The 137309-nt window shown below is 39.6% G+C and overlaps 2 long non-coding RNA genes across 2 annotated transcripts; one reads left to right on the top strand and one right to left on the bottom strand.

The window, feature by feature from the left end:
* Positions 1 to 28698: 28698 nt before the first annotated feature.
* On the bottom strand, positions 28699 to 87687 carry LOC141373053 (uncharacterized). Its single transcript, XR_012378681.1, has 4 exons — positions 87526 to 87687; positions 34366 to 34487; positions 33557 to 33619; positions 28699 to 28968 (listed from the first exon to the last, which is right to left on the bottom strand). It is a non-coding gene; the product is annotated as an uncharacterized lncRNA (long non-coding RNA).
* On the top strand, positions 80703 to 87291 carry LOC141373054 (uncharacterized). The gene is made up of 2 exons (XR_012378682.1): positions 80703 to 80765; positions 86978 to 87291. It is a non-coding gene; the product is annotated as an uncharacterized lncRNA (long non-coding RNA).
* Positions 87688 to 137309: the final 49622 nt, after the last annotated feature.

Genomic DNA, 137309 nt, shown 5'->3' with positions numbered 1-137309 from the left:
CTGGTTCACTGGAGTCTCATCAGAGTATAACACAAATTATAGCATAATCTAACATGATCTTGAAAATCTCACTAAAGTAGTATGTACTCTCTCAGATGCAGAGCCTTGAAAAGACACAACATCTCCAGCAAACCGTCACTGCCCTATTGATATCCTTCTGTGTGTCACTTACCGTGTGCAAACACCTGCAACTCTCTGTGCAAGGACTTTTCATCTGGCAGTGGGAGCACCCTCAGCCTGTGGTGGGGGTCAACCAGAAGTCTGGAGAGTTAATGTCTCTCAGAATCCTCAACCAATGACAAACAAGGAGTTGAAAGGTAAATATCACTGCTTCTTTGGCCATCAGTCAGGATAAATTAGATGTGTTCTCACTGTCTTCCGGAGTTCCCTTGAGGGGCTGAGCTGGATATTCTCAGATAACTGGCACAGAACATACCTTTTATTGTCTTCATTCCCTTTCCTGATTTACATCTCCACTCTCCCAGTATTTCCTGGGATGAAATACCCCACCCCCAAATACATTATTTAGACTTGAATGCTCATCTCAGAGTCAGCTTCTGGGGAATTCAAACTAAGACACCTTTAGATAAATTCATTATAGCCATGTTTTCATTCAATGAATATGGAAACAAATTGTTCCTTTTTGGCTGAGGACCTGGTAGTATAATTGACTTGATTTAGAGACTGTATACTATGTATATGTGTACATAAGTCTGTGTGTATGTATTCTTAGAGTTGAGATCATAGTGGAGCTCAACAGTGTGGTTCTGCCTTCCCATTCCAAATTCCAGAAGTTTCTTCATTCCTCTGAAAGTTTCACCTAGAATATGGGTCTTAGATCTTCCTTGTCTATTCCCTTCTTGAAAATTTCACCTCAAATCAGTAGCTGGGGACAGCCCAGGCAGGTAGTTTTGCATGAGGAAGGAGGGAAGCCACAGCAACAGCACATGGGGAATTAGAATAAGTAGGATGAAAACAGTTGAGGTTCAAAAAAGGAAAGAGAGGTCATCTTGAAGGGGCTCCTACTGGTCAAATCTGAGACAATTTAAGCATCAAAAGAAATAATATAGTAACAAATTATATAACCAACCAAAAAATTATAACCACTGAACAAAATATAAATCTGTGAGTCCATACCAACATTAACTAATTAAATTTGATGAAAAACAGGATATTTACAAATTTTGAAGTACCTCCCACACAAAACACTTAATTACAAAGAGAAAAAGAGTAACATTACTGTGGAGAACCTCGGCAGACACTGCCTTACTCAAGTGATCAAACTCAATATCATTAGTAATAGAACAAATCAAAATTGTGCATGACCACAAGGCAAAGATGCAATAAGAAGCCACCACTGTGATATTCCTGCTGAAGATGATAACTGGAAAAAAAATCATGAAGAAATATTTATAAAACATAAAACTGAAAGACATTCCACAAAATAACTGACATTCAAAAATATTAAAAAAAAACATAAAAGTTGAGCAAGAACTGATGAACTTTTCTAGACTGAAGGGGACTAAAAGATATGACAACAAAAGGCAAAACATAATTCTTCTTGGACTCTTCCTATAATGGACATAATGGGTCTAGAGATCAAATGGTAGCAATGTTAATGTCCTGATTTTGATGGATACAATTTGGTTACAGGGTACATAGGAAATACACACAAAAATATGGCAGTCACTTACTCTCAAATGGTGCAGGCCGGGGGGGAAAGGTATATTTGCACTATTCTTAAAATGTTTCTGTAAACTTAATTTTTTTCTCTTTTAGTACTCAGAGAAAATACAGCTACTGATATCTAGAAACTACCCCCAAAAAACTCAATAAATTGCCAGAAGACCCCAGTCAATAAGCTCTACCAACAAAACACAGGTTTCATCAGATTTTCAGTGCCTCACACTGAGGTATGAATAATCAGCCAAATATCATCAAACTTTTGAGGAAGACTTACAACATGCCAAAACAAACAAGTAAAAGACAAAACAACACAGAGGAAAAAACATGCATAGGAAAAAGAAAGCATTGCTTCATTTTTTTGTTTTTTGGGGATTTTTTGAACAATTTTATGGAACATTCACAGGGTTGCCACAAAGTCCCCACATGAATGAGCTTTTCCATTTTCAAGACAAATTTTTATTCTCCCCATCTTCTTCTAGACACACTCTCCCATGTTGATAGTTGAAAATTTACTAAAGCAATACCCAATAGCTATTTTTAAGAGACTTGAGAGAGCTAAAAATCATGAATCAAACCCAAATAGTAGTTTACTACCTAGGCTTTAGAATCAGAAAGACTTTGGTTTGAATCATGATCTACCAATCATATTTGATGTCCCTCCTGATTCCTCTTTCCTCATCTGCAAAATGGGGATAATAATATCTATCTTCATTCCATGGATATGAAAAGTAAGTGAGATAATATTCATAACTTTCCCTAACACATAAAAGGTACTTATGAAATGGTGTTATTGACAGTATTGTGATTATTCACCATTAGCTTCTCCTAATCTAAGGATGTATATGTCTTTGTTCTGGAAGAGGCCCTGAGCTCATCATTTGTCTCAATCATGTTCTGTCAAAGAATGCCCATGGCAAGTGTCATCTGATCACTCCGCTCTATTTATGACACCCAGGCACAAACTAGTACCTATGCCAACTTTCCTAGTTATTAGACTATTGTCTCTTATACCTGGATGCCACCAATCATTTCCCCTTGCTTCTTACCTCTCTGCAAGATCACCTGTAAAAGCCTTGTACACAGCCTTGTAACTTAGCTGAGAAAATTGTTGAAACCAAAGGTAGTAAAGATAAGTAGACAGAACTATATATATCATTGCTATCACTTCTTCTCCCTCTCTTCCATTTCTCCCATCTCCAGGTCAGTCCACAGAGGTCATCAGTATCTCAAACATCATTTTCATCTTAGCACTGCCTTAGTTAGGAATGTATGGTGACTCCCTATTGCCTACCAGACACCAGATCTAAACTCCTAACTCAGATCCTGGGTTTCATTAGGCTTCAGCCAATTAGACTGACTACATTTTATAGTCTTGAACTGACTTTTCCATTTTGTAGATCTGATCATTATTTTAAAAAAGAACTGGTAACAGCCTATAGGAATAGACCTATTATGGGAATGAGATGCTTGGGAAGCTGGCCCATGGTTCAGCCAGCCTCACAGCAAAAACTCCTAAAGGTGCTATACTGGGGAGAGAGAAGACAGGGAGCCAGAGTCTCCATAGATGTTGTAGAGACCAAGAGGGAATCTCCCCAAAAATGGAGCAAGCTTCTTGGAAGAGCTTGAAGTGATCCTCACCCCAGTTACACGCTATCAGGACCATCAGATATCCTCAGGAGGATTTGAGGGCCATGAAATATTCATTCTCACAGTGAGGGTTATTATACTTCTATAGAGAAGGCCATCTATATACAATAAGTTGTATCCTTTACTTGCATTTAAATAATTTGAAAATAACTTGGATATTTTTCTTGTCTCAGTGGGTATTTCCACCAACCACACATATCTACCAGATTCATTTCCACAGAAAGACTTTTTAAAAATTGCTTATTAAATAAATCTATGGTAGTTTTCCTCCATAATCAACCAGTTATAATTTTTAGCTGATTGCATGATCACTCTTCAGGTTTCATTACATTATATGTTACCTACAAAGAAAATTATCTGTGCCTAACTTATAGATTTAAAAAGGTGGCTTAGGCTATTTCCATATGACTTTATTTTATTTTTTTAAGATTTTATTTATTTGTTTGTCAGAGAGAAAAAAGAGAGAGAGAGAGCACAAGCAGGCGGAATAGCAGGCAGAAGAAGAAGCAAGCTCCCGCGGAACAAGGAGCCCATGCAGATTTGATCCCAGGACCCTGAGATCATGACCTGTGCGAAAGGCAGGTGCTTAACCGACTGAGCCACCCAGGCGTCCCTCCATATGATTTCAAATAGCCAGCTGAAAGTACAAAATTCACTCAAATGTCTGCATTTTGGTCTACATGAAATCAAACACCTAGATATTTAAAAATACCTGGGGGTGCCTAGGTGGCGCAGTCGGTTAAGCGTCCAACTTGATTGTGGCTCAGGTCATGATCCTGGGATTGAGCCCTGCATTGGTGCTGCGCTCAGTCCAGAGTCTGCTTGTCCCTCTCCCTCTGCTCCTCCCCTGACTCGTGCTCTCTCTCTCTCTCTCTAAAATAAATGGATCTTTAAAAAAATAAAAATAAAAATAGTTGGACCTTTGATATATCTTATAGATCGGCCTAAGAAAGAAAGAAAATTAGGAGATTCAAAGCATATTTATATATTTTTAGTGTTCCTGCTAAATTTTTACTTGGCTAATTATGATTTTGCTTTAAAGTTAAATATTATGTTTGAGTTGTGTTTTTTTTTATGAGTTGACTTGATACTAAATTATCCTTACTTTTGATGTACCTCTCATGACTTTTTAAATATATTTACTGTCATTCATTTCATTAACTTTTCTCACTCTTTATTTCTGAAGGATTATATCTTTAACTTAGTTTGATTTCTTACTTAATGTTACAAACTTCCTTGATTTCAGGAATCTATAAAAAATACCAAGTGCAAAATGAGAGATATAATCAAAAGAAAGTTTCTGTTACCTGATTTCACAAAAATATGAAGATTGATGAACAGGATGGGGAAGTGGTACTGTCTATTTCAATTCATCAGTGGCATATATTTCGAGCTTCCCATGTGGCACATTACAAGATATTTTTAAATTCTTACTTCTTTCCATGAAATGAAATATGTTTACTATGCATATATCCCTGAAACAAATAGTTATTCATACTTGAAAGTGAAGAGCATGCATCTCTTGATGAATCATCTGGAGGTGGTAAATGTAAATAGCAATGTATTTATGTTTGTGTAAATGTCCTCTAACCCACGCTGCTGACCAAACTTCATGTTCAGCCTCATTTTATAGGCTGCTTTACAAAAAATAATTCTGACTTAAAAATAAATAAATATATGGCAATCAATAGCACTTCTTTCTATTTCTATCTCCTTGGAACTCATCATACCTCATAGAATTGAATTTAAATACATTCCCTAATGACTAAAATGCAACTCATTCCAGAAGTCCATTGGAACTTGCCTCCCCTAAACCTACCTAGATGAACTTAGAATAAATCCAAACTCTTTTACCTGACTGACAAGGCCCTACCTGATCTGTCCATGCACCCACCCTCATAAATGATCACTGCCTTATTTATTATCTTATAGTCATACCAGTCTTTATGTTACATGACTTGCAAGGCTAATTTTCCCCCTCAAAACCCTTACATTTGCTCTTCCCTCTGTCGGGAAAGTTGTTTCCCCCAAATCTCTAGATGGCCTGCTATTTCTCATCATTCATGTCTGACCTCAAAGGACACATCCTTGGAGAGGTCTTCTCTAAACATCCTAACTACTCTCCATGCCATTGCCCTGGATCAGAGCCTGATCTGTATCTGACATCATTTATTTACTTGTTACTGTCTGCCTTAGGATGAGTCCCTGGATAGCCTCATTCTCTCCACCTTGAGAGGCTTTCTCCTCCATCCTGATCATCTAAGTCTGGTCCCTAGATTCTCTCCAGGTTTCTGGTCTCTTCCCTCAACTCTCTGTTGGGACTGGAACCTGTCTAAAATCCTGAGCTAATCATGTTTGGCCCTAATCCCTGTCTTCCCCTGACTAGCACCTTCTCTCTCAGAACTAGACATAGCATCCTATATCCTCATGCCTTGTATCCACAGAGGGGCCTTCCTGAAACTTCTTATCTTTAAGAGACTCTTGCTATCATAGCTAAACTCATGAGGTCAGAATCTTTGGCTCGTACCTAGAAATTCTGATTGAACACTGACCTCCTCAAGAAACATGAAGATTATTCTTTTACTTCTCCAACATGCCTTGAGATTGTAAATTCTCTTGATTCCCCAGTATTCCTTGATATTTTCAAGAACACCATTTCTGAAACAAAAGATTTCCCATTAATTTTATCAAGACACAAAATTATGATTCATGTAGCTTAATGCAGTGACACATGGCACAGTGAGGTGGTTAGTTGCATGAGCTTGGGTACAAATCCTACTGTGCCATTTTCCAGCCATGTGAACCTGGAGATGTTTGTCAAGCTCTCTGAGCCTTACCCTCCTACATATAAAATGGGGGTAATGAAAGTATCTTCCTGAGAAAGTTGTCATGAGGATTTAGTAAGATAAGGCAAAGTGTTCCTATTTGTGCCAGACACACTCATATATTCTTTGGGCAGGTGCAGAATAATGCAACCCTATGGAGAGGAATTTGCAGTGTATAACAAAACTACACAAGCATTCACCGTTTGGCCCAGCATCACACCTACAAGGGCACCTCCATAAGTACAATACAACATGGGTACAAGGCTACTTGTCAAGGCTTTATTTGTAATAGCAAGATATTGGAAAAAAAGCAAAATGGGTAATCATAGAAGACTCATTGACACGATGAAGTACTATGCAGTTATGAAAAGAATGAGAAGTACTTCTATGAATTGCAATGGAGGGATTTTTATAATATATTAAATGAAAAAAGTAAATGCAAAATAATATCATAATATATCTATATAACCTTTATCATAAGAAAAGAAAATCAGACATATATATCTCTATACACATATATAAACACATAGATGTACATATAAAGATATATACATATGCATATATATGTAACGTATTTACTTGTTTTTGCAAAATGAAATATGGCAAGGATAAACCAGAAACTAATGAGAATAGTTACTCATAAGAGGTGGATGGGAATTGGGAGAAAGACAGAAATAGGAAGACGACTTCTCTTGGTAGATATTTTTAATGCTTAATTTTATTTTTAATTGTTGCCTTTTGAGCCATGTAAATGTTTTACATATCCAAAATTTAAATTTAAATTTAAAAAGATAAACCAAAGGCAAAAACCAAAATTGAATACAGACAGAAACAAATGAACCTAACCACATACCAACTTGATGATATAACCACACAGAAAAGTAGTAGGTTTTGAATACAGAAGTCTGACAACACACTTGGTGAAAACTTACCAGACAGTTCCAAGGTGGGTCTTTCTATAGGGCATGTGCCCTGGAATCTTCAAAAAAATTAATGTTGCAATCGACAAATTAGGCAGCGGAATGGGGGGGCTGTTCTGAATGTACAGAAACCAAAAAGATGGGATAACTGAACATGATGTGTGCTCCTTCTTTGGATGTTGCATTCAACAGAAGGATAGCTATAAAGGCCATTATTGGGACAACTGGGGGAAATTTGCATGTGGACTGTATGTTACAACCTATTATTGTATCAATGTTAAGTTCCTTGGGTATGATCATGATAGGGTGTCTTTGTTCTTTGAAGATACATGCTTTGAAGATAAATCCTGAGATGAGCTATCAGGATTCTGCATGAAACTTACTTTCACACTATAAGCAAAAAGAGAGAGAGAGAAAGCAAATGTACAAAGTGTTCATATTAGTCTTTCAACTATTCTGTAGGTTTAAATTTTTTTCAAAGTAAAAAGGTTGGGAGGTAACCCCCAAAACAAACAAACCAAAATAATAATAATAATAATAATCTGTCCTTCCTAGCTATTACTATCTCTGATTCTCCCAGTCTGGGAGTCTGTGAGAAGGAAACCTGAAATAAATACATATGGCTGATAAATAAAAAAGAAATCGTGTACTGGGATCTATTTTCAGCCTACTGAAGCATGTCAGTTGGTACTTTACTTATTCATTTCCCATAGGATTTGCCTAAACAAATAAAATTGCCTCCAACTTTAAAAAAGGAAGTGAGACTGTCTCCAAGCTTCCCTGGAAAGAAGCAGTTAAATCTTATCCTTATTTTACCTTCTTCTTATTTGGTGATGTGCCTTGGCAGAAACTCAAGGGGAGTGTACTTAAAGCCAGCCCCTGGAAAAATCGCAGACAACACTACCTCTTGCTCTCATGAATTACGCTGGGGGACATGCCGCTGCTTCCAACTTGCCCGTCTCAATTGTGACAAAGCACCAGGCCAAGAGGCAGACCCCTGGGTAGTCAGGTTTATATTATTTCAGATTTTAAATACTGAAAGCGAGACAGAAAGCCTTTCTCCGAGATCAGAGAGTGGGAAGTGTAATTTACAATAGATTAGGCTCACCTTATGGGGGGGAGCATTTAAAGATCTATAGGCCCTTCCTTTTAAATTCCTGATACACAGTTGACCTAACAAAACACCTTTAGACACTCCTAAATTATATACTTAAAAAAAATCTTTTTCCCAGATATATAATATTTGCCCCACAAAATGATGAAATATTTGCCACTGGCCTTCTAGTTTCTTTTCTTTCAAGGCTTAAAAAGCCTATTTGATTTCTGTGGCCGGATTGTGTCCAGGTACAGACAGACACCCTTTGTGACTGGTTAAAAGCTACAGAAAGGCTCTATTGAAACAAAATGCTGCTCATATCCCCATCCATGCCAGGAGGAACAAATTGCACAAAAGAACCTAAAGAAAACTGTTTTATAGTTACTACTGAGTTACATTAGCTGACAAGGGAGAGATGATTACATTTATAGATTTTTTTTTCCTTTTATAGAGGCAGAATCTATATGCAGCTGAAGAATTATGTATTATCACCACTGGAATTTGAATTCAGCTAATGAGAACTAACAGCAAAGGAAGATGTCTTGCAAGGCTGCTTGGTCTCGGTCCTGTATATGGGCCATAAAATTAGGCTGCCTTGCTTCCTTGAGGCTGCAGCACTGATCTGCAAATGTATTTCAAGATTCCATTTGTGCATCCATAAAAATATTAAAACATGGATCTCTTTAAAACATGCATCCAAAGCTAATTATGAAGTTGGAAGCTATTAATACCAAGCCATCATTATAAAATAATACCTTATATTTGCATAGTGTTATGTACCTCTGTGCTTCGGAGCACAGTCACGGACCTAATCTCACTTAATCCTGGGAATTTGGTAAGGTAGATTGCATGATTAGTCTTTCCACTATGTAGTTAAAGCAACTGAACAAGACATGATCGTTCTCAATGCTGAAATTTTATGTCCACCATTCATCACAACGGAAAAACTCTAACTTGAGAGAGAGAAACAGAGAAACAGAGAGAGACTCAGTTCTGTTACTTACTAGCTGTATGACCCTGGACAACTGACCAAATTTCTCTGAGCCTCAGTTTCCCCAGCTGCAAAATAAAGGAAATAATACCTACCTCTTAAGAGTGGTGTGATAGTTAAATAAACTTAAAAGAAATAACTGCACTCAAAAATTATAGCTATTTATCCATCTACTCGTTCAACAAATACTTCACTGTTTTTAGCAGTTGACAGACAAGAAAAATACAGATCTAAAAGAGGCAAGTAATACAGCTATCCTGTTAAGATACAGTGTCAGCCTTCACGAAGCTCACAGATGTGAAGGATGGTAGACATTTAAATAAACCATTAGAATGTAGTGTGATATTAAGGAAAACAGGCCAGGGCCACCACATATAGCTGTGAAGGTTTTACACTGCACAATCTAGGGGACAACCTTCATGTCCCAGTGTATGTGAGTGATGACAACCCTAGAGGGGTGTAATGCACCACCCAAGAAGCCATACACAAACAATGAAACATGGAACACTACATCCAAAACTAATGGTGTAATGTATGGTGATTAACATAACAATAAAAATTTTTAAAAATGTAAAATGCAAAAAAAAAAAAGCCATACACAGCAATCCTGCTGGTAACAGGAAAAGGTTAATTAAGGCTTCATAGAGGTCATATTGAATTTAGGTCACTTCAGAAAAGAGAAGAAGTGCATGAGAATACATGAAACAAATATGGAATTGTAAGAGAACCCCTGCCATAGTAGATAGAGTATATATAAGACAGAAAAATGAAATTGAAAAGATAAACGGAGACCACATGATGAACGGCCTTGCAAACCATGCCAAAGAATTTGCACTTCACTCTTAAAACAACAAAGTGCTTTAGTGTAAATATATGATTGTTGCCTTAACATACCTTCAACACTTTCTATCAGCTCCTTGTTTTCATTTGGAGATTTGCACAGCTCTAAGGGTCGTACAAACAGAATGAAACCCAAGAATGTTATTGATGATGCAGAAACAACTGTAAAAGAAGCTTTGTGGCCAAGAGGGAGAACAGCTCTAGAATAAAGTCGACATCCTGGCAGGCACTGGAGAGAGAGGAAGGAACCAGGCTCCTGATGACTATATTGAACCCCTGGGTCTAACTTTGCCTGAAGTCCACCTACTTTGTGATCTTCAGTTACGTGAACCAATAAAATTCTATTTATTGTATTAACAAGTTTGAGTTCTGTTTTCTGTTACTTTTAAGAAAGAGATTTTTAACTGATACAGGTGCCAATGAAAGACTCTAAGCAAAGCAACATAACACTATATATATATTATAAAAATATTACTTGTAGCAGCTGGGAAGAAGATGTACCCAGAGAGGCCAGAAGTGAGTAGAACAGTCTTTCACCAGACTCCACACAAGAAGGGAAGAGCTTATATATCCTGACATAAAAAATATTTTAGAGGAATACTTTTAAAGGATAAAACCTCATTGCAAAATAATTTGTATACTATGATCTTGTTTTAGTTTTTTAAATCTTCATTATTTATGTGCCTATGTGTCATTTCACATTTTACTACATATATTCTGTCTGATTTTTTTAAATGAAAATTTTGAGTTGTAAAATTTAAAGACAGAAAATTAAAGAAATAATGACCAAGTGACCTACTTCTGTGGCCTTGAATGGAAAGGATGAATTTGAGAGGCATTTAAAGTAACCTTTCTAAAGCCATCCTTTAGGAAAAGTTCTAGCTCCACCTCACACACGACTCTTCTCTGGACTATCTCTGCCCAGGGTGGTCTCCCTCCTTTTAACTCCTAATATTCTAGCTCCCTGGATAATCATTCAGTCCTACACATCCTGTCTTGCACCAAAGATTAACTTTTCATAAATGTGCATCTTCCAAATGGTTATAATCTCCAAGAATGCTTTTTTATAGCTCTATTCCACCTAGCTCTGTGCTTTGTATGTAGTAATTATTCAAATAGCCCCTGGTTAGCTGAGTGCTCTTTCCAGTACACTATACTGCCCACCTTGTTTCTGGTTCCCCAGCCTAACCCCCACCACCCCTTGACCTAATATAGAGAAGCAAGCCTGGGAATTTCCAAACAATTGCAAATACTTCTGTCTTGCCATGCTCAAAACTCTCCCAGCTTCCAGTTTTAGCACTGCCTCTGCATTACCAAATGGCTTTGGGGGAAGTCTCAACCTCTGTGGGTTTCTTTCTACCTATAAAAACTTCCAGAGAAACATTTGGAGAAGTCAAGATTAAAAGTCCAGAGAGTCGGAACCTGGGAGGCACAAAAGGAAAAAGTAAGCTGTTGGAGGAAGATAACCGGAGAGGAAATAAAATGTCGGAAGGAAGTACATTCTAGAGAAAGTGCAACTGATAAAGACATCCATTTGAGGAAAACAATAGGACTGGAGGGTGTAGCTAAAGACTTTGTACCAGAACCCATGATTCAATTACATCAATGGTCCCCAAAGGAATGGAACAAATGTTGCAAACAGGTTTGATTCCGTTGTGTTTGTTGTCAAGGTCATTTACTCGTAAATGTTCATTGAGTGTCTATATTGACGAAGCTCTGTGGTCAGTACTGAGAAGACAGTGATAAAAAAGATAAGCATCATCCTGCCTGCCTGAAGCTTAAGTTCTAGTGAAGGATAAAGACAAGTCAACAATCTATTGCAGTACGGTGTGATATGCTGAGGGCACTATTTAGAGGGCACGTTGTTTTCTGTCAGCGGACATCTGCATTTTCCTTGAAATACAAACCATAATGTTTGTGGTGCTCTGAATGAGAAATGTAATGGGTATTGTGGACTGAATGTTTGTGTCTCCCCCCTAATTCATATGTGAAGCCTCAATCCCTAATGTGACTCTATTCAGAGACGGGGCCTTTATGAAAGTACTTAAGGTCAAATGAGGTCAAAAGAGTAGAGCCTTAACCTGATAGGATTAGTGTCCTTACACGAAGTGACATAACTAGGGAGAGCTCACGATCTCTTTCCAACACAGGAGCACACAGCAAGAAGTCAGCTGTCTACAAACCAGGAGGAGAGATCTCGCGAGAAACCAATGCTGAGAGACCTTGATCTGAAACTTCCAGGCTCCAGAACCATGAGAAAATAAATTTCTGTTTTTTTTTTTTAAGATTTTATTTATTTGTTTGACAGAGAGAGACACCCAAGAGAAGGAACACAAGCAGGGGGAGTGGGAGAGGGAGAAGCTGGCTTCCCACGGAGCAGGAAGCCCCATGCGGGGCTGGGATCATGACCTGAGCCGAAGGCAGACGCTTAACGACTGAGTCACCCAGGTGCCCCAAAATTTCTGTTCTTTAAGCCACCGAGTCTGTGGTGTTTTGTAATGGCAGCCTTAGCTAATACAATAGGAAAATTGCAGAGCGTTACAGGAGCGCCTAACCCCATCTTAGAGTTCATAAAAGTCCTCCTAAGAGAAAATGAAATTTACTATTAGGTCTAAAGGATGAGTAAGAGTTAGCAAGTCAAAGGGAAAGGTGGTAGAGGGGCTGGGGGAAGGTACTGAGTGGGGACGGTTAGCCCAGCGAGGAGAAGAGCAGGTGCACCCTGAGTGGACTATCAAGTGGGAGGGGCACAGCAGGTGAAGAGATCAGTAGTGGCAGGCACAATAGGTCTTTTATAAACCTTCATAAGAAGTTTAGGTTTTACCCTGAGATCCATAAAAAGGCTGTAATGTTCCTAAGATATTAAAAATTAATAATAACTGGAATCATTTGTTTTATGTAATTTGCAAACTATCTGGAAGGAAATTTCCACTTTCGCAGTTTTTCAAACATTTGCTCAGCACCACATGGTTAGCTTTCAGTGACATTTGTTTAATAAATGATGGGTTTAGGCCTTTTCTGAGGATATTATAATCCTTGTCTTACCATCACAGTGTGCTCACGATTCCAAATCAGAGGGTTTTTTAATGATCTGTTATTGACATGGTAAGAGAGCCTTTCTCTGAAGCAATCCATATAATAACTCTGCCCTAAAATTCAGGTTCACGTTCAGGTTGCCTCCTAAAACTGAGCCCTTGCAGACCAGCCAAGACAGTGCTGGATTTGTGAAGATCAAGTTTAAACCATCCACTCTGGCCTCCAGAACAATTCTGTGTATTCTTGCACCTTCTGCAAGCTGCTGATCCTTGGATGAGTATTACCACTACAGTTTTACATTTTTCATCCTTCCGGAAAACAATAGCTAAATATCAGAGCATGAAATAATGTTTTGTTCAGGGGTCTGCCAAGCATGTCAGGTCAAATTCTCTCTTTTTTTTTTTTGGCCTTCGAATTGTTTTGTGAACTCCCATAATAGCATTGCATCACATTTGATCTTCAGGAAAACAGACTTTGAAAACAAGAGTTGATGGACCCTGATAGCCAGTTTCTTAGGTGTTTGTTTCCTTCCAGCCACCCAAGCGTGTGAGATAGTTACACTTTGACTTCAGGATCTTTGATTCACCTCCAAAATCCCCCCACAGCTCTCTGAACTCATGGCTATTGAGAGTCCACTACATGCTGGACATACCCTAGTCTCAGCCTTTGGGAAAGATGCTAGCTCTCAGAAATCTTCACGACACTTTCTCAAACTGTCCATTTCCTATAGTGTGTGTGTGTGTGTGGCGCATAAGAAAAAGCTCAGAGGGATAAAACTAAGAACTAGAGCTATGGAATGAGTACTGTGGCTCAAACCTCAGGTTGACAAGGTGAGAAAAGCCCCACCCAAACCTGGCACCATGGCTGATTGCAGCTGACAGCAAGAAGTCATTTGGAGAAAAGATGTTTCTGTGATCAGTGATCTTTGAATATCGTATTCAGAAACATCAGTGTTGGAACTCACTGAGAGAATCTTCCTGAGAAAGCAAGGAGACTCCCAAATTGCTTCAGAGACAGAGCTATGTCAATCAACCCAGCTGAAATTCTGGAGGAAGATCAGATGGTGCAGGCGGAAAGGACCAGCTTGCTTGAATTCTCTACCAGGCTTTGTGTAAGGCTCTGTGGTAGCTTGGCCAAGGCATTGGATCTATTTCATGTAGAAATGATATTAAATGAGTACCCTGCCAGAATAGCTATTATCATTTCTAGTGCTATATTCTCTCTGCTAATATTCTTCCAGGTTCTCCTCTTTCCTCTCGATTAGTTATCAGCCCTTCCACCAACTTGTGCAAGGAAGTGAAGCAAACAGGTTTCAGGTGGAGGAAGAAGTTGAACTGATACGGAATCACAGGAGAGGCAGATCTTACAGGGAACTCTGAAGCTAGCATCACCTTTCAGAGTTGGACATAGTAAGGCGGGGAGGCGGGGCTTTATTTTCCTAAATTGAGAGGTGATTAGGTGATGGCTGCTCCAGCAAAGGGTCATGACCTTGGGGAAGGCAACCTCTGGGGAGGGCTTAACTGTGAGGCCTCAGGAGAGACACCCCCAGAATCTGGGGAATGGGTGTCTTGGACCAAAGGGGGACACGAACAGTGCCCCAAGCATCTTCCTTATCGTCTCACCCCAATAATGTGAGGAGCAGCCCAAGGGGTAGAGGGAAGGTGGCTGAGAGTCATTTAGCTGCTTTTTCTCCCCTATTTAGATCAGCATCCCCTTTATGCCCTTTCCTCTGTCCTAAATTCTAGTGGTGTGTTAGAGGAGTGCTCCAATGGACGTCTGTTTCCATGCCTTCACAAGTGTCAGACTAAGGCAGGCGGCTTAGGCCATGGGTCTTGTGATGTTAAGTTTGCAAAACTTAATGCAGTGCTTTGATAGGTTTAAATAGATTAGGTGATTTTTTTTTTAGAAAAAAGGGAATTTCTAATACTCGCTTCTAATTTTTCTTGCTAGCTTTTAATTGCAAATGCACAGTATTTCGGCTACATTTGGGTCCAATCGATTTTTGTCCACCGTCCAAGAAGCCTTACAGCCATTGTTTCTATGGGAAAATGTATATTGAGTTCCAAAAGCTCAAAAGAAGTCTTGGAACGGTGCCCAGGTGGGGCTGGCCACACAGGTAATAGCTGCAATGAGCATGTTACAATTGTCAAACCCTTCAAACACACGTAGGGAGAGCACCAGCCCATTAAGAGCTGAAGTTGCCTTTCAACTGTGCCCGGTGCAAACTGATGCTGGAGGGCAAAATATTGTTCTCATCAATTTGTTCCCAACAAATAAATCCAGTACCACACACTCCAAAACAAGGTAGGCTGTTTCAAGAGATCACACATTTTAATGGAATCACACTTCATTTCTGGAACAAGCACATCTTGCCCAGGCAGCTCAGCTGTCATTACAAACAGAATCTGGTCACTGCTCCCTCTATCCCTAGCATTATCCCTGTTTTACTGGGAAGGAAGCTGGCATGAGGCGCTGAAGTGACTTAGCTCCAAACTAGGAGTCAAGTCTGCAGCAAGCAGCTGGTGAAAGCACAGCCTAGCCCGGCCTCCCGCGGCTTGGCTCCCCACCTCCGCCTGGACTCCCTCCCAGCTGTGGGGCCGGAAATGTCTCTCTCACTCTCCTTGGCTCGGTTACCTGTGAAACAGGCTGGAAACAGCCATTCCCAGGAAGATTCAGTGTTCATTCACTAATCAAAGAAGAAAAACCCGCCCCAGAGGGAGACATAGAACCCAGCACCGTTTCTGACCATTTCTTTCTTCCCCAAAGGGGGCCCGAATTTCTGAGGCTTGAGGTCCTCTGGTTCCTTTGACAGCAATGTTAATAATCGTACCAGTCTTCCCCTGGCGTGGCGGCACCACCGAGTAAAGCCCAGTGTAGGAGATGTGCCCAGTGCAATAATGCCGGTTAAATAAGTACCGTTCATTGCCTCCCCACAGTCAAGGAGCTTAAAATCCTGTCAATTCATCCCACGTGAGGGAGATTATGTGATTTACATGTTAAAGTGCCCCTGTGGTTTGATTTGCATAGCAAAGACTTTGGGGGCACAGAAACAAAGGATCAGTGTGCATGACAAGAGAGCTATTAGCATAGAGCATTCGGATTTTCAGACAGCCCAGCCTGGCAAACAATCCGGCACCTTCACCACACCCGCTGAGTTTATAGGATTTGACAATTTCTCATCGACAGTAAGGGAAGGGGTTAGGGACCTGGGGTGTGGAAAGAGGTTTACTAGAAAGGCTGTCTTCTTAAGCACAATAATTAGTCTTTTCCTAAAGGGCTCCCCTCCTCCCACCACCTTTTTTCACCCTCTGATATTCATTCCAAGGCAGAAATATGATGCCTAATAATAGTGGAAGAGATCTGCCACAACCATTTTGAACACTGAAGAACACAGTAGCTCAACCCCCATCGGCGTGCGCACACATACACACACACACACACACACCCTGAAATGTATTTATTTGTATCTTATTTCTTCATTTATTTCTGTAATATTGACCAAGCAGCACCTAATGAAAAGAACACTGGTTAGGAAGTTCAGAGACTTGGCTTCAAGTCCTGACTTTGCCACATTCATTACTTGGACAAGTCACCTAGTTCCTCCCTCAACAACCCAGTTTTCTCCCAAGACAGAAGATGGACCAGAAAAACCTCTACAATCCCTTCCAGCACTAGCATAAGAGAAGTTAATATGACAAACCAGTGCACAGTTACATCAGACAAACGGGAGGACAGGAATGTGGGGGTTGGAGCCAAAATGAATGTTCCGGAAATCCCACCTTAAGTGTTTTGTCACCTGTCACTTTAAGAGTGTACTTACTTACCCGCCCTGAGCCAGTCTCTCGGTTTTAAAAGAACATCAACAAAATGTGTCTTGAGCTCTTGGGAGACTTACATATAATGCTATAAGTGAAAAGCACTTTGCAAATTATATATGCAATACACCGTTACTATGTGTTAACTCCAATGAGATGGAAAATCCAAGTACTAACATCAGGATGTTGTGAAATAGTCCTTTAAACCCACTGGTTTTCCGGTGGGGGGGGGGGAAGGGGGGGGGACTGATTCTGTCACCCATGAGATATTTGGCAATGTCTGGAGATATTTTTGATAGGCACACTGGGAGGAAGGGAGAGGGCTACTGGCATCTACAGGAGAGTGGCCAGGAATGCTGCTAGATGTTCTGCAAGGCACAGGACAAGTCTCCCACAAGGAAGAATTCTCCTGCTCAAGAGGAAACCTAATACTCAGATACCATCCTAAACAAGGGCAGTCTGTTTTCCCAGGGAAGAAGACAGGTCTGGTTGGTATGAACCACCAAATACTTAGGTCTCATGAATACCTAGACTCCCAAAGAGTCCTACAGCCCTGTGACAAAGCCCCAGCCGAAAATGGTTTCCCTCAGAGATTTAATCATCAAGCTCTTGGCCACAGGGACTTGGAGGGAGGTGGTCCCATAACCAAAAAGTCCCATAAATAGAAGTGCATGGTAATAACTCTACAAAATTTATGCTCTCTTTTTTATTGGGGTGGAGGGAAGAAAGTCAAGTCTCCAAAACACATTTATTGTGTATAATGTGATAATGGGAGTTGGGGAATGAATGCATGAGGAATACATGATGCATCTGTAATACTGAGGGCTGAAATTGATTCTGCATGTGTTCCATTCCCATGCACACAATTAAGTGCCCAGCTCATTCTCTCTAGAAATCTACAAAAGATCTGCTATGAACATACCATGTAAGGGGGAAAAAATCTACTATAATTGATATATTTTTTAGTTACTTTAAAAAAATTAATCACTAGCCAGGTGTTACAGAATTTGAAGCATGAGTAATTCTACTGAGTACCTGTTGAGCATTCTGGAAACACTCCTTGCAACCCAGGCTGAACAGCGAAGGTGATTCAGGAAGATCTTCATTGGGTTGATAGGTCCAGTGTCCAACAATCTCCAACCTTAGATGGAAAAAAATAAATTATGAAACCAGAAACTCTTATTTCATGTTTAAATAGCAATATTTTTGTTTCAGAGGAAAAAAAATCATTTAAATACATTTCTATTTTTTCTCATATAATCCCAGAAGGAGGATATTACAATAAATGGGGAAACAAAACTGTAAGGAATAAGAAAGCTTTGAAGGTAGGATTAGAGTTCAAAATCTTTAAGTTATTTAAATTCACACCAACGGCTCTGAAAATGCCAGTTACCCTCTCTATACTTTGTCCTTCGACTTGACACCCTCCCGTTCTGTGTTATGCCAATGTGTTCTCTACATGGCTTTCTGAATAACAGTGACTTGGTAGGCAAAGGTATGACAACGCTGGGCCATTTCCTCGTGACTTGTCCTGTTCAAACCAGATTTCAGGCCTTGAGCCTGGGTGTTAAGGTCTCTGAATCCTGACGCCTCTGACCCGAGCTGAGAGTTCTTTCCTTTACCCTCTTGAAATGTCAAGGGGGCACTGGCATGGACTCTCTCCACTGAGTTAAGAGCTGGGCAGTGAAAGCAAGTCGTGGAGGTGAAACCCTTGTAAAACACACAGCAAAGGCATCATAGTTGCAAGGTGATCCAAGGTCACTGCTCCTGAGAGCTCAGTGAAAAGGCATTGACAACACCTTCAGAAACCCTGGTTTTGTAGTGCACTCGTAATTGTCGTCTCTTTGAGAGGAAGGAGCTGTTTAAGGTATATGCAGATAACATTCCAGATTTTTCCTGTGTCTGAGTATAAACTTGGCACTTTTAAAAATGGCATAAAATCTGTCAAGTCACCTGGGTGCCGTTTTTGAAATTACTACTACAATGAACTAAGTGGTGCCTCACAGGACTTACCCCATGTTCAAAAACTGTTCATATAATTAAGGGATGAAGCCATTTGATAAAACCCTAAGAATAATTTCGGTCCTAGAAGAAGCCAACTATTTTGGGCCTGCTTTTGTCCATGTACTTCCCCTAGGACCTAGGTGAACTCTGAAATTTTCTAATTAACAGTTTATTGTAAGAAATTCTTAAAAGGTATTCTTCTTCTATCCCTGAATAGGCACGCACACATACACAATTTCCTTTCTAGAGTTCACTTTTGAGGTTTCTGGTTAAAAACAATCCCAGCTTCAAAAGGGGCTTTCTGGTTTGAGGCAGAGAGAGGAATGGAAAGGTGAACAGCCCAGGAGGTGCTGTGTCAGAACCTATAGATTATTTCCATTTAGGATAGGTATAGACAGAAATGGCTAAAGGCAGAAGAAAGGAGGCTTTATTTTCCACAGATTTGCATATGTTTAAACTGGAGGAGAAATCCTCAGCAGTGCCTAGGTTAGTTGATCTCAATAAGTGACCAAGGAACTTACCCTGAGAAAGCAGTAGCTATCCCTATTACTGAAATTGGGTGGCACTGTTCGCATTCTTGGCAGAGAAAAGCCTCAAAGCCAAGTTCCTGGGATATCAATCTCCTAGAATGACAAAGAGCTAAAGGGAAAACAGTCATCTGAGAGAAAATGGTACTTACTCAAAAATAGTTCCAGAGGCTATGCATGCTCCAAGGGACATAGACTAAACATTTTTTTTCTTTCACATAATGAGGAAATCGAGCCAGTCACACTGTTGGAAGAGCTGTGACAAAGGAAGAGCGTGGACCTTGACCCGGAAGCAGATGATCTTCCCTCTCTTTAGCGTCAGAAGGTCAATAGTAGCCTAACGCTCCGTCACGGTGCCCGCACCATTCCCCTCACCTCGTTGCATCATGTGGGCATTTTATCATCTCACATCATCACAAGAAGAAGGGTGAGTGCGGTACGCTAAGATATTTTGATAGAGAGGCCACATTCACAGAGCTTTTAGTACAGTCATTTTTATAACTGTTCTGTTTTCTTATTAGTTATTGTTGTTCATCTCTTCTGGGCCTAATTTATAAATTAAATTTTATCATTGGCGTGTGTGTACAGGAAAAAACACAGTCTATGTAGGGGTGAGTACTATCAGCGGTTTCATACATCCACTGGGGGGGGTGTCTTGTAATGTAACCCCCTCGGGTAAAGGGGGTAACAGTCCTTATAATATCCTCAGGCGTAGTTTGTGATCTCTGTCAGAGAGTGAGGAGTTGTGGGAAAAGGGATGCAGCAAACATTCCTATGGTGTTTGTCTCAGGAGAAAGAAAACAATGTCTCTGAGACCAGAGCATCCAGGAACACATTGCCTCACCCTTACTTGGGTTTTACATTGAAAATAATAAGCAATATGCCATTGGACACAAGAGCACTTTAAATTGGAATTAAACAAACTTAACAAATATAAAAAGCTAAGACGGTATATAATTATTTCAGTTCCCTTTGCTGGTAACTTAGCCCATATTGTTCCTCAAACCTATGACCTCTACATGGATCAAAACAAAGTCTCCTTTTTAAAATAATTAAAATTCATTTAAAGATAAATATTTTAGTATATGCTTGTTTAGTTTCCTCAGTCCCTATCCTGATATTAAGTCTATGTTACACATATACTCTCCCGGTGAAATATTTAAGATAAAACAATGTTTAATAAATTTTTCAGGCTTATCTGAGAATAGTCACCTTTCTCTCTCTGTCTTTTCATTTACTGCATTTTTCCGCATAAGGAACACCATATCTGAACAATCCATTTTAAAAATAAACAAAGCTCTGTGGATGGCTGATCTTAGATTGTGCCCGAGATTTATCTTCCTATCAGCCTTACTCTGCGTTGCCTTCCAGTAGCAATGCTTCCCCAGTCTCGAATGGAAGGCACTCACCTAGGAAACTACAAATCTACCTTTCAATTTTCCCAGAAGGTTCTTTCTCAACATGAATGTTTCCATGAGTTGTTTATATCCCGTTGACTATAACCCTATTACTTCGACTGGGAACAGATGTTGGTGTGTTGTGAAAAACTAATATTCATCTCAAAAATTTCATTTAGGTCATTGTACATGAACACCTAGAGATAAATGCAGGGCTAAGGTAATAGAATACAAGAACATGAAAAAAATTCAGAAATAGCTTATTCTTGCTATGCCCTTTATCTTCTGGAAGTAGAAGCAACAAACTTTGCCAAAAATTGATTGGGAATTAATTAGAAAATTCTCTGACCTAAATCAAATGATAAATTATGTGAAAATAGAATTTTTTTCATACACTGAAAAATTGTACTTTCCTGGTGATAATCTGTTTTATTATGTAGTGTTATATACATTTTTAATGATATTCTATACTGATCAACATCATTTATTTTATATACATGTTTAGTCCAATTTTACTTATAAGGACACTTAGGATTCCAAACATGCACAGTTTTATGGAAAAATTTCATCTTTATATGCTGCCCAATAGAGGCTGACAATGTTAAATCTTTGAAGAAATTAAATAATGGTGAATTTTTTAGTTATGATTAAAGTGAACGAGGGTGTGTAATACATATTGACCAACACAGAGATATTGCTGGAAGATTCAGTAACAAGTGCTGTGCTACCAGACTGTGGTCTTAGACATCCACCAAAGGACATTCATTATTCAAAGTCAGAAAAGATTAATAAGGCCACAAAAGGAATAGTGTGTGACCATTACTCAAAAAAGATATTTGAATTCAGGCACCAAAAAGTTGAATGGCGTTAGTTATAGGACATCTGACAAGGGGAATTTTAAAGCAAGCTTTAATATGAGAAAGATCCTAAGGAGAGGCCAAAGATTAATACTGGCCATCCTGGGTAGGAGTCATTTTTTCTGTGTCAGAGATTCGTATCTCAAACCCATCAATGGTAAGACTCCAGCTCATTTACCCCATCACTGTCCTGACTTTTGAGCTCTTAAAAAAAAGTTTTTGAAACTTGGAATAAGTGAAAAATCATCAAAGAAAAGCTCAGAATCTCTTAGCAGGATTGTTTTAATGTAGCCATGCTGTTATCCGTATGAGGTAGTGATAACTCAAGTAGAGACTGAAGGTGTTCTTCCTCACCTGTTCTTTGTAGGGACCTATCTGGTAAAAGTAGTCATGAAGAACATAAGCATCAGAGCCATACTTATGTGGTAGAGAATTAGGTCATAGAAATTAATTTTTTAGAATTATGTCATAGAAGAGACCTAAGATATCTGATAAAACTTTCTTAACTTTCTTATTTTACAGATGAAAAAAAACCTCAAGTTTGGAGAAGCTGATATGTTTTCTAAGTGTACATAGCAAGTCAGTGGGAGGCTGTGAAGCTTGAGGGTGAAGGGCTCTGGAATTGTACTGCTTGGTGGGCATCCTATCTTCATCACTTGGTGGTCATGACCAAATCATGTTCTTGGTTTTGGTTTCAATCTCTTTCTTCATCTGTAAAACTGACAATAATAGCAGTGTAGAAGCCCTCTTATCCAATGTGATAAAGAGAGTATATCAAAATTACAGTATAAGCAGTGATACACTATAAATACAAACACTAAATTATGTATTTTAACCTATTATATGTATCTGTATATATTTAATCTAACACATGCATACAAACCTAATATATATTATATTAACAAGATTATTATTTTTATTAACATAGTTGTATAGTATGTTTTATATATTTTAATATATAATATATTCTTATAATACATATATATATTTTATGTATGTGTACATCTAGGTGTGTATTCAATTATATTTCATGTAGGGCCAAGGTCTTTTCTCTGAGTATGGACCCTCTGATTGGGTTTCTAGTCATCCATAAAGTTTCCTTCCTTTAAAGGAGAGCAAAAATTTTAAAGACATTCATGAGTCAATCTAAGCACAGGATTCTTTTAGCTTTTTACAGTTTCCAAATCTGTAATGGTCATCTCACCTGTACCTAATTCAACAGCACTTTTTAGAACACATCATATTGATTGAATCTTTCCAGTGCATTCAACTTAGTTTTTATAAAAATAACCTTTTTTTCTATTGGGATTCTTATTTCACTGAATTGTGTTATAGTCAATAAAATAGGCAATTGCATTAACAGGTGCAACTGTTATAATCAGATTTGGGTCCAAACACCTCTGATTCTTGATAACATACACCTCGACTTGAGGGAGCATTGGTGATCAGCTTCTGGGAGACAGGCCCACCTGGAACTGTTGATGTGCAATAAGTATGTCAGTGTGCTTTATGGATGGAATGCAGAAAGCCAAGTTGTCTTTTACCCAAGTTGGGGCACCTGGGTGGCTCAGTCGGTTATGCGTCTGACTCTTGATTTCGGCTCAGGTCGTGATCTCAGGGTTGTGAGATTGAGCTGCATCAGGCTCCACGCTCAGAGGGGAGTCTGCTTGATATTCTCTCTCTCTCTCCCCCTCTGCCCCTCCCCCTGCTCATGTGTGCTCCCCCCCTCCTCTCTCTCTAATAAATAAATAAATATTTAAATGCAGGTGGTTAAGGAAGCTCCTACTGAAAGCTCACCAAACAGTGGCAGCACATGTTAGCTATTAATATAAAAGTTTAGAACTCATTTTTTCTGACTTCTTGTCAGGAGATGATTTTTTTTTTAAAGATTTTATTTATTTATTTGAGAGAGAGGGAGAATGAGAGATAGCACGAGAGGGAAGAGGGTCAGAGGGAGAAGCAGACTCCCTGCCGAGCAGGGAGCCCGATGCGGGACTTGATCCTGGGACTCCAGGATCATGACCTGAGCCGAAGGCTCAACCAACTGAGCCACCCAGGTGCCCAGGAGACGATTCTTTTATGTAGCTATTATTTTTTTCTCTTACACATTTCTTTTTCACACTGACATTCAAAATAACTTTTACTCTCTATTTAGCCACAGTAATAAAAATTACCAGTGGAATAAGTGTTTGTTGCAACAGTAAAGATTGGCAATCAATTCTAGAGTTATGCTAACTATAGTCCCCATGATATAAGAAAAATATTTTTATGTTTTTAATAGTTGGTTTCTACTTTTCTCACTATTCAGACGCATATAGTTTGAACATCAAATGGTGTATCACACTAATTCTAATATGCACTCTTTTTTTACATTTTAATATCTTTGAAATCTGGATGCCTTCTTACTGTCCATGACATCTAATAATTACAATGGACCAGGTGGCAGTCATAACATGGTGGCAGTGCCTGTGCGTTGACCCTCCTTAAAAGTACCAACATCAGAATTCAGAAGTGACAGAAACTTAGAAGAGAAACACAGAATCAATAGATCAGTCTTTTGAGGAATGCTGCATTGCCAATGATCGCAGTGACATAGAGAGCACTATTGCATGGAAAAATACAAGCACCAACAACTTGAATTAAACTAATTCAAAAGAGCTTGAAATTCCAGGAATACCTTATCCAACGTCACTTATATTTTGTGTGTCATGTATGCAAAGGAGTGATATATGACCATCATATATGATGCATGGTCAGTATGATTAAAAATACTATATCAAGGGGCGCCTGGGTGGCTCAGTTGGTTAAGCGGCTGCCTTCGGCTCAGGTCATGATCCCAGGGTCCTGGCATCAAGCCCCACGTCGGGCTCCTCGCTCAGCGGGGAGCCTGCTTCTCCCTCTCCCTCTGCCTGCCTCTCTGCCTACTTGTGCTCTCTCTCTCTGTCAAATAAATAAATAAAATCTTTAAAAAAAATACTGTATCAAATAACTATAAAAGAGCTCCTTCATTAATATTGTATAAAGATGATTTCTGAGATACCTGGGTGGTTCAGTGGGTTAAGCCTCTGCCTTTGGCTCAGGTCGTGATCCCAGGGTCCTGGGATCGAGTCCCACATCGGGCTCCCTGCTCAGCAGGGAGCCTGCCTTTCCCTCTGCCTGCCATTCCCCCTGCCTGTTTTCTCTCTCTCTCTGACAAATAAATAAATAATTCTTTAAAAAAAGATGATTTCTGACAATAGGGGAGTAATTGGTACCAAAGTAGCACTCCCATCATAACCAAGCATAACACTGAGACAAATATATGTGTTCAGGCATTGGACCACAAGCAGTGTGAGGCTGGGTCCCTGAGAAAAAGAACTCATGATGTGTGTCTTTTTATTACAGAGCCGTCTGACGGGGGACAAATTTCTGACTATAGTGCAGTAAGCTGGAGTCTAAGCAGATCATGGAAGTTGATCTGAGCTGGGAAGGCAGAGATCAGACTTGGGGCAGCTGAAGCCACTGAATTCTACAGGGCTAGAACCCCAGAGGTGGTAGTGGCACAGAATGAGGGCCCCAAAATGTTGAGATGGGCTTTCTCATGAGTCCTCAACCACTAGATATCGGTATAAAAAAACGAATCTTGACCCCATCTCACACTGTAAACAAAAATAATTTGATAGCAATCCTACCTAAATTTCAAAGTGAAAACAATAAAGCTCCTAGAAGAACACATAGAAGAAAATCTTTGTAAACTTGATTAGCAAAGTACTAAGCATAAAAAAAAAAAATTGATAGGGGCACCTGGGTGGCTCAGTCAGTTAAGCGTCCTACTCTTGATCTCAGCTCAGGTCTTGATCTTAGGGTCATGAGTTCAAGCCCCACATTGGGCCCCACGCCAGCTCCACGTGGAGCCTACTTAAAAAAAAAAAATTGGATACATTGGACTTCATCAAAATTAAAAACTCTGACAGGGCCAAGATTAGGGTGAGGCAAGCAAAGCCAAAGCATGCAAGTTCAGAGTCAGATTTTGTCTTTATTTAAAAGTTGGATATTTTGTCCATTGTGATTTTTAACATTAATTTAGATTTTTAAAATATTGGATTAAAATATTATTTATCTTGATTACTCAGTTTGGGGCATTGTTCTAAATTTTGTGCTTAAGGCAGGTGCTTACTTTCCTCACCCTTGTCCTGGCCCTGATTCTATCCTTCCTAAATTCGGAGCTGGGTATCCTGAAGTCAGTGGGGCCCGCGGGCTCTGTTTTGGTTCTCCCTCCCTGCTCTGTAGCCAGAAAACTCTTTCCAGTCCGTAAACTGGGGCAATTATAGAAAACACCTCATTTGTTTGCCTTCTCTCAGGGACCACTCTCACGTTCTACATATGGTCCAATGGTTGAACATGGTTGTTTCATACATCTTTGATCCAGTCTTCTAGTTGTTTAAGGGTAATGACGGTCCCTGTGTCCATTATTGCCGGAAGCATAAGTACTCACAAGAGTTTTGAAGTATATTTTTGTCTCTAGTGTTCGCATTTTTAAAGTTCAGTGACCATGGCAACTCCTTAGTCTACCACAATTTATACTGTTTTGGAAGAGGGTCATCAAAATTTTTCTAAAAGTATTATAATTTTAAATCTATATCAACATTTGGCTGATGGCCTGGTGACCATTTATTTGATCACACTGATTTTTTTAAGTCTAAAAATATTTGGTAATTACTTGTAAGACTGTCATGGGAAGTACGCTGAGCTGAAGTTACATACAGTTGTGCAAGTGTGTGTCACATGGCTGTCTGTAATAATTCATGATGAAAAATACTGAAAATTGCTGGGTTCTGAAATTGTTTCCATCCCAATGATTTGTCGAAGTATATTCTGTTTGTGTGTGCCATGCTAGAGATATGGAAAACTTTTAAGAGATTTAGTTTACTTTTCTCTATTGCTACATGAACTTTAAAAGATGTTTTATCTTGGGGTGCCTTGGTGACTCAGTCCGTTAAATGTCCGACTCTTGGTTTTGGCTCAGGTCATGATCTTACGGTTGTGGGATAGAGCCCCCCATTGGGCTCTGCGCTTAGTGTGGAGTCTGCTTCAGACTTTTTCTCCCTCTTGCTCTGCCCCTAGCTGCTCCTGCTCTCTCTCTCTCTCTCAAATAAAAAAATTTTAAAAATCTTTAAAAAAATGTTTTATCTTTACTTCCCAGTCCAGGGATAAGGTATTTGTTCCAGAAGCCTGGACTCATGTCAGAGGTGGAAGGCCAGTGGCTCTCAAACTGTAGGTCACTAGTATAGAATTAGAAGAGGGGGTGGGAATGATGAAGAGGAAGAAAGAAGGGTCACATCCACGGCTATGGGATGGAGACCAGAGAAGCCAGCCACAGTTAGAAGGTCTAGAGCAGGGCGCCTCTGTGGCTCAGATGGTTGGGCATCTGCCTTCGGCTCAGGTCATGATCTCCAGGTCCTGGGACTGAGCCCCATGTCGGGCTCCCAGCTCAGTGGGGAGTCTGCTTCTCCCTCTCCCTCTGCCTCTCCCCCTGCTTGTGCTCTCTCTCAAATGAATAAATCTTAAAAAAATAAATAAATAAAGAAGAAGGTCTGGAGTAGAGAGCAGGAAGCCAGAGGCAGCAGCTCTGTATATCCTCAGACCTGGGAGTGGATGGAACACCTCGGTGACTCTCCATTAGGAGGCTCTTAGATACTTTGTCCAGAGGGAGGGATCATTTTCATTCTGTTATGATCAGTAGCAGGCACTTACTAGGAGAGCAAGGTAATCATGTAACAAAAAATAATTTGTATTCATAAACTATCTCCCTAGAGGCATAAGACATTATTTAGATTAGTTTAGATTAAGAAAATTATCTTCTTCCTTCCCCTTACTGCCCAAACATAGAACAAGTCTTAGCATCTTTTAGTATTCCTGCAACATGTGTTTATTGCAACACAAATGTGAAAGAAAGTGCCATGAGGCAAGGTATAAGAGGCCCATTCATTTTTAAAATGATTCCATGTTCTCTTCTCCCTGCTGAGGCTGCCAGCCATCTGCTAATTGTGATGTACTTTATGATATGGACAGAGGAAGCTAGACAAAGATCACCAATTAATTTCCTTCCCAACAAATGACAAAATTTATCATGAAGCAGAATTGCTTAAACCAGTGACCACTGGGTCTTGGCTTGTACCACAAAGGCTAGTCTCTCCTCTCTGACAACTGCTTTAAACTTGGAATGAACTCAACACTTCTGCCCTCTTGACACAGCTGTCTATGCCAGATTATAGACAGAGGGTTCCATGGTGGAATGTGGGGTTTGTAAAAGACTGTAGAGCTTCTATTTTTTTTTAAGATTTTATTTATTTATTTGACAGAGAGAGAGACAGCAAGAGAATGAACACAAGCAGGGGGAGTGGGAGAGGGAGAAGCAGGCTTCCCACTGAGCAAGGAGCCCGATGTGGGGCTCTATCCCAGGACCCTGGGATCATGACCTGAGCTGAAGGCAGACGCTTAATGACTGAGTCACCCAGGCGCCCCAAGACTGTAGAGCTTCTAATACGAGCCTCTCAACTTACAGATGAGCTAACCAAGGCCCATACAGGCTACATGACTTGCACAGAATCAGCATAAGTCAAAGATATATTACTCACACATTTATCCAGTTATAATCAGTGACACCTTTCTTACTTGCCTTATCCTGACTACGCAGTTTAAGGATAAGTGTGTTTTTACCCAAATGATGAAACTCGTTTGCAAATACATGTTTAGGTTTCTTTATAACCAGATTAAGTTAAAATTTTAATTTAATAAATAAATTGAATATAAAAAAATCAAGGAAAGAGAGTAGGTAATAATTATATTAATAAACACTTGAGTATTGATAATGTACAAGCCTCTGAGCTAAGTTCTAAGGATACTACTGGAGAAAATGCAAAGAAGGTTAAGATAATCTCCAGTATCAGCTATGCATTACTGCCCAAGCAAAAGTGAAACTGAGCAGGTTAAAACAGCAATTTATTATATTTTGGGATCTTGTGGGCAGACTGGGCAGTTCTTGTGCTGGTTTCTGCAGCTGCAGTGAGCTGGGGGCTTGGCTGGTGCTAGATGCTCTGATGGTTGGTTAGGAGGATGGTTAGTGGAGATGTCTGAAGTGACAGAGATGGCCAGGCCTCTCTCCTGCCTGTCTTTTACCCCAGGCCTCTTCACGTGATGGCAGAGCATTGCAAAGAAGCAAAAGTTGCAAGGCCTCTTGAGGCTCTCGCGACATCAATTCCATCATATTCTTTTGGGCAACAGAAGTCAAAAGGACCAGTCCAGATGCAAGTGATGGAGAAAAAGCAGCTTCGTCACTTCCTGGGAAGAACTGTGAAGAGTTTGTGATCATTTTTAATCCATTGCTTGTCCATATCTCAGGAACTTAGAATCTACTTGTAGAAACTCATCATTAATATAAATAGCCACAAGGCATAGCGTTATTGAATGTTAGTTTGTGGGAGGCCTGTTTCTAATGCCTTTATATGTCATATCTAACTTGATTCTCATTGTAATCCTATGAATTATCATGAGCGATGATGGGTTTCCTTACTATAGATGATGAAACTGTAGAACCTAAAAGATTCAGTAACTTGCCTTAAGGTCAAGCAATCTGTGCATATTGAAGCAGAATTCTGGCCCAAACGTCCAATTCTAAACCCCAGTCTCTTGAACACCCCACTTTGTGAAATGCACAGTAAGGACATTGTACTAATTTTCTATTGCTCTCATAACACGTTACCACAAACTCAGTGGCTTAAACCAACACAAATTTCTTATCTCAGAAGTTGGGGTTGGCTTAGTTGGTTCCTCTGCCCCAGATTTCACAAAGCTAAAATCAAGACTGGGCTTTTATTGAGAAGTTCTGGGAAGAACCTTCCTATTACATCCTGATTGTTGGCAGAATCCGGTTCCTTGAAGCTGAAGGACTGAGCTCCCATTCTGTCGTTGGCTGTCACCTCTGGACCACCTTTAGTTCCTAACTTCTTAGGAGAACATTCTCCATTTCTCGCATGTAGGCCCCTATATCCCAAAGCCAGCAACAGCACCTCAAATCCTCCACACACTTAAGAATCTCTCTACCTTTCCCTTCTATCACATTTCTCTGACTGCAGCCATCTCTGCTTTTAAGGGCTCAGCCTGTGTCACTAGATTGAGACCATCTACCCAACCTCCCTATTTTAAGGTCTGTAACTGTAATTGCACCTGCCAAGTCCCTATTGCCCTATAAGGTAACACATCACAGATTCCAGTGACTTGAGGTTATTCTGCCTACCACAGATATGAAATACCACTGGATTCAGAGGAAAATGAGATCATGAGGGCTGGGAGGTTAGGAAGTGTTCAGAAATGTAAAATATGAGTTGGCTTTTAAGAGATGTATAAGAGGTGCTCTTTGTGTTGGGGAGAAAGAAATAAAGCCCATAGGGGAGGCTATTCCAGTAAGTAACAAGAATTGCAGGAGTAAGGACACATGGGAAAGTATAAGGCATTTGTGGTAAGTGATAATGACTAGAATGATGGATTTGTGGAATCAATTGGTGGGGAGATATGTTGGTGTACAAGTTAAGGTCAGTTGGTGGAGAACCATAAATGTCACACAGAGGAATTTGGGTTTTATGCTACAAGCAACAGGAAGTCATTTGTTTTGTTTTGTTTTGTTTCGTCATCATGTTTTTAGTAAAGGAATGAAAAATAAAATGATCTGGAAAAATGAATCCAAGTGCATAGGAAAAATACAAGTGGGAGCAAGAAGGTGGCTAGGTAAGTTAGGGAACTGTAATAATCATCCAGCTGTGCAATTATAAGGGTGGATAGAAAGGAAGGGAGTCTAACAAGAGACCCCAGAAAGAAAGAGACAGCTTCTGTGGGACTGACTAAATGTTGCATCTGACGGAGGGAACTGTGACCTTGGAGAAAGGGTGTGGGATGGATCTACTAGAAAGGGGAAACCTGAATCAGCTTAAGTCTTAAATGTGATTCCAGCCTGGGGAGAAGAGCTCCGCCCTAACTGGGAATGGTTGGGATCTGCATCCTGCTCAGCCTTCTTGTCCTACCATCCTCCTACTCAGGGTAAGAAATGGACTCCCCACAAAGTAGGTGCCTGCTGGAGTCTCCCTGATTTCAAAAGCCACATCTCGGGGCGCCTGGGTGGCTTAGTCGGTTAAGCGTCTGCCTTCGGCTCAGGTCATGATTCCAGGGTCCTGGGATCGAGCCCCACATCGGGCTCCTGGCTCAGCGGGAAGCCTGCTTCTCCCTCTCCCTCTGCCTCTCTCCCTGCTCCTGCTCTCTCTCTCTCTCTATCTCTGTGTCTCAAGTGAATAAATAAAATCTTAAAAAAAAAAAAAAGCCACATCTCTAGGCACAGAAGAGCAGACACACTTTGTCTCTCCTGAAAATCTCCTTTAAATATTTGGAGTTATTTTCCAAACAGTGGTTTAATTAGTGTTTTTAATTTTTGCACTTAATGAAAAATTTACAGCCCCATGGTTGCTTCCAAGAATTCTGTGTGCTGGTGGTGGTGTTCTCTCTTTTTCCCTCTTCCTGTTATTTTTAATGCAAGATTTCTATAGTCTCAAAATTTTCTGAACTTTAATCTTTGAAGGCATCTCTGCATCTCAGAATTGAGTTATACAATAATAACAATAATAATAATAATAATAATAATAATAAATCCCCAAATGTACAAGAGGATGGATTAAGAGATCACTTTTGAAGGCACTTCTTAATAAACATTCTTTGGCAGGCCTGAGATTTACAGGGGGCCATCATCAAAGCTGCCATGTAAATGGGGACATATTGACAACTTTTCCCCTTAAAGGCAGAGCAAAAAGGATTTATATGCTCCAACCACAGCTCCCTTGGGAACTCAACAAGGGACTTATTTTGTTTCTCTTTTAATAGCTCCTCTTGGGTACTTTATGGACCAGTTCTCTCATCTCAAGTGTCTGATCCCAAGACATAAATTAATTTTAGATGCACCTTTTATCCATCTTGTCTGCTAAGGCAATATTCACTATTTGTTTTGGTTGCCATGGAGATAATTGACTTCCTGCCGTGGCAGGAGTCTTGTTTGTGGGTATTAAAGGGGTTTGGGTCCAGGGATTCTTTAATTTTCACACAGTAAGGAAAGCCATTTCATCAATGGAGCATTTGTATACATCTCCCACTTATAATTTGAATGATTTTTTTTATCACCTTGTGAGATTTCCCTTTTTATTTTCCATCACTTCCTTTTTTAAGGTTTAACTTCTACTCTCCAAGGTGCTGACTAAAACCACAGCAAAGGGCAAACAGTCCATTTATTACTGTTTCATAGGATGTCTGGACACAGCCTCCCAGCAGAATATTAATCTGAAAAAAACAGCTAAAGAATCTGAGAAAATGGTGGATTATAGAACCCTATTCAGGTGGAGGAAGAGGCTACATTTTATCAGGGCAAGAAACACTTTGAATACCAATTCATAAAATCAATCTCCCAGTGACCAACTTGGGCTGCTAAAGATTGGGTCCCTCTGGAGTTTATGTACCAGTTCTGATATTTACAAAGGGGATCATTGGGTTTTGCTATAAACTGTTAGAACAGGCAAACTGAAAGCCCTTTTCAAGTATAATGAGAAAAATTAAGAACAAAATACCAGTTTTTAAAACACTTTCTGTAAGTATATAAGTAATAAAATGATAAAATATAGTATTTTATACACATTCCCTCTTACCTTCCACACTTTGACTACTACCACAGATTATGAAAATTTCTATAACAAATTGTACAAAGATCTTTAAAGACATTTTAAAACATAAGCAGCAGAAAGATATCATATTTGTTGTACTCAACAAATTTGATTTTTGAGGATCATATGAATTACAATGTATCTACACATATATTTACAACACCAAAAAAATCCCAGAGCAATTATCTACAGGGCTAATACTTTTGCTAAAATATTTTTTTTTGTAGTTCAAAAAGCTATAACCAAAAGAAAAAAAATTAAATCAATGATCAGAATGAGAATCCTTAGGAGCAATAATAGTGAACAAAACTCTAAGAACCTACTTCAGTTCTTTTAAGTGCACAGCACAAAATCAATTTGCAATGACCCTGAGAATCAGCCTTCCTCACCACATGACAACAAAAGAAATGGGGGATGAAAACAAATTAAAGTAGATTCTTAAAAGTCTTTTGCCTTCCAAAGATTTCAGGGTATCTTTGGGCTATGAAACTTTTAAAGGCAGCTCTTTGAATGTTTTATCAATATCGTTATATATTCTTACAGTAATGGCTTTTAGGCTGACCCTCAAAGTTCATGATTCACTTTCTGATTCCTCTTTCATTCTCATTATTTGTTTTTTCCACAAATGTTTTCTGATGGTGTATCATGAACATAGCACTGGACTAAGCAATGGAGGGAAAGCAAAATAATTGATATAATCCAGACCTGTGCCAGGCGAGTAAAACACAAGGTGGATAATTGTGTGTATGCGTCCAGAAGAAAAAGAAATGCCAAGGGTATGATGATTTCATGACACGTTTCCCATACATTAGCTCATTTAACAATGGCAATACCCAAAAAGGGAGGGCCTAGTAGTACCTCCGGTTCACTTATGAGAAAACTACACTTTAAAAAGGAGTTGTTGATATAGAATAGAGAATGGATTTGACCCCAGATCTCTCTGATCCCTACCCAAGCACTAAACCACTGGCCTACAATACTTCATTAGTTCAGCTTTATAGCTGGCTCTGATGATGATATTTAAGGTGGACCAGAAAAGATTTTTTAACATGTACATGAAGGGGAAAAGCATCCCAAAGGAATATGGAGGCTAGTGCATGAGTCCTGGGACAATATAAATAATAGCCAAGTGTTTTCACAGCACTTACTTGGTGCCCGACACTATTCTAAGTACTTTCTACGTATTACCTTTTTCATCCTCACAAAGACATCTTCATTCTCCAATAAGAAGAGGTATTATCATCATTCCTACTGCATAAGGGAGGAAACAGAGAGATCAAGTAACTTGCCCAAAATCAAGCAGCTCCTCCATGGCAAAAACTGCCCAAAGTCTCAGGCAGTCTGGCTCTGAGCCACCACTTGCCCGTCTCCCTAGAGGCTGCAGGTGAAATGCAGAGGGCTAGGGTGGGACCAGGTGATGGGTGCCTGACAGTGCAGGCTGGAAAAGGAGCTTGGGGCCAGGCTGAGAAGGGCCCTCAATTGCCTTCTCTAGACTTTGGGGAGTCCCTTTCTTTTCTTCCTCTTTTTATTTTTTATTTTTTTTTTTTTTTGAGCAGGGATACTCTAAACTCAGCTTTGTGCTTTAGAAAGATAAACCTGGAGCAGAGAGGAGCATGGATTGGAGGGGATAACAACTGGAGGTACTTTTCTTTCAGTAAAAACATATTTACCAATAACCCTCCACACGCTTACATATCACATACGGAACTTACACGTATACACAGCACATAAGCACCCATACATCACATACCCCAAACACACACGAATACATGCACCCCACCACCACACACATGTACACATATTCACACATATATCACACGCATCATACTCCACATACACACACACACACGCCACATACATGCATACATATATACTCAAACATAGCACACACTCACATACCAGCGTCACACATATGTATACACACAAATATACCACATGCATATATACCACACACATTCACAACACATACGTTGATACACACTCGCATAAATACTCACATTCATCTCCTGGCCTCAATCATAAGGCAAATGAGCCCGAAAAGGCAATGCTCACTAAGATTTCTTTACATTCTTGATTTCCTGCTCTCTGAACAGACTGGACGTGGTCAGGAATCCTGAGCCTGCAGCAAAGGAATGGTGAAAATCTCCTTTACCTTCCATTGCTAATGACCTGACATTAGAAACACTTCTCATTCTCCAGATTAATTTGGATCTTTTCTGAGCTCAGTAAGTGTGCCAGGAGGGCAATCTTGAAAGGCCTAAAAAGGGGCCTTGGGCAGCATTGCCCTTGGCGACTACTGATGATGTCCTGATCACTTATGTCTTAAATTAAGAGAAACCAATAAATTTTGGTTTCCCCAGCTTCATCTGGTTTCCCGTTTAGAAATTGCCTGTGTTAAGCCTGGACAAAAGCAGTGTGCACACCAGGACAGCGACTGCAGCCTGACAGGGAATCCCACAGAGCTATATGTGGACTTAATTATACCATTGCCTTTTTGCCTAATTTTCTACATTTCTTGGTATTATAAACGCACAAGTATAATAGTCATCCTTTATAAAAATAATATATCTGTATCTAAAGAAAATAAAAAACATTTGTTCTTTAGTCAGAATATCGGCCACCTAGATGGTAAATTACATTCATAATGAGGTTCATACTTGTAAATATTTTTTAAGCCTTCAGGATATTCTGGAAAGGCAACATTTCTGAGCACACATGATTTGAGTTTCACTTAGGGACCATGAAAAACACATCCTTTAGAACACACATAGGGTATTTACAGGAAATGTTGTCCATGAGATACAGAGCCTCTGTTTGGTCTGAATGGAGGATCGCATTTTCATATTTTAAGGTCAAATTACATCAGTTTCTTTCCAGTAAGAAAAAAAAGAAAGAAAGAAAGAAAGAAAGAAAAGAAAGGAAGAAAAAGCATCATACCAGAATGTTAATATCTTTAAAACCTCTGAGATGCAATATTGTGATCTCTCAGGATAATTTACTGGGGTGAGACTGATGAGCTGTAGCTGCTGTAAATATCCAGCATTGTGCTTAGGAAAGAAAAGATTTCCAGGATAAACCATTTGCAGGGAAAATCCAATCTAGCATCCTTTATTTTGAGAACTTATGTTTAGGGTGGAAAAAAAAAAAAACCCAACCTCCTATATATAAACATAGAGTTTTCATCCTTTATTGTAAGTGTGGATAATTCCAACAGTTGTGAAAATGTAGGACCTTGACCAACATATGACTATATAAAATCATTTCATGGAAAGAAACAACCAAGGCGATTTCTTTCAGTTTCTTCCCTCTCTTTCCTCCCCTGTCTGACATTGTGCAGTATTGTTACGTCTACAGAACTATATGCAAAATATATTCAATAAGCATTTACTGAGCCCCCACTTTGCTGGTGCAGAACGAGAATAAAACTGCAGGAAGTTTCCTATTTGCCCCCGGTGCGCCTGCAGTCCAGCAGGAGAGAGAAGATACTTATGGGACTACAGAGAAGCAAAAGCACAGTTACAAGGAGGGGCGTGGGTACAAACGGCCTTAGGAAGGCAGAACTGCAGCTGAGAATCACCAGGCTGCCCGCTAAAGAAGACATATGCCTAATTCCACTGATGGGAGATGAAATTCCCAATTCAGGGACATAAAGTTGAAGTCCGTTGAGGGGCATTTTGGTGGCAGTGGCAGATGTTTGAGATCCTGTGCTAGAAATGGGGAGAGCTAATGACTACGGGTAGTTATCGTACCAAAATGACAAACAACAACAACAAAAAATCCATAAAAACCTGAGTGGCTGCTGCTAGATGTGCTGGCATATTTTCAAACACTAAAAAAGGTTGCTCATAAATTATCTTTCAAGTTGATTTCCTTTTTGTCTGTATGCTAGTGAAATGCTTTTAATGAACATCCACCCACCTCAGTGGAATTAGGAGTTAGTACTGTTTGAGCAAAACAGGGGAGCTTGTAGCTCAAGGACACACTAAGTGTTTCTGCCCAAACAATACAGATGTGGACTCACAAATCCCCCGTGGGCTTGGGACAGTCTCAGCAACTGTCAAAGCAAGAGGTTTTGGGGTGTTTGGGGTTTTGTTTGTTTGGTCACTGGGGTGTTGTCCAAGTGGGATTTTATGAAAGACTCTATCAGAGAGTTCTCCAGTCTTTCTGAGCATTTACACATATACTTTCTTCTCCTCTTGGCACCTGCAACCCAAATTTCCCTGCACAGAATCACATCCATATCTGTAATATGGAAGAGGCAAATTGGATCGGAGGCATAACCTCGCTGCCTGAACCTGTGAGGAAAGGCTCCCCTGTTAATATTTCTGCTGAAATCTGAGCAGCCTAGAGCCTGTAGGTTAAGTAAATACATTGTTGAATTTGCCAGCCTACAAGGAAAATAGCAATCTCTGTCATTTGCAGAACACCTACCATGTCCCAGAACCTTATATACATTTTTTTTCTCTAAATAATAATCCTGTAGGGTTAGCAATTGTTACTCCTTTTCATAGGCTTCAAAAGACTAAATAATTTGCCCAAGGCCATAGGTATGAGTGGTAAGACTTTCTGATCCCAGACCACTGCTTTTCTGTGTTCTAGGATTGGAAATATAACTCACAAGAGAATTAAAAATTATACTTTAAGCAACATGAAAATATGGTGATCAGTTAGGCATAACTATATTGAACCAACCCTGACAGAAATTAAACAAAACCCTGGGACAGCCCAGACCATACTATTCTAGGTTAGAAGAGATTGAAGAAGGGGCTCAGCCTGGGATACCATAGCCTTATCCAAATAATAGAACACCCTGCCTGCAGGGACCAGTATTATGGAGCATTGCTCACTCTCCCACGAGACCATAAGGTCACAGTCATGAAAAACAATCACTCATCTACTCAGACATAGTGGCTACCGAAGTGTCCTGGATGAAAATCTGAACCCAAGCAGATTATAAATCTTTGACTTTTCCCTTTGAGCAGTTAATCTAAAACCAGAGATTTCAGATAAAACAAGAACATTCAAAATTGCTGTGCTATCCTTTCGGAAATGTTACTTATTCAAAAATTACTGAAATCTCATAGACTTGAAAGGGGCTGACACCAAGGTATAGGGATGAATAGAAATGAAAGATAAAAACATCTGTCTTACTCCCCTACTGCTCGTAACTTCAAATGAACTACATCCTAGATTAGGCAAATTTCCCAGCATCTCCTATGTAACATCCTTTTTTTTTAATCTTGCAAAAATAATCTCATTTATTGAATCTGATGTTTTGCCAACAAAGTACATACACATCAAACAAAAAAATCATACATGAACAAACTGAGGGTTGCTGGAGGGGAGGGGGTTGGGGGATGGGGTGCCTGGGTGATGGACACTGGGGAGGGTATGTACTATGGTGAGTGCTGTGTGTTGTGTAAGACTGATGAATCACAGACCTGCACCCCTGAAACAAATAATACATTATATGTTAATAATAAAAAAAATCCAAAGAAAAAAAAAGATTCTATAAAGAAAGCAAAAAACAAGCTACAAACATATCAGTGAACTATGTAGCCAACAGGGGCTCCTGGGTGTCTCAGTTGGTTAAGTGTCAGCGTTTGGCTCAGGTCGTGATCCTGGCATCCTGGGATTGAGCACCGCATTGGGCTCCCCTCTCAGTGGGGAGTCTGCTGCTCCCCCTACTTGTGTGCTCTCTCTCTCAAATAAATGAATAAAATCTTAAAAAAAAATCATACATGAAAATAGGCAACACCCTTTCATTCTTCCTTTTTGTTTCCCTTGCAATGGTCTTTGTGGAGTGGTAGTGTTCAAAGTGAGATAGGTGGTGAAGTTGACTTGGAATGGAGTGAGATGAGGAAGCAATTAATTGTTTCCATCACGCATCTTACAATTATCTGAGTATCAGCTTTGTGCACTCTGGGGAAAGCAAAATCATCAACACTCACTGCCCCCGTGGAGCTCACATTCTAGTGAGGGGAAAGATGACAAAAAGGATAAATAAGTATTATATATTGTGCATGAAACAGTAACTGCTGTGGAGAAAAATTAAATAGAGATAAATGTCTGGTGGTGCCATTTTAAATGAAGTGATTATTTAATGTGAGCACATGGCATCCATGCAAAGACTTCAAATGTGTGGAAATATCCTGACCATGGTAGAGTAGACTTAGTTGGTGTGTTAGTTTCTTGGGGCTGCTATAACAAAGTACCACAAACCGTGTGCCTTTAAAAACAGAAATGTAATGTCTTATGCCTCTGTAGGCTAGGAAATCTGAAATCAAGGTGTCTGCAGGGATGATACCCTCTGAAGGCTAGGAGAAAGAATCTGTTCTGTGCCTCTCACCTTGCTTCTGGTAACCTCAAGAGTTCCTCAGCTTGTAGTGTTCTCCCTGTGTCTTCATGTCATCTTCTCTCGTGCATGTCTGTCTCTATGTCCAAATTTCCCCTTTGCACAAGGACACCAGTCATATTGGATGAGGGCCCACACAAATGGCCTCATCTTAACTTGATCATTATAAAGATCCTATTCCCAAATAAGATCACATTTACAGGTACTGGGGCTTAGGACTTCAACATCTTTTTTTTTTTTTTTTTTTTTATGGGTGGGGGGACATGATTCATAACCTATAACCAATAAGAAATGCTCTAAAAAAATTAACAGTCCTGACAATACCACTTGGAGAGAGGAATCATTAAAGGGGTTGATTGCTTTCATCAGGGACTGCTGATGATGCCTACTTCTATATTTAATAAAGGCTAATTTCAGTCCTTCAAAAATTTATAATGAATTATTTAATGTAAGCTGGCAAAAATATACCTATCGAACATAGTTGTTGTCTTCATTGCTATTGGATTTGGCTATCGCATAAAAAAGGAATTAGTGATCTCTCAGGGACCAGAGCAGCAGAAAATTGAACAGGCACAGGTCTCCTTAGCAGCCCCACAGCAACTCTGCCCACATTGGGCTGGTCCCTGTGCTAGTAGCAGCCCAACATTGCCTCCCGGGTTCCTTAATAAGCATATTTTCTTTTCACAAAGGGTAGAAAATATTATCAAGCTAAATTTTTCCCTCTGCCAACAAGTTAGGGATAATGTGCACCATGTGGATCAAGCTGATCACATAAATTAAGACTTTAAAGCACAATATCTGAGCATTTCCCAACTGAACACTGCTTTTCTGTATAAATTAAAAATGTCTAAAAGAGGGGTTTATTAGAAGGAGACTATCAAAGCTTTTTATGAACACGCTTTCTCTTTTGATCTATATAATTTTCAAAAAGTGTTAGACATATCATGATTTCTAGCACAACTGGAATTTTAAATCTAGGAATCAGAAGGAAAAAATGCAAAATGCAAAATAGAAAAGACATGGATTTTGAAGCCATGTCTATGATGCCACAATTAGTCATGAAGCGGAGGAAATGAATTTCGGTAAGAAGCCTCGGAAAGGCTTTATCAACCAGAAAGCACCAGGAACAAAGCATTTTTATACCCCCTCCCCCAACACAAATCTTCAATCTATTAACCACAGGACTACGAGAAGGTTGTTATTTGCTTTCTTCCTGGTTTGGGGAGGAGAGAGAAAATTACATCTTTGCATCAGTGAGCTTTTTCAAACAATGGTGATTTACATGTCAATCTCCTGATTATTAAATATTACCTATGTGATTTTCAACCGCATCCAATAGAAAAAATGATTTTAATGGCAGAATATATTTTAAAAATATTAACTACTTTGAATTTATATAAAGGCTTGGAGGAGATCAAAGTTCTTTCAAGGTATATATACTTGTGGGTCACTGAGCCAGAACAGATCTGAAGTGGTCATTTATTTCTGAGCCCTCTCTTCAAGCATGTCAATATTAAAATATCAAACATTGGGAGACGTCTCAGGTTCTACTCTTCAAGAACTCACTCCATGGGAGACAAAGTTAATAGTGCCCCCTGGATTTGGGAGATTGCCAAAAAGTAAATACAGCGTTCAAGATGTGTCCAGTTTAGTGACCATGAGAGATGTTAGAAAATAATTCAAGCACCTTTCCTTGTCTGAATGGGAACTAAGGAGAGGTATGGTTCTTTTCTTTTGAAAGGTTAGTCCATCAAGTTACCGAACCACAGCATATTCAAAAGATACAAAGGCAAGTATATGAGCTCGTTAGAACTGCCATAACAAAATACCACACACTGAGTGGCTTAAACAAGAGAAATTTATTTTCTCACAGTTCTGGAGGCTGGAAGTCCAAGATCATGGTGCCAGCAGGATTGGTTTCCTCTGAGAACAGAGGAAAGAGAACAAGAGAACAAGCTGTTCCAAGCCTCTCCCCTTGGCTGCAGATGGCCACCTTCTTACTGTGTCTTCACATGGTCTTTGTGCACACACACTCCTGAGGTCTCTCTCTCTGTGTGTTCTAATCTCTTCTTTTTATAAGGACGCCAGCTAGACTGAATAGGGCCCACCCTAACAGACTCATTTTAACTTAATTACCACCTTAAAGGCCCTTTCTCCAAATACAGTCACATTCTGAGATCGTGGGGGTTAGGACTTGGACATATGAATTATGGTGGTAGGGGGAATCATTCTGCCATAACAGCAAACAGGTGGGGGTCACTTGTTAGTCTCAGTGATCACGACTCCCCTGTTGATTTAGTTTTCACATTCTTCCTGCTGGAAGGATGAATGTAGATGGCATCATATTCAACTCTACAAGCTGCAACTCTATGATCTGCCTGAATGAAGGAAGAATTAGCAAAACGGCCTACGAAGGCAGCGTTACTGTCTTCAGAACTTGAAGGTTGCCAGCATCCCCCTTCTGCTCTTGAGATAAAGATGAAATGACTATATAAATCAATGCAGTGGGGGTTATGGAAGTCAAAGCTTTAGAAATCTCAAACTAGAATATGGGATCTACTGGTGGATTTCAAAGCCCTGACTAGCACAGTGTTTGGTACAGTTAGGAGCTACCTGAGTAGTGTATCTCCAAGTAGACTGGCTACCATCACGCTCCATCTTGTTTCTATTTCTCACCAGACATCGACCCCAATAAGAACAGAGATTTAGCACATTCATTAGCTTTTCCCAGTTCCTGGCATGGTAGTGTATACATAGCAATCACTTGGAACCCACCAAATGAGTGAATCCTCCCTCTCCTTTAGAGGCTGCTCTAGAACTAGCAGTTATAGGTGAGGCAAGTTGTGTGCTTCCAAAATCACTGCCTTTGACTTTCCTGAGTAATCAGAGTCAGGTTTTCTGCGCATTCTAGCTGGAAGAGAGGCGGTTTGATTTTGTCAGAAATCATGGCTCTTTCACTCTCCCTCCCCCATTGCTCGATACAGTCTAGTTGCAACACTCTTATCTAGCTAGAGGAGACAACTCTGAACATGATTGACTCTTGTTGAGCGAATTTGCTGGTTTTGAGTAGTCTGAATCCCAATCATGGCAGGGTTCTCACAAGAGGGCAGCCAGCAGTAAGGGTACTTGTGTTTTTTATATTTTACATAGCACAGGTAATTTTTGTTTCTTCTAATTAAATATCTGACATGACCCATTTTAATAAATTTCTCAGCAAAAGTGACCCAAAGTACCCTCCTAATGGGTAGGCAAAATGTGCTCACTTATACTGGGTGACTCTAAGGAGACTGTGTCTATGTGCATTTTTATTGTGGTCTATGCAAATGCAAAGTATGACCCATGCAGGGTCCTACTTCCTAGTGGGAGGACTCCTCTACTCCCCTTGTTTGTCTACATTCCCAAAAAAGAAGCACCAAACAAGCGTTAGAGACATCTCCCAACTGTAAGAAGGATCCCGCCATCAGCACTGATCCCTGACTTCTTCTCCTCTCCAGCTTCTTAGAAATGAAGGTCATTTCTCTTTGCTAGGAGACCAAGGGCCCCGGACCTGCACGGTAGCAGGGAAGAGAAGGCAGAATGAGCAGCAAAATGAAAGATCAGAGGCTGTTTCCAAAAGTTCCACTCTCGTTCCCAGGTTATAGATTATCTAAAAGAAAAATTTAACTCAATCAAAAAATTTGTTCAGCTCTATGAAACTGCAGATGTTATAAACTGTCTCTTTCCTAAAGAGCACCAAACCTTGAATTTTTCCTGCTAGAGAGCTGATCTTCATGGATACCTGTGTATTACTAGACATGAAGAAGTAAGGTAAATGCTGTCCTCTCCTCATAAAACACTTTTTTTTGCCTTTTCCTCCCCTCTGCCACTGAACTCACTATGTTTACAAGTATAAGCTATGACTCTGGAGATGGAAAATCTGATACCGTCAGCACAAGTTAAACAAAATGAAAAGGGAAAAAAACCTACACCCATCTGGACTTCCATATGCTCTGTAGCCAAGAGGCTAATATAATTCCTTGAATGTTGGTTATAAAGCAATGTGATATGGGTAACTGTTATGCACTGAGCTTATTTAGACAAGTGTTCTTTCTACTCAATAAACCTTTGAAAGGATTAAAGTACAATCACTCCCAATTATCTGCCCATAAGTTCTCCCCTTCCTATGAGTTTTGACCATACCCTACAACTGGTCCCTGTTTTATCCCAATCTGATTCCCTGTCCACTGGACCAAGTGACAGAGTGTAACAAGAACCCATGACATTCAGGGACTGTTCAGAGGTTTAATATGCCCAGGGTGCGGGGTGCATGGCTGGATAAGGGGCTGCCAAGAGAGAGAGCCGCCTAAAAATATAGGAGCCAGGCTGTGAGCGGCCTTCCATGCTACAATAAGGATTTTATCTCTGAGCATCAGGGAACCATTCGAGTAACATGCTGATTTTTGATTTAAAGAAATAATTCTGGTGACAGTGTGGACAGTGTACGTGAGAAGAGAAAATAAAAGATGAGGGCATGGCTAATTCAGTGAGATTGTCATGGTCCAGCAGAAAAATGATGAAGGCCATACGAAGGCCACTCCAGGAGGGCTGAAGAGGAGGGACCAGGTTCAATTTTGTGGTCAGACTTCTTCACCAGGAAAGCTAGCTCTTCAAAAAAAATCAATTCAAAAGGAAACTCTCTGAGGAATCCTTGGGAATTTGCAGTCCCTAATAGATAAGAAACAATATTAAGGAGACTTTTAGTGTGCTTGTTGAAGACTATTGTGAGAAGGGAGGAGGGATCTTAAAATTACTACACACTTCACTTCTTTCTTTATCTAATGGGAGCAACCATCATTAATGTTCTAATTTCTCAGCTTAACATCTAAGTTGCCTTCTTATTATTTTTAATAGTCATAGTTTTCTGTATCTGAGTGTTTTCTTTTGCACTGAATATAAAAATGCCTTTGGTTTTTATTCCTTTTAATTTTTTTCCTAATGATGCCTCAGATTTCCACCTCTGAAAGCTCCAGTAACAGCCTTGACCACTGGCCCTTTAGTAGACTTCATAATGAAATTAAAACTAAATGGATTTCAACAATCTATTTAAACAAGTTTAAATGTTTCTAAGTCCTCTTTTATAGACATCTTTTAAAGCTGGGGACCACACAATGGTCTTCGTGCCAATTATTTAAAAAAAAAAGAAAAGGAAGAGGAGATTTTGCAAGATATTTTCTTCTAAAAACTTAGCCTGTGTGCTCGAGTTGAGTCAAAACTATTATTACATGAAAGAACCGAAAAGACCCATGACTCAGCATGCGGTATTAGTAAATGAATACTACCATAATATAACTTGCAAAGATTGCGCTATGCTAACAAAAACTCTCCGTTGTTCTACATTAGGAATAATTGCGTGTTCCGAAGATTTCACCTGTTAGAAAGGATGGGCCCGCTCAGCTGAACAGGGTTTTGGAGGTCAGCAGTTTCAAGGTCACCCTTCTGAAGCCGCCACAGAAGAGCGCCAGGGCGTGATGTGAATCGGATCACCGCACTGCCCTCAGCAGAGCTTGGCGCACTGATGACCCACACAGCTCAGGACACAGGAGAGTCCAAATCTCAGACATTAGAGGTAAGTGGGTAGAGTGGATTGGGAGACATGTTTTAAAAGAATTAACAGCTCCAAATGGCTGGAGGGAAATCGCCTAACAACCTCAGTGAAGCTTCTTGGGAAGGCTGGACACGAATTTGCTTCATCAGAGAGGCAGATGTTTCTGATTTCTGGTTTCTTCTTTGTTATGAAAATGAACATGGGTTAAAAGAGAACTGTGTTTTGGGGGCCATGGTTTGGAGCACATATCCCACTTGTGTGGGAGAGACGGCATCAGGAGCCCTCACCTGTTTTCACGATGGGCTGTGCAGAGAGACCAGCGGCCAGGAAGTAAACAAGCTTGTCAGTTCCCCTAGAAAGCAGCAGACCAGCTGTCACTCTATTACACAACACTGAGTTTTTCATTTTATCCCGAAGACATGAAAACCGGCATCCAATACCACCTCTCATTTTCCTTAAGTAACACAATGGAACTGAGATTCTCCAAGTCACAGAGAAAAAATGTAATCCGAGTAACTGAAATAGGGAGGGGAAAAAAAAGTAGTAAGGGAGAAGTACGCAACAGCCGGCTCACTCAGAGCCAGGTTTTCAATGGGCCTTCTTAATTGTGTCTGCAGTCTTTAACGGCACCTTCCATTCTCACCAATATAAGCCCACATTTCAAAAGCAAATTGGATACCTGCATGAACAAGCAGGCAGTTAGGCAGCTAATTACTGTTTGCAATTCAATTACCTAATTACTGTGGGCAAGTGTAGGGTGTTTGTGCAAGCAAACAGTCCCACCCACAAATACTGCAGATTTGATTAAGAAGGCTTAGGTACAAAGATCCATGTTCACTGCTAGTGCATAATAGGCTCAACAATTTTCCCTCTGGGCCCAGGAAGGTCCTGGTTAAACACTCTTCTAGGAATGGAGTGGAGAAAAGCCTCCCGAAGCAGACCTCATAAGCGTCTCCCCAAGTCAGGCCGAAGCTAAGCCAGAACCTTGCTACTCAAAGTGTGGTCTACAGATCAGCAGCGTTGGCATCTTCTGAGAGCTTGTCTGAAAGGTGCAATCTCGAGCCCCATCCCAGACATACTGAATTAGAATCGACATTATAACAAGATGCCCAGGTGGTTCATATGCACCTTTGTGTTTGAGAAGCACCTCTCTAGATGGCTGTTCAAGAAACAAGACTATCCTTGGCTCCAAGTTCCGCAGAGCTAGGTCTGTGTGGGGGTTGTCCTTGAAAGCCTTCCTTTAAAGTGAGAGCAAGGCACGTAGAAGCAGATGACCAATGATTATTCAGCCACAATGAGGAAGCTTGATGCTTCAAGAGAAACTCTAAAAAGGCAATGCTTCAGAAACAAATTCTAAAAATGCCAATTACAAAAGTACTCAGCATCTGCCCTAGGAGAGAGCAAAGATGATGTGGCTGGTCACCTCCCTAAAGACTCCATAGGTGATGGCTTCCACACACCATTCCATGAACATTCTCTACTCATCTAGCATCCATTTGACTGGCAGTATTTGTCTTCATCTGGGACTACATGTTTGGCAGCAAAATCGTTCTGTGAATGTCCTCAACCAGGAGGACTTGGAGTCCAATTAATCAGTAAGATCTGCTTCCACCGAAAAACAATATAAGCATGTGAATATTGTGTGTTCTCTGCGAATCTCTACAGAGACAGACCACACTGATGCATTTACCCAAACATTACCAACAGAATGGGAGGCCTCAGGGAGAGGCATTTTCTACTCCCAAATAGACTGCTTCAACCACCTCACCAATCTCGCTCACTTTGCATGGGGCTGGAACCTGAGAGCAGGGCCATTTTAAGCAAAATTGTGTAGTTTGTCTTCATGATATAGAGGAAAGGCACCGTGCAGGAATCAGGGACCTGACCCCACCGCTAACCAGCTGTATGACCTTGGGCAAGGCACTTCAGGCTCAGTTTCCTCATCCGTAAAATGAGGGGATTGAATTGGCTGCTTTCCTAATTCCCTTCTAGTCCCTACAGCAGTTTGTCACTATCCTTCCACACTGGGGCTCACAGCTTCTACTTCCAGCTCTAGCTGGTGAGATACCCCCATATAGCATATTACACCTTCTGATTCCAGGCAATTCCCCAGTGTGGGACTTCTGCACTATCTCCTACCTATACTTTCTTATTATGACTCTCATCCAATTCAAAGCTTCTTCAGTTATTTAATTGGCAACCTTCCAAAAAGCTGTACTCTAAAGTATTAGCCGCTAATTTAAATGTATTAACTCTCCCATGGAGTATTTGGTTTTGAATGGAGAACTCTTGCCTTAGCATAGAGGACTTAATTCTTAATGATGAAATTTTATTTATTTATTTATTTTTTAAAGATTTTATTTATTTGAGAGAGAGAGAATGAGAGATAGAGAGCACGAGAGGGAAGAGGGTCAGAGGGAGAAGCAGACTCCCTGCCGAGCAGGGAGCCCAATGCGGGACTCGATCCCGGGACTCCAGGATCATGACCTGAGCCGAAGGCAGTCGCTTAACCAACTGAGCCACCCAGGCGCCCCTTAATGATGAGATTTTAAACATGTTTCCCTAATAAGGAAACTATGGCATTTCTTTTTTTTTTTAAAGATTTTATTTATTTATTTGAGAGAGAGAATGAGAGACAGAGAGCACAAGAGGGAAGAGGGTTAGAGGGAGAAGCAGACTTCCCTGCTAAGCAGGGAGCCCGATGGGGGACTTGATCCCGGGACGCCAGGATCATAACCTGAGCTGAAGGCAGTTGCTTAACCAACTGAGCCACCCAGGCGCCCTGGCATTTCTATAAATAGCCAAAGCACTGACCATGAGGCCAAGAAACCTACTCTCTTTTTGTTTTAGCAACTGAGGCCTAGAGAGATCATCTCACTTGTCCAAGGAGATGCTGCCAGGGTTGGAACTAATATTTCTTAAATCTCAATACTCTAAAGAGGTTCATCTTTTTATTGTTATTATTATAAAGGCGACTGTAATTTGAGGTAAGTGGTGACCAATTGGCATGATCATTAACTTTGTCTCCCAAATGGTCAAGAGTAGACTGGATGTTAGGGAATAGATGTCAGGGTCGTGGGATCAAGCCCCACATAGGGCTCCATGTTCAGCACAGAGTCTGCTTAAGATTCTCTCTCTCACTCTGCTCCTCCCCCTGCTCACACACACTCTCTCTCTAAAATAAATAAACAAAATCTTAAAAAAAAAAAAAGACTTCTTCTATAAAGGAAAAGAGAAAGCATCTTTCATAATAGTGCTCTATCACAGTTGTCCAAGCTAAAGTCAGTGGACTTTTAAAATCAATCATTTGACAACCCGAAGGGAAAAGGCAATATTGCTGAGAGGAGAGGTTGTTAAAAGCACTGAAGGACCACGAAAGCAAAGAGGGTGCAATGAAGCGTCAGGAGCTCTGACCCTGTCACTTCTTATAGTCAACAACTTTACAATTTCAGCTGGGATTGGACTAGATCTCTCAATGTCTTAACATATTTTGTTTTACCTGTGATAGGTGAGAATAATGAATCAAGCCTAAAATTAAGCTTATTAGGAATAAATGAAAGGTCTAACATGTGGGTCCATATAAACAACTGTACGAGAACAGGATGGAATGAAGACACTGTTTAGCAACTATATGATTTAAAAAATCACTGATTCCAATCAAGCCTCATATGACTTTGAAAGGGCTAATTTGAGTTCAAGCAGCATTAGTATGTGTTCATTCTAAATAGACTAAGGAAAATTATAGTCCTGTTCTGCTTTATTAGACCACATTCAGGGTGGTGCATTCCTGTTTTGATACCTACATTTAAGAAGCATGTGGACAAAAGAAAGTGGCCTGGGTAGGGAAGAGACTCAACTTTGTCATAGGACATGCAAGAGAAGGGCACCGAATGTTTAGCCGGAGGGGGAAGAAAAAAGCCCCACATGACCTGAGGGATACTTGGAGGGCTATTGTTTTCATGAGGGGTTGGCACTATGTTGTGAAGCGCCAGTGAGCAGAGCCAGGGCCAGTGAGAAGGAGGTGCAGGAAAGCAAGGCCCCAAGCCGTCAGGGGCATCAAAAGGCAGAATGGGGGACCTCAGGAGGTCAATTGCCAGGGCAGTTCAAGCCCTTCTGTTTGTTCTTCTTTGGAAAAGATCCAAGCATCAGATGGGTGGACGAACAAGGTGACCCTTTTACTATTCCTTTCCAACCAAGAGCTTATGAACTGGATAGAGAAGCTGGACCAAAAAAAAAAAGCAGAGATGAGCAAATGCCAGGTGTTTATTACTACTTTAAATGAAACCATCCCCCTCCAGGGAATAGCAATAAATCGTTCATTTTCACAGGGGGGATATTTTTAGTCTATTTTGCTAACATCCATGGAAGGCACGTCTACAGAATTATGACAATTAAGACACTCTTGATGTCATTGATTTAACCTATGGGTAAGCTTAGTTTTTGCTAAGGAGATACAAATATCTTGTGTTTATAACTTGAAGACTCATTTTTTTCTGTATCTAATATGTGAATTCTCTCCATGTGCCTTATTTAAGGTTGTCATATCTCATTAGAAAATTTGATTTTTACCTGACCAGTTGAAAATGCATCATGTTAATGGCAAGTCCTATTACTAAACTTCATGAGAAAGCATGATGCCTTCTCTTTGTATTCATTTTTAGTTTCTTCATGACTACCAGTGTAACTATAATTTATTAAGATGTGATTGTCTTCAGTAGTGTGACCATCTGTGTTAATACAAAAGCAAAACAAAATCTGTTCCTTTTATCTTATGTCTGCCACTGCCCCACCTCCCCAATCCAATAATCATCTTATTTTGACTTGCCCAAGAGGCAGGAACTGTTTCCTGATTTTAAGAATATCCATTTTGAGAGTGTTTGAAGTTCACCTTTTCTCTATAGACACAAGAGAAATCACCGAAACTCTGATAGTACACATCATAATCTAATGTGCAGATGTCTGCAAATATTAATGAGCAAATGTATTGAAATTATCAGAGAAAAATATTCTTCTGTGGTTTATATCACTATAGTCTGCTTTGAAATTATGCTATATTACCCCCATAAAAGCCTGGAGACACAGAAAATAAAGATACTTTAATCTATAAAGCAGTGATCAGCTTTCATAATTAGAACAATAAGCTACTAATTCTTTTTCTACTGTTTGGGGAAAGGTGAAAGGAAGGAGTGATATTTGGACAGCTAAGGGGCAAAATGAGGCCCCTGCCTGCTACAAGGTAAGGGTAAAAGCCTATAGGAATGTTGGAGAAAGTCCTTAAGGGAGATGTGAAGATACCAGAGACCATTTTTATCTGTTTTTTTTTTTTTTTTTAAGGTTTTGCCTGGGTTATCATGAACCTAATTGCCAAAGAAAATGGTTATGCCAGCTCATATCTGAAGAAGAGGTAGAAACAGCCAGCCTCAATTAAGAGGAGTGCTGGGCCATCCTGGACCAATAAGAATCTCTTCCCTCATAAACACCTGAGAAGAGCCCCACTGTCTCTCAGCAATCTCCAGAGCCTCCCAAGAAATGTTTATTGATTGCACAACTATTCTTAGGGAGCGCAGTCCGTTAACTGACTTGGAATTTCAAACTCCTGTCTTCCTCCTGATCACCACTAGCTTGACCAAGTGTGTGGCACAAACCTGGGGATTGAACAGGAGAAGCCCACAACAAACAAACCACACACCAAAGTTCATTCTCCTAAGTTTCCAAAGCCACTGGCCTTCACTGGACCTCCTCCCCACCCAGTCATGGGTGTCAGAGGAACAAACCCTCAGTCTGGGTCAGCCTGTTCTAACAGCCCAGTGTCAGAGAGTTACCAAACGCTAAAGATACGAGGAAAGTGTTATTGCAAATAACCAGCATTGCTCTATGGGTAGTGAAGTGGGGAGTGTTGTCATTTTTATATTTCTTATTTCATTTGATTCACAAGACATATCTATGAGTTACCAACAGTAGATATCACATTCAGCGATTAGCAAATGAAGAAATCAAGGCGAGAAGAAATTGAGACTTTCCATACTTGTCAGTGTCCTCAGCTCTGACCAGCCATTAAAGATATTTTAAGGTCATATGGAGATTAGAACCCAGATGCCTAACTCATAATTTAAAGATTTTTGGCCAAATTAGTTGTTCTCTTCCCAATGCTACTCAATTATCTTCAAAAAGAAAAGCTATTAATTCCACATTAGTTCCAGGAACTATTCTAGGTTCTGATGAATCCATCAATTCCACCAAAAAAACACAAAATTAAAAAGTTAGATAAAAAATCAATAATTACATGATTTGTACTGTGGATTATAATAGAAGTTTATAAACGATGCTGCAGAGAACACAGTAGAAAGAATTCTTAATTTTGTCTGAGGATATCAAAGGTAGCAATGTTTGAGATAGTTCTTAAAACCAAAGTAAGAGTTCCCAATGTAGAAAAAGAGGCAAGAAAAATTCCTAACAGAAAAATTAAGGTAAATAAGGCACAGAAATATTCAGGCAAATGGTATTCTAAAAAAATGGTCAGTGGTTTGGACACACTAAGTGGAGGCTAGGTTGGGAGGGGCCCTTTATGCTAAGTTAATGAATTGAGGCTTAGCCCTATGGGCCAAGGGAACCTATGAAAGGATTCTCTAAGAAAAAAAAAAAACGAGTAAAGACTGTTATCAATAACCTATTAAGTGTAGAGTGCCAGGTTGCAGACATCATTCTACTGGCATGCTGACTAGAATTGAGAACAGCAAGGCTCCTTTTACTTATTCCAACCCATTTTCTCCCAAGATGACATCACCATTCACCTCCCCCTCCACTCTATCCAGGAGGCATCAAAAGTAATTGAACATCCATAGCAAGTTCTATGTTTGCTGTGAATGGAGTCATTCATTCTGGCTAGAAGATCTTCATTATAATTGCATGAAGCTTTCATTGCAGGCCATATTATGAGACTGTACTCAGTGCTGGCACAAAAAGAACTGCTTGGTAGAGCCAGCTGCAAATGTCATGGCCAGCTTTTATGCACAAAGTGAATGGGAACTTAAAAAATGCAACACCCATTATCGTGATTCATCTTCCCATCAGCATCAGGACGTCTCTGATTACATTGTCTGGCTTTCAGGGAAGAGATCTAGGACAAGGTTGAAGGGAAGGGGTTGTCGCTACAGAGTCAGGGGCTCTCCTCTGAGGCTCCAGCTGTAGACAGCCACACTCCATACTGACAGTCGAGCCAAGCAAGGTCTTCCCGAATGATGGCTGAAAAAGCCATTATAAAACAGAATATGAACCCTGGAGCCTACTGCTCCCCGCAGGAGTAGAAGCAGAGAACAGTAGGAGCTGACTATAATTTTCTTTTTCTCTGGTAGCAAAGCAAGGAGGGGGAAAAAAAAAAAGTCACAAACACGAAGGAGAGGAAATGGGAGATCTTTATTCTGAGCCACTAAATTTCCTGGAGGCTGAGAACTCCAAAAGGTAAGTTCACATAAAACACTGGCATTTCACCTGGTATGTTCAAGAACCTCAGGTGCACCGATTTTTTTAAAATATAGCCATCTCATCTGTAGAGGGGAGAGATTACCTTATCTGAAACCTTTGGACTAAACATTGGGGCGCCGGGTACCTGTACCTGTGAGGACCCAATCACAAAAGTAATTTGTTATAGGGACTTGACCTTACAAAGTTGAGGTTGCTGGGCAATAGTTTCTGCGAGGCTGTTGTCTTTGCATCTGATCCAGGAGCTTGATGTCTGCGGGCCATGCAGCTGGGAAGGGAAGATGGATGTTAAGTGGGGAGAGAGAGGACAAACTAGAACCCACGCAGAGTCTCTCATGGTCTCCTGCAAGAGAAAATGGATCCTTCCTCACAGGGATAAGCATACCTGGCCTAGGAGGAATAGAAGCTGAAGGAGAGTACAGGGGGAAGGTAGCACAGCTGTGGGCCCAGCTGCTGCCCCACACCAGTGTGTATGAGCTACAAAAGCACCAGGTGACCCTGGCCTAAGTTTCTGAGCACAGAAACAATGTAGTTGCTGTTGTTACAGTGGCGATCCCCAAAGCTTGTGCAAAAATGTCTCTTGCGGCTCACCTTAAACAAAAGAATATAAGGAAGAGAATTGTAGGGAATGCAGCCCAGCCTAGTCAAGTCAACAGGTTGCAAAGCCACCATGTGCCTTCAGAACTAACCTCATGACTCTAAGTGGAAGGCAGATGACATACGGGTGTCCTGTTAATTTCTTAGGATTGCTGTAACGAAGTGTCACAAACTGGATAGCTTAAAACAACAGACATTTATTCTCTCCTAATACTAGAGGCTAGAAATCCAAAATCAAAGTATTGTCAGAGCCATGCTTCTTCCCAAGGCCCTTTGGAGCCTAGGGAAGAATCCTTCCTGGCTTTCCAGTTTCTGGTGGTTGCCAGTAACCCTCAGTGTCCCTTGGCTAGTGGCAGCATAACTCCAGTCTCTGCCTTTGTCCTTGCATGGCCTTCTTCCTCGTGCCTTTTCCTTTTCCCATAGGAGCACCGGTTGTATTGGATTTAGGGTCCATCCTATTTTATTATGACCCCACTGTAATGTAACTAATTATGTCTGCAAAGAACTTGTTTCTAAACAAAGTCATATTCTGAGGTTCTGCATGGATATGAATTTTGTAGGAAACACTATAAAAGCCGGTACAAATATCATGAGGGAAAATCTAGATCGGGAAATGAACGGAAATCTTAACCGACTGAGCCACCCAGGCGCCCCTTGAACGGAAATCTTAGAACAGAGAATTTCACCAGCAAATATGGCACTTATAAAAGGAACAACCTCACTCCAAAGAATTATGTGTTCAGGAATTTAGTTTGGACCTTAATCTCTTGACACTGGAATACAGGTATATCTAGAAGACTGGAAGTCATACACTTAGTGTCTTCTCATTTATCTTATTTATTTCCTCATGGGACATACCATATTGCTATTCAAAAGAGAAAATCCTCATTCAAAGAGATTCCATAATATGCCCAAGGCTATACAATCTGGGATTTGAACTCAGGACGGTCAGCTTTCATAGGGAGTCTTTTATTACCCATTTTATATAATAATAAATAATACTTGCTGAAGTGAATATTAACAAACTTCTGTAGGCCATCTCTTGCTGTCCCTCAAAGCTTATATTAAATATTATGTCTTCTTTGAAGACTCCCCTAACTCAACTGGACAAAATTAGTTCTTTTTCTGACTTCCCACATTTGGGTCACAATTGCACTATTGCAGGCATTCCATCACATTATAGTTATCTATTTGCACATCTGTTTCCTGCCTCATGGGAGGTACTGTATCATATCATTGCAGTATTCCTGCACCCAGCCTAGTGTCTGGCACATAATGGGAACTCAAATCTTAATTGATTAAAGTTCTTCAGAGAAGAAACATTGCTTTCTAAAAATTTCTAAAAATGTTGTGTCTATATCCTCCCCCAAATGTACTATTTTCAGACTTTAGAGACTCTGAATTTCTGTTATGCCAAATGAAATATTTCTCCTTCAATGCAGAAGTAATTCTACTTCAATTTTTATTTCTTTTCCCTTTTCTGAAAAGGTATAAAATAACTAGTCTCAAAGACTTAAAAAAAGAAGCAGGTAATTTTATGTGTTCATTTTTATTTACCTGGTTGATAATCTCAACTCCATAACCTAACTTTATGGTATTTTTTGAAACCCTATTAAATATACTTATGAACACACATAAATGTTTTTCATTTCATTTTTGTTTTTAGGTCATTTCATAATCTAAAAAAATTCACATTAACTCCACCATGCTTTCTGTTCTATTTCTTCTCATGCATCTTCCTCATTTCCTGTTACTTCACTCATATTTCTAGGAACAATCAGCTGCTTTCATCCCAGGGAAACAGATCACCATGAAAACTACACCAAAGAGGGAAAAAGGCAAGATTTACTTAGGGCCACCACCTGATTTCCCCAGTCCTTTCAGCAACTAAATTGTATTCTTATTTATCTAGTAGCCTTCTATATTCTCAGGCCTGTGTTATCTACAATAGAGGCTACAGAGTCAGAAAGGGCCAATTTATTTTAGCTCATGGCCATCTCTCATTTCCTTAAATGTTTCAGTCCAGACCCAGAGATTTCCTACATTTTGGCAACTCAGAGTGTGATGCACAGAACAGCAGTGGCAGCACGCAGGAGCCTGTTAGAAATGCAGACTCTCTGGCCCCTCCTCAGACCTACTGTATCTGAGTCTACATTCTGACAAGTTTTCCAGCTGATGTGGATGTAACATTAATTTTGAGACCCACATCCCTAGATAATTGGAGGCAACTGTGAGTTAGAGGAAATAACTGGAGATTGGCATAAAAAAACTTAGGTTGGAATCCTGGCTCCTCTATATTTCTATCCATGTGAACTTTGGAAAATCAGTTGGCATTTCCTTTTTTATTTTCCTGGTTAATAATCTGACCCTCAGTTTCCTCAACTGTATATGAAAACTGTAAAGTAGTCCAAGAACCACTTACATTAGATTCTTAAGTCCTACTCTATAACTACTGAATCAGAATTTCTCAGAGATTTCCATTTTAAACAAGCTTCCCAGATAAGTCTTATGCACACTTTAAGGGTCACTGTTGTCAATACACATAGGAAACAATCTTTTCTCTCTTGACATCAGTGCTAGTGACATGAAGGTCAGTTCTAGTAACACAGAGGGCTGGTGGTTTGAATAATTTTCTTATTAAGTTGGCATCTGTACTGCATTTCATCTTCCTTCTTTAGCCTCCACCATAGGTGAAGAAGTGGTAGTCTTCCCTTAAACTGAATCATAGCAGGAGGATTGCTTTATGGAAGACTACAAAGACTGGCAATCTTTCCAAAACATTCTGCCAAGACAAAGGAACATGGTGCCTAGTGAGTTATTGTTATTACCAGTGGCTATTCATTGCTCTTCTGATTTGTCTAAGAATATCAGAAGGTTTCCAGGGAGATGTGGCTTCCTACTTTCTAGTTCACAAGATATTTCTACACCTGGCAGTTAAAAAAAAAAAAAAAAAAAAGCTGAAAACCAAATGCTTCCTTGTCACTGCTGTGCAAGCTTTCTAGATCAAAGAAATCCCTTCAGCAGTCCTATACAATTAAATTAGAGAGCAAAGTGATGGAAAGCAACATTTGGTGAGCCTCTCCTACATGCCGGGTGCTGTTCTAGGTGTTCTATGGCTGCACATTCAGAGAATCCCCCTGCCATCCTGGGAACAGAGGATTTCTTTGTTGCATGTTACAGATGATGAGGAGAATGAGCACTGGACACTTTACATACTGTTTTAATACATAAATTTTATTCTGAACTTTAATTAGCTCATTAAAAACTCAAAAAAAAAAACCCAACACAAAACCCAAAAAACTATTCCAAGAGTACTTAACTTACAATGTACTCACCATCTAATCTCATTCACGATTCTCAATCTTACAGTATCACACAACTTCATTCACGAAATGTTGTTTAGTGCTTGCTCTGCTCTCTGGACCCCTGATACCCAGAAGGAGAGGGGATTACACAAGTACTAAATGATGGCAATGTCCATGAAGACTGCTGTACATCCTGCTTTAGAATGGGGTTGATACTACCTGAGATGGAATAAGAGTCTGTCAGGAAAGGGCTCTGCAAATTTCCAAAGAAGGGAGCATTGGTATATGGCTGAGAGAGATAGACAAGGCATGGAAAGGATCCTAACATGCTGAGATGGAGGGTTGAGGATTGCAGGAAAAAGATCAAATAAGCAAATGTCGGGAGGCAGGGAAATTCAGGGTCTATTCAAGCAAACAGGAGTAGCCCATTTGGTTGCAAACTAGCAGATATGCCAGGAGAGACCTGGGAAGCAGGGATATCATAAAAAGACTTGAATGTTAAGCCAAAGAGCATGCCATATATGCCGAACATTTTCAAAGAGGGGAGAAGTTGATGAGAGTTGCTCATTAAAAATCCATTCTAGGGGCGCCTAGGTGGTGTAGTTGGCTGAGGGTCCGACTCTTGGTTTCAGCTCAGGTGCTGATCTCAGGGTCCTGAGATTGAACCCCGCCTTGGGCTCCATGCTGAGCATGGAGTCTGCTTGGGATTCTCTCTCCCTATCCCCCTGCCCTCCCCAAATAAATAAATCTTTTTAAAAAATAAATAAAAAAAAATAAAAATCACTCTGGCAGTAGTGTATAACGTGTTGGGAGGAAAAAAAGAGACTGGGGGCAGGGAAGGGGGCTGCAACCAAACCAAAGCCTCTGGACAAGTGAGGGTAGAAAAGGCTGTGACAAATCTCTTTGGAGCAGAATGTAGGCACCCTGCTGGGGACTGAACATCAGTAGCAAGGAGGGCAGCACACATATTAACAATGAGAGGCAGCACTGAGAGGCCAACTGGGACCCTTGATGTCACCAAAAACCACATTTGTATCCTGCTTGGTTCATTACCTAACCTCTCTGAGTCTACAACCTTATTTGTAATGAGGGAAAAGTAACTTTAGAGGGCTGTTGTGAGGAGTACCTGAGTGAACGTGTAAGATGTCTCATTGAGAGTGGTCCTTATACTGTGGCTTCCCTTTCTCCCTGTGTCCTTTACTCAGGATACTGAACATGGACCAGTAAAAGTGATATCCCCAGAAACATGTTAGAAATATAGACCCTCAGTCTGCACCCTAACCTACTGAATCAGAATCTGAATTTTGACATGATCCCCAAAGATCTCAATGCACATTAAAGTTTGAAAAGCGTTACTCTCTGTAGTCCTTCTGAAATGCTCCCCATCCATGTCCCCCAGCTTCTCTTTGACTCCTTAACCTTGACTCCCATTCTTTCTTCCACTTCACATCCTCCAAAAGAAATGGAAGAAAGAGAGGAAAAAAACGAAAGAGAAAAAATACAGTAGAGCCTAGAAGAATGTCCTATGACTATAACAAAATAACACTAATTCTTTTTCTTTTGTTAGAACTGTCACTACAAGACATTTTTAAAACAGTTCTAAACAGTTTCAAAAATGTTTGAAGAAAAATAACTTTCAAAGACAAATTCAGTTGGCACTTTTTCTGGTATGTTTGTGGAGAGTGGGGGCTGTCTCGTTATTTTATTGGCACACCTATAGTCAAGCTTTTAGAATGACTAATAAAAGGAAAAGGCAGTGCTCTAGTGACAGTAGTAATCCAATTTTATAAGGCAACAAGCAGGACCTGTGGCTGAGAGAGGAATCTTTGATTTTGTGGATTAAGGATCAAACTCAGTCCTGAATGTCTAGGCATTTGGCCACCATTCAAACCAAAGCTTTTAGGCTCTTGACATTGTAAAGCAACAACATGGTAAAGGATCAAAAGATGGAGATTTCTCCACAAGTAAGAGCTAAGTCAGCCTCTGCCAACACAGGTTTTCTTTACATAACATCCAGAGCACGGGGAAGCTCCTAAGTTGGTGAGCCAATGGCTCGACGTAGCAAAAGCAGACATTCTGATTCCAAGAGAGAGGACAGTACCATGATCTCTAAGGCCCATGCTTACAAAAGTACATTCATGATGAGAAAATGAGAGCCACAAAACAAACAGCCCTGGATCAAAATCTCAGAAATCCATCCAACATGGACTCAGGCCTCCCCACTAGAACAGTCCTCAACATACTTTTCGAACTCTGCCTGGGAATACCTTCCTGAATCTCCCAACCCTGATATGAATCTGCAACTGACAGAACATTGCCTGATGTTTTTTCAGTATGGATAAGTGAGGAATACATGGACTTAAAAGTATATGCAGTTGATTGGCTAGTCTAGCACAGTTAGCATAAATTCACATTATTATTGAAAGCACCGTTGTGATAAGGAACAAAGAACTTGAATGGTGACACTCTTTCTCACATCTTAGCTGAGTTCTTAAGCAAGTTAAAAGCTACATTTTAAGTCCCCATGATGTTGTCAATAATGATAATAATTAATTTCCAATCATTGAGTAATTACTCTCTACTACAGACTGTTCTTACAGAATGTTACTGTTAAGGATGATAGACAATTCCCACCTTACAGATGTTGAAACCGAGGCAAAGAGAGGTTAATATTTTGTCAAAAGATACACAACTGATAAAGATGAACCTGAGCCTCATATTTATATCTTTCTGTCTCCAAAGTCCTCTATATACTAATTCACATTGTGTCCAATAAGTCCCTCCACCTTATTGTTCCTTAGTTTCCTCACCTACGAAATGAAGACCTTAACCAAATGGTCTTCTGTGTCCTTTTCTGCCCTGATAATCGTTGATTTTCTGTGACCGTAGGTCAGTCAATTTATGTAATGTAGAGTATTGTGATGGTCAATTTTATGTGTCATCTTGGCTGGGCTATGGTGTCCAATTGTTTGATTAAAACTAGAGGATACAGTGAAGATATTTTTTAGATGTCATTAATATTAATCAGTTGACTTCAAATAAAGATTATCCTCAATAATGTGAGTGGGTCTTATTCATTCAGTTGAAGGCCTTAAAAGAAAAACTGTAGTTCCATAGGCAAAAAGTAATTTTGCCTCAAGACTGTAACATAGAAACCCTGCCTGAGTTTCCAGACTTCCAACCTACCCTACTACTTTTGGACTCAAAATGGCAAAATCAATTCTTACCTGAGTTTCCAGTATACCAGCCTGCCCAGCTGCTTCAGACTTGCCAGCCCCCTCAGGGGGGTTTATGAGGCAGCTGCTTAAAAAACTGTGAGAAATAAATTCTGGTTGTTTATAAGCCACCCAGTCAATGATATTTTGTTATAACAGCCTAAACAAACTGAGACAAGGGACAAAAAAACTACAGGATAGACAGAAAACAATTAACAAAATGGCAATAGTAAGTCCTTCCATATCAACAATGACTTTAAGTATAAATGGATTAAATTCCATAATCAAAAGACGTAGAATGGCTGAATGAATTTTTTTTAAAAAATATAATTATGTAGTGTCTACTAGGACTCATTCTAGATTTAAGGACACACATAGGCTGATAATGAAAGGATGGAAAAACATATTCTGTGTTAGTGGTAACCAAAAGAGAGCAAGAATGGCCATACTTACATCAGAAAAAAAAAGAATTTCTGTCTTATTTTTGACAAAAACTGTCAAAAGGTTATATTATATATATATATATAACATATATATATATATATATAACAAAGGTTATATCATTATATAATAACAAAAAGGATCAATTCACAAGTATATAACAATTATATATACACCCAACATCAGAGGTATATATAACTAAATACATAAAGCAAACCTTGACAGAATTGAAGAGAGAAATAAACAGCAATACAATAACAGTAGGAGATTTCAATACTTCACTTTCAATAATGGATAGAATATCCAAATAGAAGATCAAAAAGTAAGCAGAGGACTTGGACAACACTAAAGGCTAAGTGGACCTTATAGACATATAGAGGACATTTCACCCAACAGCAACAGAATATACCTTCTCTAAGTACACATGGAACATTTCCAGGATAGGTCACATCTTAGATCACAACACACAAAATAAGTCTTAACAAACTTAAGGTGGCTGAAATCATACCGAGCATCTTTTCCAGCCACAATGGAATAAAACTAAAAATTAATAACAGAAGGAAAGCTGAAAAATTCACAATATGTGGAAATTAAACAACACACTCTTGCACAACCAATAAGACAAAGAAGAAATCAAAAGGGAAGTTAGAACAAATCTTGAGACAAATGAAAACCAAAATATAGTATACCAGCATGTATGGGATGCTGCAGAAGCAGTACTAAAAGAGAATTGTATAGTGACAGAGGCCCATGTTAAAAAAGAAAAAAGATCTCAGGTAAACAACCTAACTTTACAACTCAAAGAATTAAAAAAAGAACAAACTAAACCCAAAGTTAGCAGAAGGAAGGTAATACTAAAGATTAGAGCAGAAATAGAGAACAGAAATATAATTTTAAAAAATCAACAAAATTAGTTATTTTAGTTTTTTTAAGAAAATCAACAAAATTGACAAACCTTTAGCTAAACTAACTGAGAAAAAGAGAATAAATAATATTTATTTAATAATAAATAAATAAGGGCGCCTGGGTGGCTCAGTTGGTTAAGCGACTGCCTTTGGCTCAGGTCATGATCCTGGAGTCCCGGGATCAAGTCCCACATCGGGCTCCCTGCTCAGCAGTGAGTCTGCTTCTTCCTCTGACCCTCCCCTCTCTCATGCTGTATCTCATTCTCTCTCTCAAATAAATAAATAAAATCTTTAAAAAAAATAATAATAATAAATAAATAAACAAAATTAAATTAATTAAAAACATTAACAACTAATGCCACAGAAATAAAAAGGATCATGAGACAACTATAACCAATTATAAACCAACAAATTGGATAACTTTGAAAAAATGGATAAATTCCTAGAAACATACAACTTACAAAGACTGACTCAGGCAGAAATAGAAAGTCTAACCAGACCCATAACTAGTAAGGAGATTGAATCAATAATCAAAACCCTCCCCAAAAAGAAAAGTCCAAGACCAGATTACTTCACTGGTAAATTTTACCAAACAGTTAAAGAATTAATGCCAGTTCTTTTCAAACTCTTCCATAAAACTGAGAACTCATTTTATAAGACCAGCATTACCCTGATAACAAAGCCAGAAAAAAAACACTTCTAAGAAAACTACAGGCCAATATCCCTGATGAATATAGGTCAATATATATATATATGATATATATGATATATATATCATATATATTAACCTATATATATAAATATATATATAAATATATATATATATTAATCCTCAACAAAATACTAACAAACCAAATTCAACACACCTTTAAAAAAATCATACACCATGACTAAATAGGATTTATCCCTGGGATGCAAATATGGTTCAACAGAAGAAAATCAATTAATGAGATACATCATATTTAGAGAACAAAGAATAAAAATCACATAAAATCAAAGAATAAAAATTCACATGTTAATAGATGCAGAAAAACATCTGGTAAAATTGAGCATCCTTTCATCATAAAAGCATTCAATAAACTAGGAATAGAGGGAATGTACCTCAACATAATAAAGGCCATATATGAAAAGTGCACAGCTAACATCCTACCCAACAGTGAAAAACTGAAAGCTTTTCCTCTGAGATCAGGAATAAGACAAGGATGCCCACTCTCACTGCTTTTATTCAATTTTAAAGTACTGAAAGTTCTAGCCAGAGCAGTGAGTCAAGAAAACAACTGTCATCCAAATCAGAAAGAAAGAAGTAAAATTATCTCTGTTTGCAGATGACATGATCCTATATGTAAAAAACAAAACAAAACAAAAACAACAACAAAAACCTAAAGATTGCACGCACAGAAAGGTAGAACCAATAAATGAATTCAGCAAAGTTGTAAGCTACAAAATTAACAAATAAAAATCAGTTGTGTTTTATACAGTAACAGTGAACAATCCAAAAGGAAATTAAGAAGGCAATTCCATTTACAATAGCATCAAAGGAAGAAATTCTTAGGATTAAACTTAACCAAGCAGGTGAAAGACCTGTTCACTAAAATCTATAAAACATTGTTGAAAGAAATTAAATAAGACACAAATAAATGTGAAGATATTCCATAGTTGTAGATTGAAAAACTTAATATTATTAAAATGTCCATACTACCCAGTGTGATCTACAGATTCAATGCAGTCTCTATCAAAATCCCAATGGTATTTTTTTTTTGCAGAAATAGAAAAAATAAAAACAATCCTAAAATTCACATGGAACCACAAAGGCCTCCAAATAGCCAAAACAATCTTGAGAAAGAACAAAGCTAAAGGCTCACACTTTCTCATTTCTAAACATATTGTAAAGCTACAGTAAAATTAATTAAAACACTATGGCAATAGCATAAAGACAGATATATAGACCAATGGAACAGAATAAAAAGCCCAGAAACAAACCCCTACCCATATGGTTAACTGATCTTCAATAAGAGTGCCAAGAATACACAACAGAGAATGCATAAATTGAATTTAAATTAAAAGTAATTTAAAAAAAGGGAATGCATAATCTTGTCAACAAATGTGTTAGAAAATTGTATATCCACATGCAAAAGAATGAAATTGAACCCTTTTACCATACACAAAAATCAACTAAAAATGAATTAAAGACTTAACTGCAAGGCCTGAAACTGTAAAACTCCTAGAAGAAAGCTTAGGGGAAAAACTTTGTGACACTGATCTTGGCAAAGATTTATTGGATATGACACCAAAAGCATAGGCAACATAAGCAAAATAAATAAGTGGGACGATCTCAAATGAAAAATCTCTGTACACAGTGAGGAAAACAATTGACAGAGTAAAAAGGCAACTTATGGAATGGGAGAAAATAATTGCAAAGTGTATATATCATAAGGGTTTAATATCCAAAATATTCAAAGAACTCCCACAATTTAATGGTAGAAAACAAATAATCTAACTTAAAAATGGGCAAAAGCCTGAAATAGACATTTCCCCAAAGAAGACCTACAGATGGCCAACAGGTACATAAAAAGAAGTTCAACATCACTAATCATAAGAGAAATGCAAATCAAACCCACAATGAGCTATCACCTTATACCTATTAGAATGGCCATATAAAAATAAATAAACAAAATAACAAGTGTTGGTGAGGATGTGGAAAGATTGGAACTCTAACATTATTAGTAGGAGTGCAAAACGGCATAGCCACTATGGAGAATAGTATGGAGGTTCTTTAAAAAATTAAAAATAGACCTACTGTATGATCCAACGATCCCACTTCTGAGTATTTATCAAAAAAATTGAAATCAGGATCTCCAAGAGATATATGTACTCTCATATTTATTACAACACTGTCTGCAATAGCTGAGACATGGAAGCAACCTCAGTGTTCATTGACTGATGAATGAATAATGTGATTTATACATACAATGGAACATTATTCAGGCTTTAAAAAGGAAGGAAATACTGTCATATGCTACAACATGGATGAACCTTGAGGACATTATGCAGATTAAAATAAGCAAGTTCCAGAAGGATAAATACTGCATCGTGATTCCATTTATATGAGGTATCTAAGTAGTCAGACTCATCAAAGCAGAAAGTAGAATGGTGATTGCCAGGGGCTGGAAGGAGAGGAAAATGGAGAGTTGCTGTTGAATGGGTATAAAGTTTATCATGTAAGATGAAAGTATTCTAGTGACCTTTGTGCTTATAGTTACCAATATTGTAATGTACACTTAAAATTCGTAAGACTGGTCTCATGTTTCTTACTATGATTTTTTTTAAAGTAGATATATTAAATTGAAAGTGAAATCAAATTAGTAAAAAGAATTACAAGAAGCATAGTTTTTGCTTCTAGACCTATGGCTATCCATAGTCAAAACCATTTTTGGTTTTGTTTTTCAAAATATATTCCACAATTTTTCACGGTAACTTCCTCCATTATCCTTAGGAAATTTTTCTTTAAGGTGCTCCTAACTCTATCATGAGATATAGGATTTGTTTCTTGTCCTAAGTCTAAATGTTTGATTTGGTACTTGACCATGCCCTGAGGATTCGTCATGTATCTTTTCTTCCCTGTACTATAAAATTTGTTAAATAGCTCTGAGACTTTATCATGCTATAAACTACTAAAATTCCTTGGTATTGACCAGCAGATTGATGATCCTTAAACTTCATTATAAAATAACGAATTCAGTCAGAGAGGTAGCTATCTTCTCAGGTTTTATTCCCTTGGCTATACCTTTCAGTTTGTTACCTAGCCCTTGCCTCTCACAAGACCTAAAATCCAGGTTAATTTACCTGTGTTATCCACACATGCTACTTATATTTATACTTAAGTTAATTAAAATTATATAAAATTGAAAATTCACTTTCCCGGGCACACTAGCTATGTTTCAAGAACTCAATAGCCACATGTGGCTAGTGGCTACCGAATTGAGCAGCACAGATACAGATCATTTTTGATGATTGCAGAAAGTTCTATTGGACAGGACTATTCCAGATCCTCCCATCACCCTCCAAAGCCCCACCCCTAGTTGGCATATTAGCAGAACTCTGAGCTTCTAAATAAATTTCACTTGTCTCATCTGAAGTGTGAGAATAATGCTTTTCTGACTCAAGAAAGAGAACTGACCCAGATTATCTTTGAGGTTCCTTACTAGTATGATATCCTCATTTCTGTGACTCCACTAAGACTTGACACTTGGTCAGGAAGATAACTCCATTATAATAATGTTTCTCTGGAAAAAAATCAAATTTGAATTACATCATCTCAACTCACAGCCTCTTTGCCAAGAATATAACCTACTTAAGTGTAGGAACTGCATTCCAACTTCACAAATTCCTTATTGGATCCAACATGGCAGGTGGTACTTAAACTGTATTTTTTTACACCCCAAGAGGCCTTGAAAACACTGTGATAAGAGAACCAGCTTCTCTATGAAGGGTCACAGCAACCCTGTTAAAGACATCTGGGAAGCAGAAAATTCACTTAAAAATGCAAACCACATAGTCCTGTAAGTAATTAATTAGGGAACATAAGTTGTATTTGAACTAAAATGGAACCTTTGATTATACTTAATGTCTGGTGGATGATTAATGTATAAAATGTTTGCTGTTTACTAAACAAGGGATTTGTCTTTTCTTTACCATCTGAAAAATCTTGTTTGAAACACTTAGTTTCAGAGATGTGATCATTTCTTTGGCACTTACTGGACTGTTAAATTGAATTCATGCTGTCCTTCCACGTTTCCCAACCTACTCAGGAAGTATGAAAATGGGAACTGATGAGCAAAGCCTGGACATGTTTCCACATCCACTGTGTTAATGTTTATTAATGCAAGTTAGCCTGCACACAGATCTACCACCTGGACCAAGATAAATGGTGAACAGTATACCTTGCTGCTTGGGCAACTTCCCTTCCACATCTAAAACAGAAGACATCTTCTAACTTGGGTTATTATTCACTTTCATGGCAAACCTTATTGAGATCATCATTTTATATCATAAACCTTTTTTAAAAAAGATTTTATTTATTTGAGATAGCTAGAGAGAGAGAGAACATGTACGCATGAGTTGGGGGCGGGTGGCAGAGGGAGAGGGAGAAGCAGGCTCTCTACTGATCAGGAATCCCGACAGGGGCCTCAGTCCCAGGACCTTGGAATCAGGACCTGAGCCAAAGGCAGATGCTTAACTGAGCCACCCAGGTCCCCTATCATAAACCTTTTTATATCAGAAACCCAGATATGTTTGACAATAATTCTCAACATAAGATATAGTAAAAAATGTTTATCAGACCACCCTCTTCCCCACTTCAAGTAGCCATATTTGTTCTAGGTTTTCCTGAGCAAGGATAATGAATTGGGGGATGATTGGGTGATTTTCCCCCAAACTTCCTGGGTCTTCTCTTGTGCCAATTCAACTTTGTTTTGTTATTCTTGGCTTTTTGCCTCATGAGGAACCAGAAGTTTATAAGCAGATCTAGGAACCAGTGGTTTTCATCCTGGAACTCATCAACCCCAAGAAGATAAAAGCAAAATTGCATAAATACATGCATTTTTTTCTTAGGAGAAGGTTAATAGCTTTCATGAGATTTTGAAATGAATCCATGATCCAGAGGAGATTAAAAAGTCCCAATTTCAATGGACTTGGAATGTAATCAAGTCACCTATGACATATTACTTCTGCAATGAGAAAGGGCCAGTGATAGTGCACAACACAGTGGCCACAGATCTATAAAAAGAAGAACTTGAATGCTTAAGACAGGAGCCCCTGTCTTATCCCCAACTTTTAATAGTTGAGATATGTTCGGTAAACATGGATGAAGGACTTTAAGCGCTGATGATATGTCAGAAAGCTAATTATAACACCCACCACGATTTATTGCACGTCTACGTACATAGCAATTGATCCATGTTCTTCCATTTGATATCAGTTCTTCAGGTGAGTATGATTTACCCCAGTATAAGATGAGAAAACTGAGGCTCATATTGGCTAATGTGTTCAAGATAACAAAGCTGACTGACATATTGCAGTACAAAAATTAGAGCCCAGGTCCCTCTGAAAGCTTCTACATTAATATGCCCAGCTAGGAATGTCCTTCCAGACGTAGGCTTGGATCTTCAAATCTCCAGTCATCCCAACTAAAACGGGAAAGGTGGCACATCTCATGATTCTTCAGGCAGGGCAAAATAAGGCTAATTTTAGAAGTCTAATGAGAAAGGATTAAGATACTTCCTGTTAGACAGTCAACACAAGTGCCTCTCATTAGCAGCAATAAAAAAAACAGCTTTATGGTCAGCAAAGGAAGCAGCCTCGGCTTTCTTTTGTGAGTCTCAGCTGGGTTGCCCCTTTAAGAAGCTTAGCCCACATAGTCACATTCATAGATCCTCTAAATCAAAACCTTTTCAAAAAACACCCAGGAGTGATCCCTAACTACCAAGGAGTAAGACATATCTTCTCAGGAAAGAACCCTGAAGAGGTTTATCTGAATGCCGGTAAGGTTCAGCTGTTCAAGAGAAAACCATCTAGGTAAGTGATTTTACACAATTTATGAATTTTATCCCATGCCAGCAAACTTTTATTGACACCTGTTCTATGCAGGAATTGTGCAAAATGCTGCCGAAGGGACAGAGATGTATAGGAGGAGATTGCTGTCCACCGCGGGTTCAGAGTTCTTTGGGAGAGACAGGTATACACCCCATACATGTAGTCTGGCAGGTAGTAGTATGTTGCAAAATCAATTTTCAACCAGAATCAAGAGGAGAGCAGGACAGGGAAAGAGCAGACAGGGAAAGTCTGAAAAGGGCTTGTGGAAAATGTGGGCTCTTTGGATTAGTAAAGGCAAGTAAGACATAGATAGGGACTAACATCTCAAAAGCATAGAAGAAGGTGTGTATGTATCTGGAAAAATAATAATAGCCCAAGGAGGCCAGAGAGTAGAGTGACTCTGGAGAGTCAAGAGAACACAGGGCAGTTGGCCCGGGAAGATGGTTGGAAGCTAAGGGCGCACTGCAGCCGTTGTTAGGCGCATCCTGTAGACTGATGCTACTCAGACTGTGGTCAAAGTAAAGCGGCCTCAGGAACACCTGGAAACTTGTTGGACATGCAGAAGCCCAGACCCCACCCTAGGCCAACAGCATCACAATCTGCATTTTTACCTTATCGCTGGGTGATTTGTAGATGCATTAAGTTTTGAGAAAGACCGCTGAAGACAATGAGGAGTCACTGAAGGTTTCTAGGAGAGGGGAGTAATCTGACCTTAGCTGTGCTTGGGAAATGCACCTTTGTAAAGCAGCATGGGGAGCACACAAAATGGCCATTCAATAAACAGCTTTTCAATGACCACATTCTTTGCAAAAAGATGAACAGTTGTCTTCTGGAATGATGATTATTAAATGATATTCCAGCAGCCAGAATTTTATCACATTTGACTTAGAGGTAACTCAGATATTAATTTTTTTAATATAACTTATTCATTGGATGGGGAGATGAAGAAGGGAAACCTGGTTGTTGCTGCAAAAAAAAATAGATGTATTTTTCACTTGAATTCTTTATCTGAAATCTATGTAACCATGCTGCCTGATTTTAGATGGTTCAAAATTTTTAATGCTACTTGAAATCTGATAGCCAAGGACCCTGTAATATGAGATAAAATTAATCAGGCAGGCTCAGAGCCCTAATTCCAGAATAGTCTATGGCAACTCTTATACCCTCCTCCATCCCCCAAACACCCATTTTGAGATACCCAGGATCATTTTCTTCATTTCCTGCCCAGACAGCTGTGGAGTGCTGCAATTCTTTGTTAGACAGCTGCAGCATTTCTCCTTAGAAAAGGATCCATCTTGTCAAGGATGTGGTTATTCTCAAATTTTTAGCTTATTTTTTAAACAGTGATGTACCCACCAGATGTAGAAATGGCTTAGCTTTAGAAACCTTAGCGCAAGGCCATAGCTAACATGCGCATCCCAGCTTGGAGGTCAGCACTAAAAGGCCTTCCCTGGGTTGCTTGTAATCTCCACTGCTTCGGGAAACAGTCCAACCCACTCCTGTTGGAAAATCCTCTGGACTCCTGAAAATAACTCCTTACTAGCTGAGCGAACCTTAACCATCTCCTACAAGCAGATAAGAAAATGCCACACATCTAGGAGGTGAGGAGAAGCCAATTTTAATCCTCAATTATCTCCTCCTTCCACACATCCACAAAACAGCTCTGCTATCTTCTGATCTTTACTATGAAACTGCAGAGAGGAGAGAAAGAGCTAAAAGAAGATAAAATCTCCCTCCCTCTCTCTCTCTCTCTCTCTCTGCGCAAGCACCCATGGGCAGTTATGTAGGAGGGAGACAGGCAACCACATAAAAATTGAAAATTACCTCAGATGACAGTAAAGGAGACAGGACTTGGAAGACTGCAGGGAGCAGAGATGATTAGAGTGAGTAGGCACGTCGGGTGAGGGCTAAGAGGTTAGAATACTTAGATTATTTGGGAAATGTTGGACTTTAGGTCAAGGGAGATTTGTTACTATGCCATGTCCTATAATTTAGATATCACAAATCACAAATAGTTCAGATATGAGGGAAGCTTTTCTCCTCTTAAATGACTTCTACTTTCACAATAACCTCTTATTTGGTACTATTTTAATTTTTTTTAAGGCTCCTTAGACTTGGCAAAATGTGTGCAGAGGCAATTAGAAGTCCTATTAGTTAACTTCTGTGAAATCGGTGTTTAATAGCTTTTGGGGTGTTTCTCCAAATAAAAATTCCATTTTCCCCATTTCTGTTTCGAGATCTCTAATAATCAATAAATTCTGTTTGAGAAGGAATGCCTCAAGTTAAAGCTATTTCCTAACTTTGTAGAATCAGACACAAGCTCTATCCCCTGAGGTAGAGAGGAGACGGTCTTTGTTCATTGGCACAGCCAAGTGCACAGAGACCAGGCAGTGAAGTGCAACTGGTCTGATGTGGTCAACAAACTGCTCTGGTACCTACTACAGATCAGGGGCTTTGCTGGGCAGAGGCTAGAAGAAGATAAATAAGGCATGAACCCTGACTCACACAACTTACATATTACGAGAAAGACAATCAAGGAAAGGGTACTTGTAATACATGTTTATTAATATAACAGGGGCAGCTTTTCCTGACCAATTGGAGGGGAAATCCCTCCAAAAGTTAGTTGTTCTTAGAAGTCCATTCTGATGGAGGTTTTGGGTAGTGTAGATGCTCAGGCAGGGTTAACCATCTCTGAGAGCTCGACTAACAAGTTTAAAGTCATGGTTGTGTACAAGATGAGTTATCCCAGTACCACATGCCAAATTCAGCAAGGGTGACCCCTGCAGCACTGGAGAAAGTTCTCATGTAGCCAGTATGTGGTAGGCAGTCTGTGGTTGGTTTACTGGGAAAAGCTAGTTAGGGGGTGCATCACCACCAAGCAGCTTAGAATGAGCAAGACTCTAGAGCTGGACTGCCTGGGTTTAAATCCTGGCTCTCCTGTTTACTAGATATTTGACCTTAGGCTCAATCTCTCTGTTTGAGTTTCCTCATCTGGGAAATGGGGATAATAAAAAACACTACCTACTTCATAGGATTTTTATGAGAAGTCAATGAGTTGAATTGTGTATAGTCTTAAGGATAGCGCTTGGCCCTTAGAAAGTGCTTTGAAAGGGTTATGTTAAATAAAAGTCAGTATCATGACCCTCATTTAATGTCTATCAGGATAAGGTAGCTGAACCATATCGCTTCTCGGCCTTTTGGCTAAGATCAAGTATAGGTAGCTGAACCATAATTTGTTCCAGATAACATCTGCTTTTTCAATGGATGAGATGACCTTTCCATGAGGGAAATGGACCATCTGTCCCAAGCAGCCTCCCACTCTATCAAAAAAGTTCCACTCAGATTATATTCAAATAAAATAGCTCCATGGCCCCCTCTCCCCTAGTTCTGGCATAATGAATGGGATACATTTTCCCAAGAGACTCTTGCTATGGTGGGGTTCATCATCTCCCCTCTTCTTTAAAATTCAACCAGAAGTTAGAGGCAGTCCCATATTAAGGGAATAGAGATCCCAAGATCTGATAACAAATTAGCATTAAACTCTAGTCATATCCTTTTTAAAAAAACTTATTTAAATTTAATTATTTAACATATAGTGTATCATTAGTTTCAGATGTAGAGTTCAGTGATTCATCCATTGCGTATAACACCCAGCGCTCATTACATCATGTGCCCTCCTTAATGCCCATCACACAGTTACCCCATTTCCCCACCCTATCCCTCCTCCAGCAACCCTCAGTTTGTTTCCTAGAGTTAAGAGTCTCTTATGGTTTGTCTCCCTCTCTGATTTCATCTTATTTTATTTTTCCCTCCCTTCCCCTATGATCCTGTTTTGTTTCTTAAATTCCACGTATGAGTGAAACCATATGATATTGTCTTTCTCTGATTGTCTAGTCATATTCTTTTATATGTCTTTCTCTTAAATTCAGCATTGAATTTAATTACATTGATTGGCTTTCTCTTATCTCCAATTATAAAACCAGTATTTTATAAATCTCTTGTTTTTCCTATTGTTCTCCACAAAAGTTAGCAAACAACCTCCCTCTCTAGGCTATTTATTAAAAAATAAAAATGAAAGTTACATTTAGGCATACACATTACCCCTGGACTGACAGACTTCTACAAAACTAATTTCCCCATCCTCTTATCAGGGGTCTGTACGAAGGCAGCAGCGGCATGGAAACTATTTATAAACTGCACAGGCCAAGTAAATGCCAGGAAGCAAAACTGGCTGCCTTTAAGATTTTACACAGACATTCCAAGTCCCAGAGCTACTTCTTGTTCAAAATTTTAATAATTAGTCACTTTCTTCAGCTGTGACCAAGGGGAAAAAAAAAAGCAAAAGCTTCCTAGGAGGACGTTAGGATCATATTAGGCTCCTTTGTCAGGCAGCTTAATAAGTGTCCCACTGAGAAGGTCAGCAGCCACAGCCCCCCCCCAGTCTCATTGTAGATAAAAACTCCACTGATAGGCACTTGAGTCCCTGACCTGCAAGTTAACACTCTCTGTTTTTCCAGACAGCCGTTCTCTGGAGTGCAGGCTGACAATCATGTCAAGCAGGGCTAGGACCTGACCACCAGCCTCATTTTCAGTTGTGAGTAAAATCAGGATTTGAAGCCAGGTCTCTGAAGATCAGGCGCAATGACATGAACTTGGTCCCCTAATAAATCACAGCTGAAGTTAGTGTTCGGGAGAGCAAATGCTATATGATGCTTCTGGCAAGATGAATTCTATTACAGAATTTTGTCCCCTTTTGCCTTGGCTTAAAACTTTCAAAGAAGTTTAATCAGACTTTCCCAAACCCCATGTTTATCCTTTGTTTAAAAGCAATTTTTTTGTTCTTTCGGGAAATCATCGTACGGATGGCCTCAGGGAAAAATTACATATTTTATATTTAGTGTGAGGGCTGTTGGGCCTTCACAGGAGCAGAGTTTAGAGCAGAAATCATATGTGGACCTAGGAAGTCTGAGTGAAGAAGAACAAAAATTACATACCAAGCCATTTTTGAAAGAGCAAAAAATTACATATCAAGTCATTTTTGAGGTATTTTTTAACATTTTATGTTTTCTACCTAGAAATGCTGAAAATAAATAATACCTGAAAATTATGATGTACCTTCTGAATTCAGCTTCAGTGGAGCAGGTGATACTTAAGAAAGCATCACCAGTAAATATCAAAACATCACAGAAATATTGATGTTTTACTTCTATGCTCTTCTTAGCAATTTTTATGTGGGCCAAATGGTATAAACTCAGCATTTAAACCTACAAAGTACAAATTTTTTTTTTCTGATTCTTAACGCAAAGATGTGTACTCACAAAGAAAAATCAATTTGTCAACCTTGCTTGTACATGACATTTTTCATTTCCCCACTTGCTGAGGAGAAACACAGACAGTGTGTGCTGCTGAATGAAGTGACATTTAAAGAATTGTGATTTTTTTTCTTTTCGTTTACTACCTTAGTCACATTTAAAATTTTAAATATTACATGAATAAGCCTTCCCTACATATTTGAAATCAAACCAGTAAAATTCCTTGCAAGGAAGCAAAATTTTCACCTACTCAATGCACCCTTTTATGTCTGTTGTCAAAATGATACATTTAATGGCATCAAAAGGCTGAACAAGTAGAAAATGCAGGGTCTTTGGGCAACATTTTACAAATTTATCCAAGTTTTCACTTGCCCTAAACTGACTTTTTTTTTTAAGATTTTATTTATTTTTTTAATTTATTTACTTGACAGAGAGAGACACAGCCAGAGAGGGAACACAAGCCGGGGGAGTGGGAGAGGGAGAGGGAGAAACAGGCTTCCCACGAGGGAGCCCAATGCGGGGCTTGATCCCAGGATCTGGGACCATGACCTGAGCTGAAGGCAGACACTTAACCACTGAGCCACCCAGGCGCCCCATAAACTGACTTCTTTTAAGCCTCGTCTCATGCCTTCAGGATCTAGCCCGTGCTTAGTTTCATGACCACATTATTCTAACTGCTGAGCTAGAAGTAACTAACAGTTTCACATCCTAGAAGAAGCAGGTTTACCCCCTTGAAGAAGGTAATTGGTCATTGATCATTGTCTGCCATATTTAGAATATTCTCTTAGTCATCTTCCATAATTTAAAAGGTGGGTTTTGTGGAAATATACTGCCTGCCCTACTATTTTTCAAGCAGATCACTTTTTCCTAAAGTAGCTTCGTTATACCAAGTAAACCCATTGCTCATTTCCCCTGATGCAGGATGACAGCAAATACCCCAACCGATTCTGACTTTAAGTGCTTTATACTCTGGGAAATGAGTCTTGTTCTACCCTAGACCCATTGAACATCCATGCCAGACTCTGTTTGTTACTTCATTTGTTTCTTGAAAAAAGCCCTATAGGATTGGTCATCTTATCACCGTCTTATACTTGAAGAAACTGAGACTCGGAAGGGTTCAGAGGAGTTAAGCTCTCTTAGCTATCAGGAATTGGAATCTAAACTGTCTGCATCCAAAACCTGGATCCCAGTGACGGAGCCATCTTGGTTCTCTTTCTGGCCATAAGTGAAATACAATGGTCAAGATCTGAAGGCTGGATTCAAATTCCACCTCTGCTCCATCCCAGCTTTGGCACTTTGGAAAAAGTATTTAACCACTGAGTGAAATGAAGCTAGAGAGATGCCTGTCCCATGGGAAGCTCACAAAGATTAGAAAGTGTGTGATAAGCACTCGGCCTGGTGCTTCCCATGCAGCCAAGTGTTGAATATGAGAGCGGCTGTCAGAGCATAGGAAGTATCAATTTCAAATATTCCAGATCACAGTGTGTGTGTTCAAGGCATCTGTAGAGTTAAAACTCAAAAGCCTTAACCAACTTTTTAGTCATCCAGGACCTTAACAATCATAATTAATGAAAATGTCTTTTGTTAAAAGCTTACCACTGCCAGGTGCTGTGACGGGCACTTTACACACGTATTCATTGATTCTCACAACCACGCATGAGCTAGAAATTAAACCTGTTCTATAGTTGGTGAGTCCAGGATTAAGAGTGGTTATATATTCAACCAGCTAGTTATGCAGAGGAGTAGAGATGTGAATCCAGGCAGATACCAGAACCTAAGCTTTTCCTATAGTTGTGTGGGCTACTCTTTGATTATCTCTATAGCAGGATCTGAAGTGACTTGTCTAAATTCAACTGTTTTGTTATTCCTTTCTTTCTCTGTACATTCAAAGGATGGAATGCAAACATTTTAACTCACCTCCTAGATAATTTCAAGGTTGAGACCTCCCCGCCCTCTAAGAAAGGGAAACTAGCTTATCAGTGGCTAACAATTTGGGTTCTAAGGGTGCTGAGCCTAATAATAGGCCATACGCTCTGTAAGAAAAAAAAGGAAAACAGGGTTTCATGACAGTTAAGTCCCTCTAAGGGAGGAGGAAGGATTCCCTCAGAATGAAAGTCAGTAGAAGGAAGTGACTTGGAAGAGGAGGTGAAAAAGAAAAGCATCATGGGGACAGGAACTGCACCCCTACAAGTCAGCTTCCCAAAGGACAACTCTAAAGGGCCTGGGTGAAAGATAATCAACCAAAGTGGTAAACAGCCGTGACTCTGAAGCCAGCCTGCCTTGGACTGACCAAACCCAATTCTACTACTCACTGGTTTTTGTGGCCTTTGACAAGTGGCTTAACCTCTATGCTACTCAACTGCTACCTCAGATTTCTCTTCTGTAAAATAGGAATAATGTTAGCATCTACATTATAGGGCTCTGAGGGTTAAATGAACTGATACCTGTTAAGCCATGAGGATAGCATCCAGCCCAGAGGATGTGCTCAGTTATTATTTATACAGTATTTGAGAGCCCTTGAGTTGGGTGGAGCTGTGTCATCATATGCCCAAAGTGGAAGTCTGGGCCATGGCCTGCACCCACATCTGTGCCTACACCAGCAGATCCTCCTGTTAGGGCTCAGAAATAATTCATTCTGGAAGGATCCAATGATGTACTTGTGATTTCCCAGTGGGAGCAGATCTTGACTTTGCTACAAAACCCTTCTCTGCCACTTCCAAATGCCACATGAGGACCACTGCCTATCCAAGATCAGAAAGCTTGTTAAAGTCAGAGCCGAAATGATTAACAACTAAGACTCCAGTTCCCCTTTCTTCTACCCACACTTCAATTTTGCTCAGTTCCCACATGCATAAAATAAAAACACCACCCATTTCACAGAATCATTGAGTATTAAATGAGGTAACAAATAATCATCCAGCAAAGTGCCTGACATAGTAGGTCATTAAAAAAAATATTTATTTCCTTTTTTCTTTCCTTAAGCTAAAGACAGCACTTATTAAACCCTGTTAAGGGACTAATGATTTAAGGTGAAAGGCCTCATGAGAAGCAGGGAATTGGTTCTATCATTAAGACACTGCTGCATATACCATATCTACGGACTTATTCCTTCCCCAAATGCTTGTTTTTCATAATGTAGATAGGTCAGAAAGAATGCCTTCAAATGAGGATAATAATAGTAATGATCATTAATAAAATCTAACTTCAGATATGTAAGAAAATTGGCCTCTGTTTCTTTAGTGGAAATGTCTATATTTTTCTCCTTTGGTCCCTAGAAAACTAAATCATCATTTATTCCTACGTGTTAGGAAGAGATGTGCTCTGCTATAGTCATTAAATTCATTTAAGCTCACACAACAGAAGGAGTCGCTCTGGAGGGCCTTTGTCATCATTAAATGAGCACCTATGTGGCGTTGCCAGAAGTGAAAGAAATAAAGGCACTTTGAGGAATGAAAGAGAAAAGGCACTAGCATAAAAATTAATCAGTTGAAGCATATTAGTAGAGAGAGACCCACAGTCTGTTTACTACATCCCCTGTGCGACAACTTGACAAAGGTACTGAGGAAAACCACTAGAGAGGACCCACCATTTTAAGACCAAAATACCAGAAACAAAGGCTGACTTGAAGTACTGTTTGTGATGCTACACCTAACCCTCCGCAGGACAGATAATTTCTCACACCAATCAGTCCATGGCTAGAAATGCTGAGGAGGGGAAAAAGTCCCTGCTGCACACTTTCCTGTCTTTCCCCAGATTCTAAATCTTCGTACAGAAATAATTTGCAAGCACAGGCATCTCCGGGATTCAATAAATTTTCCCTACCACCTCCCTTTGTTCCTTCAATCCTAGAGGGATGCTCCAAGCAGACAGGAAATGTGACCCAGAGTGTGGCAGCACATTTGTGTCTTGTTTCAGGAAGATAAGTGTTTCTCAGCCTCGTGCAGTTGAACTCACACATTCCATCTCTGAGGAAAGTTTTGAATAGTCCTGGCCCTTTGTTCTCAAGACCACTTTAGGAAACAGCCCTTAGAGACACAAAGACAATAAACTGCTCGGTGGGATGCTCTGTGCCCTGAATATATATCTTCAAGGATCAGGATATGCTATTGATGTTTTCCTATCATGGTATTGTAGGCACGATTTCTTGTTACCAACCAGGACTATCAGTCCTAGACTAGGTTACACTTGAAGAATCTATCTCAACAATCACATGCTGGTTCATAGAGTGAGTATAATATTTGCACATAGCCTTCAAATTAGTCCTAATTTTTCCCTGGAGTATAAAATGCCATTGAAAGTATTTTTAAATAAATGGGAAATATGTGGATATTCTACACAAATATCTATATGTAGCTGGACTTGACTTAAATGAACCCAGACATAGAAAATTTATCTCTATTAGATAATAATAACAGTCATTCATTTGCTTTCTTATTGGAATAGGATTTAAAGCTAGCGAAATAAAAAAATAAAATAAAATAAAAATAAAGCTAGGGAAATCAGGACTGGGTCTTGGGTTCAAACCAATACCAGAATGTATGATGAACGTGCTCAGAGATGCCACGAGTCAAAGGAAAATGTGGACACATCCCCACCCTGACTATGTGCAGAGACGGCCCTGTGGACCCAGTTGGTTGAGAAGAAGAAGCAGGCTCTGACTTTCAGACCCCACCTGTGACCTCAGCCGGGAACAGCGCAGCTGTGGAAAGCCCTTCATGTGCTCAGGGCACATCCCACAGCAGAATGAGTGAGGAAATCAGTAGTGGGCTATTGCTTCGTAATAGGGACTATCCTATAGGTGAATCTTTAAAAATGTGGCCTCTGCCTCATCCTTGTGGTTATTCAAGCGGAAGTGAAAGGTTTTCCCATCCATGGCATAAAATCAAGCAAAAAGTAATCACCATATCTCCTGCCAATCTTGTCTCCTTGACTGGGAGAGATTTTAAATGCAGAAGGAATGCTCACTTGGCTCGTTCCATCAGCAGCAAACTAGCCTCCACCTCACTGTCGGATTAATAATGTTTTAGAGTACCGGTCACCGATATGAAAAGCTCTAGCACACCAAATACCCTGATACATGAGCAGTTCGTGTAGGAAGGACTATAGTTTATAATCGAATGTAACGTACGGGTGGTAATATTCGTTATACTTTATAGGAATGGCTTTAGTTTATAACCAAATTTAATATATGAAGGGTTATATTCTTTAAATACATAGAATAAATTTTATACTTTCCAAATGAAAATCCAACTCATTACCTTTCATAAAGGCAACAAACAAAAAAGTCATAATCAGGGAAAAAAAATTAGAATCCACCCAACTAATTTCTTCTGAATCATCTCTCTATCTGCTCCATTTCTCTTTTCCCCCACCCTCCCATAGTCTGTTGTTGTCAGCAAGTAAACATAAATGCTGAAGCAAGAACAAAAGGAAAACAGAAACATATATTTATGTAAACTTGTATTGATTCAACTAGGAAGAAACCCCACAGCTTTCAAGGTCTGAGTCACAAATCATTATGATCAGAAATGCTGAAGTGCTAGGAATACACAAGTACTTTGGCTTGTTATCATGGTTCAGGCCTGTTGCAGAGCCAGAGAGAAGGGGAAAACATTAAATATAGTTTTAAGCCTCCATGTATCAGGTGATATTTTGGGAGAGGGAGGACACGGTGGCCATGAGTCCAAGCTCGTCTATTCAGCGCCACACATACTCGCTGACAGATCCGCGTTTGGGAAAATCAGAGGGAGGTCGCATCACCTTTCCAAACATGAGAAAACTCTGTTCTTCCCAAGATGACCCGAAATGTTCTAATTATTGGTTATTCCCTCTGGTTGGTGATGCAGCCAACAAGCACGTAGAGTTCAGTGAACCCACAAGCGCACAGCTGTTATCTTTGACTTGTGGCCAAAACAAAAATTGGAACAGAATTTACCCAGACAAGTGTAAAGGCTTCTGTTTAAAGCAGCTATTTTCTGAGCCAGATAAACAACTCTGAAATGGAGAAGAAATGAATCCTTTTCTAGACTATCTGAATCAAAGTGACGTCAATGTCTTAAAGACGAGATGTTAACATAGATTACCCACACGGACTGTAGAAGTCTTCCAAAGGAGGAGGCAGCCTCCAGGCTGCCTGGAGTTCTACCTTCTTCATCAGCTTGTTTTTGTGTTTGGAAACAACTTTCTGCATTCGGGAAAGGTGGCTGTGTTTATTTAGTTCCTGATATAAAACATCGGAGGACTGCAAACTGCTATTCTGGAAGCTTTCATGAGCCAGCAGTTGTACAGGCCAGTGGCCTGTTGGGCCAGGAGCATCAGAAGCTCTTATTGGGCAGTATGATGGCAAAAAGAAACAGAGTGGTTTCACTGTGGGATTGAGTCAGTGATCCTGGTCCTTTGGATTTCCGCTAAGAGACGACATTAACAAATACCTTGCTTTTTATAGGAAGCCGTGCGACTGGTAAGAAATAGCTGGTAGGAGAAGCAGGGAAAAAAATCACCCTCCCTGTTCCTTACACAAACACTGTGTGCCTGTGCGAATCTGGCAATCCATCTTACAATCACCAAACAGTACAGAGCAAGGAAGCAATTCACAGTGTAATGGTGCTCCTCAGAGCTTTCCAGCGCTTGATGCCTGTTGCGGCTGCTTATAGTGTATACCAGCGGGTGGGTATAAAATAGCAGATTCAGAGCCTGCAGAAGTAGTGTCCCAGGGTAGAAGAGGAGATGATTTTTTTTTTTTTCCCCAGGAGGGTGAATATGCATATCAGTGTACCTGACTGGAGAGCTGGGTCCTGGTTAGCTGTCATCAGCAGCCCTCCTTCAGTACTTCCATCTCTAGCGGTCTGTTTCGGTGATAACGAGGCTTATAACACAAGGGTTTGAAATGCCTGCTTCTCTTGCTTCCAGTGGGGTTGGAACACACATCTGCCATGCAGACAGGTGTGAGCCTGCTATCAACTTTCATCCACTCCTCCAGGTCCCCTGCACCCTGCACTTGCAGCAGGAGTAAAATTGCACTGGTTCCGGAGGCTTTTCCAGACATGGTAAGAACTACAAGACATTGTGGCCTGTTCTAAAATACTCTATCGTTAAGGCAGTCAGCTGCATAATTGGTGTCGACTTCATACCCAATGGGCAGGGATAGTTATCAGAAGCCCATTGAACAAATGGATGGGATGTTTCAAACCTATGAGCATCAAGCTTCTCCAAAAATAACAAGAAGTGACAGCTGAAGTCATGCTTAACAGAATTGGTTTTAAAATGTGAAATGGGTTTTTTAAAAGCAGCACTGCCTTCGTATTGGGTGTGAATGAGGCTTAGTAGGAAATATCAGAGGAGGGGGAATCCCTATCAAAGCTGAGACTCTTGCTTTGTCCTCCGCGTAGACAACTGGCTATCTCTAGATAATACTTGAAAGGGCGAGGGTGTGTGGGCAGCAGACGGGTGGGTGGCCGAGGCGCGTGTAAAACAAGGCTCTAAGAGTTTCAGCGCACTTCATAAGCAGCACTTTAGGACCCATCCTTGTAACAATTCCAGAGCTGTTGTTTATCTGGTAATTTGTTTACCTCAAGTAAGCAAGGAAAATTGCACCTGCCACCTTCCCTCCCTCCCCTGAATCATATGTTTTCTGTCGTTGGTTATCTGATTGTTTTCCCTTTCTCTACCCGATGCACGCCCTTCTTATAATTCTCTAACCCTGGGTCAGTACATTTTTTTCTGTGAATAGTGAAGAGGCTAAAAGTTTGCAGACCGTATAGTCTCTGCCACAACTATTTAACTCTGCGCTTAGAGTAGGAAGCCAGCTACAAACAGTGCACAAATAAATGGGGAGTCTGGGTTCTAATAAAACTTTATTTACAAAAATAGGTTGGGGGCCAGATTTAGCCCACAGCCATAGTTGCAGACTCCTTCTGTAAGGCATTGTGTCTTAAGCAAAATTAACCCTGAGAAATACTGTGAATTTTCAGTTCCTTTCCCACATTTGGTAACATTCTGTGGTAGATCCTTAGGAATGCTCCCCTCCTCGCATTTGTTCATGTGTTTCACTGTCCATAGCTTTGGGTAGTCTCCTGTCATAATGATTGTTATGGGCTGAATTGTGTCCCTCTAAAATTCATATGTTAATGTCCCAATTAACCTCAGAATGTATCTCCATATTTGGAGATAAGGCCTTTAAAGAGGTGACTACAAAAAAAAAAAAAAAAAAGGCCTTTAGGGTGGAACCCTGATCTTATATGACTGCTGTCTTTGTAAGAAGAGGAAGAGACACCAAGGATGCACAGACAGAAAAAGCCATTTGAAGAGGCAAGAGGGAGACCCTCTACAAGCCCTGGGGAGAGGCCTCGGAAGAAACCAGGCCTGCCACCTCCTTAATCTTGAACTTCCAGCCTCCAGAACTGTGAGAAAATAAGTTTCTATTCTTTAAGCCACCCAGACTGTGGTATCTTGTTAGGGTGGCCCTACCAAACAGTTACAGTGTCTCTGGGCCAAACATGTGATTTGCTTTGGCCAATGGGGCAATAGCAATTATGACACGAGCAGCAGCTTGAAAAGTATCACTTGCTGCTCTTGAGCCCCCTGGTGGACAAATCTGGACTCATCTGCTGGATGGTAAGAAACATGACCAGTCAGTTCATCACAGCAACGGGTGAGGTGAACCCCAGAACTGACTGCCTCATTGACTGGCAGCTGACCACAATTGCACAAGAGCCCGATTGAGCTCAGCAGAACCAATGAGCTGAAACAGTCTAAGTTGTTGAGTCAAGAAAACTGTTGTTTTAAGCCACTGAGTTTGGGGGTGGTTTGTTATATACAACAGACATGCCTCCTAACCACCTGCCATGTCTTCTCCACCTCAACGCTCAGATCCACCTCTTTTGTCTCCTGTCTCCTGCTTCAATGCTGCACTCCATTTTTCAAGGCTCTCCTCCCTCCACACCATCCAGTAACTCAATCAGGCCCTTCATCCACTGTGGACACCACTCTCTGCTAGGCGGGTGTATTCATTTTCTGTCACTGGGATAACAAATCACCGCAAACTTAGTGGCTTACAACAACACACACTAATTATATCAAAGTGTGTAGGTCAGAAGTTTGACACACGTCTCCAGGGAAAATCAGGATGCTAGCAGGGCGGTGTTCCTTTATTAGTGCCTCTAGGGGATAATCTGTTTCCTTGATCATTCACGTGATTAGTGGAATTCAGTTCCTTGTTGTTGCTAGAGGACTGATATCCCTGTTTCCTTGCTGGCTGGCAGCTAAGGGCCATTGCCGACTTCTAGAGCCACCCACATGTCTCAGCTCGTGGTTCCCTTCTTCCGTCTTCAAGGCCAGCAAAGGTGGGCCAAGTCCCTTCCACACTTAGAATCTCTCCCGCATCTTCATTTATCACATTTCTCTGACTCCAGTTAGGAAAAGTTTCCTGCCTTCAAGGGTTCATGTGATTAGATTGGGACTGCTCTGATAATTTAGGATAATCTCCCCATCTCAAGGTCCATAACCTTTACTATGTCTGCAAAGTCCATTTTGCCATATAGCATTGCCTATTCATAGGCTCCAGGGCTTAGGGTGTGGACATCTTGTGGGGAGGGGGCCGGTTATTCTGCCTACCACAGGTGGCAACTTGCAGCAGTAAAATGAGTTCTTAGTGTCTCTCAGTTACACAGAATTTTTTTTAAAAAGCCAAATGCCAGCTCTTGGGGTGGCTGCTCCCCATCACAACCACCATGACAGCCAGTCTGGGGCTTCTGCATCCTCCGGAATTGCCACGCTTACTTATGGCAGAGTGGGCTCCACCTACATTTATGGACCCTTCTATCTCACAGCTCTCCCTACTCAGTTGTAAATTAGGGTTTGTGGGCCTATGAGGTTTTCAAGAATGATGTTGGGAATCCCTTATGTCATTATCTTGGGCAAATGAGTTCTAACAAGTCATCATTTTTCTAGCCCAACTGCTTCAAGCCTGAGATGGCTGGACTTAGTAGAGGAAAAAGATTATGTTATAGCCAATGTCACAAGTGTGTACACCTATCCACTTAGAATTTTGCAAACTGGTATATTGTAGTTGATTGAAGCTACCGGGACCCATTCTATACCAGTTAGAATGCCTTCAGCTGCAAGTAAAAGAAATTCTGATTTAAACAGGCACACACAGTATGAAAAATTACTATTTCACATCACAAGGAGCACAGACAGAGATCAAACTTCAGGATTAATTAATTCTGTGGCTCAGAAAAATAATCAATGTCCCAATTTCATTCTCTCTCTCTCTCTCCCCCCCGCCTCCACCCCGCCTTTTATGGTATCATCAAGCTGGTAGCAAGGTGTCTGCAGCTCTTCCTGGCATCACATTCAATTATAACTACATCTGGAGGAAGAAGAGAGATTGTCTCTTCCTGTACCTCTATCTTTGTTTGAGGAAATGTTTTCCTACAATTTCCCTGGTAGACTTCCCCTTCTGGTTTCATCAGCAGACTTGACCCAATTTTAAAGCAAGACAAGGAAGGAGAACATGTCACTTCATCAAGCCCTTCCTTGATCACTCTTTTAAAATCACAACCGCTCCCGACACTTGTCTTCCAGCATTCCCTTCTGAATTCACCAAGGCCTTGTTTTCCTCCTTAGCTTTAATTGCCATATGTTTTGCTTTATTTGTACATTTTCTTTACATACACACTATAATGTAATCTGCATTATATTAGGGATTTGGAACTTTTTTATTTACCTAAAACAATGCCTGGCACATAATAAGTTTCTCTCGGTATTTTTAAGTAATTGAATAAGTGATACTCCTTGAACCAATGAGGCCCTTGGAGCTAGAGGTAAGATCCACTTCCCCATATGGCTGCAGCGGGGAAGGTGGGCAAAAACTGAGTTTATGTTAAGAGTAGATGGGGGGCTTGGAAGTGAATGCTAAATAGGCAACCAACATCATCACTCAACCCCACTTCCCCACCACCACTGTCACTAATATCGACCTGGGGTAACTTTGAAAAGACAGAGACTTGGTTATACTGAATCTTAGAGGTGATTACTGGTTTCAGGACTTCTTGCTAAGAATCTTGATCCAAGGACCAGGCTTCTAGAAATTTGTCATCACAGATCCACTCATCCAACCATCCTATCATCATTTGGCATCTAAGGGAGGTTACCAATGCTATAAGCCCAATGGCTTATTTAATACTTGTTCTTCCGATATTTGTATTTTTATATAATTTACCCTTATAATTCTGAAGAAGCAATTTACCTAAAGTTGACATAGTAATAAGAAGGGTTTTTTTCCTGGAAATAATCAGGATGATCTAAAGCAATTAGTTGAAGCAATAAAAGGAACTAAGGAAAGCCATTAGGCTGATGTTTGGCTATTCAAACTATCCCACCCGGGGAAGCCTGCATAGAGCTTGAAGAAAGACAGCAGGTGACCATATTCCTCTGATTAACATCAGACTTCTGCAGCATAATTCATAATATTCCTGTTCATGTTCTGCCCTCAGAGTTCTTGAGACCCCCAAGGTAGGGGAACATCAGGTCTCTCAGGCCTCCTTCTGGAGGCCCTGCCCTCCGAGAAGAGCCAATATATTCACTGTGGAGAGGTATAGATCAGGCACTCAGTTTATGCCAGTGCCAAAACCCCTTCCCACCTCTTTCCAAAGAACCTTTCTTTATCCTTGGGAAGATGCAGGGGGACCGTTTGACCTATCCAAACCCAAATCCTGAGACCGGGACAGTCTTGCTACAACCACTATGACCCAACATAACCCAGAGTCTTCCCATTTGAACCCATTCTGCCTACATAATGCTGGGCTTTTCCTCAGAGCTCAAGAGTCTCTTACCCCACTTAGCCATTGTCATCATTGCCCCTTTCAGATTCTGCTTCTTCAGGGGCTGCTTGTGTCCCCTTTTCCCCAGGCAACCAGAGACGACTTCTGCCCAAGCCCCTTCCCTGAATCCCAAGCTCTTTTTTGGAATTCCTTATGGTCTCTAGAATCAGTTCCTCTCAATGAAGCCTGACCCTTATTAGGTGCTCTCTGAGGATACCTAGTTATAATCCAGTGTTTTCATTACTTTTTTTTTTTTGCTCAAATTGTTCCAGCTTTGGTTAATAAGAAAGATTTCCTTCAGGTTGACTCCCGTGTCCTTACGATAAGTGCCCTTCCTTTTTTGAGCACTTTTCTCTATCATAAGATAATCCAGCTTAATCTTGTATTTTCCTGCCCCACCCCAGGAATTAATCATTTCTTTTGTTGTTGTTGTTTTAAGATTTTATTTATTTATTTGACAGAGAGGGACACAGCAAGAGAAGGAACACAAGCAGGGGGAGTGGGAGAGGGAGAAGCAGGAGAAACTTATTTTGTGCCAGGCATTGTTTTAGGTAAATAAAAGTCCCAAACCCTAAAGCAATGCAATTGACATGATAGTTTGATATATGTATCAAAGTCCATGATTTATACTAATAGCTCTAATTCCAGCCCAACACCACAGGTTTTATTTTAGCCTTCCCCCTTTCCTTATCTGAAATGTCTTTCTCCAATAGTGAGAAACTTGGGTTATTATCTACCTTATTATTTATTATATCAGTAAATTTATGATCTCATTTGTTCAACTCTAGTAGACATAAAGTACTTCAGAATTTCTACCCCATGCCCCTGTGAGAAACACATTTATTAACTAGATTACAGCATTTGTATAGCATTTGTATACAGCTATTTTTGTATTTAGTCTTACAGTAGTCAATCAAAATACTGTTTTCCAAAGTTACTTAGGTTTATTCTTTGCTAGCAGTGGGATTCTTGACTCTGAAGTCTTTTTCAAGCAACCCGTAGTCCTCCTCATAGTCCTGTGACCATTTTATCCATATGCAAATGCATGTAGAGCTTTGGGTTTTAACATCATGATCCCTTTCTTCCTAAAAGGCAGGTGCATTTAAACATACTTTTAAGGTCCCACTTTTAGACTAAGATCCTTAGCCTAAATAAGTGTCAAATATATATTGTGCCAGATTTTTATAAACGTCTTCTTTACAAGATAAAACCTCTTAATTAAAGAAGGAGAATGGGCTTGACTCCTGTGTATATTGTATTTATGCTTTAGTATTTTTCTGTACAATAGTTTGGATGCCTGAGATGATCACTATAAATTTCTTTTTATTATTCTAAATTTGTATGATCCCCTTAAGTGGTATATTGGATTGCTATAGTTCACAACCTCCAGCCATAAAATATAAAGCAATAAAATCTTCTAATTAATGCACACATAGGCAAAGTTTGTAATTAAATGAAAAGCTGTAATTGGACCCAGTGCCCCATCTAACATGAAATAGCAATAGCAATGAACTAGGGGGGAAAAAGAAGAGCTGAAATACTCAGCATTGAAGTTGAATGGTTATTTACAGTATCTTAAAGAAAAAACATTATTCCAGATTTTAGGGAGAAGAAATATCCATAAAACCAATAAGGAGAAAATCAGTCTCAATTTATCATTACACAGGAGGATAAGGTCTACTATATTTATGACACACTAATGTGGGGGAAGACTATAGCAAATTTGTGGATGTAGTAGCTAAGGAAATAAGCTCATCTATTTACTATGATCTGCCCACATATACCCCTACACACAGAAAAAAAAAAATGCACACACACACCCTTCCTTAGTGGGAGGCCTTAAATTCCCACTTCCTTTTTTTGTTTTTGTTCTACACGTTTCTCTATAAATGTTATGTCTCTTGCAGCAAATGGAGTTATTTTGTCTCTGACTATAAGCATTTCCAAAGATGATGTCAAATGACCCACAAGTACACTTTTCACAAATAGCTTGTTTCCAATCTCTAAAAATTAATAGTAATAATTTATGAGTTCCAAATTTTACATGAAATGGGGGGGTTCATATTATTGTATTATATTAATTTCAGGATCTAACTAACCAAAGTTGCTCTCCCCTGTCTTCTGATTGAACACTAACTGCCACTACCATCCACATAGTCACCCAAGCAAGAGCTTAGAAATCATCCATTACTCTTTACTTTCTCTCTGCCCTAGTTCACCTTAATCAATCAATAAGTTCTATTAGTTCTATCTCCAAAATGTAGCATGAGTTCATCTTTACTTACACAACCCTAATCCAGCCTACTATCATTAATTAGCTGGACCACTGCAGTTGCCCCTTGACTGTTTTCCCCAATATTCATTTTTCCCACTTTGAATCCATCCTTTGTACTAAGGCCAAAGTGACTGATATTTCACAAATATAAGCTGATCACATTATTCCTTTTCTTTTTAAAGAATGTTCAATGCCTTCCTATTCCTTGTGGGTGAGAGACCACATGAGTCACCAGAGGAACTCCTCTTACCCCACACTCCACCTCACTCTCTGAACTCAAGCCCACAACAATCCTTCAGTTCCTGGAATGCTTCCTTCTGCTCAGGTCCTTTGCCCATCCCTCCCACTCTGCTGCACCTGGTTAGCTCCTACTGATCATTCATATCTCAGCCCTACTGTCACCTTCTCTAAGAAATCCTCACTAACCCCCACATAATAAGTCAGGTTACCTCTCACATGTTCTCAAAACACAATGGACTTCATAGCATTCATTATAGTTGAAATTCTGCATTTATTTGGAAAAAATGTTTAATTTCTGTCTTTCTACTTCTCCTGGACTATAAAGAATTATGTCTATTTGGGTTCTCTAAAGTATTCTTAGCACCAAAGTGAGTAAGTACCTGGCACTTAGTAGGTGATCAATAAATATTTATTGAACAAATACTGAATAAAAGAAGAATACTTTATATGGAATTTTCACTTTTGTCTTCTCTATCAACCATCAACAGCAGGTGGAATAAAAATCCTGTCAGTGCACGTGAATCTCCTATTGCAATCCCTGAAGTTCTGCTGAGCTCAAGACAGATGGAAACCCTGCAGCATCCTCACAGAATGGCTCTCAGATTTGACCTGCATACAAAGCAGAGAGCAGACCACTCCAGGCAGAGAGCCACCAGCCTGTTGACATCCATAAAGTACAAGGCTAGCTCTGGCTTTGACCCTCTCAGGTCCAGTAAAACATGGTAAAGATGTAGAGAAGGGATGGGCTCATTTCCTGGAATTATTCCAGAAAATTTGAATACATGACCAACATTTGAATATATGACCATTTGTCAGCCACTCACTATTACCTGATAATTTGCTATCATCTTTTTCAATCTCAAAGAGCAGGAGACTACATGTTTCAACAGTGTTTTTTCTTCTTTCTGCCATTCCCAGGTGACATATTTAGTGAGATAAAAAGGAGAATAATGCTTTCTGGTCCTCTCTTTTCTAGTTCCCATGAAAATATTATGTCCTGACCATGTGGACTATGGAGGGCAGGAGAATGACCCACCTGTAGAGGAGACACACCACCTCCGGGAAGGATCCAATAGGTCAAACACTGGGCACAAGTTGTGTAGTGAATGCTTGCCTGCTCTGGAATGGAGTCAATATGCAGGGATTTGTTCCCACGGAGCTGGCTGAGCGTCACAAGGGATTTCCAGGTGGCAGAAGTTCTGTGTATCAGGTGGGTCCTGAGGCATGGACTATGAAAGGTGCTAGAAGCAGAATTCAATATTAAAACAAAGGATTGTAGGAACTAAGCAAATGGAAGCAAAGTCTATGGCCAAGCAAATGGTTTGTGAATGGTGGGAAGGGAAGAATGACAGACAGAGGATAGAATGTTAACTGGGCAGACACTCCCCCTCCCTAACACAGTCACTTGTCCTTGAATCTTATGAGATTCTATAAGATTACAGGCATCTTAATGGGTCATTTTCTGTTCTTTGACACTCTGATGAACCTGCCGGGAAAACTCTCAACATTAGAGCATTTCAACCACCTACCTTTCCATTCATATAGCTGGCCTGGTGATTATGTACCTCAAGAGAGAATTCTCCTCACTATGCAAGATGGCACAATTACTAGTTAATGACCTCCCCCTCATCCAAGCTCCCAGTGTATGCAGTCATCTTTCTCAAGATCCCACTCAAAAATGTTCACATCCAGGTAGACTCTTTTAAACTGTCTCTGCTCCCATCAGGCCCCATTCCCACCCTGACTCTCAGCTAACTGCACCATCTATTTTATGGAGAAAATAAAAGCCATAGAGCAAGAAATACCTCAAACTCTTGCCCCTACAATTTGACCTGAAAAGGTGCCTAGATCCTTGCTTTATTTTTTCTACTTTAGAAGAGGCAGTTCTGCTGCTGCTTAAAGCTAAGCCCCCCACATGCATGCAGGATCACATTCTCTCCAAATCCTCAGAATTTGCTCCATCAAAGGTTTTCCCTTCCTTTTCTCTATCTTCAACTTTTTTCTTGCTACGTACTTTAGCAAATAAGTCTCTCCTTCTTTAAAAGAATTAAGTTATGCCTTTAACTGTTTATTCCCTACTTTCCCAGATGACTTAAAAGGCTCCTTTATGCAGGCACACCTTGAAGATATTGCAGGTTCAGTTCTAGACAGCCGCAATAAAGCAAATATCACAATAAAGTGAATCAAATTACTTTTTTGGTTTCCTAGGCATATTAAAGTTATGTTTATGCTATTAAGTGTGCAGTAGCAGTATGTCTAAAAAAACAATGTACATACTTTAATTTAAAAATACTTTATTGCTAAAAAATGCTAACCATCATCTGAGCTTTCAGCAGTTGTAATGTTTTTGCTGGCTAAAGGTCTTGCCTTGATGTTGATGGCTGCTGAATGGTCAAAGGGTGGTTGCTGAAGGGTAGGGTGACTGTGGCAATTTTTCAAAATGAGACAACTAAGTTTACCTCATCAGTTGACTTTTCCTTTCACAAATGATTTCTCTGTAGCATACAATGCTGTTTGATAGCATTTTACCCACAATAGAAATCCCTTTAAAATTGGAGTATATCCTCTCAAACACTGCCACTGATTTATCAACTAATTTTATGTAATATTCAAAACCCTCTGCTGTCATTTCAACAATCTTCACAGCATCTTCACCAGGAGTAGATTCCATCTTTGCTCTTCCATAAGAAGAAACTTCTTATCAAAGTTTTATCATGAGATCATAACAATTTAGTCACATCTTCAGGGTCTCTTTCTAATTCTAGTTTTCTTGCTATTTGTACCACATCTGCTGTTATTTCCCCTACTAAAATCTTAACCCCCTCACAGTCATCCATGAGGGTTGGATTCAACTTCTTCCAAACTCCTGTGAATGTTGATATTTTCACCTCTTCCCATGAATCATAAATGCTCTTAATGGCACCTAGAGTGATGAGTCCTTTCCAGAAGGTTTTCAATTTACTTTGCCCAGATCCAACAGAGGAATCTGCAGCAGCTATAAACTTATGTAATATATTTCTTAAATAAAGACTCTAAAGTCTAACTTACTTCCTGATCCATGGGCTGCAGAATGGATGTTGTATTAACTGGTATGAAAACATAAAAATCATTGTACATCTCCGTCAGAGCTCTTGGGTAACCAGATGCATTGTCAATAAGCAGTAATATTTTGAAAGCCATCTTTTTTTTTTTTTTCTGAAAGTAGTTCTCAACAGTGGGCTTAAAATGTTCAGTAAAACATATAAACAGATGTGGTATCACTGAGGCTTTGTTGTTCCACTTATAGAGCACAAGCAGAGTAGATTTAGCATAATTCTTAAAGGCCCTAGGATTTTTGGAATGGTCAATGAACAATGGCTTCAACTTAAATCACCATCTGCATTAGCCCCTAAGAAGAGAGTCAACCTGTCCCTTGAACCTTTGAAGCCAGGCATTGACTCCTCTTCTCTAGCTATGAAAGTTCTAGATGGCATCTTCTTCCAATAGAGGGGTGTTTTGTCTCCATTGAAAATCTGTTGTTTAGTGTAGCCATCTTCATTAAGGATCTTAGCCGGATCTTCTGGAGAGCGTACTGTAGCTTCTCCATCAGCACTTGCTACTTCACTTTGCCCTCTTCTGTTCTGAAGACGGCTTCTTTCCTTAAACCTCATGAACCAACCTCTGCTGGCTTCAAACTTTTCTTCTGCAGCTTCCTCACCTCTTTCAGCCTTCCTACAATTGAAGAGACTTGAGGTGCAGCTCTGGATTAGGCTTTGCTTAAGGGAATATTGTGGTTGGTTTGATCCTCTAACCAGACCACTCAAACTTTCTCTATATCAGCAATAAGGCTGTTTCACTTTCCTTATCATTCATGTATTCACTGGAGTAGCCCTTTTAATTTCCTTCAAGAACTTTTTTTTTTTTTTCCCACTCACAACTTGGCTAACTATTTGGTGCAAGAAGCCTAGATTTTGGCCTATCCTGGATTTTAACATGCCTTCTTCACAAACTTAATAATTTCTAGCTTTTGATTTAAAGTGAGAGACATGTGAATTTTCCTTTCACTTGAACACTTAGAGGCCACTGTAGGGTTATTATTTGGCCTGGTTTCAATATTGCTGTGTCTCAGGGAATAGGAAAGTCTGAGGAGAGGGAGAAAGATGGGAGAATGGCTGGTGGGTAGAGCAGCCAGAACACACACAGCATTTATCGATTCAGTTTGCTGTCTCATACGGGTGCGGTTTATGGTGCCCCAAAACAATTACGGTAGTAACATCAAAGATCACTGATCGCAGATCACCATAACAAATATAATAATAAAGAAAAACCTTGAAATTTTGTGAACACTACCAGAGTGTGACAACGGAGACACAAAGCGAGCAAATGCTGTTGGAGAAATGATGCCAAAAGACTTGCTCAGTACAGAGTTGCCACAAATTTGTTTCAATTTGTAAAAAATGCAGTTTCTGCAAAGTGCAATAAATTGGGGTATGCCTGTATTCAAAGCTTTCTACTTTGTCACCTCCTATTCACTTGGCACAAGTGAACCAGCTCTCACCAGATCAACAACAACCTGCTTGCGATCAAACCCAATGGACATTTTTCTCTCTTCATTTGGCTCACTGCATTTGAAAATTGGCCACTTTCTCTTCTCTTGGCTTCTGTGAAGCTAATCTCTCCTAGTTTTATTCTCTCCCCTCTCCATTCCCTTGTAGTCTCCTTTGCTGATGTCTGTCCTTCTGCCCCCTTTCTCTTATCACAGTACTTAAAAAATCTCATCCACACCAGCCATCACAGACCATTTATACACATAGAACTTTCAAATAGCAACCCTAATCTCCTTAGTTCCAGACTACTCTGCCCAAGAATCTCATAAAAATTTCTATTTGGAGTTCCCAGAACTATCTCTAACTCATCCCATCCCAAACTGAATGAATGTGCCTCCTCACAAAAATGCTTACTTTGATAAACCTGTCCCTGATCACCTCTTGGGTCATCCCCAGTCACCCAAAGCAGAAGCCTGAGAGTCCACCTAGTTAACTGACTATCCTTTGCCCTTCACACCCAGTTGGTCCCCAAACACTATTGATTCTGCCTCTTAAATACTTAACAACTCTACTCTTGCCTGTCTCCACTTTTATCGCTATGGTCAGATTCTCATCATTACTTTCTGAAATGTAGCACTGGACTCCTAACTATCTCATTGTCTCTCCTTCTTAAATATATCCTCCAGAGTTCTTCTCTGCTTTTATTCCTTAAAAGACATACTATAAAGAAAACAAAACTTCCTAGCATGTCATACAAATGATTCACAATCTCAAGAACTTACTTCTTCTAATATTATTTGGATATTAAAAATACCCACTTCATAAGATTTTTGTGAGGCATATATGAGTTAATACATATAAAATGCTTAGAAGAGTGTCTCATACAAAGAGAATGCTCAGAAAAATTAGATAATATCCTAGTAAGAACTTAATAATGTTCAATAAATGAATAATAACTGAGATGATCAGCAGACGATTTCATGATTTGTATCCCAGTGCTGTACAGGCACACAGAAAGCTAAGTATGGGCACAGTCGGCTTCAAATTCCAGGCTAATAGGGAAAAACTGCTAATATGATGCCAGGTTAAGGGCCTCGCTGGTTCAAAACTATATTTCTGGTTTTTGCAACCCACATCAGGGTAGATGGGCAATTTGGGATTAAAAAGCACATTACAAGATCTCTTTCTTTGTTTCTCATTTTTATTTCGATTGGGAATGATTCGTTTCCATTTTCTTCTTTGCATTTTCACCTACTTGAAATCTTTGAGCCTAGACACACACATGGTAAGGACTATACTGCACACAGTGGAAACTCAAGTTCTTTTTTTTTTTTTAAAGATTTTATTTATTTGAGAGAGCGAGAATGAGAGACGGAAAGAGAGCACATGAGAGGGGGGAGGGTCAGAAGGAGAAGCAGACTCCCTGCTGAGCAGGGAGCCGGTTGCGGGACTCGATCCCAGGACTCCAGGATCATGACCTGAGCCAAAGGCAAGTCGCTTAACCAACCGAGCCACCCAGGCGCCCCTGGAAACTCAAGTTCTAACTGATGTTCTTCGGGTACATGATGATGAGAACACACTCAAATGATGACGGTGAAGATGCTGATCAACAGAATCCCCCTCTCCCACGCACCCATGTCACATAAGGCTGCCAAAAGAGGCTTCTAACCCTTATAACCTTAAGGGAGATTTTACTTAAAAATACAACCATCTTGCAGGGTCACGTGGCAGATCCTGTCTCTGTCAGAGGCACTGAAATTTATGCTGCAAAAGGACATCTCTGTGCTCATTCACATTAACCTCCAAGACAGGCCTGAACTTCCATTAATGATCTGTCATTGTTATTTATCTAAACTAGGCCTACAAGCTGTTTATGTTATTAGTCTTCTTTACCATTTGTGGGAAGTGATCTTCTCAAGTTCCAAACTTCTCTCTTTCAAATTCAAAGGAGTCACTCTGGTGTATTTGGGTTTAGGGGAAACAAAAAGGGCTGAATGGGGCAACTTCCTTTGTAGTACTATGAGATTTGACAACAAAAGACTTAATATTCCCCCAGATCTTTCACTGGGGCAGGTTATAGCCAGAACTTTTAACACATGGACGGCAAACTACTGCTGGTAATGGAGAAACATATTTCACTTTAGTAATTATGGCCAGAAAAGTACATTGTTTTAAAAAGAAAAACGAGCTATTCAATTTTAGACATTTTTAGTCTTCTGACTCTTCACTGTTCTAGGATTCAGAAAGAATCATATCATATAATTAAATTCTCTACATAAACATACAAAGCAAGTATAAGGTGTTTAATATAGTGCCTGTCACAGAGTAAATGTAACAAATGGTCATCACTGATGTTGTTATTTTCATTATTCTGATCATCATCTCCCATAGTCCACTGGGGATATGACCAGAAAACAGAGCCAACCACAAGTATGTCTTCTCATTAGGTAATAGATGTGGATAGAGATAGAGATAGAAGAATATATGGATATAGATGAAAAACTTCTGCGTTTATCACAATATCACATTCACTTAGGAGCCCTGTCAGTCAGAAAGGTAATATAATTATCCTAATGTTACATATAAGGAAACTGACACCAAAAGAAGCAGATCACAGCAATCAATGAAAGATTTGAGCCTGTAATTCTACCTTTCAGACTCCTACCTTCTTACTCTTCTCTTTGAGGTTGAGGGAATGGTGCAAAGGAGGCTGGGGAACAGTGATGCAAGAGAAGTTGGGGGAATGGGAGATAGTATAGGAAGTTGTTTTCCAGGTTATTTGAGTTCCTTAGCCTATGCAAAGTATATTGCTGTCAAGCAGTTTATTTGGTTTATAGGTGTGGCTTATGAAATTTACCTCTTTACTTCGTCATCATCATCATAATTAATTTCAAGTAGGCATTAGTCTACACTCATGATTTGTTGTTTATTGCACCAGCATGAAAAGCAGAAGAAAGCACTATATCCTACAAAGTCTCAAATTTCTCTTTGAATTTATAATACTTGTTCTAAAGGAGAAGAGAGATTCTGACAAGCATGGGTTGATTTCCCATTATGTTCCCTAGTTTCTTGGCTCAATAAGCTAGACCTTCAACAGTGCCAAGCATACGATGACTGCCCTGGATCACCCAAGGTATGCTGGAGGCCTTAGGAGACCATATGTTAGGCATCTGACATATGTTAAAAAAAAAGAGCTGGTCATATTTCTGAAGCAGATTTCCATAACGTAGCTTCGCCATGCAGGAATTAGCCCTGTAGCTCATCATGTTTAATTCATGCTTAATTACATTTGATTCCGTGAACTTTTCCATGAAGTCTTCACAATTGCACTTCCATTATAGTAGTCATACTTGCTAAATTTTCTGTGCTTTAAACACAAATGTCAGTGCCTTGTGAAATTTCACAATGATGCTATTCACTGTCATTTTTCATTCAGCCATGAATCAACATAATTTGATGATAGCTGTACAATTACGAAAATACTGTCGAGTAGACATCACCCATGTGAACCTAGTGCTGAGCATTATTGTAATAAAGTCAGGGAAAAGTCATGAAATTCCTAGCCAGCCTGAACTTAACAGAACATGAAATCATTTAACTTAATCGAAAGTGTTCGCACGGAGTTTTTCTACTTCAGCAACAGAAGTTCCATACAAATTAGAGCTGCTGAGGAAAGGACTGCTTCCGTAGTTGCCTTTCACAGAGCCGACAAAATTACCAGATTTACAGTGGCATTTCATATTCACTCATCCTTCCTTTCTAAGTACCATTTGATTAGCTCCTACTGCCACGTTTAAATCAAATCCTATGACGCTCCATATCAGAAAGTCATAGACTCATAGCTGAAAGGAACTTAGCAGATTACCTAATCTCCCACATTCATTTTGGAGATGAGAAGCTCAGACCCAGACTCTCCTAATATCACAGCTGTACAGCGACAGACTAGAACTAGAACTCAGGTTTCCTGATGCCCAAGCCAGGGAATCGTTTTCAGTGCACACTAGGGCACATCTTGGTAATGGTAGCTGAGGGTTACAAAGTAAAGCTTTGCTCCGATTTGAGAAATGGAACACCAAAGGCTCAAGTTCCATCTCCTTCCCTACCCAGATAGACCATTCCCACTAGTCTGGCTTTATGCCTGGAAATTTCACCATTGAGAATTGTTTTTTGGATTCAAACCATTGGGTTCCTAGGAGAAACTTGTTAAAATTGAAATAATGTATTATACAACAGAGGCTATCCCTTGAAATGGCCCAAGGAATTCTTTGCATGAATTTCAAGTTAGTAATCAGGGTCTGAACAAACCACACGAGACAGATAATATTTGATGGACATGACTGATGCGGTAGGTTGAGGGAGGAGACATTGGACACGGTGGGGAACCATAGTGGGTCCCTGGAATCTGAAGGTCCAAATAGGAAACAAGTTTCAGAGAGGCAGCAGTGATGCTTCAAATAGGTTGGGAAATGGAAGGGAAGAGACTCTGATAAAAGAGCGTTCGAGTGAGTGACTGATACCCACATTCCAGAACCCAGAAATAATGACCAATGACCGGTATTTTCTTCTCCAGAGGAAAATTCTATCTCCATGAAGCATTTTCCCTTTTCATCACTTTCTTATTCAGAAAAGGGAAGAACACTTCTGCATCTTTCTTAAGCACTCCTGCCCAAGATTTTTCTCTGGGCATGTATTATCTGCAGGTGGTCAGTCCTTTAGTTAGAAAGTCCATGATTTTAGAGAATCTTTTTCTGAGTTCAGGCAGCAGAGAGAAAGCTCCCAAACCAACCATTCTCCTCCCATCCGTTTGCTACACGCTTCCTCGAGCAGGCTGTGGTCAGGTTTGAAGTCCATAAAGTCTGGGAGAAGAGTGGTATCAATTGCCTAGGGACACCTCAGCCTGCCTCCTCCCTTCTCCATATCTTCTTACACATGCTGGGCAGGGCAAGGTGGTGACACTTAGGGACTCTGGGCTTAGTATCCAGCCCCACTTTAAACTGAGTGAAAATATAACGGGGTAGGCATTTCACATTGAGAGGTAACCCCTTCTTGGGATAAGATATTATATTTAAAGGTCACTTTCGGGTGTGTCTAAATCAAACCATCAGTGAGGCTAGTGTGCTAGGCGATTTGAGTAGAGAGAAGAAACATGGTCTTATCCTCAAGAGCTTATGACCCAGTAAAGGAGAGAGAGCATCTGCATAGAGAGATGGCCAAAAATGATATCAAGATCTGTCAATGAGAGGAAAGGGGAGAGGACGGAAATGGATGAGAGACAGGAGTAGAAAAGAAAGATGTAAATGCATGAAATAGAAGGGATAAGACAGATATCTTTAAGTACATGATAACAACGAGTAACTAAGCACTGTGTTCTGAGCACAGTGCTGTGCTTTATACACATTATCTTCTTTGTTGGTATTTGTGACCTTTTTTAGAACTCCAGAAAGAAACTGCAATAATCAGTAGATTAGTTCCTGTCTTCAAAGAATTCCTCTAGGAAAAGTAACTGAGCAAAGTTTTATCATTAAAGGATGACAAAACCAAGCCAGTGCCTGTGGTTTGATAACAGTGAGTCAATGGCAGAAACTCTGTCATAAAGCTTCTTACTCTAGGAATGTTGTCTGCCATCTTGTCAACTTTGCTTCGAATGTCCCCTCAGACCTGGCTCAGCAACCTAGACAGAGCAGGTGCCCAATATTCATCTGTCGGTCTGCCTTGGATTATAGCTTCTTATGTGGGGAGTGACCCTATATTATTGTCGTTGATGAGTGACCAAATCCTTACCACAGTCTATCAGCACTTCAAGTTCCCAAGATGCTTGACTAAACAAGGCCAGATAAGATCCACGGTAGACCTCTGGCTGATATGTCCTCAACACGTTCAGCCATAAAAACTCTCCTTATTTCTCCACAGGCCTACAATTTCCTCCAAGTGCAAAGTGACCGGGAAGTGCAAAGAGCACAGTGGAATTGAGAGATTAGTGATGCAAAGGTGGTCAGGCAGTGGCAGAAGACAAGAGAACAAAAGCACTTGTCATGCCAAAGACATTTTCACCCCAAGCAGGCCAAACCTTTGTCTGCCGGCTTTGAAAACACTGGCCACAATACATCCTCGGTTTGCCAGGATAAAAGGGACTCTATTGTGGAACTCTCTCTAGGCTCAGGGAAATAATTATTAACTGTGGCTTCCACGGGCTAGGATTATGCCAGGTGGAAAAAACCATGGGCTTTAAACTGCTTGATCTGAAATGTCAAATTGGGCCTAAACACTTCCTAGTGCTCTTAGTGCTGCTGGGGAAGCCAAGCTCTTGATGCCTTAGCCCCTCTGTTCACAACTCAGCCTTTTCTTCTACATTTCCACGTTAATTACAACTCTTTGCAAGGGAGAGAATAATTGTTCTGGCTATTATGTACTATCAACAGGCCATTTTCAAGCTTTTACCCAAAATTCAGTGATTAGGCCTCAGTCGGCATGCCTTCTGGATACTCTCACTTAGCCCTTCACATTTGCTGAGTAGACAATAGTCAGTCCTGTGGTTCTGAGATTGGAAAAATAGAAGGCCTCCTTCCACCTTTAATCTCTGTGCCTACAGAACTCAGAGGGGGGGAAGACCAGAGATGCATCCCCCTCCTGGGACCAAAGCGGACTCTAACTCACTTCCATAGAAAAGACGGAGAAAGCCCTGCAGAAGCACATGGAAAACAGGCTTGAAGCAACACTGGTCACATTGGGAAGCTGGGCACAACCAGGCCAGTAAAATGGACTCTCAGGAACGAGGTGGGTTGGTTTGCACAAAGCAATAAAATGAAACCAGAGCCAGAGGAGCACAAGGGCATCGGCCTCTCCAGATGGAGACTCTCAATGGGGCTATATGCTGCTGTGCGTGCCGACCTGGCGGTGGCTTGTCACTGCCATTCATTTGCCATCAGGAGAACACAGCCGTCATGCATGGGATGTCACTAAACCAACAAAAAACACAAATTCATTACCTTAGTCTGTCACTTAGCTCCATCTACTTTTTTGAAATAAGAAAGATCATTTTCCAAGAGTAAAGAGGATCTGTGTAACTAAGCTCTCAAGGAATAGCAAACATTGGGTAATAAAGAGTCTGACTCCATTTTTATGTTTGCTGACAGTTTTCAAGGCCCACCATTCCCCTCCTCCCTGCCCCATGGCTGAGCAAGCTAATAAGAAAGCCCAGTGCTCCCTCTTTTGGCACCAGCAGCAAATTCAAACCAAACAAGCCACAGTCTCGGCGTGGGAAACAGTAGCCCACACACACCCCATGACCACCATAAAACCTCCCTTCTTTGCCTTCTCAAGCCACCGTCACACCGGCTTGGGAGCCTGCCTTGTCCTCCCCAGAGACCCTCAATGTGTGTACAGTAAACTTTTTCACACCCTCTTGGTGCATGTGTGAAATTGTCACAACCTAATGTGAGGTAGGGGTCCACCCTGCCTCCATGGATTGACCACAGCACAGTGTTTAAAATGCGTAAGAACAAATACTCTTTAAGAAACTTGACTTAGGAGAAAAAAAGGGGGCGGTGGTGCCTGGGTGGCTCAGTCGTTAAGCATCTGCCTTCGGCTCGGGTCATGATCCCAGGGTCCTGGGATCGAGTCCCACAAGGGGCTCCCTGCTCAGTGGGGAGCCTGCTTCTCCCTCTGCCTGCTCTGCATGCCGTTCCCCCTGCTTGTGCTCTCTCTCTGACAAATAAATAAATAAAATCTTAAAAAAAAATAAAAAACTTGACTTGGGGAGATTTCCAAGATATAGTCAAGCTTAGAAAGCAATTTGCAAAACAGTATGGATTGTATAATTCCATTTATATAAAAATAAGTATTACATATAGTATATGTTTATATATGTAAATGTAATATTGTATGTATGTATATATATAAATATATATATAAATGTGTGTATATATATACATATACATACACACACACACACACACATACACACACACACACATATATAAAAAACCTAAAGAAAATTAACTAAAATCTTAATTCTGGTCACTCCAGGGCAAGAGAATAGAGAATAAAAGGAGATTAAAAGGTCAACATCATGTTTCACTCTGCATACTTACGTTAGGCTTGAATCATTTATCATAGATATATCTATTTGTCTAAGGCACTACCAACAATTAAAATAAAATAAAATAAAATAGTAAGTCTAAGGGTACCTGGGATGCTCACCACCCTTGTTTCGGCTCAGGTCATGATCTTAGGGTCATGAGATCAAGCCCCACTTCGGGCTCCATGCTGAGCGTGGAGTCTGCTTGAGATTCTCTCTCTCTCCCTCTCCTTCTGCCCATCCACCCCCTTAATATATATATATATGTATATATATATATACACACACACACACACATATATATATACACATATATATATATATCCTAAAATAATTTTTTAAACTAATTTTAAAATGGTTTTACTTATCAGGCAGGGAAAAGCTTTTTGACTGGGGGTACCCTACATTGAGGGGGATGTAAGGAAATGGGTACACTCTGCATTGCCAGTGAGCTGTGGAGAAAACTGATTAATATATATATAAAAAGCCTCAAAAATTATCAGATCCTTTGACCCAGTAATTCCATTTCTAGTGATCAATTCTAAGGAAAAAAAAATTAGAGCTGTGTACAGCAATTTATATAAAAGAACTCCTATCACATTATTTTTAAAGCTAATTTTTATTTCTACCAATGGAATACAGGCACATAGTTTAAACCTGAAGTTTATAAGGCTTATGGTGAACACAGCAGTCCCTGCTCCAACATTTCCCATCTCCCTAAGACCATTCCTCAGATTCCACCTCTCTCTGCTCTTTGATAGGTTTATTCTGATGTGTCACTCCATGTTTTTCTCTTTTTTCCTTCTTTTTAAAAGATCTTATTTATTTATTTACTTGAGAGTGACACAGAGAGAGAGAGAGAGAATGAGTAGGGGGAGGGAGAGGGGCAGAGAGAAGAGCCCCATACGGAGCTTTATCCCAGGACCCCGGGATCATGACCTGAGCTGAAGGCAGACACTTAACCAACGGAGCCACCCAGGCGTCCCCATATTTTTCCATACTATGCTTATCCTGCTACATCTTAGTTCATCAGTTTTAGACGTATGTTGATCTTACTATAGTGGCTAAGACTTCAACTCTCCTGCATCATCATCCCCACTCATCCTTACTTCCTGTCCCCTCTTCCTCCAGTCCTGTTATATCACAATCTTTATTCTCTATTATTATAACTATGCAAGTATTGGATTGAGTCAAAAAGTGAGCTTTTATGACATTCCCTTTCATGTAGAGTACTTTTCCTAAAGAGTTAATCATTGCTTCTTCTTTTTTCTATGACTCTTGTGTTTCCAGATGTTGAACTCCTCCTCAGTCAACTCCTCCTCACAGAACTTCCTAGGGCTTCCCTTTCCTGCTTCTCTCATGTTCCATACAAACTCATTTTTCTTGATCTTCCTCTTTCTTTGTTTACTCTTTGCTTGAGTGTATCTCCCAGGAGCCTCCCAAGAAGGGAAAAAAGGAAGATCTTTTTTTTTTTAAAGAATTGTATATCTGAAATATCCTTTATTACTTCTTATAATAATAATAAGGTAATCTCCCCCACCTTTTTTATTTTTCTCTTATTAGTTTGATGTTAGATGTTCTGCATTGATTTTCTAATTTCCTCCAGTCTCCTCCATTTTCTGTCTCTTTTTGTTCTGTTTTCTGAGCATTCCTCAATTTCATTCTCCAATCCTTTTATTGAATTGTTTATTCTACTACCATATTTCTAATTTTAAGGGCTCTTTCTAATCCCTTGGTTTTTTTTTTATAGCCTCTTGTGTTTGTTTTATAGAGGTAGTATCTTTTATTGCTCTGAAGATATTAAATATAGATTTTTGTTTGTTTTCTTCTACGTTGTCTCTGTTTTTTATGGGTCCTTTTTTTATTTGTTTGTTTGTTTTTCTCTTTAATGTTGGATGAGTTCCTCAAATATATAGTGATCTTTAGCTGAACATTCACATTTAAGACTGGCAATTCCAAAGTTGCTGATTAGAAGCTCAGCATTGGTAAGTGTGACTTGCCCACCATTGGAAGTGTAAAGTACATGGGCATGACTTGTCCACTTATGAGCTAACCTGGAAGATTTTTAGCTGTGAAGTAAACAAGAATTTGGTGAGAAAGAAATATCAGCTGTATGAGATATCTTCTCTGGAAGGATTATGTTTCTCCAAAAATTGTCTAATTCCCTGGTGGGTGCAAGGGAATTTGGTGAAAAGGCATCATACGACTAGCGATCGGCATTCTGGAAAAGTAGGGCAGGGGAAGACAGCTGAAGATTCAAAGATTAGTGCATTTCAGTGGCCCTGCTTTCAGCCCTGTGCCCTACCCCCTCACCTTCTGTGATGCCACTGCAAGGCCTATGACACCTGATGTTACTACAAGAAGGAGAAGGACAAATTGACAATAAAGTGTGGAGCCGGAAGGCGCTGTTATGTTCCAGGGATGGTGTGCATACTCCTCAAAATGCGTGGGGCTGGAGTCTTCCTGTAAGACCAGTGTAGTTTATTGACACTTATGGTTTTCTAAAAATGAATCCTACTCTTAGGACCAACTCTGGCCAACATAAGGAGATAAAATGTTGTAAGCTGGATAAAAAGTACCAGGACGCAGCCTCGCATAGAGCTATATTGCTAAAATAAATCTTCCTGGTAGCTGGTCTAAAGCTCACTGTTTCTGTGTATTGAATTTTAGCCTATTTTTATAGTCATGCATTCCTATAAAGACGCTTATTACAGACTGCAAATACCTGATTATGAAGAGTAGCTGCAGAAAATGAATTATGCAAAGGAAAGATCTTGCATTCTTAATAAATATACTTGTTAACAAATAGGCAGCAAAGAAACAACAGGCTGAGAACCACTACCCTAGAAATCAATGCTTGTTATTCTAAGAAGCGGGTCATTTAGAAATAAACTATCTCATTTGGCAAACCCACGTGGATGACATCCTGCAACTGGAACAGATGAAAGGTGTTTGGGCCACGAGGGCTTTACCATGTGCCACAACCGGGAGAGAACAAAAGAAGTTCTTTCTGCCCTCTTTCTGGACTCTTGGTTCAAGTTAGGCTTCTGTCAGGATCAAGGTGAAACTCACTTCCACAGCTTCGTTGGTACTTTGCTCAAAGAGTTAAGGAGAAGCATCCAAAAGGCATGTTCAGAGATGGCTTTTGTATGACCTGGGGGATTTGGGGTCCTTATTTCTAGCCACTCCCACTCTGAGGGTAGTTGTTCTGTCGTGCTGTGAATAACTGAAATGCTGCTTTGCTGATCTCTGTATGTGTGAGAAATTTTATAATGTATGATCCAAGGGAAGTCGGCTTAGTACAAACTCGAATGGACACATATAGCAATTAAAATATTTATTAGATATAATGATGCCTATCTACCCACGTCTACTCATGCCTGTACATTAAGGCTACCGTAAGTGGTTAAATTATCCTATGACATATCCTTCAATCCTCGAGACTATAAGTAAGTACCCCTACTGTATATTATCATGTATACTTACTCCATCTTAGCACCATTATAATTGCCTATTAATACATTTATTTACCTTCCAGACTCTTGGTTTTGAAGCCATAGATGGGACATCTATTATATGCCCTGCCCAGTGCCCAGCACAGTGCTGGGTACATAGCATATGCTCACTAAATACTTACTGCAGGAAGGAATGGCTTACAAGGTCTCTATTAAATCTTCTCATCAAGCTTGCCTCACTTCTCATTCCAGCCTCTAAATAGTCTAGGGGTAAGTATGGTTGTATAAGGGGGGAGAGAGAGTGGATACAGATCAAATTGTCAAATGGATTTGACTGCTTTCATGTATCTAAACCTGTTTTAGGAACTTGAATATTGAAAACACAACTCCGCCTACTTAATTGTATTGAGAGAAGTGTAGGTTGATACAATCACCGTAGCAAACTTTCAAAGTTGAATTTACATACTATGTTTACCATTCATCAATCCCATTCCTATAGTCTTGAAGACTCTTGCGTATGCACACAAAGGGATGTGCACACAAATGTCTATTGCAGCTTTCTTTATAACACCAGAGAAATGGAAACCCCTAAGGGTCAATTGACAAGAGAATGTGGAAATGATAAAATGGTGACTGAGTGCACATGAACTAAAGCTACACACGGTAAGGGTGAATCTTAGAAACGTGTGATGGTTAATTTTCCATGTCAGCTTGGCTAAGCTGTGGTGCCCAGTTGTTTGGTCCAAACACTAATCTAGATGTTACATACCTTTTAGATGTGATAAAAATGTACCATCAGTAGACTTTACGGTAAGCAGATTATCCTCCATAATGTGGGTGAGCCTCATCTGATCAGTAAAAGGCCTTGAAAGCAAAGATTGAGGTTTCTCAAAGAAAGAATTCTGCTTCAAGACTGCAACATAGGAACCCTGCCTGTGTTTCAACTGCCAGCCTGCCAGCCTGGCCTACAAATTGTAGACTTGCTGGGCACCTGGGTGGCTCAGTTGGTTAAGTGACTGCCTTCGGCTCAGGTCATGATCCTGGAGTCCCGAGATCGAGTCCCGCGTCGGGCTCCCTGCTCAGCGGGGAGTCTGCTTCTCCCTCTGACCCTCCCCCCTCTCATGTGCGCTCTCTCTCTCTCATTCTCTCTCTCTCTCAAATAAATAAATAAAAATGTTAAAAAAAAAACAAATTGTAGACTTGCTGACCCCCACAGTCATAGGACTTAATTCCTTAAAATGTATCTATTTCTTAATATAAATTAATATAAATATAACATCATATAAATAAGTATTAAATATGTTTTTACCTTAAATTTTATGTATCTATGTATGATATCTCCTACTGGGTCTGCCTCTGTGGAGAACCTTGACTAACACAAAACATAAACATCAGTGATAAAGTATATAAAACTACATACAGTGGTACTTCAGTATCATACCTATAAAGCTTAAAAAGAGGGAAAATTAAACAATATCATGTTAAGAGATGGATACGTGTGTGAAAAAAATATTTTTAAAAGGAATGGTTAGGGACACCTGGGTGGCTCAGGTGGTTAAGTGTCTGCCTTCCGCTCAGGTCATAATCCTGGGGTCTGGATTCTGCTCAGCGGGGAGTCTGCCTCTCTCTCTGCCCCTCCCCCTGCTCATGCTCTCTCTCTCTCTCAAATAAATACAATCTTTAATAAAAAAGAAATGGTTAAGCCCCACACATATGAATTCACATTACCTCTGTGCAAGGAGTCAGGGGAAGGAGCTTAGGCTTTCCTTTTATGTGGTGTTGATAATGTTCTAGCTCTTAGGTAGGCTGGTGGGTTCATGAGTACTCATTTTATTAATATACCTTATGTTTTTATATGTATATTAAACATCATCTTTTTATGAAGCAAATATCTTATGATTAAAACTTTTTAAAATAACAAACCTTATAGGCACCTATATAAAAGAACATTGTGCTGAGCTCCCGTTGTTTTTGTTTGTTTGTTTGTTTAAAGATTTTATTTATTTATTTGAGGGAGAGAATGAGAGAGAGCGAGAGAGAGCACATGAGAGAGGGGAGGGTCAGAGGGAGAGGCAGACTCCCTGCTGAGCAGGGAACTCGATGCGGGACTCGATCCCAGGACTCCAGGATCACGACCTGAGCCGAAGGCAGTCGCTTAACCAACTGAGCCACCCAGGCGCCCTTAGCCACTGTTTTTAACATAAAATATTTCCTTTTGGAAGCCTCTGTTCGTTTTTCTTTAGTAACACTCTTTGCTCTTTTATCCTTGTCCCACTGTACTTTTCACAGCTTCTAATCCATTAACCACTCTGACATATGGATTTAAATGCCCTTCTTATTACACTCTGTTGGATTCAAGTTCTCCAGGTCCGATTTCCCCAACTCGGTTTCGTAATCGGTAGCTTTTCCCGTAGCCCTTATTTTCAACCCCCTCATCTGGTTGGACCGCATTTCCCTTACATTCATCTTGCCCAGACCCTGAGCTACGTCCCGGGAGAGTACAATATCCCCTGTCGACTCCGTGGGCTTTGATTATTTCTCCCCTTAACCTTGTTCTTTTGGTTAAGTCATTCTTCTTAGGCAAAAGTTCACACCTGTTCCCCCAAGTTTCTTTCCTTCAATTCTCTCTTTGACCTTCTCTAATCCGGCTTTTACCCACTTCACTCCATTGAAACACAAAGCTACCAATTATGCCCTCCTCAGGGGCTAAGCCTCCTGGCCTCTGTGCCAGCCTCAGCCCCCTTGACCTCACCGCTGCCTTTGATCTTGCGAAGCAGTCAGTCGTTGGGTCAATTGATAACTCCCACAAGGGCCAGGCAGAATGTGTTCCTTGCCTTGAGTGTAGAGAAGTCAGCATGCAGCTGGCTACCCAGAGTATTTTGCATGCTGCAAAGGAGCTCTCAGCTAAAAGAGGGGAGGCTTGAGATGAGAATTAGTTTTCCATTTAAAAGCTGAATAAAGGATTGATCATGCAGGCTGAAGTAACTTGAAGAAAGAAAAGGGCTGCCGATGATCAGCACAAGCAGACCTTCTCTCAAATAATTTCTCAGCAATTTAACAAATAGTTGTAGAAAATGAAATTTTTGAGACAATTTGAATTCCAAAGCTCACTGTAATAATTGGCCTCTGTGTTGTTGTTTTTAATTTTCCGGGTGGCATATTTGGGTTTTAGTTTCACAACTAAATATATGAGCAGCAGATTTGGACTTTTTTATTTGATTGTTTTTTATTTGGATTTAGAAAGAGCTAGAAATAATCTTTTCTTCTCTGAAATCATACTAACAAAGATTCCTTTATGGCCCTTATTGAAATTCATCATACATTAAGACAGAATGCATTATTAATAATATAGTTGCATGAATTTGAGTTGATAATATGCAGTTGGATATTCAAGATATCCTCTCACAAAATATCTCCAAATTACTATTGTTGATTAATCTCTATAATTTCATACCCTTTTAGCTAAACAGGACTCTTTCTCCCTTATGCCTTTACTTTCCCTCCTCCTTACCTTTGCTCCTGAAGTTTTTTGGGTTTCTGTTTGTTCTTTCTGACTTAAGACTCCTTGTTCTCTCATTTCCTCTGGTCAAAATTTCTCCCATTATTTGAGCAGCAGTAATACTTGACTTGTACCCTTTCTGACCTTATTTTGTTTTGTATTATGCATTTGCTATATTATTTAAGCTTTTATTTGGAAATAATTTCAAACACACAGAAAAGTTGCAAAAATAACACAGAATATAACACCCTTGCTGGGGTACACAAATTTGAACTTTCACCATATTTATTATCTCTTTCTCTCTCTGTATGCCTGTGTTCGTATAATATTTCCCTTCTGAACTTCTCTAGGACAGGTTGCATCTATCATGTCCATTTATCCCTTAACATTTCAGTATGTATTTCCTAAGAATAAAGCTATTATTTTATAGAACCATGGTACAGTAATCAACCTGAGGAAATTTAACACCGATACTATACTTTTTATCTAAGCCGTCCATATTCCAATTTTGTCAATTGTGCCAATAAAATCCTTTAAAAACTTTTTTTACTTCCAGTGCAGAATCCAGTCTAAGATCAAGAATTGCATTTCAATTGCATTCAATCTAAGTCATGTCATTAGTTGGCACGTATCATTGCAACTAATAAGCATTCTGAAGGTAGTCATGTTAAGAATATATAAATATCCTGCTATTCATCACACCCTTCCCCTAGATTTAGCATCCATTGATGATTCTTGCCCGAATTATTATGACAACTGAAAAATGGTGAATTTCCACTTCTACTACCCCACCCACATCTATCTGTCTGTATTAATCTTTAAGGAAGAGCCCTCCCTTTTCCCAGTTTTTTTAAACTACCTAATTATTACCAATATAGATTCATAGGTTTCTATTTTATTCACTGGGTTACTGTCCTTATTTATTTTGATACTTAAAATTGTCTCTGACTTGGCTAGTGAAAGCCTCTTCAAGTGGGCTTCTGTATGATTTTATTATGCCCATGTATTTTCAGATCACTTCCTTGCTTTCCAGCATAGCAGGATGATCCAGACTCATCTTGCACCTTCTCAGCCCTGCAATCAGCTATTTATTCATTCATCTTGCAAACATTATTTTAGTACCTGCCATGTACCAGGCACTCTTCTAGGCTTCACCTATATGGTGATAAGCAAATCTAGCCATCGTCCTTTTCTTAATGGAATTTACAGTTAAGTGGATGATATGGACACTAAAATTTTCTTTCCCCATGTCTCCCACTCATTCATCTTATCCTTGTGTGGTGACTACATGAATTTCTCACAAATTGGATTGCATGCTTACCGAATGAAGTCTTAAGGTTCTTTTTCTGGTTATCTCCAAATTTCTCCTTGTCAGAGTCTGGAGCAGGGTGATCCTACAGGCTTCTAAGAAGTAGCTCTGAGTCTAAAGTTGTCTTGAGCCAGCAGGGAATGTTTTTACATGGAACTCCATCCTGGAACCAGAATGCCCCTCAGTGTCTCCTGTTCACCTGCTGTAGGGCAGACTTGTTGGGCACAAAGCTGGCAGGAGGAGGCATATGGCATTGGTTCCTAGGAACACAGGGCATTGGGTCAACACTTTACATGGGAGTCAGTAATGTCCACGTCACAGTTCTTGGTTATGTGGAAAAGCCACAACTTCTCTAGTCACATGTTGAATGATTCTCCATTCCTTCATTTGCTCCCTATGCTTCAGCCACAGTGGTTTTTCTCCCATTCCTTGAAAAATCCAAACTCACTCTCTAGTTCTTCTCCACACTATTCTTTTTTTTTTTCAGTAGGCTCTATACCCAAATTGGGACTTGAACTCATGACTCTTGAGATTGAGAGTCTCATGCTCTACAGACTGAACCAGCCAGGCACCCCCCACACTATTCTTATCATTCACATGGAAAGGCCATCTCTGGCCATCCCGCCAAGACCCTTCTCACCCTGTTCATTCCTCTAACATTACCTTTACAGTCTGAAACACAGAACCTTGAAGAACATGGCAGGAAGCTTAGATTTGTATGCAAGGGCAATAGACTCTGAAAAAAAAAAGAAGAAGAAGAAGAAGAACCATCATGACATTTAAGGTAATTGACTATAGATATACCTCTCACTTGAGCTATGAAAAGTAACAACCTAGACAAAAAAGTTAGTACTCTTACCTCTATAATTTAGAAGATTTGCTTGAAATCTGAAAACCTAGAAATGAACAAATCATTGCACACCGTTTCAAAATAAATGAAATGTCCCATGGTGAGGCACAACCTCTTGTCTTATTTAGGGATGCAACTTCCTGCTTTGGTCATGCTGTTTTAAAGTATTAGTGCAACTGTTAGGTACACCTCAGAGACTTTTGAGAATGTAATTTACAACATTTAATATAGATGAAATGTGAATGTTTTTCATACCCAGTTGCACAAAGCTGAATGCATAAGAGCAGATGACTAAAAAAGTGTATTTGTGTTAGCAGTGCTCAGTTTTGAAGACCTTTCCATGACCCTACCACCTTCTCTTATTTATCTAGAAAGTGGTAGGAAGCAGTAAAATGTCCTAGAGGAAAGGTATTCTGGAGACTCCTAAGCATATAAGTTGTGGGAAGTTGAAGCCTTGAGAAAAATGTAATCAATTCATTTGGAAATTGGAGAGTAAAATAATCAAATTGTGACCACTTTACTCACCAACAGATAAAAGTATCTATAGTCAAGAATGGAGAGATTGTCTCTCTAAAAAAGTAGATATGAAGAAAAGATTGGCATAAGCTTCTTTCAAATTATTTTTTTTCTGATGATAAAAGTAACACGTGAAAAAAATCTGAAATCTTGAATTGCAAAAGGAATGAAATAAAGTAAATTTACTGCAATCCCACCATCCAAATATACTAACAATTATTATCAGTTTGACATGGGAGTCAGATGATAAAGATAATTCTGCATTCTGACTTTTGTAATCACTTTCTATTCTGAGCATTTCTCCTTGTCCTTAAATAATCTTTGAAGTCATGATTTTTAGCACCTGTATATTATTTCAGCATACACATACACCTGATTTATTCAACAACTTCCTGGTTTCGGGAAATATAGGTTGTTTGCAATTGTTAGTCATAGTGAACAATGTTTTGGATTTCTTGTGTAAAAAATGGCAGATTGACTACTCTCACTTTAGCCTTCTGAAGCAGAAGGCTAAAATTTAAGGAAAGGGCATTAATCCACAAGGAAAAACAGAGTGTGAGAGGAGTCCTCAGTAAATTAGAGGTCTTAATATATTCCCTGGAAGATTGAAAGAGGACAGAGGAGGGACGCCTGGGTGACTCAGTTGGTTGGGCATCTGCCTTTGGCTCAGGTCACAGTCCCAGGGTCCTGGGATCGAGTCCTGTTATCAGTCTCCTTGCTCAGTGAAGCTCAGCTTTTCCCTCTTCCTGCAGCTCCCCCATTTGTGCTCTCTCTCTGGCAAATTAATAAATAAAATCTGAAAGGAAGGAATGAAGGAAGGAAGGAAGGAAGGGAGGGAGGGAGGGAGGGAGGGAGGGAGGGAGGAGGAAGGAAGACGACAGAGAAGAGTAACTGGCCATGGAAATATCTTGCTATTTCTTCCCTTTCTTAAGCATCTCTCCCTGCAATACCCATGCAAGAATGACAACATACCTTGAATTTACACAGTGTTACATGTCAAACATATTTCAATTTAATTAATAATTGATCGATTAATTACTTTCTTTTTACCCTTTAAAAAATGACATCACACTAGACCCTACCTCCAAGTCCACTGCTCTTTTAATTTGCACGTAATGTAGATTATCTCATTTTATTCAGTACATATGTTGAAAATCTTTAACCACACAACTTATTGCATTATGGTAGGAGCTATAAGTCTATTTATGTGACTTTGAAATTAGCCCAGCTTGCACCAGCAAGTTTAATAAAAGCTTCTGATGATAGAATAAATGGTTCTTATTATGTTTGAATCTGAGTGCTTGGTTTTTGACACTTTTCTTTGGTGTAGGTAACACACTCTTGAAGGCTTTCTACCTCCATGCTATAATAGCTCTTCTATTACTGCATTTATCACTTCACACTGTAACTATTTGTTCACAAAACTGCCTTACATGCTAGCCTATGAGATCACCAAGGTCAGGAACAGTATTTTCATTCCTTCAACACATATTTTTGAGCACCTTCTACATATCACCCAGTGAGATAGGCACAGGAAATACAATGATGAACAAGGTAAATGTGGCTTATTTAGGCAAATACAGTGTGGTCTGAACCCCAGGCTGGTATATTACTTAGCCATTGCCACAGTAATGGTGTCTAACAAACCACTTCAAAACTCAGTGGCTTACAATAACAAGCATGCATTCTCATGCCATGAGTCTGCAGGTTCTCCATAGTTCGTGCAATCTGGGCTGGACTCCTGTGGGAGGTTCTGCATCAGGCCGAAGGATGGTTGGCACTGGTTCCTCACTGTGACTTGGGTTTAAGTCTAAAACACTTGCGTTTATCCTGGGGCACAGGCTTCTCAGAGCATGCCCTCCTCATGGTGGGTCACTGAAACACAAAATGTCCAATTCATGGAGCAGACAAAACATCTCTCTGTTCTGTGAGGTTCATTTACTTCCATTGGCCAAAGCAAGTCTCATGACCAAGCTCAACATCAATGGAGCAGGAGAGAGCTGCATGTGCAAGGACACTGCAAAGTTACATGGTAAAGGATGAGATTTATATTTCCAATAGGAAATTGCAGAATGTAATTCAATCTACTACACTGGATCGCTGTTTTTGTTATAGCTGATCATCATATCCTGCAGTGCTCCCCTTTAAATTATTCCTCATAAATAACTTGTTCAATATTTGTCTCCCTACTCTTCTATAAGCTTGGTAAAGATAGAGATTCTGGGGGTAGCTGGTAGCTCAGTCCTTTGAGCTCCTGGCTCTTGATTTTGGCTCAGGTCATGATCTCAGGGTCATGGGATCAAGCCCCACCTCAGGCTCTGCTCAGCATGGAGCCTGCTGGAGATTTTCTCTCTCCTTCTCCCTCTGCCCCTTCCCAACCCCCCCCGCCCCGTCCCGCTTGTGTGCACACTCTCTCTCTCTCTCAAATAAATAAATAAAAATCTTAAAAAAAATAAAGATCCTGTTTTACACACTAGTTATTTACTAAATCATCCTTTACACACAGTAAAGGCTCAATAAATTAATATTGCAGTAAATTGAATTGGTAAGTGTCATGATAGGGACGTCCAGAAAGCTAATAGATCATAAAGAACAGAGGTTCATACCATTTCCTGCTCATTGTCACCACCTGAGGAACTTTAAAAACTACATGCCTATGCCTCACCCAGCCCATTCAAAAGGAACCTTCTAGTTTTAATCTCTGAAAGTGGAGATGCGGCCTTGGCGAGTTCCCAATGCATACCAGGTGATTCTAATATACAGCCAGGGATGAGAATCCCTGAGCTGGGGCCGCCTGACTTGGATTAGGGCAGCCAGGGAAAGCTTCGTGAGGTACGAGGCATTTAAGCAGAGGCAACCCATGGACTGGTAACTAGGTTTTGGCCCAGCATGGGGGTGAGGGCAGGGTGGAGGAAGGTGGAGGTTTTTAACAGAGGCTGCTGTGTGTGCCAAGGAATTGAGGTAAAAGAGAGTTGTTTTACCTGGGGTCTGGATAGGGTGAGGGGAGCAATGTAGAGCCTAACAACTGTTGCTCTGGACAGAATTCTTAGATAAAATGGCCAGAAAAGCATGAAAATTGAGGGGAAAGCTTTCCCCATCGGAAGCAGAGGTCTCTCAGGAAAGTCTCTGCCCGGTCTGAGTAACTTCCTTGGCTGCTTGCCCAGGTGAGGCTTTTGTTTGGTGCCCTTTTGCTCGAGTTTATTTTTGCTGTTGTTGCTATTATGCTGAGGTCTTTCCAACTCTTCTTTGTTTATGTAACTCTCTGGGCAGACATCTCACATCTAGGTTGTGACTGTCTTTCCAGGCAGCGTGTTTTGTTCATGATGACTGCTGAGTTACATTTTAATAATAAACAAGCACATGTATTTTTTTTCAAGTATGAATACATGAAATAATCATACCAAGAACCTCTCTGCTTTAAAAAACAATTCCTCTTCGAGATAGACTTTATGCAGCTCCATATTCTCCCTATACAAATCCATGTGATGAATCAAGTTCAGATTTTTTTTAATCAGTAAAACTTTATTGCTCTTGTCAAAGTGATTTACTTGCATTCAATAATGAGAAATATTTATCCATCATGTTTTACTTATTGTCTCAGGAACCTTAGAGCTAAAATGGCAGGATTCAATATTAGCCAGATTTGGGACATAATTCTCCTCCCGCCTATCAAATTTTAATTTTTTTGCTTTTAATTTTAGCAATTCTGCTCTATATGTGTCTTCAGTGGTAATCTACCTTAAATACTTTTTGGAAGCAAGAAGCCTACAGATTACCAGGTAAGGGAGTCAGAACACTTACTAGATACTGTGGCAAATGAAGAGATATAGGACTCATTCACTGTGCCCGAATTCCCAGTCTACTAAATACTCAGAGAATTTTTCTGCAAATAAGTATATTAGTGAAAGACTTGTAATGCCTAGGCCTCAAATTATCTCAACAGTAGGCCTAAAGCTAAAAATATATTTCTTTGCATTCTATCTTAAAATCAAAGTTCTGTTTTTTTAATTAAATTTTTTTTCCAACTATATGCAGAGAGAGACCTACATGTATGCATATGCACACATCTGCAAAGGTGGCTGTAGTCAAAATTACTGATTACCATCATGGTGAAGGTTGGCACATGTGAAATGTTGGTTTTTTGCAGTTCCAGTCAGAAGGTATAGGGCACGGGTAGTGAAAGAGTAAATGCATAAATAAATTGCTGCCTGTTGCCTTCTGCAGCTTTCCAGAGAAAACAGTATCAATTGAAATCAAGTCATTTTGAGCCATGTCATTTTGCAGCAGAGAAGAAAATCTAAGAAAACTGAGCACCCTCCTCCAAGAAGTTACAAAGAGAGGGTTCAATAAACCAACAAGTGGAGACTTTTCAAAGAAAATTCTGCCATTCTAGATCCCAACGTTAGGGCTGTCCCCCAACCTTCCTCTTTTGAATAAAAAGTAATTTTTTTTAAAGATTTTATTTATTTATCTGACAGAGAGAGAGAGAGGGAGAAGGAGAAGCAGACTCCCTGCTGAGAAAGGAGCCCGATGGTGATGGCGGGGCCCTGGGATCATAACCTCAGCTGAAGGCAGATACTTAACTGACTGAGCCACCCAGGTGCCGCAAAAAGAGTGATTTTGTAAACCCTCTGAAAAATACTTCTTGTCACAATTCTACCTTCTGAATTTAAGTAGCAATTTTATTACCTTCATTTCATTAACCTCTATTAATCATGAAAAACATTACTGGCATTCCATTGATCTTCTGGTCTGAATTTGTAAGGGAAAGCCTTCTTATTTCTATTTACTAGCATGAATGAAAAAGATTTAAGGCAAGGCACTTACAGAAAACTCATAAACTTCCACCGAAATAAGCAGTTTCAGAAAAGCAGATGCATCTGGATTGCATTGGTAAATTGTGCTTGGTTATAGACCAGTCAATACGGTTAATGCTAATTGTAGCGTACTCTGGTCAAAATTGTACTTTATCTTAATTTCTTCTGATTTATGTCATTTTCCATAAAGTAATTCTGAAAACTCAAAGCTTATTGCATTCAGTACCTACTAAAGGAAGATTGATACGATTTAAATATCATTTTTCTTGGGTATTCAGATATCAGGTTACATATTGCTATTAGTTCAGAATGGACTGATGTTTACTAGAATATATCCCACCTGCCCCAGACTTCCAGTAACATAGCTCAAAGTACCAGTTATTGACAGGTCTTGACCTAAGGCATATTTATAGAAAGTACCACAAGCATTTGTCTCCAGAGGCAATATCCTTTATGACTGCTTGTGGAAATATTTCTAATGCGTGTGGAGTGCCTTGATCATTTTGTTCAGTAAGCAATGCATTTACAAAATGGAAGAAGAATGAAAATTCAATTTTTTTTTTTTATTTGATTACAAATCTCCAGTGAACTGTTCTGTGGTTGATCCCTATATACCAGTTCCTATTCCTTGGGACAAATGCAGAAACTGCAGGAGCCAGATCCATCACATGCTATTCTAAAGAACCGGAAAGTTTCTGAGCCTCCTGCTTCTGTGGATGTAAAAAACTCCTGCCTGATCCTCTACTAGGCGGTATCATGTCAGATGATTGCATAACACCTTCATGTGCTGAGCACCACTTCCTCCTTCTCCCCCCACCTCCCCCTTTCCCATTTAGCTCACATTTACCTTTATAGAAAATTTTGGCTAGATAATTCGCACACTTTGGGGAAAAATAAAACTTAGCAAAATGCCAAGTTCCATACTAAGACATTTACAGAAGAGAATCCAATAATTTCCTGTAGTTATTCTTCCCAACATAGTATGGAAATGCATTCAGTAGTTTAATTTTCTTTTCCTTCTCTTATCAGAATTATTTATTGCTGAAAATTGAGGAGTTGTATTATAGTCATTATTTCTTTTAGTTTAAAAATTCAGTTTGATAGTAATCTTAAAGAAAAAATAATCCCGCAAAGTTTAAATGTGGTTTGGAAAGGCAGAAGAGGGATTTGAAGAGAATAGATCTGATGAAAAAGAAAAATGTTTTAGCGTTTTCAACTGACCAGAGTGGAATCAGTGAAAAACAGAAGTCTCCAAAGGAAACTGCAACAAAGTAAAAAGGGTTTATAAAAGAATACATAGCCATTTTGAGAGTTGTGTTGGAAAGGATAAGGTGATATTTTTTTTATCTGAGACTGGAATGAAAAGACCAGAATTACAAATTTGATGCCTCTGTGAGAGTCCAACTTTTCCATGACAACAGACTAGACTCTCATCCCTGGCTAAACATCTTGAAAAGATGTGGAAATATGGAACTGATTATACAGAGCTGATCCATGACAATTTGTGGGAAAACAACGCATAATTAAGGGTCATAGTGATCATGTTAATTGAGAACTGTTCCCACAAACTAATCTGAATGATTATTAGAGCTGAAGGTTTCCTAGGCTCTACGACACTCTACAGACATGAAGTAAACAAATTATGGCAAAATCTCCTCATTGTTGCTATCTGCGGAGATTGTTCTGCCATCATTTCCACAGCCATGATTATTGTCAAAAGCCGAAATGAACATGAGCAAACAGTATGATGCGCTGGGGAGAAACGGGGGATAGAGGTGAGGGCTTACCCCCTTCTCTACTCTTCCACTAACCAGCCATTTGATGTCCTATATATGGAAGGCCTATAAACTCCCTTTTAGTTTCCTCAACTCTCATATAGGAATAATAATAGTCCCTTATTTACCACCTCGCTGGGTTGTTAGGGATATCAAATGATATGACGTAAAAGAAACTTAGAAAAGATTAAAAGCACTTACAAATATAAGAGATTGATAGCATTTATTGATCCCAGGTGCCAGACTGTTCTTGCATCTACACATAGTTCTGCTTTCATAGCAGTTGACATTGATATTAGTTATATTGTTTTTCAAACTTCATCTTAACACATTCCGATTTCAAAAATAGTAGATGAGATGGTTTTTGCAAAGGGGACTTGTCTTTTGTCCTTGTGTTGCTATAAGTGGAAAAGTTCTATTGTAGAGACTTTCATTTTTAGTATTTAGAAGACTTTGGAGAGAAGTTCAAATTCAGAGGCAAGTTTTAAGTCTCCACAAGTATTTCAGTGGTGATGGTAACAATATTTACACTACCTGCATTGATAAAAGCCTTGACTTCCCTTTATGGTCATGTCCTATGTCTATTGCAGTTCAAAAAAGACCAAGCAATACTTCCTGGGAAAAACCAACTGGCCTCAGACAGGTTCCCATGGAGAGGGAGAACATTGGTATGGTTATCAAGGGTCTGGGTCATGGATATGGAGGTTGAAAATTCAGGGTCAGTATATTCAGAGGTGATTGGGCTCAGGCACATGACTCATACCAACTCAACTCGTAAGTCTGACATTAAAAATCCAAAATGTCAATTTATGCACTTATAATCAAAACTTTAACTCCTCATGGGTAGATCTGGACAGCACAATGCTCATCAGAAGGTTGCTTGATGGAACTGGAATCAGAAGCTTACTGCCTAAACTGAATGGTAGTCAAGTCACCAGAGTTCTATGGGATATCTGTGCATCACAGGCCAGGTCCTTGGGCTCACGGTTCAAGAAACCCAGTCTTTTAGAGCTAGAGGTGGAAAGTCTATCTTTGCCCCCTTTGACCTGCCCTATTATTGGCCAATTGGCTTTCAGATTAAGATTTTTTTCCTTTTGTCATATGAATATTTTCTCTTGTGGTTTAGCCTGGGAGGTAGTCTGCCTCTTTAAGGTAATCCTGTATCTTTGCTCTGATACATTTTAAATGTTTGTTTCATAGAAACACTTGAAGGGTAGTCTTCTCAAGTTCTCAACTGCACCCCACTGTTGCTCATTGTAATATACCACCAACCATTCTTCCTCACATTTCCCTTAGCTTGTTCTATGCTCTTAAACTTCTGGGCCTTTGAATATGATTTGGCCAGGAATGCTCACCATACCCATTAAACTCCTACAAAACTTTCAGTACTACTTTAAAAGCCCATTCCTCTGTGCCCACAGGGTAGGCATGGGCTAGTGTTCACTAGAAGAGCTACATTACGAAACTCAATTGTACTGTAGGGCTTAAGTCATTTTGCTGGCACAGCCCCCTTCCTCCAAGGGAGAAAAATAGAGAAAAGCATCCTTCTCATTTTGCAAGGGCGAAAATGTAGTAATCAATTGTCAAGGAACCATTCTAGTTCCATAGGCCCACAGTAGCTATGGGGCCTCCTCATGGCCAAGGGGATTTTATTTCATCAAATAAAAAAGTTTTGTTGTTAATCACTGTAATACTTTGAGATTCAAGGAAGAGTCCCAGCGGATTACATTTTTCATTACAGCTAACATCTTACTACATGCCTACTACGTGCTTACTACGTGCTTACTACATGCTAGGCAGAATGTAAAGCATCTTGTATGGGTTATTTCATTGAATCTTCATGATAACCTTATGATGTAAGTGGTTTAATTATCCCAGTTTATAGATGGGGAGACTGACAGAACAGACAAGTGGTAGGAAGTAGAGCCAGGACATAAATCTAGTGAAATCTGAAACTGTGTGATGACCAAAAAAAGTGTTCCATTACCAAAAACATTTGTTTTTCCCATGGCAGTTGTCCCTGTAGTATGCCTGATCCCTATTGTAAAGATAGATCTGGGTGTTCCACGATGGCTAAGTATCTTGGCAAGATGTGGGTAAATACAAAGTCAGGAGGTGTAGAAAGTTAGACTCTGTTGATGTAGGAATAGTGCCAGGTCCTCCCTGGATCAGCTACAGTTCCCAACAGACAATTTTCTCAGCTGTTACAGAGCTATAAACACAGCTCTGGGATCTCCTGATAGGTGCTCTGAGCTGTCCAGGAGAATGCCATGCAACAAGCAAGTATTAAGATTTGAACTAAAAAGGGGGGGTTTTGTGCCCTACAAAGCCAAAATTTAAAAAAATGGTCTAATATTTTTCAAAGTGTTTTCTCATAATTTCCGGAATATTAGACATCTGGTTGTATCTATGCACATTTTCTACTCCCAAGCCTATGTGGTGATAAAACTGTACCCTGAGAACTCTGAGGAAAGAATCTTCTACCTCACCCAGTATTCATAGGGTTAGAGATGACAAATTTCTTTTCCTTCTAGAAAACCAATAAAGGGCTTTTGTCATAAATGGACCACAATCCTAGTTACACAGCTGTATTTTCAGCCACAGTATTTGCTCATCCAGAGGAAGCTGTTGTTTAGGTTACTGCAAGCTCCCACTGGGCCTCAGCCAGCTTCACTCTTAACTATTGCTCAGGGTGGCCCTCTGTCCGTTCAAACACATATGCTTGGCACCTACCAGGTGCGGGCCACTTTGCTATCAGCCCTCAGTGTTTTAAGTTTTATAAATGTATCCAAGTAAAGAAAAAGCATTTGGTCAGTGTAAAAATGTAGGATTCATGCTTAATGCATCTATGAAATGTCAGTCGAACGAATACAGGTTTCCCCTTCTCAAAAGTTTACCTCACGCCACTTCACTTTTACAGAAGACCTACATTTGTACCTGTTTTCACTCACCAAAAGGAATCCGAAGAGATTTTCACTAGTATGAAAGAAGGCAAAAAGCAAAAACAGTGTTTAGCATTGGTTTTGCAGCCGGCAGTTACAGAGGTAGTGCACCCCCCGGAGCAGCAAGGGGGCGCAGCCCCGCTCCTTCCCTGGGAGCTGACACAGCATCAAGCTGCCATAGCTTTGAGCTCTGTGAGCGTCTGTGCTTCATCTTGATTTATTCTGTGCATCTGTTAGCAAGAAGTGTCCCAAGGTATCCGAAGACGCTAAGAGAGGTTATTTTTGGGGGTCTGGGAATGCTCAAAATGTTTTTCCGTATAAATTAATGGTAATCGCTTCTTCATTTTACACCGTTCTGGCTCACGAAGGTTTTCATAGGTTTTCACGAAGAAGCCTCTGTTTTCAGATAGCGGGGGAAACCCATACTCTATTGTGTAATTTGGACAGAGGTATGTCTTTTAGAATCAGAGGGCTCTCAACCTTTGAAACTGGTTGTTACCTCTCCCTTCCTCATCTGTCTTTCCCCCAAATCTATCTCCAAGTCACCTTCTCGCATCCCCTACACACACACACACACACACTTAATCAAAACAAATCTGTGGAGCAGCTATCCGCATGGCTACTCCATCATTAAGATCTATCACTTCACAGCACCTTATGGTTATAATAGGATTTCCCCCCTTTGATTAATTCTTGTTCAACATCTCTCACACTTGCCTACCCATGAAACTCTTTCCTGGGGGAGAAAACAAAATTACACCTTTTACACTGATCCAGCAGAGAAAATGAGATTGCCCAACACATTACAGTTTCTATTCAGCAGAGCCACATGCTCCCCTCTTGAGATAAGATGGAAAATGAGCTGCCAGCAAAACAAAAAACAAAAAACAAAAAACTCCTAAAGAGTGTCACAATTGCAACTTTTCATTGGTGCTCCTAGTGACAGTACTTCTGACCTAAGACAACTGAGACATACAGATGTACTCCTGAGTCTGCTCATTAGCCTAATGAGGATGGAGTCAGGCAAAGAGTTAATTTGACTAATTTAATCAGCATGCCCCTCCATGTGTCTTCTGGGAGAACGCCAAAGTGACGGAGACAAACAGAAACACACAGAGGAGAGGAATTTACTGAGCTGTGTTTGCCATTAGGCAGAGGCACTGTGAAAACATAATAGAATCAAAGCTGGAAAGAACCTTAATGATTGTGTAACCCATTCATATCGTTTTATAAGGTCTAATGAGGTTAAGAAATCATCATAAAAATAAAATTTATTGTCAAATGGGTGATACATGGGAAAACATTTTATAAATTGTAAGCTACTATGTGTGTACATAAATATTATTAGATTGTTTTCTCCAAACAACATAGGGGAATTTAAACAATGGATGCATTGTTCTATATTTTCATAGAACAAATACTATAAATAAATTTCTCCTCCTCCTCCCTACAAAAACTGATTCTTTAGCTGTGTGGACATCCTTCAAGCTAATCATCTTATAAGGATACTTTGAAATTATGAAAATTTTTTCCTAAACTTTTCCTGCTTTTGAAGACTTGGGGAAAAAATAAAGCATTGATGCATGTTCTTTGATGCTGAATATAAATTTTAGTTTTACCTGATTTAGGGATTTTCAGTTAAGACTCGGTGTGGATGATTTATGTGTTTGATTAATGGTTTTCGATTTCTTTAAAGTTCTACCTTAAAATGAGCACCATAAAATGTCTACTTAATGTTGGCAGTGCTTCTGATAGTGTGCCTTGATCTTACAATTAGAAATTAAGCCACAATTACCCATCAGATTCAGTAATTCTAAGAGAGTTGATTGAGGGTTTTTCCTGGACAATAGAATGTCATTTGCATTGATTATTTCATTATATTAATTTTCTCATCACTTTTCCTTTTTCTTTTTTTTTATTTCAACATTATTAAGTTTTTTCTACAGGCTTAAGCCTAAGGGGATGAAAGAGAAAATGAACGGGTTTCTTTGTTTTTTTTTTTTAAAAGAAGAAAAAGGCTTATGGGGATACTAAGCTTCATAGCCTATAAATTGGTCCTGTTCTCTTTTTTCCTTGATGATAGTTTGTGGAATTAAAACAGGATAGGAAAAATTATATTTTGAGGGTTGAGCCTTTTAAGAAATTGAACTTTTGTAGGGTCCCTTCTATTTCAACAATATTGCTGCTATCCCAGTAGCCAGATCAGGCAATACATAATGTTCTTTTTCTGTAAGTTTTCTTACAAATCATTTTTCTTTATTTGGTTATTGATGGAGAGCCTATTATGTATAGTAGATATATATAAAGTATAAATAAAAATTATACTCTTGGAGAGATAGACATTAAATAAATAAACAAATATGACTTTAAATAGAAGTGCAATAAAGGAAAAGAATTGTGTTCTATGACAGAAAAAAGGGAGATAACCTAATTTATATGTGAAGGTAGTCAAGGCAGGCCTCCCTGAGAGATGTAAAGAGCAGGTGCCTATTTAGGCTTGTCGAGGACAGGACGGGGGATGAGGCTGAAGCAACCATATAGGCAAAAGATCTTGAATCAGGCAAGACCTTGGTTGGTTCAAGGACACCAAGTTCAGTGTAGCTGGAATAAAGAAAAAAAATAGTATGAAATAAGGCTGAAGAGGAAGCCAGTGTCCAACTTGGAGCAGTTGAAGAGGGAATGGAAGAGCTGATATGGAACAGTGGTGGGCTGAATGCAGGATTGAATTCTGCTTCCTCCCAAAATCTCACTACAGAATGACAGAAAAGAAAATTGTTATAAAAGGCATAAGCCCCCCAAGACAGAGATGCAGTGGAGTCCTTGGCATCAAAATTTTTTGCTTCTGCAAAGCGTGCGAACAAGTGGTAATTGATTTATCAAATCTGAGAAAGTCTGCAGTGGGGGAAAGCTGAGAAGTGACCCAATTTACCAAGTTACCTCTAGAATTGGGGTAAAGGTGAGGCTAAACACAGAAGGAGTATTTGAAAGCCCATTCAAGGAACACTTGGACTCTGTACCGGTCAGGAGGGGATTCAATACAGAGAATGAATCGCTTATAAAACAGTTGGAAGAACTAGAGAGGCACAGGTCAGAGAAAGCCATGGCTACTTCTTAGATTTACTGGCAGTTTTCAGAGAATCAAGCATTGAAGGAACTTCGGGAAACTGCCAAAGATATCGCGATTATCTGAAGCATCATAGCAAATGATTTGCAAAGAAATGCTCCTCGGTGGCTGAAAAATCTCGTATTTGCTGAAGTCCATAAATTGCCTTCAGTTGTCAGAAAGCAATAATATGGTTTCTACCTTTCTTATGCCTTCCAATCTTGTAGGCTTTCATTGGCAGACTTGAATACAGAACTTGGCCAGCAGATTATTCTGGAAGTGCAGTTCCTTGGCTTCTAGCACCTGCAATATAAGCAAGACCGAGAAGAGTCACGATGTCAGGGAAAGCAGGAGGAATGTTGGAACTGAGTTGCTATCCATGAGTCCAGCATAGAGCCCACCCTCCCAGATCCCATTCCCCTTTGTACAACTGGGCAATTTACTTCCCTCTATAGGCAGAAGATGAGGTGTAGAGCAGATGGTCTTTAGACTGGAACACCAGATACAGCTGATGGCTGGGGGACAGTTCTTCAAACGGGGGTGGGGGGGTGAGAGAAAAATGAATATATTAGACCTCTCCTCCCATTTAACTCTGGGTTTAAACTCCCTAGGCCAGACACTGGATGAATCTTTCATAGAAAACCTGACCAACCCAAATGAAAAGACCTCAGAGATACTGATCTCAAGGGTTTCTCCAGGAAATGTCCCTGTCAGATCACTTTATAGAGAATCCACATGGCAAGCCCATACATGGGCATAAGCTTTAAACTATTTAATTTCCTACATTAAATATGAGCCAAGGATCATCAACATGTGAAGAAGGCAGTAAACATGGAAATCACAGTCCAAAATAAACAAACAAAAAGCCATGGAAGACAGAGGCTATAAAGGAAAGAGGAAAATGTCAAAAAGAAAACTAACAATAACTATCTTTGGAAAATAAGGAGAAATATATTGAAGTGAGAACAGAAAGGTTTTTTTTTAATTAAAACATGATAGCAGAACTAAAAACCTTAATAGGAACCTTAGAAAATAGTATCCCAAGAATTAGAGTAAAAAACTCAGTTTATAAGCAAAAAGGGAGGGAAAGGATAGAGAATGGTTCAAATGATGGAATCTCCAAAAATTTAAAAAAACAAAACAAAAAAAAAAAGGAATTATAAAAGGAGAAGAAATTTTAGTGGGAATAATTCAAGATGATATATCAGAAATGAAGGACACTGTGCTCAACGCAATTAATGAACATAAGCTAAGATATTTAAAACACTGGGGACAAAAATCTTACAAACTTTTAAAGAGGAAACAAACCCAGGACTTAGAGCCAGGATTGGCAAATTTTTCTGTAAAGAGCCAGGTCATAAATGTTTTAGAACTTGAGGGCCATAAAGTTAGTGTCCAAACTACCCAACCCTGCTGTTACAGTGTGAAAGTAAATATAAATAATATGTAAATGAGTGAGCATGGCTGTTTTAATAAAACTTTATTAACAAAAATAGGCTATGTGCTAGATTTGCTAGCCTCTGAAAATCAAAGAAAAAGACATGGGATCCTGAAACCAGGAATTAGGTTCCATTTCTTGGAACTCAGATTATGATAAAATAAAATACCAAGCCTGCAAGTCATTCAGCACAGAGGGCAACCACTCTCCATTGAAGCAGATCACAGGGTTTTGATAGAAACTGCTTTAAGATGAAATTGAGAGAATACAAGCTGTGTTTATATGGATTCAGAGGGTATTTATACAACATGAGAGGTTCTGGGTATGCATTAATTATAAGCACATGGAAAACTAAATAAACAAAACAACTAATATTAACTCCATAGGAAACAAAAAGTTGCACAGGAAAAGAAATTAATCATTGATAACTATAATTCCAACTCAGAGGTCTCAGAGTCATTAACAAACATTACATATTGATCTAATCGAAATTATGACAGAACTATATTGAACAGATGGAGGGAAGGAATGGCAGCGTGTGGTGGAGGGGTAGATGTTGTAGAACGGGGAGTTAAAACTTTGTCTCCCATTAGTGGAAAATCAAAAGATAATACATAAAGCCTAAATTACAAAAAATAAATAGTACACAAACGTTCAGAGTTCTGGAGACAAATACCAAACAAATCAGCTACAAAAATTGATTGTGGTTATCTCTGGGTATTCTGGATTAGGGGTGGTGAGTCATTGAATGAGACTTGTAGAACAATTCAACTCTTTTAAACTCTATAACACTTCGATTTTTAAAGTTAATTTTTAAGAATAATAAGTCGTTTTTTATCAATAGGAAAATAGGCAAGTGGTATATTTAATCAATGGATTTTTGTATAACTCTTAAAGTACTCAGGTGAAACTTTTCTGTTTTAAGGTAGATAAAGGTTAATAGCAATGCTGAGCAAAAAAACAAAATGGCAAATTGCAGAAAGAGATGTAGAGTGTCATAGAAAGCAATACTACATTTTGTTTATACATAAATATGTGCTAATGAATAATGACTTGCACGGGAAAAATAACTCGGAATGTGGTTTCCTCTTGGAAGGAGGACAATGAGAGCAGAGAATGGTCCTGGAAGTGCGTCCGCTCTAGAATATTTTATCTCTCGTAAGCAAATGAGGGAAAGTAATACTTTTAGACAAAGCAGGAAGCAAAGATGCAAGAAAGAGGAGGGTAAACATGAATAGCAACAATAACATGAAAATCAGAGTTAGGTTCCTCTTTCTGACAACACTTGGGCCTCCCATAGAGTCCCTCCATTTTCCCGTCACTTCTCTTTCCTTCTGTTTTGTTTTGCATTTGTTGTTTTGGGTGTCGTGTTTGTTTGGGTTTTCCATCAGCATTCCCACATGCTCTTGCAATGACTCTGTCTCCCTCCAGGGACGGTCCTGTGCTGCCACACTGCTTGAGAGGGTCTCCATTTTCCTACCTCCCATCTGCTTTTAACGTTGCTTGTGGTGGTGGTTTTAAGTAACAAGGCCTCAGTAGGAGTGATTCTGAGTAAAATATAGTATCACCAATTAAAACTGTTTTCTACCCCAGCCCACTATGCAGTCATGTCTTTGGAGAATAGGAGCTTTCACTAAAACCACTGTGAGATTTGAAACACAGTTGTATCAGTAAGCATTATGAGAAAACAGGAAGTGGCTCCTACCAGGATTGGTTCCGTCATGCAACACTGTCACCAGGAGCCAAGCTCCTCCCACCCTGCCATCCACAGAACATTGACTCAGTCCCCAGATTTGCCCCTTGCAGTACGATGGGGATTGGCACGGTCCCAAAGTCTACTTGAAGAGAGTTGCCTCTCCGTTTCATTACAGAGGAAACTTTTCTTGGCAACAAAAGCAGGCATTCTTTCAGGTTGCATTCACCAGGGTTCGGTCCTGTGCAAAGAGGGCTGGAAAAATGAAAATCTAGGATTTTCAGTCCCTACAGTGGGAGGCAGTTTCTGCCAACAAGCAAGTCGGGGTAGGGCACAGCTGTTGGACAGGTAATCCACAGTGCCTACCACTGACCTTCGGTGCCTTAGAACATCCACCACCATGCCCTGCAGAGGGCATACCAGTGCCCAACAGACCAGGGCCATATCCAGTAGAAGTGGTGGCAATGCCTACCAGCAGCAGCACTCCGCAGAAGGAAAGGCAGTACCAAATGGAAGTCTCAGCGGGGCCAGTGGATACAGTGTGCCCAACAGACACAGCCAAGTCCAGCACAAGGGAGACTGTAGCTGCATTGTTTAATATGATCACCAATATCCTCATGTGGATCTTTAAAACAAAATAAAATGTAAAATTCAGTTCTTCAGTCACACCACCTACATTACAAGTGTGCATTACCCACTAGTTGCTACCATATTGTATATGATAGATAAAGAACATTTCCATCTTTACAAAAAGTTTATTGGACCATGCAGGGCTAGAGCAAGAGAAGAACTTCTTAAATGGCAAATCCATATATGTAGAAATAGGATTATATTATAGCTCATCTCCAAGTATCTCTAGGGACGCCTAGAGTCATGGTATAAACCTCTGGCCAAGGTGGGAATGAAATGTACTAGCTAATGATTTATAATATGCTGTATAAAGCCCAAAATTCCCCTGGAGGCACGCAGGGTCAGCGAGTCTGTCTTGTTTGTGAAAATGTATAGATGGATGGTCCCTACCTGGTTTACCTGGTCGCTCAGCCTGATTCTGACTGTGAGATCGGTGCGGTATAAGAAACCCCACACAAACTTGTGCCTCATCCTCCCTGAAACAAGAATCTTGTTCTCATATTGGTGGATCATGATTCTCAGATGGAGCATATTCTGAGCAATGCAGAGAGGACTCTGGAAGCTGTGCCCAGGTGTTCCAGACCTCTGTAATGTTGCTTTGTGCTTTCTTGCTCCTGGTGCTGTGTATCCTTTGCTTGTAATAAATCTTTCATGAGTACACCTTGTTAGAATCCTGTGAGTCCTTTCAATTATCTGACCCCGAGTAATTGTTGTACTCCATGGTGGCCAATCAGATTTGGTCATTAACACATAGGAAACACCCTCTGGACACGGCTAGAAATAACTAGGCTGAACTTTACAAGGCTCTGGAGGTCCCACACTAGCAGATGTGAGCAAGAAACATCATTATATATACAAGATTCTGTTGTTGTTCTTCATTCTTTCCTGTCAAAGGGAAGTTATGCATGAAGAGATATATTTTGACAGATATATATCTGACTTATATAAGTCAGAGATTATTTGTGTACAAACAATTTTGTTGCCTAAACCTCAATTTTTCTCTTCTGTTAAATGGGAAATATTACAGAATTCATATCATAGGATTGCTTGAGGGTTGATTTGTATAATACATGTAATAGGTAAGTACAATGATGAGCATGTAGGAAGAACCCTGTATGAGCTCTTGTTATCATATTGCTCAAATGAAGATATCTATTAAATATGAACATTTATAACAATCTGGGTAATGCATTACCTTAAAGATCTCATTATCTGTCTTAGATTTTATTTTATTTCATCTGGTAGCATTAATCTCAATTACCTTCTATTTTGTTTTCCTTTAAATGATATTTTATAGAAATGCACACTGTATCTGAGTAGAGTGCTACATCTTCCCACCCTAAACAGAGTAATATTTTCATATGCTCTATGTTTTTATTCTATGCATGGCTCTTGCTCAATGGGAAAATTATGGATGCAATTGTTAGGCCACTAACTCAAATTCTTCCCTGGTGGTTAATCACGGTTTCTAATCCCAGTGGTATAAACGGTTTTCTGGCAGTGTTCTGGCAAAATCCTCTCACTTTATAGTGAGATTTCACAGCTAGTAAATGATAGAACTGGGACTCCAATCCAATCAGACCCATATAAATGTTGAAGTTGTAAGAATATATAGATGATACAGTACATTCTTGGAGAGGATATCATTTGTGATAGAAATAAGAGATTATAAAGAGACAAACATTTTAAGAAATTGCTCAAACTAATTTATAGGACAGTGCTGCAGGAGAGGCAACAAAAGTTTAAGACATTCCTACTTTTAAAGAATTTGGAGCCCTAGTTGTACTTGTCCTATTCAAGTTTCTTTAAGTCACATGAAATAAAAACCCATTCAAGATAACTCAAGTAAAATGGTAATTTATTATAAGGCTATCTCAAAGAAGAAAAGATCATATGGATGCATCTCAGGGCAACTAGAATTGGAAAGTAGAATGGCATTAGGAACTGAGGCAGACACTTCATCTCTTCCTCTCCTGATGATAAGTTCTCTAATCTCTACCTTTCTGGATTCTTTGCTTTGAATTCTATTCTGCCTTGCCTGGTTTTCTCTGCCTGCGTATTTGAACAGGGCCAATGCAGCCTTACTCTTAACTCTAGAGTTCATCACTTTGTGATGACCAGCATTGTCTCTCTTTTCTGTTGGGCAGCATCCTCCTTACCATTATAGTCCATTTGCATTGTTTGCCGTTGGCTCAGAAGTTCATCTGCTGTTAATCGGTTTGGCTGGAGGTTTATGGATACCTGGAATCAACAGCTGACCTTCATAGGGCTGCAGGAAAGTAAGTACCTCCAAACATATCCTTTATACATACACATACATGTATAAATGTTCAAAAACCGTACAAGGGCAGTCATTTAGGGTTATTTTAGAGGTGTCACGTGAGGTATATGCCAAATATGTCATAAAAACAGAAGTGCTTCAGTAATTCATAGTAGCAGATATCCATGTTCACTGACCCTCCGGGAAGCTTGAATAGAAGTGGATATTAAATGATATCTTGAAGAATGGGTAGTGTATGATTATCTGGAAAGAAGATAAAGGGTATTCCATTCGGGCAAAAAGGCATAAAGGTAGGAAATGTTAAGGTAGAAAGAGTAGAGTATTTAAAATGGAATAGAATGCTCATATACAGGTGTAATAAAAGGTAAGGTTGTAAAAGATAAATTGTGGGCTAATTGGGGAGGATCCTACAGTCCATATTATAGAGAATAGATTTGATTCTAGAGGCAAATTTGGATAGGAGTTGGTTGTAAAATATTTTCTATTTTGGGTACATGGGGAGAAGTTTAGGTATTGGGGCTGTTTGAAAATGGGTCTTGGGTGGTCTGGGGTTCGAAAAAAGAAGGAAGGTAATGTAGCATATTCTACTTCTAAGACTCCATCCTCAGGAAATTATAAAAGATAAAGCCCAAGATTTATGTACCAAAATATTTATGGCAATGCTGCAAATAACACAAAAATCTGGAAATGATTTAAATACCCAACAACATGGAGATTCATTAATAAATTATGTATATCCAGATGTTATTATCATTAAAAAGAATGTTTTCAAAGAATATTTGATGATATGGAGGGAAGGGAGGTGAGGCTACTCGCCATTATTTAATGCAAAATTCAAGGACAAAGCTAATGTTTATGTATATGGTATTGCCAAAAACTTAAATCTTTCTAAGTTTTGATAATTCAGTCTCTACTTCTCAGAGGAAATTAACACTATTGTTTAATTCTTTTTTTATTGTTTACATTCTTGACAAAGATATAGCAAGCAAACATTGGTATCTGCTGTACATGTTAAGGTAAATGCTAAGTTGCTATAACAAAAAAACACCAAAAATTGTGGCTTCAATAAGAGGTTTATTTCTCTCTCATGAGAGAGAGTCTGGCTGGTGTAGGCTTGTTGGGTAGCCCCACTTTGCAAGCTATTTGCAGGGAACCAGATTTCTTTTATCTTGTTCTTTGCCTTCCTCTGGGTTATTTTCTTTCCTCCTGAAAGCTGAATTGGTGCCATGTCTCTGTTCCAGCCTAAAGGAAGGAGGAAAAAAGAACAAGTTCAAGCAACTTTATTTTTAAGGACGTGTAGCAAAATTTGCTTGCCTCACTTCTGTTCATATCACCTTAGCCAAAATTTGATCATAGTCACACGGAGCTATAAGGGAGGCTAAGAGATACAGTGAGAGAATGTGCTCTGTTACTTAAAAGGGAGAAAAGAGAGGGTAATTAAGGAGAATAATAATCTTCTACATCTGCTAGAATATAATGGCTATTCAAGAAACCTTTATTAACTGTTTCTCAAAAATCTAAGGGTGTTGTTGTTGTTGTTGTTATTGTTTTGCCTTTATGTCAATAGTGGAAACTGTGATTGTCAGTAAATTAGCCACTTTGGTTTACCCACTTTAATTGAGCAATTAGATAATTAAATAGAGCAAGGATAAGTCTCAGATCAAAAACTTAGGTGGGAAAAGTAACCATATTCCTTTATTTTCTTTAAATCTACTTAAATCTAGCTCCAACCCCATGCAGTCGGGCAGGCAAAAAATTCACTCATAGGTATTACTGGACTCTTCTCTTGGAGTTGTGTCAAGGACTACCCCCAAGCCCCAGTGGTCACCAGCCATCAGTGAGCATTAGGTGTTGTTCCTCCAAGTGCTGGACTCTGCACAGGGAACAGGAATATTTCTGAGACCACAGGTGCATGACAGAGGTCTTACCTCTGGGATCTTTCTGCCATCAGTTCCCACCCCAGTCCTAGCACTGTCAGGGAACAGGTCCCAGAACCCTGAAGGCAGGGCCTCTGGATCTGCTTTCTTTTTTCTTTTTCTTTTTCTTTTTCTTTTTCTTTTTCTTTCTTTTTTTTTTTTTTGGCAGGATAATTAACATACAGTGTTATATTAGTTTCAGCTGTACAACATAATGATTCAACAATTCTATACATTCCTCAATGCTCACCACCATAGTGTAGTCACCATCTGTCACCCAACAACATTTTTACAGTATTATTGACTATATTCCCCATGCAGTATTTTTCATTTCCATGAGTTATTTATTTTGTAACTGGAAGTTTGTACCTTGTAATCCCCTTTATCTATTATCCCCCCAACCACCTCCCTTCTGGCAACCACCAGTTTGCTCTCTGTGTTTAAGAGTCTGGTTTTTGGTTGTTTGTTTTTTGGTTCCACATATAAGTGGAATCAAATGGTATTGGTCTTTCTCTGTCTGACTTATTTCATTTAGCATGTACACTCTAGGTCCACCCACGTTGTTACAAATGGCAAGACCTCATTCTTTTTAAGGCTGGGTAATATTGAGGTGTGTGTGTGTGTGTGTGTGTGTGTGTGTGTGTGTGTGTGTGTATTACATCTTTCTTATTCATTCATCTATTGATGGACACTTAGGTTGCTTTCATCTATTGGCTATTATAAATAATTCTGCAATAAACATAAAAAAGTACATATATCTTTTTCAGTTAGTGTTTTCATTTAATTTGGGTAAATATCCAGTAGTTGAATTACTGGATCATATGGTATTTCTGTTTTTAATATTTTGAGGAGCCTCCATACTGTTTTCCACAGTGGCTGCTCAAGGTTTCCTTTTTCACCACATCCTTGCCAACATTTGTTACATCTTGTCTTTTTGATTTTAGACATTCTGACAGATGTAAGGTGATATCTCATTGTGGTTTCGATTTGCATTTCCCTGATGATGAGTGATGTTGAGTATCTTTTCTGTGCATCTGTTGGCCATGTGTATGTCTTCTTTGGAAAACTGTCTGTTCAGGTCCTCAGCCCATTTTTAAATCTGATTATTTGGGGGTTTTTTTTATGTTGAGTTGTAGGAGTTCTTTATATATTTTGGATATTAGCCCCTTACTGGATATATCACTTACAAATATCTTCTCTCATTCAGTAGGTTGCCTTTTTGGTTTGTTGATGGTTTCCTTTACTGTGCAAAAGCCTTTTTATTTTGGTGTAGTCCCATTAGTTTATTTTTGCTTTTATTTCCCTTGCCTGGGAGACATATCTAGAAAAATGTTGCTATGGCCAAAATCAAAGTGATTACTGCCTATGTTTTCTTCTGGGAATATTATACCTTCATGTCTCACATTTAGGTATTTAATCCACTTTGCGTTAGCTTTTGTGTGTAGTGTAAGAAAGTGATTCAGTTTCATTCTTTTGCATGTAGCAGTCAGCTAAGAAAAAGAAATAAAAGGCATCCAAATTGGAAAGTAGAAGTAAAATTGTCATTATTTGCAGATAACATGATACTGTATATGGAAAACCCTAGAGACCACTTCAAAACTACTAGAAATGATAAATGAACTCATTAAAGTTGTAGGATACAAGTTTTCTTTTTTTCTTTTTGCTGTTCATCTTGGTTGCTTTCCTTTACTCTATCTTCAGGTCACTGATCTGTTCTGCTTACTCTAATATGCTGTTGATTCCCTCCAGTGTATTTTTTTTTTCCTTCAGTTATTGAATTCTTCATCTCTGGTTCTTTTTTATATTTTCTAACTCTTTGTTAAAGTTCTCACTGAGATCCCTCATTCTTTTCTCAAATCCAGTATCTTTAAGACAATTACTTTAAATTTTTTGTCAGGCATATTGTTTATCTTCATTTCATTTAGCTCTTTTGCTATTTTTCCTGTTTTTTCCTTTGGGACATATTCCTCGGTCTCATTTTGTCTAACTCTCTGTGTGTTTCCATGTATTAGGAAGGTCAGCTACATCTCCTGGTCTTGCAAATAGTGGCCTTGTGTAAAAGAGGCCCTGTGTTGTCCTGTAGCACAGTGTCTCCTGGGCACCATAACCAGGCACTCCAGGGGTGTCTCCTCTGTGGGCTGTGTATGTCCTACTGCTGTGGCTGAGCTGCATTTGCTTTCAGTCCCGTTCACTGCAATGATCTGCTTTGCCTGTTGTCAGTGCACTGGGCAAGGTTCGGTCCCTGCACTGTTGAGGGGCCTGTCTGAGGCCACCGTGGGCTTGTAGATGGGCAGGGCTAGCAGGCAGACTAGATGTCTGTACTTTGTCTCCCAGCTAGGGCTATAGGTGCACCACACAGCCGGGCTTTCTCTCCGCGTGGCCAGCTGAAAGACTTGCTGCTGGAACTGCAGGCACTCAGGGCAGGAGTCACTTTGGAGTGGCGCCTGTCCATACTGGGGTTTCTTGCACGATGTGGTAGGGCAGCGGCTGCTTTGGAGAGAGGCGGGCAGGTTGGGTGGGGTAGGTCCATGGGGGAATGCGAGGGTGGGGCACACAGTACTAACAAGATAAACAGAGGGTGTTTGCACTGGTCCCCACAAATGTCTGGTATCTAGCCAGGGTGAGAGGAAGAGAAATGGCACCTGCCAGGACTTTTGTTATGGTTTCCTGAAGGTTCCCGCCCTTCCCCTTATTTCTTATACTGGCTCTTTAAGGGTGGAGACTCAGCTTCCCATTGCCCTCTTGTTCTCCTGGAACTAAGCCTGCTGATATGTAAAGCTTGTGAAATGAAGCCCACTGGTTTTCAAAACGTAATCTTGTAGGGACTCAGTGTGGGTCCCCAGTGCCTGGGGTACCTGGTGTGGAGTCTGATCCTCTTGCTTCTCCATGCCTGTGGGATCTCTCCTGTTTGTGGTTAGTCTTGCCAGCAGTTTGGTTCGCAACCATATGTCTGCCCAACCTACCCTTTTCAAGGTGGCCTACTCTCTGCATTAACTGTGGAAGCTCTGGTCTTCCCAACTGATGGTCGTTTTCAGAGTCAGTTGTAAAGATGCAGCACTTTCTCAGTGTTTCCCTAGCACGAGGCGAGCTCAGGTCCTTCTGCTCCACCATCTTCCTTACCACCCTCCCACCCTATGGATCTGTTTGGACCTTCTCAGTTTTATGTAAAAACTTTCTTGTCTCCCTCAGTAATGACCAGGGAAATATTGTGCAAGCCTGAAGTCCAAGCTAACATTACAAAGGATAGAAAATGCTTTAGCCCTTAAGCAGGACTGCTTTCCATCCTGCAAGGTTTCTACTGGCTTAAAATGAGAAAGGAGAGTAAAATAGAGCAAACAAACCACAAATAATCACCTATAAAAATGATTCTGCCACCAACTTCTGAAATCGCATGTAAAATCACACCAGTACTTCTGTATATGAACTTTTTTTTTTACTTAATACTTCTAACTTTTTATTTTGCAATAATTATACAGAAAGTTGCAAAAATAGTACAGTGAGTCCCATGTACCCTTTACCCAGTTTCCACCAGTGGCAAACAAATCTTACAAACTATAGTACAACTTCAAAACCAACGTATTGACAATGGCAGAAAACCGCTAACTACACTACAGACCTTATTCAGTTTCACCAGGTTTTACATGCATTCATTTGTGGGTATGCGTAGTTCTATGTATGAACTATTTTAAATTCACAGAGATTTTTCCATTGTGCTTGGTTCCTAATGATTGGTCAGATTTTAGAGTTGAAAAGGTCAGATAACCTGTACCTAAGTGATGTATCTGTGTCTGAGTTCCTTGAGGATGAAAATGGGAGAGCAAGAGGAAAACGTGAGAGAGGAAAAGGTTACTTATTTAAAGTTTGCCTGTGATTCGAAATAAAGAATCTGGAAGCTGTTTCTTTATTACCAAAACGTAGGTCACCAAATGGATATGGAATAGTATAGGGAGACCTGAGCATAAGAAGAGAGTGGAAAAAAAATAAAAGTTTCACCCAATTCACAATCAGGGCAGGTAAACGGGCTCCTTGCATTCCTGGGGCGGCTTTCTACCCCTACAACACCCCCCTCTTGAGAGAATAAAACTCTCTCTCAAAATCAGTTTTTCAAGAATCAAATCTCTTATTTCTCAGTTCTCTGCCTATCGGACTTCCCAAACATCAACATTTCAAATTTTGAGAAATATTTGACATTTTTCCTGTTGATTTAACACAAACCAGTGATTTTTTTTTTAAGAAAACGCATTTTAACACAGTGAAAACATGACAAGAAGCAACGTGCAGCCAAGGCTCTGCTAAAGGCACAGGCTGCCTCTCAGCAGACACTTGGTAGGGCCTCGAAAGTCAAGCAAACAAGAAGGAGGATCTCAATATTTTATGTCAAGGAAAACTTTCTCTACATCTTCACTTTTTTCCTGAAGATGAGGAAGTGTGGTAGCAACTTTCCAAGCTGCTATGGTTGACATCTTTATTAATGATCTTGCAGAGACAGCAAATGGTACTTAAATGAAGTTTGCAGATGATGCTAAATTAAGAGCTGTTGCTAATACCAATAAAGACAACACAGTAATAAATAAACTCGTGATGGTTAAAAATACAGGGAAGAAAAAGGGGAAAAGATACAGAATAGGCACATTTTGTGATGGTATATGAAAGCTACCCTGCCCCCACAAAGGAGACCTGTATTAGGGTAAATATGAAGACAGTGTCTTAGAGGAAATTCCATGTCCCTTCCTCCCAACTGCAATGCAACTGAACTTGGAACAGCAGGTCTAATTTGGGCCCTTTATTCAACCTGAAAAAGTCATAGGAAAGAGAACAAAGTTGAACTGAGAATCACCAAGTGTGAGGCAAATTAAAAGGTTAATGGGAACAAATATTTATAATTTCAAGACTAAAAGTCTGCAATTATTTGACAGGTACAAACACCTTTACAAAGAAGAGCAATTATTTAGTCTGGGGAAAGGGTCTGTAACTAGAAATAATGAAGTTAAGGATGACATTATTTCAGAAATATCTAGAAACTTTTTTTCCCAGCTACAAAAAAACTATAAGATCTAAGCAATGGGTACAAAGACCATTCTTCTAGAATAGTCCATCCTGTGGGGAAGAGGAGAAGTAATGGAAAGGATCACAAGGTAGTTTAAGGAAAAGCATTAGCCCACCGGGGAGCAAAGAGCAGGGAAAGCAAAGACCTGGAGCTCAGGGGAACCAACAAATCCCTGGGGGCCTTGAGGCCTTGAGGAGCTGTGTGCCCGGGCTTACACAGCCAAGGGAATGCATTATGGAAAAGAAGACTCAGGATTTCCAGAACCCCACCCTCCAATCTTAGACTCTGCTCATATATTATATGAAATGCTTAGAAGAGATCTCTGACTCATATTCCTGGGGCCAAGAATTAATTTTCCTGTGATGGCAAGTAGCTTATTCATCACAGCAGTAGGTGTACTGAGAACAGACAAATCTTTCAAGTGGGTCTTGATACATTCCGACAACAGTGAACTTACAATGTAGTTTGGACATATTGTGAGATCTGACAATTTCTCCTCCCATCTCTTCTTGGTAGTTACAATTATTACACCATAGAGCAGCCCAACACTGTGGGCAAACCTCAGCTCTGCCACAGAGTATATCTTGATTAAGTTACCTGATCTTTGTGAGCCTCAGTTTTCCCATCTATAAAAACAGGAGTCATAATAATATTTAGAAACTACCATTTGCCTACAATTCCCAAGAGCGAGGAATCTCCCTAATCCCCTAAATAAAATAGTTTCATAAACCACTAATTTTGTAAATAATTTAATTTTCTAAGGTAGGAGGTGGGCAATGGATGGCATATCAGGCAGAGTTCTTGAGCACATGCAACAAAAGCCATTTTATCACCGAACGGTGACAAAAAATTATTTTTAATAAAAAAAAGTTAAGGATTTTTTTAAAAGGATATTTAAAAGAGACAGAGATGTTATGGGAAAATTGGATATTCACATGCAAAAGAATGAAACTAGACTTCTCTCTTACACCACTCCCAAAAATTAGTTTGAAATGGATCACAGGCTTAAATGTAAGACCTAAAACCATAAAACTCCTAGAGAAAACATAGGTGATAAACTCCTTGGCGTAAGTCTTGGCAATGATTATTTTGGATACAACGCATAAATCACAAGCAACAAAAGGAAAAATAAACAAGTATGATATCAAACTAAAAAGCTTCTGCATGGCAAAGAAAATGGCCAATAAAATGAAAAGTCAACCTACAGAATGGAAGAAAATATTTGCAAACCACATATCTGATAAAAGGTTCATAGCCAAGATATATAAGGAACTCATACAACTCAATAACAAAACAAAACAAAACAAAATCTTTTAAAAAATAGGCAAAGGACCCAAGCAGACATTTTTCCAAAAAAGATATTCAAGTGACTAACAAGTACATGAAGAGGTGCTCAAAATCACTAATTATCAAAGAAGTTCAAATTAAAACCACAGTGACCTATCACTTCACACCTATTAGAATGACTGTTATCAAAAAGACAAGAGATAACAAGTGTCAGTGACAATGTGAAGGAAGAGGGTTCTTTGTGCAGTGTTGGTAAGACTGTAAATTGGTACAGCTACTCCAGAGGACAGTATGAAGTGTCCTCAAAAAATTAAAAAACAGAGCTACCATATTATCCAGCAATCCCACTTCTGGATATATATCTGAAGGAAATGAAATCACTTTCTCAAAGAGATACTTACACTACCATGTTTACTGCAGCATTATTTACAATAGTGAAGACATGGAAACAACCTAAGTGTCCATCAACAGATGAAAATATGGGAGATACACACACACACACACACACACACACACACACACACACACACACACTGGAATATTATTTAGCCATAAAAAAGAAGGAAATACTGCCATCTGTGACAACATGGAGGAACAGAACTTGAGGGCATTATGGTAAGTGAAATCAGTCAGAGAAAAATAATATTTTATTATCATACTTATACATGGAATTTTAGGATGTCAAACTCATAGAAACAGAGCAGATTGATGGTAACCGGAGCAGGGGGTAGGGAAATGGGTAAAGGTGGTCAAAAGGTAAAAATTTCTAGTTACAGATAAGTTCTGGGGATGTAATGTGCCGCATGATGATTATAATTTACAATGTTGTATTTTATATTTGAAAGGTGCTAAGACAATAGATCTTAAAAGTGCTCATGAAAAAGGTAAATATGTGGGGTGAAAGAGGTTAATTCAACTTAGTGTGGTAATTATTTTACAGTATATTACATATATCAAACCCTGTTGTACACTTTAAATTTATACATTAATTATATCTCAATAAAATTGGGGGTGGGGTTGAGGACAGAAAAATGAGCTCAAGAGTAAGCTTCTGGAGCAATGCTCAAACCTCACACAAAAACCACTGGTCTGTCATGGATATGGTCATCATCCCCATCACCAGTAAAGTCTCCTGCCATCTTGAGATGCTGTGATTCACACATCGGCCAAAAATGCAACTTGACAGCACCTCAGGCTGCCATTAGCACTCTCACAACTTTTATGCCTCAAAATGACCTTGTAGGATTGCTTATAGCAACAGCCTAATACCTGGGCAGTCATCTCCTACCAAATGGATTCCACTTATAGCCTGCTTCCTTGTGCAGTTCTGTTCTGAATCAACGTCTTCCATGTCTGATGCATAGGGCCTAGCTACCTGCCTGTGTCCTAATTGCAAGGGAATCTGGGAAAAGAAGTGTTGTGACTTCTACATGTGGGAGGCAGGACTTACGAGGTTGAATATTTCTCCAGACATGAGAAGGGTTTCAAGAGATGCTGGGCAGGATATGTGGGCAATCTGACTGTGACATCTTGATGCAGCTGATCTGGCTGGTGAGAGAAGTATTCCCTTCCTCATCACTCCATGTGCATCCCTACCCAAGCTGAGTGCTCCTCGGTCAAAGAGGACGACCTTCCCCAATAGAGAAGGATCATTCTTCA

Source organism: Callorhinus ursinus, unplaced genomic scaffold (assembly GCF_003265705.2).
Source record: "Callorhinus ursinus isolate GAN/ISIS: 27379988/994484 unplaced genomic scaffold, GSC_fseal_2.0 scaffold7, whole genome shotgun sequence".
Lineage (NCBI taxonomy): Eukaryota > Metazoa > Chordata > Mammalia > Carnivora > Otariidae > Callorhinus > Callorhinus ursinus.
The sequence above is the reverse complement of the archived record's forward strand: the minus strand, read 5'-3'. Positions and strand labels throughout refer to the sequence as shown.